The sequence below is a fragment of the Lepisma saccharinum genome, chromosome 6, assembly GCF_977018435.1.
Source record: "Lepisma saccharinum chromosome 6, izLepSacc3.1, whole genome shotgun sequence".
NCBI classification, from domain to species: Eukaryota; Metazoa; Arthropoda; class Insecta; order Zygentoma; family Lepismatidae; genus Lepisma; species Lepisma saccharinum.
The window spans coordinates 10,003,105-10,140,130 of NC_139234.1; the positions used below are offsets into that span (position 1 = coordinate 10,003,105).

General features: G+C 37.6%; 7 protein-coding genes across 7 annotated transcripts; 2 read left to right on the forward strand and 5 right to left on the reverse strand.

The window, feature by feature from the left end:
* Positions 1-28,637: 28,637 nt before the first annotated feature.
* Positions 28,638-59,309, reverse strand: LOC145988555 (uncharacterized). The gene is made up of 4 exons (XM_083123488.1): positions 59,127-59,309; positions 52,144-52,285; positions 50,311-50,670; positions 28,638-30,762 (listed from the first exon to the last, which is right to left on the reverse strand). The coding sequence occupies exons 2-4, from the start codon at positions 52,275-52,277 to the stop codon at positions 30,570-30,572; spliced, it is 687 nt and encodes a 228-aa protein (XP_082979614.1). The 5' UTR covers positions 52,278-52,285; positions 59,127-59,309; the 3' UTR covers positions 28,638-30,569.
* Positions 34,892-43,918, forward strand: LOC145988554 (uncharacterized). Its single transcript, XM_083123487.1, has 5 exons — positions 34,892-35,339; positions 38,684-38,825; positions 40,771-41,669; positions 42,120-42,367; positions 43,216-43,918. Exons 1-5 carry the CDS (start codon positions 35,145-35,147, stop codon positions 43,625-43,627), a joined length of 1,896 nt encoding a protein of 631 aa, XP_082979613.1. The 5' UTR covers positions 34,892-35,144; the 3' UTR covers positions 43,628-43,918.
* Positions 59,310-65,069: 5,760 nt separating the features above from the next.
* LOC145988556 (cuticle protein 19.8-like) lies at positions 65,070-70,664 on the forward strand. Its single transcript, XM_083123489.1, has 3 exons — positions 65,070-65,160; positions 69,394-69,474; positions 70,408-70,664. Exons 1-3 carry the CDS (start codon positions 65,146-65,148, stop codon positions 70,654-70,656), a joined length of 345 nt encoding a protein of 114 aa, XP_082979615.1. The 5' UTR covers positions 65,070-65,145; the 3' UTR covers positions 70,657-70,664.
* A 4,362-nt stretch (positions 70,665-75,026) lies between these two features.
* LOC145988981 (cuticle protein 19-like) lies at positions 75,027-79,911 on the reverse strand. The gene is made up of 3 exons (XM_083124283.1): positions 79,822-79,911; positions 78,921-79,226; positions 75,027-75,251 (listed from the first exon to the last, which is right to left on the reverse strand). The coding sequence occupies exons 1-3, from the start codon at positions 79,909-79,911 to the stop codon at positions 75,027-75,029; spliced, it is 621 nt and encodes a 206-aa protein (XP_082980409.1).
* Positions 79,912-95,442: 15,531 nt separating this feature from the next.
* Positions 95,443-98,651, reverse strand: LOC145988982 (uncharacterized). The gene is made up of 4 exons (XM_083124284.1): positions 98,538-98,651; positions 97,149-97,217; positions 96,249-96,554; positions 95,443-95,667 (listed from the first exon to the last, which is right to left on the reverse strand). The coding sequence occupies exons 1-4, from the start codon at positions 98,649-98,651 to the stop codon at positions 95,443-95,445; spliced, it is 714 nt and encodes a 237-aa protein (XP_082980410.1).
* Positions 98,652-100,338: 1,687 nt separating this feature from the next.
* On the reverse strand, positions 100,339-103,538 carry LOC145988983 (uncharacterized). Its single transcript, XM_083124285.1, has 4 exons — positions 103,425-103,538; positions 102,041-102,109; positions 101,167-101,472; positions 100,339-100,567 (listed from the first exon to the last, which is right to left on the reverse strand). The coding sequence occupies exons 1-4, from the start codon at positions 103,536-103,538 to the stop codon at positions 100,343-100,345; spliced, it is 714 nt and encodes a 237-aa protein (XP_082980411.1). The 3' UTR covers positions 100,339-100,342.
* Positions 103,539-105,383: 1,845 nt separating this feature from the next.
* Positions 105,384-109,655, reverse strand: LOC145989231 (uncharacterized). The gene is made up of 4 exons (XM_083124541.1): positions 109,615-109,655; positions 108,485-108,544; positions 106,871-107,176; positions 105,384-105,617 (listed from the first exon to the last, which is right to left on the reverse strand). The coding sequence occupies exons 1-4, from the start codon at positions 109,621-109,623 to the stop codon at positions 105,393-105,395; spliced, it is 600 nt and encodes a 199-aa protein (XP_082980667.1). The 5' UTR covers positions 109,624-109,655; the 3' UTR covers positions 105,384-105,392.
* Positions 109,656-137,026: the final 27,371 nt, after the last annotated feature.

Consider the following 137,026-nt stretch of genomic DNA (forward strand, 5'->3'; position numbering starts at 1 on the left):
GCCTTCTATCAGCTCAACAGAAATGCTCCTATTCTCTAATGTCATTTCATGCACAGTGTTCACAGTTTCTTGCACAATCACTACTGGAGTTTTTCCCGGACGAGACTCATGGTTACCCAGCCTGAAATTTGACAACCCTGTTTTTCACGGTGATGAAGCAAAGGATATGGTTCCAAATTTTTTTGCCACATCCTCATGGATTTGTTTTGCTGGTTTTCCAGCAAAGAAGATGCCCTTGATCACTGCCCTGCTGTCGTATCCACCGAAACTTTCCTGAAATGCTGCCATGGGCAGTTCACACCTCGAGACCTAGATATTATTATGTTGGAAGACCATTGTGGTCCCAAGAAACTACAAGGATGAAGATTTATTTCAACCTATAGTTTGTTTGCATAAGAAAGAAGGCACAGGCTAAGTCTTCTCAGAACACCCTTCACATGTAGTAATTAATAATTACAGGTAATAATTTGTACTAAAGTTTATATTTGGCTTCACAATAACTATATGTATCAAAACACAAACATGTCGCCACTTTAGTTTTCAGTACGTTGGCACAACACAGAAACCACTTATTGGCCCTATGTTGACATCACAGCCAAAATCACCATTGCCCAACCATTCAACGTAACTTTCGAAATTATAAGCAGATATGTACAGATCAGCACACACAAAACGCGATAGAAAAAGTTTTCTCCAGTTTCTGTTGCCAGGTCATCAGGCACACGAGAAAAAGTTCCGCTTAACAAAGCAAAACTTCTGATCAATTGGTACAACTGACAACCTCCTAACACTTCCTATTATCTTGAGAGGAACCAGGTTAAGCGCTATCTGAGATAGTGTAACCGACCCTAAGTCGGTAAAATAGTGTCACCAGGTTCATGGGGCAAGTTGTTTTCATTCGATTTGTGCATTTTGTTATGACTTAAGAAACATGCACGAAGAAAACCTTCATAGTTTTGTGAGTGATGTAACAAGCTCATTTAGTGTTTGTATAATTTATTATAATAATCAGAACAAAATCTAGTGCTATTATGAATTCCCAAACAGACATTCTAATTTATTCTATACATGAAAACATCTTACAATAAATACAGTATAAATGTCAAATTTTAAAAAGTTTTTTTCAAATGCTTATTCAAACCTCTCTACTGGTTGCATGAATTCTTCCAGTGAATATGCTCGAATAGAAGTCTTCCTGCTTTCATCATAAGCGTTGATACAAGGTGATTTAGTGATTGTATAATTTGTTACAATGGATAGAACAAAATCTACCATTTCAATTCTCAAAGATGCATTTAAGTTTGATTACTTCATCAATGATTTGTCAAATGAGTACAAATTAAATATCACATCCTATCATGCCGTCTCAAATGAATAGTCAAGAGAGATTTTTGCTCGAATACTTTATTGCAATGAGAGCAAACAATAGATTTTATACCATCGTGAATTATTTCCGAATGACTATACATTTCTCACTTCATTTTGAATGCTTTGTCTCATTGATTACATCTGAATGGATAAATACCATCATGAATTCGTAAATGTTTCACCAAGTTGTGTTTACGGCTGTATCTTTTGTTGCAATGGGCACAAGTAAAGGGTTGAGTTCCGTCATGACATCTTACATGTTTATTCAAAGTTGACTGATGCTTGAATGTTTTGTTGCAATATGAACAAACAAAAGACCGATCGCCCCCATGTATTCCCATATGTATTTTCAAATCATATTTCTGTCTGAATGCTCTGTTGCAATGAAAACAAAAGAAAGGTCGTATGCCAACGTGAATTTTCAAATGACTATTCAGATCATCCTTCGTTACAAATGCTTTGTGGCACTGATCACATGAAAATGGACGAATAACTTCATGAATTTGTAAATGACGCACCAAGCTATATCTTTTACTGAAGTTTTTGTTGCAATAGTTACAAGCAAAAGGTCTAATGCCATCATGAATTTTCAAATGTTCATGCAAAGTTGAATTCTGTGTGAATGCTTTGTTACAATGTGAACAAATGAAGGGCCGAATCCCATTATGTATTCTCATATGTATAATCAAATCATTTTTACGTTTGAATGATTTGTCACAATGAGCACAAATGAAAGACCGAGCACAAATGAAAGACCGAACACCATCGTGAATTTTCATGTGTCTATTCATACTTCCTTTACCTCTGAATGATTTATGACACTGATTACATTTGAATGGGTGGATACCTTCATGACATCGTAAATGATAATCCAACCCACATTTTTGACTGTAACTTTTGTTGCAATATTTACATACAAAAGGTCTAATGCCATCATGAATTCTCAAATGTGCATGCATATTTGAATTCTGTGCAAATGATTTGTTACAATATGAACAAAAGAAAGACCGAATCCCATCATGTATTGTTTTGAAATGCTTATTCAAGTCAGTTTTCCGTTTGAATACTTTGTTGCAATGAGTACAAGTGAAAGAACAAATATCGTTGTGAATTATCATGTGTCGATTCATATCTCCTTTAATTTTGAATGATTTGTGACACTGATTACATTTGAATGGGCGGATATCTTCATGACGTCGAGAATGTCTATACAAGTTCTTTTTTTTGGCAAATTGTTTGTTGCACTGAATACAAGAGAAAGGTTGAATTCTATCATGAATTTCCGAACGTTTTTTCACATCTTCACCTACTTGAAATGTTTTGGGGTATTGATTACTTTTGCAGGTGAATACTTTGTTGGAATTAATACCTATGATGGATCTACTATCCTTGGAGTCAATACAATCTAGGGTTTCAATAGATTTGTGGCTTGCCAGATAAACACCTTTATCTCTGTTCACTTTCTTGATATTGCCCATGTTTACTTGATTTCGTTCGACATCGAAATTTCTGCAATGAGAAACAGAAAATTTGGTAAAGCATTTTGAAAAACTATTTAATAATGTAGTTGCATGGATCAACTTAAAAGCAAAACTTACTCCATACTTTACCTATATGCACTTCAAGTAGAATTTAAGTTTATTCAAGTTATGCCTTTTTAGTTAGATCTCTGCGAATGAAAAGGGAAAATGTGTATGTGTCTGTGTGTGTGTTCAATGAATACAATTAAATGAATCAATTTATGTAACCTGCATTGATTCTAGTGATTGTAATTTGTTTATTTCCAACCTTGATATTCTATGTAGTAGAGTCACGGACATTTCTGGGCTGTAACAACCCTGTTGATTTTCAATGTGATTATTACAACCCCATCAGTGCCTGTGACTATATTACCTAAACAATCAAAATGAACAAGTCAATTTCATAACACAAATCATCTAAAATAGAAATAAAGGACAATAAACACATTTTTAAATTTGTTGATAATACACCATACACAATAATTGCAAACACGTAGCAACTTTACTATAAAAATGTCTAGAAAAGAAAAAATTATGAAGAATGTATTTTTCAAGAGATCATCACACAACAACAGAGTAAAGATAAAGGAAAAAAACTTAAACTCAATCTCTCGTAGCTTGTGAGGGCTTGGCTACAATCAGTAACATTTGGCGTTGGGAAAGCAGATCCTGAGAAATTAAGAAAACCAAGAATTCAATGCTTCTACATGGTACATTATACTGAAAAAATGAGCACTCTACCTGAAATTGTTTATATATTATATATACATAAAATATTCATGTATATGCATGTACCATGCAAAATCATGTCTGGATAAAATAACTAGCCAAGATTCCAGACATTAGTAAATCTGAACAGCATGCCCTTCATCAAGTACCTCTTCTGGAAGGGGCTCTTGTCAAAGAAGATCCACGATGACCTGACCATGACATTGGGGGACAAGGCACCATCATGTGACTCTGTGAAGAAACTGGTATGGAATTTCAAACATGGACAATTTGGCCTGGAGGATGACCAAAGGTCTGACTGACCAAGTTCTGTGACCACACCTCAGATTATTGACGCTATCCACAGGATGATTCTTGACGATCACCGAAGCCCACTCCGACAGATTGAGGAGGAACTACACATCATCAGCCATCTACTGTTGTAGAAGGTTATTCATGAGGACGGTTGTGGTGAAAGGGATTCCCAAAATTTTGAATGCCGATCAGAAGCATGAACGGGTGGAGAAGTGCAAGGAAGTTTTGGACTGATTTCAAGGGATAGCTCCAGTTTTGTGCAATGACTGGTGGTTGTATTGCTATGATCCCATGACAAAACAGCAGTCAACAGAATGGCACCACAATGGTTCTCCAAGACCAAAGAAGGCCTGTGTACAGCGGTCCACTGCAAACGGTTTTCTGGGATTGTGAGGGTGTTCTGCTTGCTGATTACCTCCAATGTGGTGCAACCATCAATGCCACGTACTATACAGGGTATCTACAAATGATTGGAACAGTTTCATGATGTTACTGTACATATATTATTGAACGTTATCACAAAGTAATTTTGCAGTTTTGTAGAGAAACTCAACAAGTTTTGTGACACATTACAAGTTATGGGGGGGTTCTGTTCCCCGAGGTGCCATTGAACATATTCGTGACTTTCTGAAACTCAATGCTTTTTGTGCAATCTCAAAATTTAGACTTTGCAGCTCCTTCTTCAGCGATGCCTCATGCTCCCCTGACTTAACTTTGTGTGACTTTTTTGTGTGGGGGATTATGTGAAGGATATTTGTGTGGGGGAATATATGAAGGATATATTGCTTGTGCCTCCATTACCGAGTGATCTAGCAGAACTGTGGGCTCATATCATCAGTGCTTTTGATCAAATTGATATGGACATGTTGTATCGAGTTTGGGAAAAAAAGATTATAAAGTTTATGTTAGCAGAATCACAAAGGGGGAACATATTTCCCAGACTTGGCACCATTGAACTATTATCTCAATTTTTATTCAAAATTTATTTTGGCTATGAATGCTTTGGGACCATCGATCCCATACGAATGTACAAGAACCTTCATGAAACAGGAAAATATAAGTCTAGACACTTTTGTCCATCAGTCCTTTGTTGCAATAAATACAAACACAAGGTCGAATCCTATCATGAATTCTCATATATTTACTCCAGTTGCTGTTCAGCATGAACCTGTTGCAATGAAAGCAAAAGCAGGAAAAAAAATATTTATTTATTTAAGAGTCTGGGTGAGCAACAGACAATTAATTGCAGAATTAAAGGTCTTCACTAATTACATTGCATTTACAAGTAATAGCAACAGACATATCTCACAGATATACAGGTAAGTTGATGGTTGGTCACATGACAGAAATTTAACATATTAAGCTACAATATATTTAGACAAGAAAATCACATTGTATAAAAATATCGATACAGGTAAGTTGGTGGTTGTTCACATGATAGGAATTTAACATATTAAGCTAAAATATGTTTAGACAAGAAAATCACATTACGTAAAAGTATCGTTAGGAATTTGTGGATATACACTATATTGCTAATAATGACCGGACACCCCCTGAACTGTAAGAAGGATTGCCTATATCTTATCAATACACATCATGAGTCACCACTAGAATGACTCATGAAGGACAGCGAGTGTGTTGTAGATGTGTATACCTTACCTCTGCCAGCTGTCAAAATGAGTGAGGCTGAATGGGATATGATTACCGGCACCCACTGATTCATGCATTCCATCTGTGAGATATTGGACAGAAACCACAACTGTGACCCGGTAAGGAAAGGAGGAAAAAAAAAAGGTACAGATTGGTGAGTGCTCCGATGTGTGGTGGGCAAACCGTCAGGCTTCATTGGACACTGTGACCACATGCTTTCTAATGACATCGGGAAATGATGCTAGCACTCGTACCATGAGGTAAGAGGTGGTGGTTCTGGGATTCCATGGAAGAGCCGCAATGATTTATATCCGGAACACGGCACATTGATTAAAGTGGTGCAAAGAAAGTTGCCAGTGGTCCCTAGAACAATGGAAAAACATCCTATGGAGTGATGAATCACGCTACATGTTGTGGCGATCTGATGAATGTGTGAACATGGCAAATGTCCAGGGAGTTGATCTTACTGGAATGTACTGTCGTGAAATTTGGTCGATGTAGAATCATAGAATGCAGCTGTTTTTCATGATATGATGTTGGTTCACTGGCTTTGGTGCTTGGAACCCTGAATGCCGATGTCTATCGTGCAATATTAGGTAACTCGGTACTCCCCAGTTCGGAATTGGCTATTTTAATTTCCAGCATGAAAACTTGGCCATCCATAAAGTAGTTTGAATGAACTCAACTGGTTACCTCAGAGCCTTGATCTCAATTCCATTGAACATCTGTGGAATGAGTGCTGGTTGCAATCCAGGCCAAAATGCCCGAACACCACCATCGAGCTGTTCACCATTTTACCAGGAGGAATGGAAGCGACTACCAGCCATCAATTACCGTAACCTGCTGGAAAGTCTTCCTCAAAGGGTTGATGCTGTGATAGTGGTGATTGGAATGGTGGACCAAGCTCATACTGACATCAGACCAATTCCAGGTAAACACATTCCTACAGGTATCCAGTCATTATTGGCTATATAGTGTATGTACAAAGGGTAAAAAGAAAAGCTTCCCAATGTTAATAAAGTATTAGAATGGATGATCATTATTTTTCTAACAGAAAAATTCAATTAAAAAGTAAATTCCTATCATGAATTCTCAAACGTGTATTCAAGTATGATTTTTGCACAACTATTTCTCCAAAAAAAGCAAATAACTTATTCAATTCATTCATAAAATCTCAAATGTATATTTAAGTATGTTTTCTTCCTGAATGCTTATTTGCAGAGAGAGACAGGGGAAGGCCCAATCTCATCATGAGTTCTCAAATGTGCATTGAAGTTTGATTTCTGCTTGAATGTTTTGTTGCAATGAGTACAAATGAAATGTCGAATCCCATCAAGAATTCTCAAATGTTCCTCAAAATTTGATTTCCTCGTGAATGTGGTCTTGCAATGAGAGCAAAAGAAAGACTGAAGACCATTATGAATTTTCAAGTGTCATTTCAAATGTCCTTTACTTTCAAATGCTTCGGAGCATTCATCACATTTGAATGGACGAGTACCTTCATGTAGCAGTAAATGGTGATCCAAGGTACTTTTGTCTGTGAATTCCTTCTTGCAATAAATACACGTGAAAGGTCGAACTCTAACATGAATTTTCACATGTCTAACGAGGTTAGATTTATCTGTGAACGATTTATTGCAATGAGAACAAACAAAAGTTCTAATGCCATCATGAATTTTCAAATGTCTAATGAGGTTAGATTTATCTGTGAACGTTTTGTTGCAATGAGAGCAAACAAAAGTTCTAATGCCATCATGACTTCTCAAATGTTTATTCATGCCATGGCGAACTGTCAAATGTGTTTTCAAATTTCCTTTATTTTTGAATTCTTTGGAGCATTCATCACATTTGAATGGACCTTCATGCAGCAATAAATGGTGATCTAAGGTACTTTTGTATGCAAATTCCTTCTTGCAATGAATGCACATGAAAGGTCGAACTCCATCATGAATTCTGAAATGTTTAACGAGGTTAGCTTTATCTGTGAACGATTTGTTGCAGCGAGAGCAAACAAAAGGTCTAATGCCATAATGAATTCTCAAATGTTTATTCAAACTTGATTTCCGTGTGAATGTGCTGCAACAAACGGTACAAACGAAAGGTCGAATTTCATTATGAACTCTCAAATGTGCAACTAAGTATGCTCTTATTACAAATGCTTTCTGGCAATGAGTACAAACAAAACGTCGTATCTCATCATGTGTTTTCAAATGTGTATTCAACTTTGATTTCCGTGCAAATTCTTTGTTGCAATGAGTACATACAAAAGGTCGAATTCCATAATGATTTATAAAATGTTTATTGAAACTTGATAGCTGTGTGAATGCTTTGTTGCAACAAGTACAAACAAAGGGCTGCATCTCATCATGAGTTCTCAAATGTATAACCATGTTTGATTTCTGTATGAATGATTTGTTGCAACGAGTAGAAACGAAAGGTCGCATCTTATCATGAGTTCTCAAATGTGTATCCAGGTTTGATTTCTGTGTGAATGCTTTGTCGCAATAAGAGCAAACGAAAGATTGAATACCATTGCCAGTTTTCAGATATTTCTTTACACCTCCTTCGGCTGGGAATGTTTTGGTACAGTGGGCGCACTTTAATGGACAATTATCATTATGAACCAGTAAATGGTGCATATTGCTGGTGTATGTCTTGTTACAGTTAGTATTTATAAAAGATCCAATTTCACTAGCGTGAATACATTTCATAGATTGTATCGGTTCATGGCTTGCACAGTGAACATCCAGGTCTCCCTTTGCTTGTCTGGAATCACCAGATGTTATTTGATATTGTTCTGCGTTGCAATTGCTGCAATGAGAAACAAAATTTTGTGAAATGTTTCTAAAGACTGCTCGAATAATAATCTATAATATTAAGCACAATGTGGTATGGACAGAATTTGAAAATGCAAGCTTAATCTCTGTTTCCTATAAATACATAAAATAAAATTACCAACATTTTCTTTATGAAATATGTCATATTTGTCTCATGGCTACAAATATAACAGCAAAATAATGTGTAGGCCTATGAGGATGTGTGCTTAATAAATGAATGAGGGCGAACTTACAGAGGAAAATCTGGATGCCTCTAGAGAAGAGGAAGATGAACACAAGCAGCAAATACACACAGGTAAAATAGATAGGTCTAAAATAGTAGCACATGTGTGTGTAACGAATGGCACAGAATTCAGAACAACATAGCGATCGTTCCTAAAGATAGCCAAGGTTCTCCACACCACCTCAGAATGGTAGTTAATGTGGGTGCCTGTGAAAGAAATGTGAAGTAAGGAACTAAAACAAATATATAAAATGAACCGTTTGTAGCTTCCGCAATAAACAATAAAAGCAAACTTATTTTTCTGCCAATGAGACCAACTTTTAAGCAGTTGTGGTAGACAGCCATTAGAATTAAAAACAAAGATGTAAATTAAGTTATCATGAAACTTATTAAAGAGCACATGTAGCAGGCACTACGAGGGTCACTATTTATATTTTGAGCCTAACAATGAAAAAACAGGAATTTGGCATTGAAAACTGCTTTATTGTTTTTATAAGTATTCTCCTTTATGGTCAATACACTTTTGCATTCGTTCGTACCATTTGTCAAAGCAGTTTTTTCCAATCCTCTTGAGACACCTCCATAATATGATTTTTGAACGCATCAACGGCATCTTCCGCCGACGAAAATCGTTGTCCATGCAATTTATTCTTGACATTCGGGAACAAGAAGAAGTCATTGGGTGCCAAATCAGGACTGTACAGCGGATGACCCATCAATTCGATTTTTTGACTGTTCATAAAGTCGGTTGTTAGACGAGATGTGTGACAGCTGGCATTGTCTTGATGAAGAATGATCCGACGTCGTTTGTTTGTTTTCCGTATTTGACCGAAGACCTCTGGCAAACAAATTGTTGTGTACCATTCAGAGTTGACCGTTCTACGTTCCTCTAAAGGCACAGTTGCCACATGACCAGTTTTCCCGAAAAAACAGGCGACCATTTGTTTCGATGTGCTTCGAGCACGAACAACTTTTGTTGGATTGGGTTCATCTTGAAACACCCATACAGTCGACTGCTGTTTACGTTCCGGCTCATATGCATACAGGGTGATTCTAAAGGTATAGTACAAACGAAAACCACAGATACCTCCCATGAAATAGAGACAAAAGTTCCCCTTCCACTTTGCCGAGAGATGCCTCCGTGAGGAGCTAGACAACGCCGAAAACGTGTGAAAATGAACTTCACACCTCTGTACAGCCAGTACCAGTGAAGATAGAAAGGCGGAACAAACGAAGTCAAAAGGAACACCACAGTCGCCCATCCGAAAAACACTAGGCGGCAGCTGCGCAACGCATGCGCATGGGGTTCCACAAAGGAAATAGGAGTGTTGCGCAAGACAAGTGAAGGGAAAGGGTAGCGATCGACAACGGTAGGGAGAAAAGAAGCTATGAAGCATGAAGTAACAATTGCACAGAGGGAAACAAACACCATGACTGAAGCAGTGCAGTCGAAAAAAGTAGTGCGGGGTTGCAGAACCACGGGAGGACGAAGTAGGATGTAAAAACACACCGGGAATGCAAGCAAAGCGGTCCGTGACACTCGACAGGCAAGAAACGCGTACATGGTTCGGGGCATAAATGGCAGCGCTGGCGGTGCAGCGCAAGGGGAGTCCCCAAAACACAGTGGGGAGACACCGCAGCAAGAACAAAGCACGGTGCAACAAAGGAGAAAGAGGACCAGACGGGGAATGGTACCTGTCAAGGAGACAACAAATGCGGGATGAGGGATTCCCCGTAGCAGCACCGAGGGGATGTCACACAGAGGTCGTGCGCCAGCAGGACAAATACAGCAACTACGGGCACAGAAGGTTATTGCTAATGAAAGGTGCACGTACAGATAGGACCACGTACCCCGTACTGACGTTGTAACAAACGTCGTGATGGGGCCCAATCAGCCTCTTAGAAATGAAGCCGGAGGCACATGGCTGGGTGGGAGCGGGCGAAAGGCTGCTGGAGTGTTGTACGGACCCCACCACTCCGTACGGTGGACGACACTAATGGACGAGGTCGGAATGTTTCCATCCCGATCACCAGGTCCACCGTTCCCAGACCTGACGTGGCTGCTTGATTCCGAGCGCAACCCCAGCTGAACAACTCGAGTCCCTCCTCGGCCGCAGCCTTCCGCTCCGAAACCAAGCGTGGCCTCACACCACCGCAGCCGCACACTGCCGCGTGGGTGTGAGACCGGGCCGAGCAAGGCTGGACACATAAACTGCGTGGGACAATCGTGTAATGAAGCTACGTGGGGGTATGCACGTCTGTTCAACTGCTGGGTTACCCCACATTGGTGTACACAAACACCACACGATCGTACGTAGTGCTCCCCGTCGGCTCGAGCAAGACGGACGAAGTACGTGTTGTGGGTGAATGGGGCAAGAATGAAGGACGCTACATGTGTTCCACGATGACAAGGCCCCAGAGTACATGGCCCCACCTGACGGCAGTGGTCAGGTAGTGAAGAGCACAGGCACGGGTGGCTCAGGAACGTCAGCTGATTGTACCACAGTGCCGTGTGGACGTGTGGGCTGATTGGAAGTGCAGCGTCAGGGAGCGTGTCAGTGAAAGAGCCGGTGCGGTGGTGGTGTGCTTGACGTACGACAATTGAGTACGTTGTTTCGAAGCCGTTGTGACCAGTGTGTGTGTGTGTGCCACCTGTGCACTGCAGTACAGTATTCCATAATTGGCACTATCCTCACCGTACCATGGAACGCTACACATTTGTAGAACTGAGGGACATGCATTTTGTCTACGGCATTGCAGATGGCAATGGCCGAGCAGCTGCACGCCTTTATCGCGGACGGTATCCGGAGAGGCGACAACCCGACAGCAGGTTGTTTTCGAACGTGCACCGTACAATTGGTGAATCGGGTGTGTTACGCGCAGGCTATCATGTCGGTCACCCAAGACATGTGCGCACCGCGGCGGTCGAGGAGGACGTACTTGCTCGCGTGGACGACACACTGTCCACTAGCACCCGTAGCATTGCACGTGCAGTGAGAGTATCACAGTCGACAGTGTGGCGTGTCCTTCATGATGATCTGCTGTATACCTATCATCCACAGCAAGTCCACGCGTTGCAGGCTGGGGATTACCCACGACGTGTGGAATTCTGTCAACGACTGTTGCAGTTTTGTACCGACGATCCCCGTTTTTTGCACCTGTGCTTTTCACGGACGAGGCAACATTCACCCGTGAGGGCATCTTCAATTGCCGAAACAGCCATGTGTGGGATTATGAAAATCCACATGCAGCAGTCGAAGTGCATCATCAGACCCAGTTTGCAGTGAATATCTGGGCAGGTATCATCGATGAACAGATTATCGGTCCATACCTGCTGCCACCATGTTTAAATGGCCGCCTGTATCGCACCTTTCTTACATCAGTCAACCAGAGCTGCTAGAAGATCTACCCCACAACGTGCGACATCGTATGTGGTTTCAATTGGATGGAGCACCTGCACATTTTGATGGCACAGTGCGAACCCTTTTGCACCGTACCTACCCACAGTGCTGGATCGGCAGAGAGGGCCCCGTCCCCTGGCCCGCCCGTTCGCCTGACCTCACACCAATGGATTTCTTCTTGTGGGGCCATGTGAAAACACTCGTCTACGAGACCCCGGTGCCTGACAAGGAAACATTGGTAGCGCAGATACTTGCAGCATCGGCCGAGGTGTGTACCATGCCAGGGATTTTTGATAGGGTTCGCCAGAATTTCCTGCAATGCTGCAATGCCTGCATTGAATGTGGTGGTCGTCAATTTGAGCAACTTTTGTAACAACGTCAGTCCGGGGAACGACTACGTACTAGGTACTATTCCTATCTGTAAGTGCACCTTTGCGTGGCAATAAACCTCCTGTGCCCGTAGTTACTGTGTTTGTCCTGCTGGCGCACGACCTCTGTTTGACATCCCCTCGGTGCTGCTACGGGGAATCCCTCGTCCCGCATTTGTTGTCTCCTTGACAGGTACCATTCCCCGTCCGGTCCTCTTCCTCTTTTGTTGAACCATGCTTTGTTCTTGCTGCGGTGTCTCCCCACTGTGTTTGGGGACTCCCCACGTGCTGCATGTGTTTGTTTCCCGCTGTGCAATTGTTACTTCATGCTTCATAGCTTCTTTTCTCCCTACCGTTGTCGATCGCTACCCTTTCCCTTCACTTGTCTTGCGGGACACTCCTATTTCCTTTGTGGAACCCCATGCGCATGCGTTGCGCAGCTGCCGCCTAGTGTTTTTCGGATGGGCGACTGTGGTGTTCCTTTTGACTTTGTTTGTTCCGCCTTTCTATCTTCACTGGTACAGGCTGTACAGAGGTGTGAAGTTCATTTTCACACGTTTTCGGCGTTGTCTAGCTCCTCACGGAGGCATCTCTCGGCAAAGTGGAAGGGGAACTTTCGTCTCTATTTCATGGGAGGTATCTGTGGTTTTCGTTTGTACTATACCTTTAGAATCACCCTGTATATACATGATACGTCACCTGTTACAATCTTATATACGTCTCTTGAAGCACCACGATTGTATTTATTGAGCATTTGTTTGCACGAATTGACGCAAGCGTCTTTTTGAGTTTTTGTCAAATTGTGTGGGATCCAACGAGAACATACCTTTCTCACAGCTAAATGATCATGTAATATTTTATATATGCTGGTGGAACTAATGCCTATGGTTGCCTCAATCTCACAGTATGTCACATGACGATCTTGCAGTATTAGGTTTTGCACAGCATCAATGTTTTCTTGAACAACAACTGATTTTGGACGACCTTCGCGAATCTCGTCGGTGAGCGAATGGTGGCTACGATTAAATTTGTTATACCAGCGTTTCACAGTGGCAAAAGATGGGGCTTCATCGCCAAATGTGGAAGTAAGTTGATCGATGCACTCTTGTCTTGATAATCCACGTCGAAAATCGTAAAAAATCATCGCACGAAAATGTTCACTTCCATTTTATTGTTGTCGCGCAATCTCCAAGGCAACATATAAACAACACAAATCAAGCTATTGACAAAACATTTGAAGTATGTTATGGTCAATAATGCCAGACGATTCCGTGCAAACGTCAAATCGCACCTAACTTCAATCAGTGTTGCCTAGGCTCAAAATATAAATAGTGACCTTCGTATTAAGTCTGAAGAAAAAACACACAAAGTACCATGTTTTTCGCACATACTTCCAAATAACAATCTGAAAGCATCAGGAAAAGAGGATCAAGGAAGAGTGGGGTTGTATGTGAAGGATATTCCTACTACCCTGTACTCTGTGACATGCATTTACAGAAGTAAAGATTAGTAGAACAATTGAGCAGAAAATGGCACAAACGCGTTCAGGGGCGGAATAAGTTGAATTGTGGCGATTAGAAACGGTGATTATTTAATATTTTCTTGCAACGTGAAAATCACAACAAGCTCCAGATTATATACTCAAGACAGTTTGCTGTTCCTGTATGACAAGATGTGCTACTTCACGATGTGGATGCAAGTGTAATGGGCTGTCCTGTTCTACAGCTTTAGATGAATGTCAAATCAGTGATTGCAAATTTAAGTTTTTGTTTAAAGTCCACTTTATGTAGATAGGCTACTCAGGACTGAACCTACAGTTTAAAGTGAGATCCGAGCCACTATCTACTTCTACTTGCTATCAAACTAGGGATGTTACCACTATGCTATCGAGGAGGCCCTTGGGGTGTGATTTGAAGTGGGGATGGGGAGGATCTCTCCCACGTTGTATAACATCTGCTTATGAATGACACATCCCAACCAGAGACAATTATTTCCCAGACACCAGATATGTAAACTACCACTATTAAATATTGAAATTATTGTTATTTTCTTAATTGTTAACTTCTGTAAATAATTGCTAACATTAAAATTGCATGAGAAATGATTGTTTGGTGGTACATTGTTGAAAGATAGTTTTATCTGAGACATTATTAAATGCAAACACTCTCTCTACACAGTGTAAACTACTTTATTTCTTGCTTTAGCAGAAAACAGCCAATCTGCCATTTTAAAATCCACTTTTGGGGGGTTTCCCGATTTTGTCTGATTTTGGATGTTACTCTGCTGCCTCACTACTTTTTGTTCCAATTTCTTGACTGTTGCAATTATTTCTGACTGTCATACATTTTGGCATGCATGTGCTTTCTTTGCTTTGACCCTAACGTCTTGTGACACACTTTTACTAAGCGTGTGAACCTCGAAAGGTTCGGGGATCGAACCTGGAGCCCTTTAGATGAAATTAATTATTCTTCAATCGGGGGTTAGCGGTAGCCCGTAAGCTTTCCCTTGGCTGCATCTGATAACTGCAGGAGGTACCTAAATAAACTTAAATTTACAGAATCCTTTATAAAATGGCAACTCTCTAGATTTGGGTTACTATGACCTTAAGTCTGCATTGGCAAAGGATGGCATTATAAAAGTATATTATTACCTGTCTCTCTTTAGAAGCGTGAACCGAAGAGTTTCTAAAGTAACTCTCACTCGCTTGCTGAAGTTCGCCTCTTAAATTGTCACTTAGCTTCGCTGCACTCCACTTCCAAACAAGTTTCTAAAAATCTCCATCCAGCCTGAATCTCCTTCAAAATCAAACTCACTCTCCTCTCTCCAAAACTCAAAACACCCTTTTCTTACTCCCGAACCACTCTCCTGTTCTCTTCCAAAAATTCCAAGTCCCACTCCCGTCTCTCTCTCGACCCAGATCCAACTTGCATTTACCCTGATCAAAACTCCTCCCCTTTTTCTCTCTCATCAATTTTCCTTTGCAAATATTGGCGAATGCTTTTCCCTGAGCTGGCGCTGAAGTTAACACTTTCCTATACTTCCTGCCAGGCTGCCTAGCTAAATGTAACTCGAAAATGAAAATGAGGGATACATAACGCTAATACCAACCATGTTATGTGGTTTAACCCCCTGGCATTGTCAGCCATGTGAGGTTGTCAATACCTTATGTAACCTAATCTTTGTGACCTTTGGTTCATGGATCTTCATAAAAAGGATTGCTTAAATTGTTATTTAGATAGTAGTCCAGGCAAATTGCATTTACACCTGGACAACATTGCTTCAGAAGCTTCAGAAACTCTTTTACTAATGTATGGTATTTAGTTGGATACTAAATGCAATAGATTGTAGACTTAGATCAGATATTGTTGATATTAGATCATTCTGAGGGGCCAATATTGATTCCGACCATTATTTGCTTATGGTAAGGATTAGAGCAAGAATATCTAATAGCCAAAAGATGAAGGCGACTAATATGATGAAATTGAATGTCCCACAGTTAAGAAGACCAAAGGTGGTTAGTAGGTGCATAAGCAAAAGGGATGGAAGTGTCAGAAGTGTGTTACGTGCTTTTGAAAAGCTAACTAAACTAAGCAACGACAAAGCAACGCAGAATCACTCCCCCGTGACACACCTGTCACTTAATTAAACATTACATGAATTATAAGATGGTCAGGATAAGTGCCTACAGTCGGAGTTACCGAGAATAAACCTAGGAGGATTTGTTTTCAAGCACCTGAAAAGACGTGACATAGTACTACGGTGGTTCAGAATATACATATATATTAAAACACATATAAATAGACAGTACATCTTGCCCTCTTTCTCTCTCTCTCTCATTCATTCATACACACATTCCATGGCATATTGTGACAATATGACAATTACAAAGGTTAGATTAATTATTACTTTGACTATACTCATGCTATTTCTTGGCTACCTTGCCTTTTACAATTTACCATTTAGGGTTTTAAGTATAATGTGAATAATTGTTCTTTGTGTGAACCCTTTTATCTTTTCTGAAGGTACAAATATATTTCAATGAACTATTGTTTGGCTGGCTGTTAACATAAACTCTGATCTATAAAGTTGATTAGTCTGCCGGAATAAGGATGTCTAGTTATGCCATAGCACTGATTTAAGTTATGCAATGATTTGATTTACGCAGATTCGCGGTAGATTGGTGTCATCTCTCTCACACACGCACATGGTTGGATCTTACCTTCACTGCATTCCCTCTAACCTGGGTCGGGTGAAAGTGGTCCTACATTTTTGGAAGGCGTCCACACTCCAGTGTCGTACTTCGCGGTTATCCTGGTTGGCGAAAGTGGATCAGTCGGCAGCTCCATCTGGCATCATCGGATCCTGGCTTCACTCGTTGACTTCGTTGGCACGTCCATGACGATACACGTACACTGTCGACTCCATACGACAACTAGCGCAGTAATAGGTCAGTCCTTCGCTGTCACTTGTACGTAGCTACGTGGCTTAGGCGATGAGACGAACATACGCAATGAGCCATTCGCGGTTTCACATGGACACACATGGATATTAAATGTTATTAACTTTAGTATTGGCTGTTATGCACTTCGGTATTAACTTTGCTATCAATTGTTATTAACTTCTGCTAACTTAGGACGTTGTTTCGGACGATTTACACAGGTGGACGTGTCTGGCGTTATTCTCACATAACCACACGTATGTGCACGGATGCGTTGATGGCGAGGGGGAAATGACCACCTGGGTCTAGCCTCTGTGTTTAGGTGCCTATTTATTGTTTTCGGTGCTTTGACCGTTGTCCTCCTATCCTGGTCAACACCCAGGCCGTCCCTTGACCTCTGCTATCAGCCCCTCGTGCAGAGATTAGGCTAAATCCTCCGCTATTGTGTTCGACACGTTCAGCAAGGGCCATCTCAACAGGATACCGTCTTCCATTGTATCCAGCGATGGATCTTTAATAATTTATAACTCCCGTAGTTCTGTTCTGATTCGGCTGAAATTCTGGAATCTGTACTTTCATGATGTGGTCTTCCGCTGGTTAAAATCTCATCCAATTCGGTCCATTGGTTTAGAAGTTGCTCTTTTCCTGTTATCCTCCATATGAATGCATGTAAATCCGGATTCGGGCGAAAAACGATGGTTGAGCAAGCTAGCGTTGGCTAAGGCAGTCGCTAGACACCTTTATTCGCGACGGATTATAATATTACCAATTGTAATTAATTCTTAATAACGGGCAATTAGATCAATAACCTGTTACTCAATATTTGACCGTTATAAGTGGAAAATGTAGATAAGAGTAGGATGGATATAAGTTGAGGATTAATAATGTAGCAAAGGAAATACTTGGAACACAAAAGAAAGCAAAGAAAGAAACAAAGTTCGATGAAGAATGTCAAAATGTGACCAAAGAGAAGAATGATGCACATGAGAGGATGCAGCAAAGAAGTGCAACAAGGAGAGTTACGAAGCGATATCAAGAGAAAAGAAGGATTGAAAAGAGAGTCGACAGGAGGAGAAAAAGAGAATGGATGAAGCAGTTGAAAAACCTGCATGAGCAGAAGAGCACAAGACAGATGTATAAGCTGGTAAATAATACAAAAGATGTTTTTTAAGCTAAGGACAACAGTCTGTAGAAATGAAACAGGCGATATTATTAGTGACAGTTATGAAGTTTTAAAAATGTGGAGAAGGCATTTTAATAATTTATTGAATGGCAGTGCAGATGTAGCAGGTATGCTGGAAGAAGGGTCAAATGAAGAAGAGGAAGGAGAGGAGGGGGCAGGAAGTCCAACACTAGATGAAGTATGGGAGGCAGTCGAAATGCTTAAAAATAGTAAAGCACCTATGACAGATGGGGAACTTGCAAGCAGAGCTGCTTAAGCATGGAGGTGCAAGTGTTATTAGAGGATTGACTGAAATACACACATGTCCATAAATTAAGGATCATGTCACATCAGACACACACATCATAACATAAAACATACAGATGTTAGATCTCAACCCCAGAATAACAGTTCCAACCAATGAAGTTTGTTGCAGAGGAGTCACACCATACAACTATCCAGGAGGGTCTAGAAGAGAAGACAAGGCACAGCAACACATAAGTACACAGATACAACAAGATTAAATTCCCACCAGAGATGCTGGAAGTTCGAAAGAGAAGTAGAACCCAAAGGACCATTGCAAAGTAGGCCAGCAAAGAACGAAGAGTAGAAAGACCTTGAACAGGGAGTTTGGACAACTTGCCACTGGGAAAGTGAATAACAGTCTCAATAGTTTCATGGAAATGAAAGTTTATTATACAGGGTAATTCAAAATGAATGGTGCAACTTTACACAGTTATTATGACATTACTATTTATGATAGAGAATTAGACGGGGCATCAATATAAAGAAGAACTCTGGAAGTTTTACTCACATGACTCACATTATAAAGATTCAACATGGGAACAGCGTATAACACGGAAAAGGTCCAAACGATAATCAAGTACTTGCTATACACGAGACAGCAAGTCGTTGTCAACGGTTTCGGAGGCACTAACAATTTGCAGTTGTAACTTTGGGAAATCTTTCGGAAAGGTGAAAGATATGCATTACTACCGTAACGCATGCGGAAATGTCTTTGGACCACTGTGATTGAATCAGTGATATAACCTCGTATATTTCTCTAAGTAAATTTATGATCTACAGTTTTCATAAATCTACTACATTCGTACTTCACAGCTGCATGGCTTGTGGCAAAAGAAAGAGAAACTCAAAGTTTTCTTCCTTTGTTCTAGGTTCAGGCTGAGTTGGTACAGGAGGCACTGCAATCGCTGGAACTAAAAATGGCATCAGTGCAGGAGACCAAGTCACCGATTGCTGTACAGTGAAATTTTAGGAGGGAATATGGACAACCACCACCTGGATTACAAACGCATTGACAAGTTTAAGGAGACTGACGCAGTTGCTAGTGTCACCCAAGAAATGTTGCACAACACATGGTGTGAACTGGAATATCCCTTAGATGTTCTGCAGGCAACAAAGGGTGTGCATGTGGAAGTGTATTGATATTGTAAATAAACCTTTGAAATGTTGGAAAGACTTTATGACCACCCTGTATTTCTGGAGATAAAGTACATTATTATATCACACTTGATGTTTATTGTACATACCTCTTAGATGGATGTTCAATATTTTCTTCACCTTGCAGGTCACCAAATGTAATATTTTCTTCTGTAATGCTTATTTCTTCAGTTTTAATAATATCTAATTTTTGGTCCAATTCTCCACTATGTTCTTCCTTGTCTACATTTCGCTTGGAGAAAATATAATTTTCACATGGTGTTGGAAGAAGGACTTCACTTTTCTCTATCATACAAGGTGTAACTAATTCTGTAGTTTTCCACTCTGATTTGGTTTGAAAATCAGGTGTAATGTTCGAAGTCTGTTCACTTTTTGTTATATCTGGGTCTAAGAACAAGATGTCTTTCAACTTTTCTTCCACAATGTTGATTGTTTTAACATCTCTGTTGAAACTTTCATCTGGTGCCTCATCTTCCTGCTTCACATTACAGCCTGATAACACCTTGCTGAAAATAAACAACAAACATATTATAGTTAATAGAACAGGAAGAAAATACTGGATGAAAGTAGGGGTAGTATACTGTGCTGTGAAGCCAGATGTCCCAACAAAAATTTAAATATTGGAAGGGAAGTTTTCAGTCTGAACCACGACAACATTGGAAAGAGGAATGGGATCATGGGCGAGCTGTGACTCCAAGAATAAAACCTGTTTTGCAGAAGTTTTAGGAATTCTGAACATTTTAAAATTTCTCTTGAAAATTTCAGCTTTAATGATTCAAGGAATGGTTCTCATAGCAGCTTTTGAACAAGTATTTGAAGATAAGTTGCCAATTTTTGGTTTTGAACTTGAATTGAAACATGGCAATATTAAAAGGTCTATTATTTTTTTTTAAAGTGGGTGTTGGGGTCCCTGGTTGAATTGAATAATATTAGCTCTAGTCTTTGGTTTGTGCAGAGATGGATTATTTTGGAAATCACATAAAATTTTGTACATATCAGACCTGACTGTTGCATTTTAAAAATATATTCAAGCTGATGATGGTACTTTCTAATGTCTAATGTCTAATGTTGAGAGAGGCCTGGTTCAAAATCATGTGTTTAAATTCCCATTATGTGTCCACGAGGTCTAATCTCTTGAATGGTTCTGATAATTCTACTAATGCAATAGTGTTGACATTTAACATATATTGTAAATGTCTGCAGTGTTTCGTTATGGAACAAAATATTTTTATGACTTTCAAATGTTGGTTTCCTTGTTGCTGCAGCTGCTGAGCTCTTTTTTTTCTGTAAGCGATTGATTACTTTGGAATGGAAAAGAAAAGCCACAGGATTGATTGATTGAATTAGTTTATTTTACTTTGCTTTTGTGCCAATTTTAACTAATAGCGAAGATGAGGATGAGTGACGATATGATGAAATTGATGAAGGGACACTCAAACAGCCATGCCCAGACTGGGATTCGAACCAGGGACCACTGGCATTGTAGCACGCTGTGCTAACCACTCCATCACAGAGGCTGGCATAAAGCCACAGGACTTTTCCGTTCCTTCTTACTGTAGTTTTCCTTTTCTTGGATGAACATCCTTCTCTGTTGTTTCTCCGCTAGAACACCAATAAGAAGCAGCCATTCTGAGTATTAGTTTTGGAGGACTTTCCGTTTTGTCTCTTATTTTTGTGTGAACCTTCCAATAAAAAAAAAGTCATGTGCCCGATCGGCCGACAATCACGAAGGTGAGACAGAATATTATTGAGAAGAGATATAGTGAAGAGAATATTTGTGATAAATGGAAGAAATAAGATTTTTGTTACAAAAAGGAGAATAGAAGAAATAAGAATTTGTAGCAGAAAGAAGAAATAGAAGAATTTGCCACAAATATAAGAAATAAGAATATCCCTGCACATAGAAGAAAATAAGAATCGCCGCAGAAAGAAGAAATAGGAATTGATTTGAATAGAGGATATAAGAACTGCTTTAAATAAAAAAGGATGACCATTTGTCCATAGAAGAAATCGACATCATAAGAAGAAAGAAGAAGACGACTCATTTTTACCAAACAAGAAATTGATGTCAGAAGAAGAAAGAAGAAGAAGCCTTTCCTTTTACCAAAGAAAAGAAATTGTACAAGTAGAAGAAAGAAGAAGAAGCTTTACCTTTTACCATAGAAGAAATTGAAGAGAGAAGAAGAAGCCAACTCTTTTACACATAAGAAGAACATAACTTCCTTTACTTCTAAACGTGCAGTTAACTTCTCACTTTATTCTATTATAATTGTTTAGATTTGTATCATCAGAGTTATTTAACCACCTAGTCTGATTCCTTATTTCTATTAGATTATGACATTCATTATCAAACCATGGCTTACATTTTCTTGGTTTATGGTATCCTATACTTTCTTTAGCTGCTGATTCTATTGCAATACGTATGTGCTCCCAATTCTTATTTACCTCTGTTTCATTTATATTTTCATCATAATTTAAATCCTGCAAAACATCAAATCTATTTGACAGTTTAATTTGGTAATCTTTCTTAATTCTTTCATCACCAAATTTTCCTGTATTAAATTTTAGAGCTTTTAGATTTTGATTTATCACCGAGAGTCTTTCTCTAAATTTAGCAATTACTAAATAATGGTCACTGGCACAGTCAGCACCTCTATGTGAACGAACGTCAATTATACTAGTATGCCTTCTCTTATCAATGAGAATATGATCTACCTGATTATGAGTTTTACCATCTGGAGAAGACCAGGTATATTTATGGATATCTTTATGTTTAAAAGTGGTACTTTTCACAATTAAATTCTTTGAGGTTGCAAAAGTAATGAATCTTATACCATTATCATTACTTAATTCATGTAGACTTTCTTTACTAATCGTGGGTTTAAATGTCTCTTCTTTACCAATCTGTGCATTACCGTCACCTAACAGAATTTTCATATCATTCTGGGAAAATTTATCTAAGACCTGTTCTAACTCTGCATAAAAGTCATCTTTAGTATTATCATCTTTATCTTCCGTTGGTGCATGTATGTTTATTAAAATAATTTTACACCACCTACCCTGTAAAACTGCATATGATATCCTATCATTAATAAATTCTACTGTTTTAAAGGCCCAGATAATTCTATTATTTATGAAGAATCCTGTTCCAAAATTATGATTTTCAGTACCACCATAGAAATAACATTTTGAGTGATTTATATTTCATGCTAGCAACAACAAAAACCAAGTATACATACCACATATTACATAGAGCTTAGGAGTATTTTAGTCTATTTCATTTATTGATGAATCTTTATATTTAAGATACATTACATTTACAAAATCGTGAGAAGCAGAAACCACCATAACAAGTAACATACCTTTCCTCAGCAGTCCCAGTCTGAACATAGGAAATGTTGGAAGTTTCATCATGTAATTCATCTGCTAAGCCTTTAAAATTTTCTAATACTCCATCGTCAGACATGTTTGGCTTCTCAATAACAATTTTTGTACAATGCAACAAGAAACTTCACAAATATTTGTCTCCAATGAATGTAATTCTGAAAATAAAAATGAAAATGGTTTAAATATTTACATAAATATTCAAACTTGAACACAGTCAATTGTATGTGTGGGTTCTCTCTTTCACACATACACACGGTGGTGCATATTCTATCTACCAATTTCAGTTGGCAACCCTGCCAGAATGCTCATGCGAGTGGGTGGCATACCTACATCCATGGAGAGTTGGGAGTTGTCCGGCAATTAGTATACTATGAAACGTTGGCTGGTGCAGATGAGGATTGTGGTGTGGAAGCCTTCATCCAAACAGGCACTGCGCACTGAGGCAGAACAATAAAGATTGCCATGCACGTGTTCCAGAGTCACACAGCATTCTGAGGTTGGTTAGACAGTGGAAAGTCACGGGTAATGTTGTGAACCGCTGTCAAAAACGTGCTATTCCACAGGATATGTTGAGACGTGTGTCATGAGCCTTTCTGCACCCCTCAAACAGTGCATCCAAGCAGGAGGAAGACATTTAGAGGACATTATTTTCAAGGTGCACTGATGTCGGTCTTGTCTATATTATACACTGTATTAAATGCCCATGTGCATATTATTATATCATAACAATATAAAGTTACTACAAGCACTCACCATCTATATGTTACAATTTGAAGTTGGTAGATACAATATGTGCCACCCTGTATGTCAAATTTATTCTAAGGTCACTTTCTTCTCTGGCAAAATGACAGGAGTCAATCATAGTGGGGTCTACGAACGTGACAATAAGTGTATGACAAAATAGCATGTTAAAGATGTGGAATAATTTTACATCAGCAGTTAATGAGCACAGAAAATACTTCCCAGAGCATCAGGCAAAAACATGCTGTGCATCAGGCAAAAACATGCTGTGCTGAGGCAAGGATAGCATCTCTATACCCTGTTAAGAGGATTATCCAAATACCGCTCAGCTACAATGTGCACTTCATAATTTCATAGGTGACCACAACAGTTCCACCAATTAAACCATCATGAAAGACTTGCATTTTCCAACATTCCATGAAGATAGAAACTGTAAACCAGTAATATGAAAGTATTACTTAGCGACACTATCAGTCCAGAATTTTGTTTGTGGGTGAATGCAATATTATGCAACTTCCGACCACAGAACCACATGTAAATACACAAATTAGAATTCTTATTTTGTATTTTTGCTATTTAGCATAATTTTTCTGCTAGTTTCTGGCTAATTGTTCCTATGCAGATGGGTGATGATTAGATGCTATTGATCAGGGGTACATCCATACCCAGGCCAAGGCTCAAACAATGGAACTTTGGTGGTGAGGTTAAAAGTTTACCACTTAATGTTTGAATTGATTGATTGAATTGGTGTTTGAAGTCCACTTTATGCACAGAAAGGCTAATCAGGACTGGACCTACAGTTTAAAGTAGGATCCGAACCACTGTGCCATGTGCCTCCACCGGGTATCAAACCTGGAACCCCTTGATTACAACGCCATGACGTTACCACCGTCAGAGAGGCCCAATCACTTAATGTGAATGGCCACCAAACTGATATGTAAATCATAATACTGCATTGAAATGACACTTACAAAAAGATTATGGTTTGCACCGTTACCCTGGTTTGACACTTTTTATGCTCCATTCCACCTGTACTAGTATTATTAGGGTTACCAGACATCCCCTTTTACGCAGACATGTCATTCAGGTCCTAAAAATGGTCTGGGTGGGTTTTTAAGAAACAAAATTTTATATTTGCAAATAATTATTGATATTGTTTCCGTCTTCAATTTCAAAGTAAGGAAATACAACACTCTCAGTTGCAAGTGCAAAGGCATGAAATTGTTGGACAGTGTCTCTCTTCTGTTGTTGCCACCGTGCTGCATGAGCTTTTGATTTCAAAGCATTTGCAACATCTACAGCAGCTTGCGGTGAACTGCAAGTTTCTAACAATAGGTAAGGATATTGATTCAGACAATTAACAATTATTTACAAATATAAAATTTTGTTACAAATCTTGAAGTGAACATGAGAACTCAGAAATAAACAGTAATTTTTAACTGTTCTACTCTTAGTTGTTACACGGTAGTGGAGAAGTGAAGTTGTGTTGATCAGCGATCTGAACCATGCTAAAACACAAATATGTTCTTAGTGACGACTTACAAAAATGATTTCCAGACTTTAGGCATGGAAGAAACAACTCAGAAACAGAATGTCTTATCGTCCACCAGGCACATTAGTTTCAGTTGCTAATAAAGATAACTTTATTTCAGTATAGTCTAAATACATTGATGTTCCTTTATTATCTGGCTAACTTACTCATTGGCATTAAGGTACCCAAAGGTTCATCACTGCAGCAGTAGAAACCTTCCATTTTTTCTTATCTGGGGCAAGAAAATCCAATCTTCATTATCTTTACCAATCTCTTTCAAATCTACTCTAATCTTATCTTACCATCTTCGCCTAGGCCTCCCTAAGGGGCTATTTCCTTAAGGTTTTTCTACAAGAATTCTCCAATACATGCTACATAACATGCACATCTAAATCTTCTTTATTTAATGGTACTAACAATATTAGGGGATGTACATAGTTTATGCAGTTTATTATTATGTAATTTTCTCTTCAAATACCTAGGAAGCATAACTGAGAGAAGTGGAAGAATAGATGAGCAGGAGGTAAACAGAAGAGGACAAATGGATGGTGGACTATATCAAAGCGTTCGAAGATTAATATGGAACAGGGATGTACCTATGAAATACAAAATGATATATATAACACATACTATGTACCTATAATTGCGTACGGAGCAGAGACTTGGACAATGACAGAGAGAGACAAAAGAAAGATGCAGGCAGTTTAGATGAAATTTTTAAGGAGTATAATGGGGAAAACTAGAAGGTTTAGAACAAGGAATGAGGAGATCCGACAGACCGGGGGGGGGGGGGGGGGTGAAGCTTCAGGAGTCAGGACAGGAGAGTTCAGGCACAGATGAGATGCTTCGGACACATGAACAGGATGGATGCAGAAAGACTACCAGTAAGAGCTTACAATGCACAAGGAGTGGGAATAAGGCCAAGGGGGAGACCAAGATGTCGGCGGAAAGAGCAGATAGCGGAGAATGTTAGGAGAAGAGGACAAGATTGGAACACAGTGGAAAGAGAGGAATGGTGGAAGACCAAGATAAAATGGAGAAGTGTCACAAGCTGACATTAAATGCTAAATCAGCAAATACCAGCCAAGTCCCCGGTGACGAGAGGTCGCCGGGACAGTCAAAAGTTAGTGGCCGAGAGAGCCGCAAGTGAGTGGCCTTAGTGTGTGCACCGTAGACTCGACCCACATGGAGGTTTGGCCCGTGCCCAACGTAGATGACCTCCGTGGGCCAGCACCATGGGAACATCAACAGATACATTGATGACAATTGGTTCTTCTATTATCAGTGTTTAATTACCTTTTGATCCAGCTCGGGTGTGAACTTTCCCATCGTTACGTGAATCCTAAATAAATATTGGTAAGGGGCAAGAGCATTAATTATTCCTCCTCCTCACATATAAATACACCCTCTCGCAGTGAAGCAATTTAAGCTGGCGGATGGCCATAAACGTAACATGGTGCTTAGTGTGCCGGTTTTGTAGTAGTATAGGCAAAATAGCTATCAGTTCCCCCCTTTACCAATTTGTAAAATTGACATTACCACTGTTTTCTAAATTCACAATATTTCTCGAGGAGGAGCTCAGACAGCCAGGAGTAGATTCAAATATTACCGCCCTTGATAGTCTAAGGGTATCAATATATTGTTCCAAACTAGAGAAAATACTAACACAATCCTAAGAGACTGCATTTTGACGTAAAATAAGTCATAAGTTATTAATTTCCGGCTCTCTAAAACCCAACAGGGTATTGTTAATATATTGCAGGCCAACACATTTATTTTAAAAATCTAGTTTTAATGAATATTGCACTCATAAAGATCACGACGATCTTAGAAACCTGGTGCAGAGGAAATTGAACTTGAGGCGGCAGTCAGCACATTCCAGTCCACAAGCAAGTGGCATTGAATTACCAGATGCGAAGTTTGCCGTTTCCAATTACTTCAGAAGGTTACGGAATTTTCTCTCGTCAGCACTAAGTTCAGTGCTCACAGACGACCGAACCGACTTCAAGTAATGCAACTCTCGTTCCAACCGAGAGCAAAGTCCAACATAAGAAGGAAGGAAATTAAGCTATTAAATATTGTAGATGCGAAACAGTTTTTTTTCTTTCTCACACAATATTGTGTCGACCCTTTGTCCCTGCGACATCACCTGATCATGTGAAGAAACATCACATGAGTACGATGTCCTCCAGACAACATCGAAGCAGCCCGATTTTCTGCATTACCTGTACATGTAAACAAAGGTACGAGCAAGATGATTATAGCTATTGCATATGGATTTAATTGAATTATTGTTTTAAGTCCACTTTATGCACAGTAAGGCTAATCGGGACTGGACCTACAGTTTAAAGTGGGATCCGAACCACTGTGCCATGTTCCTCCACTGGGTATCGAACCTGGGACCCCTTCATTGCAAGGCAACGATGCTACCACAGGGAGGCCCTATTGCATATGGAAAGAGAGCTCTTGTATTTTCACTGCTGGCAGCGAAAATACAGTTTCAATGCATTTGTTGTAAAATTCTTATTCAGCGACTTTTCAATAATTTATAACCACTTTGAACACGTTAAACATCTCTACAGAACATGTACCAACGTTGTCTCCATCTACTTCGATTTCATATTTCTTAAATTCAAATCATATATTCAATATAAAAGGCAATATTATCAATACAGTCCACGTAACGAAAATATCCTATTTTCTAAATTGTTATCATGCAGATGAGCTCCCCAAACATCGATGAAGCGAATTGAGAGCGCTGCATCGTTAAAAACCGACCAAACTCTCACACAGAAACACATTTTTTTTTTTTACTTCTATCGAACACAACTCACACGAGTTGGACAGAAATACCAAATCAAGTTCCCAATTTTTCCTTGTTACATCTGCCATTTTTCTGACCTTTAAAATATTGCCATTCACATCTATTTACATTATATTTGACACTTCAATTCCTTTTTTTTATCACGAGTTAATACTATTTGTTATGCTAAATTAGAGTGCATAATTCAAAACCTTGTTATTTACATCCTGATTCAATTAACAATGCTCCAATTCACGCCCAAACTTTGTTTCTGACATAATAAACACTGATAATATATCACGAATTGCTGTGTCATCACTAATGTACCTTGTCGTAGAAATAAGATGCAGCCATTGCTCCAGATTCAATCAAGATGTCATGCAGAGTTGCAGACGAACACACATCAAATTAATATTATTCCAGGAACTATGCTTTGTTGAACTTTCTTCGTGAGCATGATCTTGTCTCCAACTTCAATGTGCACTTCTTTCCAAATTGGTGAACACCTAAGCTTTTTTCAGTGTGAAGAATGATATGTATACATATTTTTTTCAAGTTTCTTTAACAGTGTTTACATCAGTGCTCATCATGAGATCAACATATTTGTGTTTTTTCTTGTTCCATTTTGCTTCAATTTTGTGTACTAAATGTTAAACAAATAGAAAAATAACATAGAAACTTTGATTTCCTTTTTTATTTTACAAATAATGTACGTTACATACAAACAATCATTTCTCCAAGAAAACATTTTCTTCACGTAAGTATTAAACATTTTGTTTGATCAAATTATGCCTAAGCTGCAAGAACATGTTTATGGGTAAAAAATACCCAGGCAATGTTTAAATATATTTTTAATTAATTAAAGTAAGTGCCTGAGGCCCTTCCCTTCTCTGTACACTTCTGACAGTCGGGACCTTGAAGCAGCTCTGTTGATTCGTTAGCTCCACTCTCAGGGCAATAGGAACACTGCCTGGATAAATTTCACACACATTTATATACAGCGTGAGCACAAAAACACTCCCTGGTTTCAAGATGTCATAAAATTAATAGTTACTTGAATATTTTGATAAAATTGATATCCAAAGCTCAGTTAACTCAAAATATTTTAATATCTTTCTTTTCAGAATCGCTAGTTGTGAATTCTGTAGCTAGAGGGCAGTAACATCGAAAATGGCGTTCACTCCGCAGCAAAGAAGCTGATGCGTGTTAGAATTTTCCAAAACAAACAGTGTTGTGAGAGTGCAGCATGGATTTAAACGGAAGTTTAATGTTGATCCACCTACACACAAATCCATTCTGCAGTGGCATAAAAGATTTGTTGAGAAAGGATGCATTTGTGATCAAAGAAAAGAACATTCTGGCCGACTGTCCATCTCTGAGGAAATTGTGGAGCGTGTGCGAGAAGCCTTTGTACGCAGTCCCAGAAAATCAACACGTCAAGCCAGCAGGCAGTTGCAGGTGCCACAAACTACCGTACGCAAGATTTTACGGAAGCGTTTGCGTTTTCACCCGTACCGGCTGCAATTGGTTCAAAAGTTATATCCACAAGAGAAGGTAAAGCGACGTGAGTTTTGCGAGACTATCCACACTTTAATGGAGGACGATGAAAATTTTCTGACAAAGATGATTTTTAGTGACGAGGCGACCTTCCACTTGAGTGGAAAAGTGAACAGGCATAATGTTAGGATCTGGGGAAGCGAGCATCCGCATGCCACTCTTGATGTGGAACGTGACTCACCCAAGGTGAATGTTTTTTTGTGCAGTGTCAGAGCGTCGAGTGTACGGTCCGTTCTTCTTTGAGGGGCCAACAATCACAGGTGAAAGCTACTTAACAATGCTACGTGACTGGTTAATTCCTCAACTTGCTGCAGAGAGAGGTGACTACATTCTACAACAAGATGGAGCGCCCCCACACTGGCATCAATCTGTATGTAGCTTTCTGAATGACAACCTCCCACACTGTTGGATAGGACGAGCTGGACCCAATGATCAAAATCTATGCAAGTGGCCCCCACGATCACCGGACATGTCAGTTTGTGACTTTTTCCTTTGGGGGTTCGTGAAGGACCAGGTCTATGTACCTCCACTACCCACAACCTTGAATCATCTTCAGGAACGCATCAGTACAGATGTCAACTTCATCACACCGGATACACTTGAGAAGGTGTGGTTGGAGCTGGATTATCGTCTCGATGTTTCCCGCGTAACAAGTGGCGCGAACATTGAGCATTTGTAATTCCAATGAACACCACGAAAACTTTATGAGTTTTTACAACTACTGTGAACATTTCTGTAGAATACTACTTTTGGTATTAAAGTTATAACCTTTCAAAACTCGGGAGTGTTTTTGTGCTCACGCTGTATATATATATATTTATACACACACACATTTCAGTTCGATATTTCAACATGTTCTATTTTCACTTTATCAATTCCATAATACAACAAAAATGTTCAAATAATTAGTTTAATTTTATTAAGTTTGAACTTAATAGAATCAAGTTCATAAATATAATAAAGATATTATTTACATGATTTAAAACAATTATAATTTGCACTTGAAAAGTAATTTTACTTGTGCCTAATATTTACCCAGCATGCATCCTTGGATCCTAGTGGAGAGCATTCATTCTGCCAGGTTAAGACATAAAACTTTTTAGAAGAAACACTTTTTTTGCAAACTGTGTTTGTGCAGGGCTAATTTAGACACAAATATCTTTTTGCAGCGGAGACACTTTAAATGCTTGTGTTTCAGTTCAGTGCTTACTGGATGAGAAATAGAAACTGCAACAGATTGTTTTTGTCTTTGGTTTCTTACAATACGTTCACTCCTCCTTACATGTTTTATTCTGTGAAAAAAGAAGTTAATTTTAAATCAATAATAAATAATCTGTAATGACAAATGTTCAAAATATTGTACATTCATAGGGTCAATTATGAACATGTGTTGTAGAAATATCAACCGGTTAATTGGATCTCCTCTTCAATATAAACTTTTAAAAAAATGTATTCTTTTTTCAAGCTTCACTATTGTTTAATATCATATGTATACACATATCTCACTATTCAATAGTAAATTGAAATATGATGATCAATGTAAAACAAACATTCATTGCAGATTGACCTAGTGATTTTTGAGATGAGCACTTTGAAAAGTACACTGTGTTAAACTAAAAGTTTCTTTGACCAAAATTGTTGTAAGTGTACTTTATGCCCAGACTTATTAACTGGGAGTACAGCTACAGTTTAAAGTGGTTTGAATTGAATTGTTGTTTTAAGTGGAATCTGAACCACTGTCCCACGTGCCTCCACCAGGTATTGAACCTGGGACCTCTTGATTAAAAAGTGATGACGTTACCACTATGCCATCAGGAAGGCCCAGTTTAAAGTGGGACCTGACCACGGTGCAATGTACCTCAACTTGAGATTGAACCGGGGACTCCTCAATTACAAGGTAATTGAATTACTACTACATTGGAGAAGATCAATAGATGCACAGGATGCATAAGATGAAAGAAAAGTAGGTTCAGAAATTCTCCAACACTAGGTCATTCCTTTAATAACAGTATCTTAATTATATTACATATCCCCTTATAACATCAACTCTACACATGATATGCAGTGTTATAATTAATCAACAGATATTACTTTGCAAGTAAATGCAACAGATCTGCATATTTCTAGATAAATGTTGTGTAAAAATTGCTTCACAGATAAAGTGGATAATAAGGAATGGTTTTCTATTTAATTTTGTTTTTAAATAACATGTCCTAAATTTAATTTTAGTAATTAATGAATATAGTTTCCCTTATTATTCACTGTTCATGCATGTTTGTGTGTGTGTGTGTTTATGTATTGTGCCAAGGAGAATAAATTGGTCACGATACACTTACTACACAGAACCCATGCTGATTCTCTCTTAACTGACATTTCAACATTTTTTGCAATTTCGGAAAAGGAACTGATATGTGTTAGTCAAAAAAGATGTTGAGAAAAGAAACAGAGAGGTAGAGTGATGGTACGTGGCTCAGTTTCTTCAGAGTGGAAGGGCTACACGATGAGGTAGGCAGCATCATGGCCAACTTGCATTCAGTGTGAAACTAAATGCAAAAAGGCACATACAGCTAATGAGAACTCAGCGAACAAGTGCAGTGTTTAGAAAATAACAGTTTCTCTCCACTTGAAATGCTAACCACTGAGCTACCGAGTTGGTTATCTTTTCACGCAAGGATCGAAGGTTACGAATTCATGTGGCAAGGATAGCCTGATGGTAAGCATCCTGGTGTCAGCAGGGGCAAACCACGATCGCAACTGCAGGTTGCATGGGGTGCAGAAGGGTTAAGATCCAGAAGGCTGAATGTGTATCAACATACTAACCACTAAGCCAGGATAAGAAAAGACAAAAGTAGCAACAAGCATGCCAGGTGGGAGATCAATAGGCCGCAGGTTCGAGTAAAGAAACGGGCATTTCCAGAGGGCAACGTCTCAAAGAAGTTGGTTTATTTTAAGCCGGACCAGTTGAATTCTGTTACATTTTGGTGGGAAATGGGGAATAAGGAATGATATGTGATCAAAATGTGAGGAAAACATTCCATAAAGTGTGAAATTTTTAATGAAAATTGAAATATAAAAAAAAGGCTCCAAATCCTAGTCAAAGCAAGTGCAACAATGGAAGAAAAGGTCCCATTGTTGTCTTAAATTGTACATACAGTATAGTGTGGCATTATTAGACTGCCAAAAAGGACCAGTAAAATGAAAACTAAAACAAAACAATCTAAAACACTTGTTAACACCTTAACACTTGGAACAGGTGTTTTCAGGTTACCCACCAGGTTAAATCGGTGGTAGCTTTGCTGATTTAACCTGCCTAATAACTCGAGAAAACCTGTTCGAATCATGTTGCCAGGAAAGATACAATTCCTACCTTAACACTTCACAAACACGTGGAAACTGAACATCAGCTATCTGGATACTGAGGCACTGATGCGTCTAGTGGCAAAGTCAATATAAAGCTGTGGGTCTACAGGCTGTTCCATGTATGTTTGACCAAAGGTGATTCCTTCCCTCCACATACAGAATGAACTCTACTGACTTTGGTTCGGTGTGTTTGTTAGGGTAGTATGTGAGCTGTGAGAGAGTGGTTGTGTTTTCTCGCTGGGCTGAAACTCCCACCCGAACTGAGCTGCTTTTGGGAGGAGTACGTTGTATAACTTTCCCAAGTGTTTGTGTTTTCTTGCTTGGCCGAAAATGCCGCCAAAACTGAGTCACTTTTGGGAGGGTTATGTTGTAGCCCTTTACGATGCAAAATTCAGTGTGTCAATGATCAGAAAGCAGTGTAAGAACAAGGGTTGTGACGTTAGTTTGACTTTAATCAAGAATGTGATTGGCAAGTATAAGGATTCCATGGCCCCAGCGTTCGGTTCTCCAACAAAGGGGACAAGAACATGGCCGTGCACACAAGCCACCACCAGTATGTAGGCGAAACTTTGCAGAATGGCCATGCAAGAGAATCCCCTGACCCAGAGACAGATGGCAAATCGTCTAAATGTGTCTTTGGGAACTGTTAACCACACCTTGCACCAACAACTGAATCTTGAAAAGGTGTTCAAGGTTAGCGGTTATAACCTTACTGATGCACACCGACGGGAACACAAGTGTAACGTTCGGAAGCTGTACGAGCGGCATCTGGCAAACCAAAGGTGGCAGTACGTCACTACATTGGTTGAGGAATGCGTGGGTGTATCTTTCAGACTGCTGCAAACCAAGAGCCACCATCAACAGAGACAAAGGTGCGAAGCACTTCACACAATGGGTCCGAGCATGCAAAGAGGCTTTTCCGAAAGGGTTCATGGTGGTTGCTGGCTACTGTCCCCGAAGAAAACTGAAGATTCGCAGGATGAAGAAGAACTGCAAAATCAACTTGCAGTACTACCAGGAGGAGATCCTGAGGCCAATCTACGAGCAGGAGCAACCAGAAATGTACAGAAACGAGATCAACATGGTCCGCATCCATCAAGACAAAGCTTCATCATACACCTCAAGACCGTCCCTCGCATTCTACCAGGATACGGAGGCTACTGGAATACAGGCCATGCTCTTCAACGATAAATCTGTGAAGTCTCCAGACGCAAGTCGAATGGACTTTTGTGGATTTGGACTGCTTAAAAAGGCTTTGGGCAAGAGACGTGTGACAACTGTGAATGGACTCTGGAAAGGAGTGGGACAAGATCCCTCCCGTAGTTCTCCAACGGAGCCTTCTGCAATGGAAACTACATTGCCGGGCCATCATTCGGAACCAGGAGAGACACATCGAGCATTGCTGCACCTGGCGCCATGGATTTTCGTAACTATTTGGTAAGTACATATATATGCGAAACAGCCTCTATAAATGCCGGCAGATGCGCTCCCACCACATGGCATGCTGGCTGCCACTCCCCGGCCAACTCGACCGTGACACACACTGTACAGTCGCCTCAGATAGTATCACTGCCACAGAGAATTGTGGTACTGCTGCATCTAATCTGCATTCTCCCTCTCCTCAATAACATGGGATTGCCCACCCCTTTTGTGAAAATAACATATTGTGATGTGCTTATTACTCACAGCTAAATAATGAAGAACTTTGTATGACTTGCCGGTCAAAACAACAGTTCAGAGATCAAGACTGCCTCCTTCTTCAGGTTGTTGTGTATTCTCAGGCACCAAACATGGTGTCACGTTAAGATTTTGATTTGATTTGAATTTAAAATTTTGGGTGCGTCAGCACTAAGGCTATTTTGCACCCGTCAGATTATACGGGGTCCAGCCCCTTATCGTTACCAGAGGTCGGAAGTAGCGCGCTACTTGTAGCGGCGCTACTGTAGCTAGCTACAAAATTTGTAGCTGTAGCTGTAGCGGCGCTACATTTTATAAATTGTAGCTGTAGCTGTAGCGTCGCTACAAAATTCTTGTAGTTTGTAGCGAAAATCACCTCGCTACCGCTACTTTTCTTGTTGGAGTTTTGAGGTAAATGTTTACGTGGCAACAGTGTTTACCAGAGAAGAAGAAGAAGAAAGGTTGCCATGCAACTGTGTAGCGCGTTAACTTTGTTGTTTGTTCCTAAAGGAAAAAATATAAATACCTTCGTCTTTGGTCTCTCGATCTCATTTGTATTTTGTTTGGGAGGTAGTGGAAGCTCGTGAGCCCGTTAATTTTGTGCGTCGCCTTTGTTTTATAGTACCACGTTATTATTATGAGTGATATCGACAGCGACGATTGTGGAAGCAAACCACGCGAGAAGTTGCCATGGGAAGAATACAATAAGTTTTTTACTTTCAAGAGGACAGGGAAAAATGGAAATTTCATTGTAAGCTGCAATCTTTGCTGCATAGGAAACGAATTGTCGGTGACGAAGACCAGCACATACAATATGAAAATTCACTTACAGGTAAGTGTAAAATTAAAGGATATAATAATAATGAAAGGGGAGGTATAAACTCGGTCACATGTTTCATTACAATTTCTTGAAAGTGTGTAAATGTAGAAATAATGCAATTACATGCCACGTTGTTTACCTGCCAGTTGGTAACCATTAACATTTATCATACGTTTGTACATTTTACACAGTTTTTCTCCTGTGTGCTATTTGGACAGTCTTTCGAACAAAGGCATGTAGTGCTCACCAAAGTCGGTAAGTGGTTGGTTTCATTAAATAGTACTAGATTTTCGACTTCTGTCCAATGTATTACTTTGGAAGGATTAATTGAAACATGCGAAAGTTTCCGAAATAAGTTTTTAAAATTGTGCAGAACGTGCACCTAGTTTTAGTCGAAGAAACCTCCAACTGTGCGCCAATTTTGTACTGGAAAGTAATTTCCAAAGTTTCCGTGCCCATAAAATTGAGGTGTGTGTGTTAACCTCAACTTTGAAACATTCGCCCGTAAATAGCGAGACCCGAATATAAAGTTCGGTATTATCTAACCTTCTTGCTTGGCCGAATCATTTTCTCATGAATAAAGTAATATTTTGGGCCTAATCTGCCGTTTTGCAAATTGTCCAACGTACTGTTATTTCAACCCTTTTGGAAGAGCAAAAAATATTGTAGACGAAATGTTTGTTGCTTGGAATTTTGATCGACGTCTTCAATCGGTTATTTTTTTCCCGCTTAAATAAGAATTTTCAAAGGGATTGCAGAGAATTTCACAGTGCAAAAATACGAGGTTATTTTCACCAACAAATGTAAATACTTGACCATAGCATTGTATTTGGCGCAAGTTTCTTTTGTTGCATTGCGATTTCATCATTCTACGAATGCAATTTTTATATGCTTAGATTTAAGTCTGTTAACACATACTGCGGAGTTTTAGTGATTACTTAAAGATGTGTGCTTTCATAGTTATGTTAGGTGGGCCAGGTTTGGTTTTCTTAGCATTAAAATAAAGTCCCTAAATGCATTCTACTAAACTTCCGATTTACTTCTACTAGTCTACAATACTTAAGTTGCTTCACGATGGAAAATGCATTGTCCGTGGGAAGCACGCATGCTCGCCTAAGGTAATTTTTAAGTGTTTTTTTCAACATTTATAACTTTTACCGAAATCCAAACAAAGGTTCAAATTTTGTGTGATAATGATTGCCAAAATTCTAAGATTAGTCTTACTGCTAGGATAATTTGAAAAAAAACAACAAAAATTCATAAAATAATCTAAACCGTTACCCACATCCATGTTTGATACCCAGTGGAGGTACATTGTAGTTCAGATTTTAAAATGTAGGCCCACTCCCGATTAGCCAAACTGTGCATAAAGTGGACTTAAAATCTCATTGGGCAGTAGTACTTAAGTTACTGCTAAGGAGTTAATTTAAAGTAAAATTGGTGCAACTACTGCTGTCACAAAGTAGTGAGAATAGCAGAAAGTGTTAAGACCAGAAATCACATGATCTGATGTTGGGAAGTATTTACAAATAATTTTAATGCTGGAAGTGACCTGCCTAACCTAACAATGAAAGCACAAGGAATGCAATGCCCCTTTCATACTACATCATGTGACATATTAGCAGTACCAATTCATATTAGAACACCTTGTGATATTTTTCAAACTTCATAGTGTGAAGAAAAATTACTTGTCCATACGAAAATAAATGCACGCCGACATAAGTTTCTTACACATCAACAATTAAGGAATGCACACATACATGTAGTAGGCCAGGTTGGAGATCATACACATGAGAATTTAAATTCTGGTGAAAATAGCTTCAAAGCTAGCTTCACCACCTGGTGAAAATAGTTACTCCATAAAAAAAAATGTATTGAGAGCAATTGAACATAACTGCATAACCTCATAAGAATCACTTCCTTGTAGTTGATATTCTTCCTGCCCCTCCAATAAATATCTCTCAGGGCAGAATAACTTTTTTGTAGTGAAAATGTTGAGACTGTGAGTAAAGTGTACAGATAGGTATCAGAGTAGCCATAGCCTGGAATGATGTTGAAGTGACATTTTCTCATTATCTGATTTCACAAACTTGGAGACATTTGCATTACTTTATGAATCTGGGGTCCTGGATTTTCAATTCGTGGAATAAGGTGTTTTGACAAGTTATGAAAGAGTAGAGCTGTAGAAGGTATGAATCAAAATTCTTGACCCTCGTCCCCCCCCTCCCCACAAGGGTTGGAAATGAATAAAAAATTATTAGTTATTATTCTTATTCACAGCTTTCATTCTTTCTAGTGTAATTAAACACTTATTTTAAAATTTAACATACTGCTTTGATATGGAATTCATAGCTAGACAAAAAATGAAACTGACTAATCAGTTTCTTCAGTGCATTCTTCAAATTTCAGTTCCGTTATTAAATGGAATGTGTGCACATTCATAGAGCTAGAATATATCCATACAGATATCCTCTAGTGTTCAAACCCAGTAAAACTTGACGTTAACGTAAAAACAAACATAACGTTTATGTTACCACTTTGCCATTGGGTAAGCACTAAGGCTGAGCCAATATCACTTGGATGCTTGGGAATTGGAATGATAAAAGCTTTTTCAAATATTGATTGATATCAGAAATTATACTGCTCTAGAATTATTTGCATAAATTTACCAAAGTTTTTGCTTTAAAATATTCATGAATATTTTATGTTATGCTAATACAAAATTCAATGTTTTTGCACATAAATCGGGCACAACTTCCAATTTTGCATAATTCCCAGGATAATTAGCCTCTGCGAAAGTGTTTTGTGCCATTTATGTGGATCCTGCATACAATCAAACAACAAAAAAGTATCTGCCAGTATTGATAAATAGAAAAGATGCTTTCTGATACAGATACCACTTGTATCAGCTCAGCCCTAGTAGGCACACACATGAGGCAAAAACAAATTAATTCCTAGAAGCAATACCCAATGTCTTCTCTCATGACATGCTATTCACATTAAGGGAAGTGTTTTCCCACAAACACTAGGGACCAAAATTGTATATATTGTTTCCATTGCAGAATTATTTATCTCAAGACAACTTCATGTCTTTAGTTTCTGAGGTAACATGGGAGAAAGTTGCCATGGAATTCCACAGTATTTATTCATGACAGTCTCGGCAACTTTTATTCTTATTAGAACCTTATAAATGGTCCCGTGGCATTTTACTGTATGGTAACATGTGTAAGATTTCCTGTGATTATTTTAAATCCCAAGTATTTTGTAAGAAGTTCAAAATTTCAGAGATTAAATCTTGTTACTGTATCACTGCACTTTCATTTGTGCACCTATAGTCATAATATTTCTTTCTTTAGAGAAAACATGAGCAGAAGTTGGGAGAGTTGAATAAATCCATCGAATCAAGCAGAAAGAGAAAAAGAGAGATCTGCGATAGCAACCAACGGCAGAAGCAGTTAAAATTAAGCAGCCTCAAAGATGGAAGATTCTCTTTTTCAGGTGAGTTATTTGTGAGAGCATATTGATGTTTGGGATTTCTATTTTGGTTTTCATCGTTCTTATACCACTCATGAGTGAACTGTGACTGTGATGAATGGAGAGAATGAAAGAGACAGTCACATCCATACTTTACCCACGATCCAAACCAATTGATGAAGGACAGTGGCTACTCACCGGAAATTCTGGGAATTATGCATGAATATTTTGTTCCGGGAAGTATGTGGAATTTTGGATTCATTGGAATCGCACACTCTTCATATTGTTAATATTTTTATTGAGGGGCGGTAGTATGTAAGTTTGGAATAGAGAAAACCTCTGCTTGCATCCTTGAATTTTTGGAAGGTTTGCCTTGAAAACTGCGAATTATACTTGAATTTTTTCATGGTCTTAGAGTGGCCACCCTGTGAAGTAGCATGCTAATGCTAGCAAATCCACCATAGGGACTGGCAATTTCATAATTTTTATTGTACAATTCTTTTGTCTTCAACCATGGGCAGTGCGAGGGGGTGCTTGCGTGCCCCTTAATTTTCTTCCGCATCCCCTACGTTTAACTGAAAACCCTAACTGTTAGAGTGTATATTATGTCATGTCACATTGAGCACCGAATGTCAGGTACTGAATGAAGTAAGACCGTTATTATTGTATGCAATGGACAAGCACGTAAAGAGATGCAGCGGCAGCCTCTATAAAGATCAGCGGCAGATTTTTTTCTTCAGTCAGCATTGTTGTTATGATTGTTTTCTTCCTTTCTTTCATTAAGTGCTCTGTATGCGGTTTTCAATAATCGCCTATAGCAGAGATTCCCAAACTTTTTTTGTTTCACGGCACCCTTAGTGTTTCAAGATTTTTCCGAGGTGCCAAAGTCAGAATGTAGGCCTATCTAACACTTGGCAACGCTCAGTTAGTGTGGTTAGGTTGCTTGCCTCAAGTTAAAAAAATAAACACATATATCAAATTCAGAAATATATTACACATAATAAAAAGTACTAAATAAGCACATATATTGGAGTGTCATTTCAGTAAAATAGAACATTTCGCGGTGCGCCTGTAAACCATCCAGTGTGCTGCAGTGAACTGTTTGGTAACCACTGCCTATGAGCTTGGTGTGAGTTATGTTTTTATTTTATTTGTTTCTTTATTGTTGATAAATGGTTTATTTTTGTTCTTGTTCTTCCTCTTACTGGAGCAAAAATTGCAGCTGCTTTCAAATTATCAGGAAATTATTTAAGCAAGTTGTAATGTGAAGGGTAGTTTTCTTGTTAATACATTCTATGTATTTGTTCCACATTACATGTCTAGTAAACGTACCATTTCAGGCTTTTTCAGAAACTCTTACGAAGAGGCCCAATGTTCACGAAAAAATTTTGGAATAAGTTATTGGGGGTGGAATTTTATCCTGAAGTGGCAGACGGAAGGTACAATGTACTATGAAATCGTATTTTGTAACTCCACTGGTTACATTAAAAAGGTTCAAGAATTGTGTTTTTAAAGGTCAGGATAATTTCATTTTGTATTTCACTACATAGTTCAATGAGACTGCAACGTGTATCTGAATGTTTACACTGTATGACAAATTTCTTGGAGTATAAGTATCATCATGGACGTCCAGGGGAGTTCAAGCTGGGGGGAGGGGGGCACAGCTTCTCGTGAAAATGGATGTCAATCTAAAGATATATAATTTCATTTCAGTCAGTAATTTATGTTAATCAGTGGAGGCGATTAGGGGTGTAGTTGCCCCCCACTTTTTGCTATTTATGCTAGTTACTATGCTAAACCTTATCTACCAAGAGAAAGTAAACTGTTCTTCTCACACACCCCCCCTTTATTTTTTAAAGATTGCATGCATGTTAGTTGAATACTGATAATTATAATTATATATTGAAACTTTTAATTAATTCTTAATCTTTCATGGCATTAATCAAATTTCATATCCTTTCATTTGTAGGGGAAAACCAAAAGAGTATAGACAATAAGTTGCTTGAGTGGATAGTAGATGGGTTGCATCCATTCTCTGAGGTGGACAGACCATCGTTCAATGACTTATGGCAGTCTTTAACAAAGAAGAAGTTGATGTGCTCTGCGACCTTAAAGAAAAAGTTGGGGGAGCAATATGAAAGAATGGAATCTTCAATGTTAGACGAATTTGAAAAGGTCAGTTTTGTCTCAGCCACAGCAGATTGTTGGACTGCACATCATAGGTCCTTCTTAGGAGTAACCTGCCACTGGTTGGATCCACTGTCTCTAGAGAGGAAATCTGCTGCTCTTGCATGTCGGCGTCTCATAGGAAGCCATACTTACGATGTTTTGGCAAAAGAGCTGCAGGACATATTTATCAGGTACCACATTCATAATAAAGTAGTGGGTGTGGTAACTGATAATGGATCAAACTTTGTGAAAGCCTTCAAGGAGTTTTCTGCAAGTGAGCCGGAGGACAGCCAAGAGTCTGATGTGGTGGAAGAAGAAATTACAGAAATTCTTGCCACAGGAGATTGCACTTTGCCACCACACATTCGCTGTGCAGCACACACTTTACATCTTGTTGCAGTGAAAGATTCAGAAAAGGCTGCATCATCAGATGCAAATTACAAAAGGCTCTTCCGAAGTGCCTTCGCTAAAGCACAGGCATTGTGGAATAAATCCAGGCAGTCTTCCCAGGTTGCTGACATAGTGAAAAAACAGCTTGGTGCATGTCTGATTGTACCAAATGCAACACGGTGGAATTCAGTGCATTCTGCTGTATCGGCACTATGTCAGCATTTTACAAAGCATGAGGAGAAAGTGCATGCAATTTCTGATGCAGTTGGCCTGTGCAGATTTTCTCCACATGAGATTGAATTTTTGAAGGTAGGTCCGATATGATAAAATTACTTATGTAGTTGGCACTCATTTCATACTCTTAACTTATTCAGTCATTGCAAGCTGTACTTACAAACTGCTATAATATTCTTAATTTTTGCCTTCAATTATTATAGTGTACTTTTTAAGATTCCAAAGTGCAGAATTTGCATAATATTTTTCTCATAAATTTTAAGTGATGCATACACTTATGTGCTGGAATCAGAAGAAATTATTAACATACATTTTTATTGTGGAGATTAGAAACTGTTTGCTGTGTTTTTCCAAAATGGATTTCCTTTGAATGATATGCTACATTTAAAGTACATGAAGGAATCATACTTATGAATTGTTTTTAATATTTTCACCATTGTTTATTGCTATAACAAACATTATATTTACAAATGAATAAATTAATTCCTACAATGTTTTAAAGTAACGTACATTTTATTTTTGAAGGAATATGCTGAGGTTACACAACCACTAGCCAAAGCAATTGACATTCTCCAGGGAGACAAGAAGGTGTCCATTGGATATCTCCTTCCCACACTCCACCAACTTCTCCGGATACTTGGTTTGAAATTGGATTCTGGGGATGTAGCACATTGTGATGCCCTTGCCAGAGCTATTGTTGATGGTGTGAAGCAACGGTTTGCAGGCATTTTATGGGATAAGGATACAGTGCTAGCTGCTTGTTTCCATCCAAGGTAAGAAGTTATCTGGAATTAATTCACTGCAGTGTCTTTTATATCTTGATTATTCACATGAAAGATGCATGATGTTTTACTTTACATAACAAAACATCAACATTGTTAACTTCTCTTATAAGATAACAATTACGTGCTTTCATATGTGCACAAATCAGAATATAGTTGCTTTATTTGATGTTCAAAATAATTTGTTGGCAACCTGTATTTTATTTAGTGCATGCCAATGTTAAACTTGTCTTTGGTTGAGAGGCGGATATCTAGTCTTGGCCAATAATACCTTGTTATGTGAAGTATACATTTCAGCTGTTTCTTTTCACTATTTTTTTTTAACATTTGTCTCATACTCATTTGTTTTTGTAAATATATTATTTTATGCAGTTTCTCAATAGCCTAAGAGGTTTTCTTTTATAGTTTCCAGAACTTGATAACATGGTTGTTTATTATTTTTTTCAGTGTTCAAATGTAAACCAGCTGTCTTCCATGGTGCAGTAGTAGTTATCAAAGCATACTATGATACCCAGGAGTCTTGGGTTCAAAGCCCAGCCTGGGATTGTGTGTTTTTTGTGATTGTCCATTCATCAATTTCACCCATCCTCATCTTTGCGATTGCGATTAGCTCTCTCCCTCTCTCAATATGTCATTTATTGTCTCACTTATTTTGTCCCATGCTGTACTTTTCAAATATCTCCCTCTCATATTCAAAATAAACCAAATCAATTAGTTCAATGTAAACCTGCAATAAACTTGAAATTGTTGCCCCAAAGTGGACATCAAAGATTTGTTTGTTTTTTTGTCTTCAGTGTAGTTAACCAATACCCTGATATAGCACTGTTATTGTATTTCAGATTCAAATTGTCATGGCTTGAATCGGAAAAAAAGAGTGAGGCACGCAGATGGATGGAGAAAGCTGTATCTCATGATACGAAGGAAAGTTCAGCTTGTCAGAATGAAGAGAAGCAGCTAGACGATTTTGAAGATTTTTTCAAGTTTGAGCAAACGCAATCTGAAACAGAACTACAAGAACTGTGCAGATTTCTAAAGGATGGTCCCAAACCTGTGGAGACACTGCACAGTTACAGTAGCAAGTTCAAAGAAATTTTCATAAAATTGAACACTGTTATGCCGTCAAGTGGAGCTGTTGAGCGTTTGTTTAGTGTTGGCGGAAACTTGTTTTCTAGCAGAAGGACACGGCTGACCGACCAGAACTTCGAAATGCAGCTGTTGCTAAAGTTCAACAGACAGTTGAATTTGGTTTAAAAAACTTGTATTGGACAAACCAAACATGCATGTTATACACAGTTAATAAAGTGGTTTGTACATTCGCAATAGGACTTTCAATAGTGTTATAAAATTAATATCTTGTCTCATACCAAAAGTTTGTCAGCAACTAGCTTCAGGACAGGTTTTCCTTAAAACTTTATTTTTTTTCCCCAAATATCTATTGTGAAAGTTTAGTATATAGAACAGTAATACAGAATCATTAACTTGAGTGTTGATATAGAATGCAATGAGTGAGGGTGCAGCCCAATAGGTAGAGAGAAAAAAGTGGACAATAATGCTTAGTTGTGCTGAAGGCTAGTATCAAGATAAGGACATCTAGATGATAGATGTAATGATAGTACAGATAATGTATGTATGCACACTTTAGTTATTTGATATCTGGATACATTGACAAATAAGTATGTAGAGGATGTATAATCAAGTACTGTATTTGGATATTATACATCCAGGTGTATAGTTTACCAAGTACCTGAATAATTTTATTATCTATATATTAGGGCTAAGCCAATACTACTTCGAATCAATATCAGTGCCAACATACATCATAATGGCGATACTTGAAAAGATGTAATAATTCAAAGTAGGTCAGAATGTGTAATATTTTTTATGATACTGCCCCAGTGGAACTAGGCTATTGTCTTGAATATTGATTTTCACGCAAGATGATCGTTTGATCACCTCATTCATTTTACTCCCAATGTGTCTGGATATTTACCCTCTGCAGATTCTGGAAAAAGTATGTCAGCATCTATGATACCATTCAATGCATGGGACTCTGTATCAGTTCATTCCTACTATACATTCATGGTGCCGAAATGCTGTCAGGTAATCCAATGACTATACAAAGGTACCTAGACATCCAAATTGAGGATATTGGATTTCCACTATTCAAATTGCTAAAGATTTATTTATTAATTAAATGATTGATGTGTAGGAAATTTAGATATTGCTTGTCATAGTTCTCTGGGTTCATGCTCCTGATAATTCTCTTAGGAGTTTATGAAAAGATGCAATTGAAACTTTTTGTTCAAAATCTTTCCTTCATAATTTTTTCATTAAAAAATTAATTGTTGCCACCAAAAATGTTAAAACAAGTCAGATGGTAACTCAAAAAATATATCAATTGACTGGTATTGTGATAACTGCCTATTATCTAACTAACAGCTGGGAAGTTTCAAATATCTTCATGACTTGTTTTTTGTTCATGCAGAAGTAGCGAAAAAGTAGCGAAGTAGCGAGTAGCGCACAGGAGTAGCGTAGCGAGCTACTTTTAGGTAAATGTAGCTGTAGCTGTAGCGAAGCTACATTTTGGAAAAGTAGCTGTAGCTGTAGCGAAGCTACTTTTAAAATGTAGCGTTCCAATCACTGATCGTTACACAGAACAACTCTAACGTTGTATAACTAAAATTATAAAATATTAAAATCTTCTGACTTTCGTTAAAAGCTGAGGCTGTAAAGGAACACTCAGCACAAATAAGGACAAAACACAGGACAACACGAACAAAATTATACTGGCCATGGGGCCAGTCGCCAGAGCTTCGTTAGTCTGCAGTCCAGGGTGTACTACGTGGAAGTGAGGTTGACTATTGGGTGCACTACGTGGAAGGAGCACCCCTTACACCCCTGGTGTCACGTTAAGAAAGTGTTAGTTGAAGATACAGGTTAAAGGTTATGGTAAAAAACACTTATTGAAAAACCCACATTGTAGCTATAAAAGCCGTTATTCTGTCCACACACAAATCTAAAACCGCGCATATCAAAATCTAAAACCTTATACGAGAAAGAGGAATTTATTATTGCCACCTAAAGGATTGTAGGGGGTTAGACGAAAAAGAGGACAAAAGGATTGTAGGGGAATTAGACGAAAAAGAGGACAAGACTACGGTTAGGCAAAAAGTACGCAAAATTATTAATGAACGAATGCATAAAAGCATTAGGGATCAATGCCCATCTAAGGGCACTAATAGGACCCAAAGGGAGGAAAAAGGCAATAAACTCAGGGAGTGTTTGCATAAAGTGAAAAAATGGGCCAAAAACAACAGTTTGTATTTAATTAGGTCTGATAAGGAAAATAAAATGGTGATAATCGAAAAAGAGGAATATCACAACAAATTGGAGGATAGTTTTAGGAATAATGATTACGAAGAAATTAAAGGGAATCCTACCAATAAGATTAAGAATAAGGTCAAAAAAGGCATTGAAACCAGAATCACTCTGGGTAGCGTGGAGAAAAAGAAACTCTTTAAGGGCGTTAAGGAAAGGAATATTCACACCGCTTTCGACATACTAAAGACACTTATAACACCATTAAGCCTTGTTTCCATTATTATGAAAAAATATAAATATGCTGACCAAGGCAGTAATTTATTTTATTAAAAACATAAACTAAACGTAACGTTTCAACCTTCTAGCAAGGTCTTCATCAGACTCTGTATCAAGTACAAAAGTAACAAGATACCAAAAACAGGGCATTATATACACAAAACATTACTCCCTCCAGACTAATAGAAAGTTGTTTGGAACTTTCTCGCAGGTGGCTTTCACTATACTTTCACCTAAAAGGCGAAAAATATAAACTTTCATATAGAATGTGGATTGGGCTTTATATATCACGCTCTTTTTCCTTCATTTTCTTCCTTCTCCTCTCCTCTTTCTCTCTTGTCCTTTCCACTCTTTCTAACACTTTCTTCCATTCTTTGTTTAACTTCAGTCCCCCATTCCAGTTCATTGTGTCTTCTTCACCTTGCTTCTCTATTTCCTTGGCTTCCTTCCATTTTCTCACTAGCATTCTCTTCTCCCTTCCTATCTGCTTAGCCTCATCCCACTCTATGTCATGTCCTGTTTCTCTCGTGTGTTTAAATATCGCATTTCTCTCTCTCTTAAGTCGTACATCATCCCTATGTTGTTTCAACCTATCTTTCAGTCTCTTTTTCGTTTCTCCTATGTACACACTCTGACATTCTTTACATTTTACTTCGTAGATAATCCCTTCCTCTTCCTCTTCTCTGTTTTCCTTTTTCTTGTTTGCATTCTTTGCTATTCCTAAGATACAAACAAGAAAAAGGAAAACAGAGAAGAGGAAGAGGAAGGGATTATCTACGAAGTAAAATGTAAAGAATGTCAGAGTGTGTACATAGGAGAAACGAAAAAGAGACTGAAAGATAGGTTGAAACAACATAGGGATGATGTACGACTTAAGAGAGAGAGAAATGCGATATTTAAACACACGAGAGAAACAGGACATGACATAGAGTGGGATGAGGCTAAGCAGATAGGAAGGGAGAAGAGAATGCTAGTGAGAAAATGGAAGGAAGCCAAGGAAATAGAGAAGCAAGGTGAAGAAGACACAATGAACTGGAATGGGGGACTGAAGTTAAACAAAGAATGGAAGAAAGTGTTAGAAAGAGTGGAAAGGACAAGAGAGAAAGAGGAGAGGAGAAGGAAGAAAATGAAGGAAAAAGAGCGTGATATATAAAGCCCAATCCACATTCTATATGAAAGTTTATATTTTTCGCCTTTTAGGTGAAAGTATAGTGAAAGCCACCTGCGAGAAAGTTCCAAACAACTTTCTATTAGTCTGGAGGGAGTAATGTTTTGTGTATATAATGCCCTGTTTTTGGTATCTTGTTACTTTTGTACTTGATACAGAGTCTGATGAAGACCTTGCTAGAAGGTTGAAACGTTACGTTTAGTTTATGTTTTTAATAAAATAAATTACTGCCTTGGTCAGCATATTTATATTTTTTCATACTAAAGACATATAAGTGAGGGTACCACTTACGTCCATTATCTCCATGTACGAACACCCAGGCTACGGTCTAGCCAAGGAATTGATTAAGAGAATGGGGAAAATTAACGGAGATACCCAATTTAGTGATAAAAACTCCGTTAAGGTTAAATAGTCCATTGAAAAATTTGATATTGGAGAAACGGACACAATCAGTAGCTTTGACGTAATTCATTTGTATCCCAGCGTACCCCGGGAAAAAGCCACGGACTGCTTCCAAAGATGGTTGTTAGATAACGGCGTTGAAATTTTGGTGGCATGGGAGTATGTCAGGTGGTTTTTCCTGGTCACAGGATATAATTACTTTCATGTTAATGACAAAATCTTCCAACAAAAAGAAGGGTTGGCTATGGGCAACCCTATTTCAGGCCTTGTAGCCAATATCTTTATGCACTACGTTGAAAAAAACACTTTAGAACAAGTAGGGGAGAGGTTGAAGTATTATGGGAGATATGTCGACAACATCCTCATCATTGGGGAGAAAAAGGAAACTCGACAAAGTTTTTACCGAACTAGGAAAAGAAGACACTAGGATCGCCTTTATCAGGGAAAACCTAGGTGACAGGAAGATAAATTTTCTAGACCTATGCATTACCAAAACTGACCAAGGGGTTGTAACCGGGGTTTATCATAAACCGTTGGCAGGCAACTTATACCTCCACAAGAAATCTGAACATTCTAATAGGATAAAGTCAAATGTTTACCTTAATTTTTTCATTCGAGCTGAAAGATTATGTAATGACGAAAAAAAAGAAGAAGCATGGATAAAGAGGGCGGGTATAAAAAATGGGTATACAATACTGGATATGGAAAAGGCAGCCAGGAAAGCGAAGAAAATAATAAGGAGGGAACGCTCTTATAGCGTTAAAGAGAAAGAGAGAGATGAAACTGGGGTAGGAAAGTGCACAAATGAAACCTATTTTGTCGGAATCCCCTATTGTAAAGGTGTCTCCAAAAGAACTGAATAAACAGTGCGAGGGTATGGTGTAAAATGCGGGATGAAAGCCCCTCGGAGCATTGAAAAGCATTTCACCGGATATAAAAAAGGGAGGGGGAAAATCGGCAACATACACTGGATGGGCAAAAGGGAGTTAATAGGATTAGATGCGAATGTGGGAAGGAATACGTGGCACAGACGGGAAGGAGCATGCGCATCAGGTGGGGTGAACACAACAAGGATATTAAGGAGGGGATACCCAAAACAGACTATCAGAGCACATATTAGTTAGCGGGCATAAGATCGCAACAAGTTATCAGGAAAGTGAACAACACATTGGATAGGAATGTTTATGAAAGTCTATATATATGTACGGATAATTGGAATAAACTTAATAGAGACGACGGCAATTTGGAAGATGGATGGATTGTATTTTTTAAAAAATGGGATAAAGCTGTAAATAATGACGCCAACTTGGGTTTCCATGTTACGTCCGACGTCAGGAGAACCGCTGAGGCAGAAATCGAGTTCACCTTGGACTGGTGATGCACGGGTTTCATGAGGGGAAAACTAAGGAGGGGAAGTTTGCTTCCTTCTCCGTGTTTAGCATACGCTGCACAATCGCTTCTCCCAAGCACTTGCCGGGTGGCTTCTAAAGCCACTTTGGACATTTCTTTTATGAGGTTTTAGATTTTGATGTGCATGGTTTTAGATTTGTGTGTGGACAGAATAACTGCTTTTATAGCTACAATATTGGTTCTTCAATAAGTGTTTTTTACCATTACCTTTAACCTGTATCCTCAACTATCACTTTCTTAACGTGACACCATGTTTGGTGCCTAAGAATACACATCAACCTGAAGAAAGAGGCAGTCTTGACCTCTGAAACGTTGTTTTGATTAGCAAATCATACTCACACACGTAAGTAATTGATGTTAGACCCTTTTGTGAGCAGGTATTTGTCCTTGAACCCTCCCACTAGCCAATGATTTGTGAAAGTCTTCAGTTTTCAGTTGTGATTAGTCGAGGTACGTTGTTCGCATTGTCGAAGCGTTTAGAAGGTGAAGATGAGATTGGTGGTGAAGTGTAAAAGAGGCTGTTCCAACAACTTTCTGGTCCCGTGGCAGAGTGGTTAGCACATCGTGTTATGATGCCAGGCATCCTGGGTTCAAATCCTGGCCTGGGCATGGATGTTTGTGAGTGTCGATTCATCAATTTCATCACTTATCCCCATCTTCACAATTAGCCAAAAGTGGCACAAAAGGTGAAGTAAAATAAAGCAAATCAATCTATCAATGTTCCAAAATTGTTCTAACCACTTCTGAAGCTTTCACAATGGTTGAAAATTTAAGAATCTCAAGCAAATGTTAATGATGACTTGTTCATGCAAAAATGAAATTGAAGATTCTGTGAAGCACATAAAAATAAAGAAACAAAATCATTAACTTCTTTAAGTGAGAACAGGTAACTAATTTGCTACACAGATATATGATTTTGTGTGTTAATACAGTGTACTTACTTAAATATGTTTTCCATTTACTGGTAGCTTAATTACTATTGTGAGAGGAATTGTTTTTTGCTTGCACTGTAACACCACGCACAACATGCAGCAATTCTTGCGGTAAGGTCCACTGTATGTTTATTATTTTTGTTTATGCTGTGGTACAGTAGTTTTGTTTTCTTGATTTTATTTAATAATGTATGGTTTTGTTAATTCAAATTTTGGATAATTCGAATTTTTTTGTGTCTTGGAGGTTGAATTAAAAAATAATGTACTTATAAAAATCTGGAACATTTATTGCATAAATTCAAGTTATGTTTCTGAAAATTGCACAATAAAATTACTTTGAATTATCTAGCATATTTATTTCCTGTCCATAAACACATTTCAAATACTGTGTTGCACACAATTTCATTGTGTAAACTGATGCTTACCTGTTAACTTGATATTCCAGATGTTCTTCTGTGTTGTTGTTTGTATGTGACATGTCAGACCCAACTGACAAGTTTCCTTCCATTCCAACATCTAAATTATTTTCTTCTGCTGTGAACGGCATTTCCAATTTTATTACATGCTTGGAATCAACTGGAAGTCCAACTTCACTGTGATAATATGTGTCTAATTCTACTGGTTCACTTTTTACCCAGATTTCCTTCTTGTAGATTTCATTTTTCACTTCTAGTGAAGGTAAGCACCCTGCATATACGTAGCAATGTTTCATGTCTGAGTCTTCCACTCTATTGCTATCTGACACCTGGCATTCCAATTTTAACTTACTGCAGCTCACACTCACACTGGAAAGATAGGTAAGCCAACTGTTAATTCGTTTCAATGAATATTTATCGAGTATGATCCAGAATTTAAACTTAAATGAGATAATATTCAAACGACACTTAATACTGAAGAATGACATTAATTTTTAAGGTTAATAATAAAATTCAGGAATACATGATTTATAAAATGATAAGACACAAATATAGGTCAATTTCTTAGAATCACACACTATTTTGCACAGACCACAAAAAACATTTCCACTTTATATCGTTTGATTTGGGTTCAACTTATTATTACTACAGTGTATTTTAAAAGTTGCACAATCCTAACTTTGAAATCATGAATACTTAGGGAAATATTCACACACAGTTCTCTGCATTATGAAGCCTAATCTTTTGACATATTGTTTTTGTAAACTATTACCAATGTATTCTATGGTACTAAACTTAAAATAATAAATTCCCTCAAAAATGGCAAAAAAACATGTATTCATCACATGCCGTGGGGATAGTTTGAAGCAAAAGAAATGAAAATGTGTCACATTATATTATTTAGCTCAGTTGCAAAAAAATGAGACTGACTGAGTGCATGAAAAAGCGACTGTTGTACACATAACTAGTGACTTTAGTCTGTTGCTAAGTTAAGGTACAAATTTTGCCCACGAGTTGGTATCATGGAGCAGATGGTGTTGTAACATGGACAAGTGGAGTGCTTTCATGCTGTTGTGTCATCATGGGATGTGACTCAATGATAATAGTGGACAACCTGGTTCTTGTGAAAAGAGGATGTGAATTGGTTACGAGCAGTATGTGGAAATGATGGTCCTAGCAAAGCAGCTGTGTTATGTTTGGTGCAGGAACTCAAGGATGGGAGGGAGAGTGAACCAAGGAAGTCAGCCATGACACCCATGAACATCCTGATTCTCTGTCATCATTGGAATGGCTCCCACATGGCAAAAAGATCAAAAGTGACAGGTACTGTGAACAGATCCATCAAATTCAGCAAACACAACTACGGAAATGGACCAAACATGTGTTTCTTTACACGATAATGCCCCATATGTCTGCACAAACAGGAACTTGGGTGCACTGTCCTTAAACATCCACCATACTGACTAGAGCTTGCACCCCTCTGATTATGCCTTGTTTGACAGCAAGGTATAGCCAATATCCAGCCAGAAATTCACCGATGCAGAGTCCTTACAGGATGTTGACTGCTCCTGGTGTTATCTCAAAAAGAAGAAGAAAAAAACTGGTTCAGTTGGGCACTGACGAAGTTTCCAGACAGACAGAATTGATGTATTGGGGCAGGTGAAAAAATTGTCCAGCATGCCTAAAAGACTCAAGTTTTTGCTATGGGATCTTCATGTTGAAATCAGGTGAGTCTCATTATTTTCTTATTGACCCCAGTATCCTTGTAACTTTGAAAAAATATTAAAGTAGGAGTTTTCATTCTTATAATTAGAATATATTAGATAGAAAATTATAGTTTACCTTGGACCTGACTCAGGTAGATAATTTTCACTTCCATCCACAGGTAAGCAAACTTCTTCAATTGGTTCCTTTTTCAAAGTCTTGATCTTTTCAAGGAAACTAGTTTCTGAAAGTTTCCCCTCGTTTTCATCCATATCCTTTTCTTAAAATTGATCAAAATTATAATTAGTTTAGAAAAATTATTTTCATGCCAAATATTACTTTAGCTTCATGTTTCTTGAAATTCAAACAAAGTAAAAGAGGAAAGAGGAAATATCCACCAGACAAAGGATAATTTCAAATTTTTGCAGTCCCATCTTCAGATGTAGAAACAAAGCAAGGAGAACAAAGTGACAGTGTGACCTGTAGGGTTGCCAAGTCCAGAAACAAAGTTGTAGCCGATGCCAAAAAACCATGGTTCTCTGGGCATGCTTGTCGAAGACTGATTGGGGGAAGGAGCGAATGATCGCTACCCGGAAGCGATACCTAATAATTTGTGTGCAAGCCTTCCAGAAAAGGTTGAACCATCATGCCAAATTTCAGATCTAAGGCTCTGAAATAGCCCGAGAGAATCTTCATCATTCATCACCAGCAAAACTTCAAGTAATTAATGATGTATGTGGTATCATTTATGATGCCATTGTCAACTCTGCATGTGCGAGTTACTTGTTTTGTTTAGTGTTGTGTGTAAGAAGTAACTGCTTTTTAATGTTGTAATGTGGTCAAGAATAGGAAATGTATGGTAAAACAACTTGAATGTGTTTGTTATGTTGTAGTGCAGGCCTATACAATATAGGATTACTGTATTGGTTGTTTAGTTATCACATATTAGTTGTTGAAATTTGGCAACACTGATGTGGTCAATGACCCACCTGAGTCTCGTTATCTTCTGGTATTGCACTAATACAGATGAAGAATATTTGCAAAGATGAAAGTGTAAAATTGTTCCACTATTTCTGAAATCAACGAATTGGGGTGTGATGTTTGATGCCAAAGTAATTCTGTATTCTTGTTAGGTTAGGATAACTAAGTTTTATGCTCATACAGAGGTTGTTCAGCGTATATTTGACCAAACGCGATTCCTCCCCCCTGCACTCAGAATGAACTCACCCAACCTTGGTCAGGCATGTTTGTCAGTGTAGTATGTGAGCTGTAAAAGAGTGGTTGTGTTTTCTCGCCCAAACTGAGCCGCTTTTTGGGAGGAGTGAGTTGTATAACTTTCCAAGTGTTTGCATTTTCTCGCTTGGCCGAAAATTCTGCCAAAACAGTTGCTTTTGGGAAGGTTATGTTGTAGCCTTTTATGACGCAAAGTTCAGTGTGTCAATGATCAGGAAGTAGTGAAAGAGCAAGAATTGTGACGTTAGTTTGACTTTATTCAAGAATGTGATCGGCAAGTATAAGGATTGCATGGCCCCACAGTTCGGTTCTCCAACAAAGGGGACGAGAACACGTCCGTGCACTGATAGATTTCATGCTCATAGTAATTTTACATTATTTTTCGAATTTGTATGTTTTTGTGCATGTAGAACGAGATTTTTTTTTTAAAAAAAAAAAGTTGTTCGTATTACAAGGAATTTGACATATTCTTGTTCCACTTCAAGGCTAAATATCTTGCATATTTGTGGTTTCCTTGTCTCGAAATAAATCTCAGGCTTTGTAAAACATCAAAATCTGTGGATTAGAAACAAGAAAAGTCAAAATTTTCGATTGTGCACAGTTGGTCACTAGCCACACTCTATTTAATATGCAATACTACGGACAAACAATCGAAATCAATGTTAAATATACAAATTGTCAGTTTATTTTGCATACTAATCATGTCTTTCAAGTTAATGGTAACAGTTCGTTATATCGGAGACACATTAAAATCAGATATTTTGTGTTTCCCATGGTTCGTACTTAGCAATTGTGTATTGCGGAACATAGTTCAAGGTACCATTATCCTTTTTTCACGAAAACAAACACAATTTTTCACATAGGGAGTAGTTTTTGTTATTCCTTTTTTTGCTCCTGTAACACACAATAAGGCGGGCAGAGGTCTTGTAGGTATGCAGTGTTTCAAACCTTCTTCACCGAAAAATACCTACACTGTGTTCGTCACATGTGCAAATTGTACATTATGCACGAGTAGCTGACGGAGAGCTCCACAAACCATTCAATGATAGCTCCACGAACCATTTCCAATAAGGTTAGGTTAGGTTTGGTTAGGCAAGCATAGTTAAAAAAAAGGGGGTTGGAAACACTCACAGGGTGTTATGTCATCAAATGTATGCAGCATCCAGTTCACGTAGTGAAAGCAATGGCACTTGTGCGCCGGTGAGATATTTCTCTTGAAAAATACATGTTTTCTCGGTCAAATATATTCCACGATGAAAGAAAATACCTCAACGAATGTTGGAAACCTTAGAGAAACTCATTTCCGTAAGTAGTTTCTTCTGTAAAAATGAAGAAATGTGTCTCCAATATAACAAACTGTTACTAGGTTAATTTGCATGTATGCCTGTCCAGGTAGTTGCCATGACTGTCTTCATTTCACATATAAAAATTTAAAATGTTTTTTTTTTTTGGTACTAATTTACTATGCTTCGGACAGATTTCTTGGTACTAGTTTACTATCCTTCGGACACATTTATTTATTTTTACAGAAGAAACTACTTTCCGTAATAAGTTCCTGTAGCATTGTCGAACATCGGGATAGTGTTTTGTGTGATGTGGGAATGTTTCATAGCTGAAATTCATGTTGTTCGTTGAAAATTAATTCTCCGACGGACAATAGCTAGCCCCACGAACCATTGGCGCGTGGATAAGTTAGTTCTGTTAGGTTAGGAAACATAGTTAAAATTTGTTGTCATGTTTGTATCAGGATCTAGAAATTGGAAATAATTACGAACCATTGACGCTAGCCCCTCGAACCATTGGCGCTAGCCCCACGAACCATTGGCATGTGGTTAGGTTAGTTCTGTTAGGTTAGGAAACATAGTTCAAATTTCATCAAAACAACGTTGATACACCTTCAGGAATGTTCCGCGAAGCAGATACGTAAGTACGAATGTCAAAAATTGACGAAACGAAAAAATTAGAGGTGTCCGAAGGATAGTAAATGTTTACCGATTTCTTCATTTTTACAGAAGAAACTACTTACCATAATAAGTTCCTGTAGCTTTGTCTAACATCGGGAAGATGTTTTGTGTGATGTGGGAATGTTTCATAGCGGAAATTCATGTTCTTTGTTGTAAATTAATTCTCCGACGGACAATAGCCTTTGGCGCGTAAACCTTCATACATCATCACGTGTCATGATTGTGTTTTGTTCATTTTCATTGAGTATCCAGTATTTCGAACTGTCTGTGTTTGCAACGAAAGTTAGAAACATGACGTGTTGTGGATGATTGGTGAAATTCGTACCGGGTGTGGAAGATCCAGTGGATTTTTTAATTTAATTGAACAAGGGATTGTGAAGAAAGGAAAGGAATGTTGAAAATGTGGCAGTGAATGTAAGCTATTCGTTAGAAATAATGGGCTGTTGATATATGCCTAATATGACGTGTCATGGATGCGTGGTGGAATTCAGGTAAGTTTTCCGTATCCTGGAAATGGATTTCTTCAAATTTAAAAATTTGGGGCTCATTTGGGGGCAGGTGACTCCGCCCAATTTCTAACATGCCTTAAACAGGGACTCTATAGAGAAAGCCGGGTAGCCGGAGCGGAGGCAGGGCTGCGGTAGAGGTAGGTCAATTACCCCAGGGGCGGAGCCCGGAATCTGTGGGAAATTTGGACTCAAAAATTTCAAATGAAAATAAATTTTTAGTTTAAATTTCCCACAGATTCCGGACGGATAGCCCCAAAAACCATTCACGGATAGCGCTACGAAACATTTCAATTTTCTACGTAAAACAGTGCGAAAAAGTTTTTTTTAAAAAAAAATGGATCAGATGAGCGTTGTTCACGGGTATTTCTTGGGTTCCGAAGGTTGAAACACTACATAACGAATGAAAATCGACAAAACACAAGCACGACTATGTAGGAAGGTGTATGCACCATATTGTGCCTCACGAAAGCGAAAAGACTACGAGAAAGAAGTACTCGTAATGCGAAAAATTGCAATTACTTTAATCAAAAAAATGTCAATATGGTAAAACTGATATCGCCCAAACGGATTTCTTCAAATTTACAGGAGAAACTACTTACTGAAATCACTTTCTGCATCATTGTCGAGGTTCTTCAAGGTATTTTCATTTGCGGAAACTAAAAACTTCACCATAGAATGTTGCAGAACAATAAATAATCAGTTGTTACGTAAGGAACTTGCATCTTCTGTAACATTAGGCCGTTGTTTCCATTATGTACGTGCAGATGGTGCGAGCATCGAAAGTCACGCAGTCTCGGCAGTGTTTCCAAATGTGTCTTTTTTTTAACTATGCTTACCTAACCTAACCTTGCTGGAAATAGTCCGTGGGGCTATCGTGAATGGTTCATGGGGGCTATCATGGATGATTTTTGGGGCTATCGTGAATGTTTTTTGGGGCTATCCGTCAATGGTTTATGATGATATAATGAACACGAAAGTAGGTATTTTTCGGTTAAGAAGGTTGAAACAATGCATACCCACTCCAAATCGACAAAACACAAGCACGACGCGAGATGATCTATGACGAGTGCACGCCATATTGTCTGTTACCCAAGCATAACAAGGAAGACAAATAATGACTCGTAATATGAAAAGTTGACACTATTTTATGGAAAAAGTCATAACTTCACCTCAAAGAATCTTCCGCAATGCAGAATAGGTAAGTATCAGTAGTATAAGTCGGAGACGGATTTCTTAAAATTTACAGGAGAAAAGACGAGAAAGTACTTACGGAATTGTGTTCTTGAGGACTTTCTGAAGCCGGAGATATTTTTTTTATAATCGTGCTACGTATTTTGCCTGTAAATAAGGTATTTTTCGTCAATCATGCATTTCCGATGTGCGATAGCTCATGCCGCCATTACCGTCGACTACGTGAATCAAATGTTCCGTGTGTTTGGTTATGTAACCCCCTCACAGTGTAGCAACCACGCGGAAGTTTGACAAGATGACGTGTGAGCGGTTTTTTTTTTCTTCCAATAAAAGGTAAGACTCTAGTTTACGTCCTTTTCCTAAGGAATACATGTCATATATCGTTGGAAAGCTTATTTTATAAGGAATTCAACAACGTAAATCCCAAAGCGAGCAAAAATTTCATATCGAAAAAAACCGATGTTGTCCGGATATGCGCAATTAAACGTACTGAGGTATTTTTTAGATGCTGAAGCACATATTTAGGGGTGAAATGAGTGCTAATGGAACCTAACCTAACAGGCCTAACCTAACCTCGTAGGCATACCTCGATCCCGTGAATGGATAGTGGGGCTATCGTGAACAGAAAGTGTAAAAAGAAAAAGGTACTTACCCGAAGAGATGCCGGGTGCCGCACCACGATCGCGCACCGCGAACGCAAAGAAGCAATCACCATGCAGATAAGGACGTAAATTAGAGTCTAGCCTCAATTTTCGCTTAAAAACCTTTTGTGAATAGTTTGTGCGGCATTTATCGGTTCATAAGTTTGGAAACACTGCACATCAGCTGACGATACTGCATATCAGCTGACGATAGACAACGTGAGTCAAGATTTGCCCGCCGAATTAGCAACGACCAATAAATGATTATAATGTTAAAAGTAACGTGTTTTTCTCGGAAAAAAAAGTTATGGCCAGCTTGAAAAATCTTCCGCTATGCATATGAGGTAAGTAGCAATGATTTTTATTTGAAAACAACAGAGTTTTATGTGTCTCAGGCTTATACTACTGTTACCCCACAATGTGTCTGTTTTTTACGAGATTTTTTTTAACTATGCTTACCTAACCTAACCTTGCTGGAAATAGTCCGTGGGGCTATCGTGAATGGTTCGTGGGGGCTATCATGGATGATTTTTGGGGCTATCGTGAATGTTTTTTGGGGCTATCCGTCAATGGTTTATGATGACATAATGAACACGAAAGTAGGTATTTTTCGGTTAAGAAGGTTGAAACAATGCATACCCACTCCAAATCGACAAAACACAAGCACGACGCGAGATGATCTATGACGAGTGCATGCCATATTGTATGTTACCCAAGCATAACAAGGAAGACAAATAATGACTCGTAATATGAAAAGTTGACACTATTTTATGGAAAAAGTCATAACTTCACCTCAAAGAATCGGTAACACTTTACTATACCTGAGACAGATTTCTTCAAATTTACAGGAGAAAGTACTTACGCAAATCATTTTCTGTAGCGTTGTTGATGTTCGGGAATGTAATTTTGATTCATTTTAATGCGATTGCATGTGGTTTTGTACGAAAATCTATTTCCGACGCGCTATTGCTGCTGCCGCCATTTGCTTCTTGTATGAGAGCAGAATACGCTCTCGTATTGTCCGTATATGCTTAATTGAACGAAAGGAGTGCTAATGGAACCAAACCTAACAGGCCTAACCTAACCTAGTAGGCATACCTCGTCCCCGTGATGGTTTATGGGGCTATCATGAATTTTTGGGCTAACGTCAATGGTTTTTCTGGCTCAAGGAACGATCAACGGTAAGCTATCGCCATGTTGTGTGTGGAAATAAACAAGAACAGTAAGTACTCGTAAATGTAAGAAATATACATTAATTTCCTAACAAATTAAATTATTTCACCTAAATAAGTGTTCCGGAATGCAGAATAGTACGTTAGCAATGTAAAAAAGTGCGAAAGAAATGATTCCCAGGTGTCTCAGGTATAGTAAAGTAGTACCAAAGAATCTTCCGGAATGCAGAATAGGTAAGTATCAATGCTAAAATTAAGGAAATAAACGAGCGAGAGTTGTTCGGGCCTTATCGGATAAGTACCCGGCAATATACCTTAAGGAATGTTCCGCGAAGCAGATAGGTAAGTGCGAATGTCAAAAATTGACGAAACGAAGAAGTTATAGGTGGCCGACGGATAGTAATTTTTTACCTTAAAAACTAAAGTCTGTCCGAGGACTGGTTTCCAAGCCACTTAGGATTTAATTACTAAAGAATTCATTTGAATAGTGCAAGCAGCAATCGGCTTCTTTCAGTTCTTTAACAGTCTCTTGGAAATAATAACAATTTAGTATTCTAGTTCTTTCCAGCAATATGTATTTGCAACTATTCAACGTCATTATGTTTTATTCGTTTTATTTTCTTTTATATTTTAAATTAGGGAAACTATAGGAGAATACACCATACATAGTACTCTAAAAAGTACATACCTAAATATTTACTTACTGCATACTTAGTGTAATATTTACATTTTGCCCAAGATTGCCACAGATAAATTATCCATCACCAGTGTTGTCACAATCAGCTTTCAGAAAATCCCTCTCCTGGGTACAGAATTTCCCTTTCTCTTCGAAATTCAAATGTTTCCTTCATGTTAGAAAAAGTGTAATCCGCAGTCAGGGACGGCGCTACACGAAAACTTTGGGGGGGGGGACTGAAGCCCTCCAAAACTGACCTCAGTCCACCTGTAGCCTCCCCTACAAGACTATTGTGGTTTTCACATTGTGAAGGCACAATGGGCTCTTATGGACAATGCTTTTCTTATGGGAAAATAAAGCGCGCTATTGCCAAATATGTCGATTTTGAAATTTACGTGAAGTAGAAAAAAAATTACAGTAAGGTAGAAAATTTTATGTAGAACATAATGGCGAAGATGAAAATTGTTAACTTTATTTCATATTATTTTCAAATAATAAAAATGCAAGTTTTCATTTAAACCAAATTTTGAACATCTTTTCTATTCAAAACGTTAAATCATGCCGTAAAATCGAAAGATTTGTTACAAAAAAAATCGACACTACTATGCAGTTGTCACTGCTGATGGTGGTGCTGAAAATTTGGCAATATTTTTAAAAATATGTCCTTAAAAAAATAAATTGTCGAATAAAATGTGCGGATATTTTATTGGCGCAGTGGAAAATGTCGTCTCTGGCCAAATTTCGTTTTATAAGTCTACGTAAAAACTCTCAGCGACAAAGTTGTAAAGATAATAATGAAATTATTTTTTGTCTTCACTCAAAGGTCCCCAGAGGCATTACTTCCTGTAAATGCAGTTTGTTTTCAAGACGACGCGAAGTAAGGCGACGCGCTGGCGTGAGTCTTAGTCATATTTAGGTGTTATGAGTTCGTACGTGCTCAACAGTTCAGTGACGTTTTAACACTTGCTGGTCTGGTGAAGTGCTGTGTGTCGACATTTCGGTGATTTTTACAAGTGGTTCATGAAGTGATTAATAGCGTCCTAATCTGTAAGTCTTCAGTCATCACAATGGATCGCAGGAAAAAGGGTGAGAGAATTAGAAGTGGGGAGAGAAAAACTATTTTAAGAATGTTCGAATATTTAAAGGAAAATAACCCTGGACGTAGTCAATCCTTCATTGTTAGTGAACTTTGTAAAGTGGCTGGTGTCAGTAGGCGTACATTCTTTAGATTAAGAAATGAAAGTAAGAAAGGCTCAATCGTTACACCCCGGAAAGAAAGAGTAACTGGACTAAAATACAAATCCAGCAGGGAAGTGAAATATAATGATTTCATTCGTAGTGCCATAAGACGCAAATTTCATGCATTTCTGTTTAGAAATGTTCCCGCAACAATTCAGTCTGTGATGAAGGAAGTTAACGACGATAAAGATTTGCCAAATTTTACATATTCGACTTTCTACCGTTTGCTGCAAGAAATGGGGTTTGAATTCGAAAAGCGAGGAAATGAGGCTTTATTGATTGAAAGAAACGATATTATACTTTGGCGACATTCATATTTACGAAAAATGAGACAATTTAGGAATGAGGGACGGAACATTGTTTACTTAGATGAAAGTTGGGTAAATGTAGGGCATACTTTGTCTAAAGTTTGGAAGGACAAAACAATAGCAACACCCAAGGATGCTTTTCTGGCCGGGTTGTCTACAGGTCTGAAGGGCCCTAACGCTCGGGGACCACGGTTTGTTTTGTTGCACGCCGGTGGTAAGATGGGGTTTGTACAGGGAGCGAAACAAGTATTTTTAGCAAAAAAAAATTCTGCCGACTACCATGACGAAATGGACAGTGTTAGGTTTGAACAGTGGTTCAAAGATCAACTATTACCTAACATTGAACCAGGAACAGTAATTGTTATGGACAATGCATCCTATCACTGTAGGAAAAAAGAAAGTATTCCCACCTCAAAAAACCGTAAGGAAGATATTAAGTCATGGCTAACGTCAAAAAATGTACCCTATTCTGACGATTCTCTTAAAAGAGAATTACTGAGTATTGTAAATTCTCTGCGAGAGAGATTCAATATTAATATTGTGGACTCGATTGCAGAAGAGCATGGGGCAGTTGTTTGTAGGTTGCCTCCATACCATTGTGAAATTAATCCAATTGAAATGGTATGGAGTCAGATAAAAGGACATGTTGGACGACATAACATTAGTTTTAAGGTGAAGGAAATGGAACGTTTGATAGACAGCGCATTTGAATCAGTCAGCCAGGAGCAATGGTGTAATTACTGTCGGCACGTCGAAGGGGTTGAAAATAATATGTGGAAAGCGGATCAACTGCAGGATGACATACAACCTCTAATCGTTAGGTTAAAGAGCAGTTCTTCCAGCAGTGACCAGACAAGTTCTGATGACGGCAGCAGTGAACAGTCCGAAGACTGTGGATGGTGTTGAACAACTGTCCGATTAAGGTAACACTTATTATATAACATTTGCGTTAAAAACTGTATTACTGTATTAACACATTAGATAAATGAATGGAACTTTATGAAATAGATTAATTATGCTTGCATTTCATAAGAGTCTCCCCATACTTTGTTAAATCCGGTTCATAATAACAACAATAATAATAATAATAATAATCATGGAAAATTAACAACCATAACAAATGTAACAACAACTGTAACAATATACAATACATACAACATGTTTATTGTGAAAGGAAGAAAGAGCGGTAATCCCGGCCGGCGATAAGAACTAGCGCACCTTAAATGGCAACACCGCGCGGTTTCTCCATAAGAGCCATTGTGCCTTCACGATGTGAAAACGACAATAGAATCTAAGAGTAGCAGAACAAACGATACTCAAGATGGAATTAGTTTTCATGTCTTTCTTCCATTATTTCTTCCAGACGGCCAAGAGCACAGAGAAGCAATTGTCCCCATCGATATCAAATTTTATACAAATAAAAATACATTTCGTAAATTTTATCTTGCTCGCTTCGCTAGCAATGAGTTATTTTTCTTACAGTTTTGCCAAGTTCAGAGCTGTAGCTAGGGGCCGAACGATCTGAATGAAAAAATTGTAAAAGAGAATGTCATGGTGCCCCATGAAATTTTTTGTGCCATATTAAATCAATATTGTTTTGTTTTCTGTAATGCATTGTAAATTACCAGAGAGACAAGTTATAACTACTAAGTACTTCAGACTCTTGCTGCTAAACAGTTGTTTTGTGCATGATTACAATTGTTTGGAAGAAAAGAGGCGGCAAATTTCAGAGACAGTCTATTTATTTATTATGGTGCGCCTATGTTGCTGCATTATATATACGTATGGTATATACCTATCAATGCAATGAAACTAAATGCAGTGAGGTTTCTCTTTCCCGACTTAACTTTTATCAAGGCTTTTGTTCCCCTCTAATCAGATGGTCTGCGCACGCCTATGCCAGGGGGCAGAAGGGGGAAACTTGCTTTCTAGTCGGGAAAGTGAGGGCAAGATAGTATCTTTTGCTTACCCCCCCCCCCCCCCGTCCATCGCGTACTAAAAAATGAGACTATATCTTCCAACTTATCTTGGAGAAATATTTTTGCACTAGTCTTAAATGAAGGTGGACTCAAGTTTCCGCTGCCTCTGTAGAGGTTGTAAATCTTCGTCCGGTATAACCCCCACCAACCCCCCCTTGGGCACGCCACTAATGATGATGTTATATATATATATATACACACAAAAGCACCAAGTCATAAAAAATCAAAAGCGGTCATAATCGAAAATACATGGTGGACGTATTGATTAAATGATTATGAAGGTATGTAACAGTTGGGCTGAAAAGTTCGTAGGCTAACATAGTAAAAAATAATTTTTTGACAAAATTCGATTTTATTATTCAATATAGTTGCCTTCGAGGGCGATACAACGATTATAGCGGTCATACAATTTTTCGATGCCATTTTTATAGTACGATTTCTCTTTAGCCTCAAAATAGGCCTCAGTTTCGGCGATTACCTCTTCATCAGTGCTAAATTTCTTTCCAGCGAGCATTCTTTTAAGGTCTGCAAACAGGAAAAAGTCACTGGGGGCCAGATCTGGAGAATATGGTGGATGGGGAAGCAATTCGTAGTCTAATTCATATAATTTTGCCATCGTTTTCATTGATTTGTGACACGGTGCATTGTCTTGATGAAACAGCACTTTTTTCTTCTTCAAATGGGGCCGTTTTTTCGTGATCTCATCCTTTAAACGCTCCAACAACGCTATGTAATAATCTCAGCTATCTCGATCAACTTCACTTTACGATCATTTAAAATTATTTTGTGGACTTTTTTGATGTTTTCGTCGGTAACAGCCTCTTTGGGGCGTCCACTGCGTGCATCGTCTTCAATGTTCATTTCGCCTCGTTTAAATTTAGCAAACCACTTCTCAACGGTTGATTTTCCTGGTGCAGAGTCCGAATAATGTTTATCAAGCCAAGCCTTGGCTTCAACAGTATTTTTTTTCGCCAAAAAGCAATGCTTTATTAACACACGAAATTCTTTTTTATCCATTTTTTCACAATAACAAAAGCTGCTTCACTCACAATGCTATATCTCACGAACTAATTATCCGGCAGCTGTGAACTTTATACACGTATTTTTTGAAGGTTAGTACTAAGTAAAAATCACATGGATTTAATTCTAGTAACGCCATCTATGAGTCAGCCTACGAACTTTTCTGCCCAACTGTTACGTACTATAGCGACTTTACGAGACAAAAATCCATTCTCAGCATCAGTAATGTCAATCATAAATAATAATAGTATGCCATAGGATTATATGCGTAATTTTAACATTATTATTTTCAAATGAAATAAATATGGTATTAACTTTTCCTTCTATGCCTTGATAACTGTGCGCAGTGTATAACTACTCTACAATAACACACTTTCAACTTTTTGCCCAAGGATAGTTACATTATATAAATTAGCATTGCTACAGTTAAGTGCTCGCACACTTTAGACAAAATTGATTGATTTCCTCTATTTTACTTCGCCTTTGGTGCCACTTTTGGCTTATTTGCGAAAATGGGGATGAGTGATGATATCATGAAATTGATGAATGGACACTCACAAACATCCATGGCCAGGCCAGGATTCGAACCCGGGACCCCTGGCGACGTGGTGCGATGCTAAACACACCGCCACGGGGGCCGGCTAGACAAAATTGATGTCACTTTCACATACGGGGTCGGGAAGTTGCTGCTGGCAAGCGAATACTATGAAGTAGGGTAGCCTAAACGAAGAGAATGATAACATTTTAGTATATCTCGCCGTGGCGTAATAAAATCTGTCCGAAAAGAAAACAAACATTTAATTAAGATATGATCATTCTTATAATTGAAAAACAAAACTCTATTTAAAAATTGTAATTGTAAATGAATAAGACTTTACACTACTAACTCAACTCATTTGTGAATAATGACTGACACACACACACAAGGAAAATATTCTCCTTGCGCGATCTGAACTTTAATGACACAAATTTTAATTAATTGCATCTTCAGGCATATAAAATGTAAAAGCAGGCGAAGAAACACAAATACCATTCGCCATAACTTATTCGAATAACAGTCAGAAGCCTGCTCTTAATATTCCAATGACATTCCCTCGCAAGGAAGCCGAAGCGATATTTCCGTAGCTTTCACATCGTTTGCATGGACATTATGGCTGTATATATACAAGAGAAATCTTTATTCATTTACATTACAGATTGCAACAGACATGAAGACGTTCACTGTAAGTAAACTTCGAATAATACATAGTGGTTAGGTTAGGTTTCAATTGTATGGACATCGTGCGATTGAAAGTAGCAGTGGTGACGTCAGAAAATCTTGTTTCAATGATACGGAGGTATCAAGCAGCAATGTGGGGAGGGAGCAATATTTAGAAATCCGGCAAATTTGGGTTTGATGCCTTGAAATTTTTAATAACTGTGAAATTCAACAAATTCTGTCGTGTTTAGATTTAAGAAGTCGGTGTTTACAAGTGTATAGGCATGAAATAACTTATCATAAAAAAAAAATTCTATGTGACAAAATATAAATCTATAAAGTCACATGTCGAACAAAAATTTCTTCTTTCATTGACACATTATCAGGTCTTTGTTATGTAGTGGGCGTGTAGGGGGAACTTAATTGGCAAACTAGGGAGTCGTTATCCCCAATAATATTTATATGTGTAGTACAAACATCACGAAGGAAGCCAAATTTCCTATTTAAGATATCATCAAGGCATATTTTGACAGTATTTTAGACTGTTGGAAAATTAGTATCAACTAATATCTCATTGAATTCGTAGCAAAGATAATTTTAGTTAATACGTATTCTTAATTTTTATTGTGAAATAGTAGGATTATAGTACATTGACACTATTCATATTTTTAATGTGTGTGTGTGTGTGATAAAATATTTTTTAAAGTAAAACTGCATAGTAATAAAATGTTTTACCTCAGATTTATTCAGCACGCTTTTAACGTTTTCAAAAAAATCTATTTTATATATGAATGGCTTTTGCAGAAAGGGACCTGAGTCACTTTTGCACAATTCTGAGAAAAACAAGAAAAATCGTATAATATTGATAGTGTAAGAAAGAAATGTACCGCTGTTGGCTCAAATATTCAGCATAAAGAATAGTTAATTTTGCAACCCTCAATGCGGACCCCCGCAGTATGCTGCTAGAGACAGTGGAGATTCAAAGGTTGTGACTCCGGTACCTTTCTGCAATAAAAGTGGAAACTTTAAGAAATAAGACGAGAAATATCCTACAAACGCCCGTTTGTCACTGCCACATAAGCTAGGTTAGGTTAGTTTATGTTATATATGCCACAGAAAATTATAGATTCAGCAATAAATTACAGTGTATTGCACTTTCTGGACTTTATTGTCGGTGTTTGAAGTACAATAATGTACGAGCTCATACATGCATGTGTTATTCTACATCTGAGTCTGTTTCATTGCCGTATGGAGTGGGCCACTGAAGAATATCTTCATAAAATCCTTTGACGTCGTCTGTGCATACGACAAGGCAGTTCATATGTCCTTCAATTTAGTAAGCTTGATCGTCATACGTGCAACTGCGAACGTACGTGGCGTAGGAATTACAATTCTTGCACCTTTGGACAGATAGAAGGTGTAAGACGTCAAAGCTTTGATGAATTCGGAAACCTTGACAGTACCCTTATGTTCAACACAGTATTCAAAGTAATGATACTTGGAAATCTGAAAATACTGCCTATTCTTGTAGGAATACATGGTAGTTTTCACAGATGCCACATTTTTTTTGTAGACATGAGGCAACCACGTTGCGAAATCAATAATGTTACTGGTGTCAATAAGTTTGACAGTATTTTTACCGCCCCGAGCTGCATTACAGATTAGCATACACAGTTCGTACAACGTATAAATACGGCTAAGTTTATTGAAGAAAAGGACCCGAGTCAGCAACTCAGGTACCTTTCTGCATTAAAGTACACTTTTCACTGTGCATTTTCTTGGCTATAGCCTCGTGTGACTGACGTCCTTTCTGCAGTAAAAGATGTGTCTGTAACTAGGAAAATCAAAAATACCATTAACTCCGATACATCAAAAATGTGACTCAGGTCCCTTTCTGCAATAAGCCATTCATATACAGGGTGTCATTTTAATGGCGCCCACGGACCACGGAAACGTATAGAGGGCATCAAAACAAACAACTTTTCTCAGTAACATTTTTCTCGTTGGTGCATCGTTTCGGCGCTACAGTCGTTCAAAAAAGCGTGTTTTGCCGCCTGAATGCTGGCAACCACACACAACATTTTATCGTATCTGTGACGTCATATCCCGCCGTGAAGCGATGCGTTCCAGGGTTGCCAGGAACACGCATATTCTGTGAAAAATGACACAGCTACAATCAGCCACATTATGTACCTTAAAACAAAACGAGAAAACACGTTCTGTAACCTAACAGGCAGTAAACAAATGATACGAAAAATGGTAGAAAGAAAATAGAATTCAAGTGGAAGTGCTCATATCGAATTTTGTCTTAGCTTACATGTCAAATATATTCAAATCTAGTTACCAAGTTGGCATCTACAATTTAGTCTATCCACTTCGTCCTTCTGATACTAGTTGTCTGTGACACACTTAACACATGACAAAATAGAAATGAAAGAACTCAAAATTCCAAAGGTAAGCAACACATAATGTAATGTATATTCAGGGCATAATGAGGCAAGTGGCAAAAATGGTAGTAGTAATACAAGCTCTCCGACGACTGTGTTTATCTACGCACAGGATACACATGTAATAGTTTGCAACTGTGAACAGGGCAGTATATTCGCTACTGATTCATCATTAGAACGTTACCGTGGTTGGACGTGTTTAGCCGTAATGTAACAACGTGAACCTCGGATTCTTTCGTTATCAACACAAAAGTACCACAAAGCATCTGGACACAAACCTGTAGATATGAAACTTGCAACGAGATTTGCAAATATAATTGACATGTAACTGGGCGTAAACAGCCACACATGTAAGCTGTAAGCCCAATAAAATTTATTGTTGTTGATATTTGACATGTAGGCTGAGACAAAATCCGATATTAACACTTCATTTTGAATACGTTTTTTACCATTTCTCATATCGTTGGGTCATTTTCCCCTTTCCCTGAGACGACTGCTGATCTTCTGGCTGGTAGGCTATGATGTTCGGCCTACTGGACGCGTTTCTCGCTTCGTTTTACAGCTAATAATGTGGTTGGTAGTTTGTCATTTTTCACACAATTTGTGTGTTCCTTGCAACCCTGCCGTGCGCTGTTTTGCCGCAGGAAATGACGTCACAGATACGATCAAATGTTGTGTTGGGTTGCCAGCATCCAGGCGGCAAAACGGTCTTTTTCGAACGGCTGTAGCGCCGAAACGATGCACCAACTAGAAAAATGTTACTGAGAAAAGTTGTTTGTTTTGATGTTCCCTATACGTTTCTGTGGTCCGTGGGCGCCATTAAAATGACACCCTGTATATATACTTCTACTATCACGAAAACAATAGCCCGACCCTGTGGCCGAGTGGTTAGCACATCGCGCTGCGACGCCAAGGGTCCCGGGTTCGAATCCCGGTCGGGCTTGGTTGTTTGTGAATGTCCATTCATCAATTTCATCATTTCATCACTCATCCCCATCTTCGCAAATTAGCCAAGAGGCACAAAACGCGAAGTAAAATAAACTAAATCAAATCAAAATCAAACGAAAACAATAAATTAGTCGCAATCTCTTCAACACTGTCCATATGCCTCCCCGATGGCTTGTGATTGATTGTTTTATTTTACTTAACTTTTCTGTCACTTTTGGTTTTATTGATTGAGTTGGTGTTTTAAAGCCACTTTATGCACAGTAAGGCTAATCGGGACTTGACCTACACTTTAAACCACTATGTGCCTCCAACGGGTATCAAACCCGGGACCCTTTGATTACAAGGCGACGACACTACCACTGCGCCATCGGAGAGGCCCTGTCACTTTTGGCTAATCGCAATGATGAGCATGTCTGGTGATAACATGAGATGGATGGATGAAAGCACAGTCACAAACATATAACGAAGACACAACTCGAGCCCGCAGAGGAATAAACTGGCAGCGAGTACAGACGCCAGAGCCTAGCTAGTCTACAAAAAGCAGCCCAGGTGGAAGGGATGTTGACATTTGGGTGTCTTTGGAAAGGGTCACCACTTGGATCCCACCTCCCCGATGGCGTAGTAGTAACGCCGTCGCCTTGTATTCAAGGGCTTCCGCCCGGATTCGATACCCGGTGGAATCACATATAGTGATTCGGATCCCACTTTAAACTGTAGGTCTAGTCCCTGTTGGTCTGTTGTTCCTATCTGTTAATAATTTAAAATGAAAACTCGAACTCAACATTGTCAAACTCAACAACCTCACATTTCCGCTCCGTACAACAATACACTACATATAAAACTCTTCTAATTCTATTTTGCAGATTGCCCTGTTCCTCTGTGCCATTGCGGCAGTTTCAGCCCAGGCTGGTCCCCGTAATCCAAAGGATGAAATTGATTACTACGTAAGTACTTTTAATGAAAATAATAATATTAATAACCGATGCCCTTTTCTGGCAGTACGCAACGGTACTCCACATCGGCACCTAGCACCATCATATGTGAACATGCCGCAATATTTTGAGTGGCCAACTTAAAGAGAACCGGTATCTTTCTTACAAGAAAAAAAGGCACTGATAAAAAACAATTAGGGGCATTCCAGCGTTACGTGTGTGACATTTTACACACAAAATTTAAGGTTCAAAACATGATATTGGGTTAAATACATGAACTGCTTTCATAGAATTATAGAGTACTTTGTGGATTCTGCTAACAAATGAGAAAAGACTTGAGTATGATGGCATAGGCTGAATGCATGAAAAGCATTAACAATAGTGCGTTACGTATGTGACACTCTAAAAATGTAGCAAATTTTGATTGATTGATTGATTTGGTGTTTTAAGTCCACTTTGTGCGCAGTAAGGCTGATCGGGACTGTACCTACAGTTGAAAGTGGGATCCAAAACACTATGTGCCTCCACCAGATATCGAACCCGGGACCCCTTGATTACAAGGCTAGCAAATTTTGACATCATTTGTCTACGAAGCATATAGGCTGAACATATTGAACATATTGAAATATGTAAATTATATGCATTCACAAGCATCTAAACCTTAATACAATTAAAAACAATAATAATTTCCATAGTAATTCATTTTGTTATTAACATGGAGTAGGACCACTTTTCGTGGAACGTCCATTATAGAAATAATGGATATTAACAAATTGTTAAATGTAACATCGTAAGGTTTATTGTTACAAGTGTTCATTGTGCCACAAATTTCTAAGTCAGTGTCTACAGGTACTTCGTACATTAAATTCCTGCGGAGTACAGCCCCCCTCCTCTCCTTCGTCTCTATCTCTTTATAATAAATACTAAATACTTGTTTCTTTCCAGGCCTACCCGCAATACACGTACGGCTATGGCATAAACGTCGGGCTCACTGGAGACAACAAGAACATAATTGAGACAAGAGATGGCGACACCGTCAGGGGAGAGTACAGCGTCGTGGAGCCAGATGGCAGCATACGCACCGTCAAGTACACCGCCGACTCCAAGAACGGGTTCAACGCCGTCGTCAGCCGAAAACCAGCGCCCCCTGGCGCCCAGATTCCAGCGGCCATTCCCCCACGGAAGCAGGGTTAAAAATACATTACTGATATTCTTGGAAATACATTCCAAATGTTGTACAATATTTCTGAATAAAATCTTCTTTCGATATTAATATGTTGTATTGGTATTGTCGATGAAGTGCCGTGCTTGCGTACACGGAGGCAAATATAACGGAAGGCAATGGCAATGGCCGTCCGAAAGGGGGGCCACGGCCCCCCTGCAAATGAATGTCCACCTAAAAAGTATGTATTTTACACATAATTACATTTCAGTCACAGTAATTTATGTTAATTATTATAAGGGCCTTGAAGGAACATGATAATTTCAGACTGAAGCAGTGTTTTTTGAGAACGCATCACTATTATGGGGGAAAATATGCCTCCTTTGCCCCCCCTGGGAAAAAATACTTTACTTGCCCCTCCCTGGAAAAAATTCTGCGGACGCTCATGTCCATTGCCATATTCAAATGATTTGTGCGGGGGGAGCATATGGTGAAAAACAACATTACATATGGGGCCTCTCCGATGGCGCAGGGGTAGCGTCGTCGCCTTGTAATCAGGGGGAGACAATACCCGGTGGAGACCAAGTCTTGGGTGGAGACACATAGTGATTCGGATCCCACTTTAAACTGTAGGTCCAGTCCCGATTAGCCTTACTGTGCATAATGTGGACTTAAAAACACCAAATCAACAACATTACATACGTAAAATCACGCACACACATCTTGAGGAACTTGGAGGGGGCAGAAAGTGCCTTTGCGCCCTCCCCTCTCCCAAAGTCGGTCCAAGCATCCTTCAACTAGGAAGTTTCACTTCGCGCGCTGGCTGTTTTTGTCAGGGTCCTGACAAATTTTATCACTAACTTAAACATTTCTTTCTTGAGACACATGAAATTTGTCAATTCATGCGTTGTGTTAATTACTAAGATGACGTAGACTTTGTTATAAACTGTGGTAATCAAAATGGTTAATGCCCGACCCTGTGGTCGAGTGGTTAGCACATCGCGCTGCGACGCCAAGGGTCCCGGGTTCGAATCCCGGTCGGGCTTGGTTGTTTGTGAATGTCCATTCATCAATTTCATCATTTCATCACTCATCCCCATCTTCGCAAATTAGCCAAGAGGCACAAAACGCGAAGTAAAATAAACTAAATCAAAATCAAATCAAAATGGTTAAAAAATTAAAAGATCTCTCCGATCTTTATCCCCATTCCTCTACACCCCTCCCTCAGTTTGCCCCTGAAAGAAGTTTTCGTTGTGTTATCTGTGGCATAGAAATCTATTTTTCGGAATTTTGAAAATGCATGGAACAATTTTTTCCTACCGGTAAAAGGTCTGACATTTATCACAATATTTCGAGTTAATTCATATTTCTCCTTCGGTTATCCTGCTTACACTGTTTCTGTTATCGACTATCAGAATAGCTTTTCTCTAATTTAAATGAACGATGTCAATTTGCAGGGGAGGTCGACTGATTGGTTCGAGACCCTTCCCGACGCCTTTATGAATGAACTTCGATAATTGATGTACAATTGGCAGGCTTTTCAGGGTGGAGACACAAATTTTCACTGAAGAAACGCACTTCCGCCAAAATAAAATCATTTTAAAGAAAAATTGCTTGAAACTTGTTTTTTTATCTCAACAGAAAGAATGATTATACAATCGACAATCTCTTTCACACACAAGGAGAAGGGATCTAACAGTAAGGGAGAGATACGTCTTCTTTTTTCAGTAGGCAATCCTACATTTTGTCACCTTCCCTGCATTTGATATGCTATTTTTAAAAATGTTGGGTCATGAGGTGTACGATATTCTCACATTTCCCCAACCAAGTCCTGCTTCTCTCCTTTGTGCACACCACTCACTCAGACTCACTGAGACTTTTGAAACACTTTCGTAGTTACGTTTTTGCTTCTTTTCATTTCATCCGGAGTTTGTCCCTGTGTAGCTTTACAAATAATAAAACTATGTAATCATTAATGTAATTTCATTTGTATTGCAGAAGTGCAAAGGAAAGAATTTAGGAAAAAAATCTTAGGAATCTTATAAGAACCAAATACCGCAAAAATAAAGGGAAAGTAAGTAACAATCAATTTAACTTCAAATGTCTACAAAAGAAGTAGTTACCTCTACACCAACTCATCTCCATCTCACCCAGCAACTGCATTATTATTGCTTCGGAAAGTAACTGTTAATTTATGACGTTCTGATTCCTTCTAAAGAAGTAACTAAAATCCATGGGAATTTGGTGGCTTCTGCATGCCGAGGAAGTAAAATTAAAGTGGAATTTCCTTTGTCCTTGGAATGAATAATTATGCAACTTAACCTGTACAGGAATTTATGTTTCGATCATGATTACTTGAAATTCACCAACATTCCATAAGATAAATGCCCAGTTAATTGTTGATTGGCGCGAATTATTATGATATTGCATCATACTTTACTCAAAATATATTGTAAGGAAAGAGTTATTGGATTAATGGGTGTAACCCCGGATTTATGTATGTAGCTGGTGCTCGGAACATTTTAACCCCCCTACATACGTATAAATCCTGCTAAAAACTTTTCCGTAAAGTTGTGCCAGAGAGTGATTTTATATTCTTACACATTTCATATATCCCATTGTTTTTCATTTTACGGTCCTTTCCAAAGCAACTTCTTTCGTCAATAGATAAATCTATGTAAATGGAGCATCCTCAAACCCATCAAACTTCCATCATCTTAGCCAGAGTGTATATGTATACATGCTTAATGACTCCATATAAATATACTCTAGTTGAAATTAAGGAAAACAAGGATCAAGAAATGCAACAAATAAATGTACTTATTTGGAAACTTTACGGTAAGCACAAGGGTAACGAATCTGAAGGCTGAATAAAAAAAAAAATCTTACACACACATATGTACATACAACCCGGTGGACTCTTTTTAATTCGAACTTGGAAAATTAAAATTACTCCGGTCTCCCCGATGGCGTAGTGATGACGCAGACGGCGCCTTATAATCAATGGGTCCTGGGTTCGATACCAGATGAAGGTACATACTGGTTCGCATCCCATTTTAAATTGAAGGTTCAGTCCCGATTAGCCTTACAGTGCATAAAGTGGTCTTAACACCAAATCAATCAATCGAAATACTCGGTAATTCGAACAAATGTTTATTCCCCTTGAAATCATATTTATTGATGTGATGTTGATTGTTAATACGAATTTTGGATAATTCGAACTTTTTTCGATTCCTCTTGGAGTTCGAATTAAGAGGAGTACGCTGTATACACCCCCCCCCCACGCCACACCCACACGCATAAGAGATAAGGACCCCTCATTTGAATCACATTGACGCTTGTGTGGTGTGTATCTACAGTAGTACAGCATGTATACTTTCATTAGCACATAAAGTCATCTCAATCATCGGCCACAAAAGTAAAATGACAGAAATATGTTTTGTCAATTCATAAAGGAAACACGGATGCTTTATGTGGATTTGTAAATATCTCCGAGATTTTTCATAGCATCGAATTTTTTGTAATCTAAAACTGGTGAAGTTGATAGCCAATGTCAAAGTAAGGAGACTAGGAAACACAATTTTATATCATATACATATTTAATTCTTCAGAAGGTCTTATTTCTTGTACATCAACCAGCATCGTACAAAATGAACTTTTTACCCATGGTAGGCTCTTGCACCTGCGGCTGGAGCTCTGCTGACAACGGCGTTGAATCCATTGTTCGGGTTAGCGGTGTACTTCACAACACACACGGTGCCATCGGGGTCAGCCACCGTGTAGTGACCTCTGACAACGCCTTCTTCGCGGGTCTCTCATTCTCTCTGAAATAAGTACCAGGATTACGAAAAAGCGATAATTCGAAATATTATAGAAAACTTTTAGAACATTTTGCAACTATTCTTCCACCTTTCCTTGAGATTTTCATCAGATTTCCATTATGCCATCTCTTCATTCTGAAAGTGGTCTTGTACTTCCTTTAATGATCCATCCTTCAACTCCTCCTATATTTATATTTGCCTGGATATTCTTTGTTCTTGATTTAAATCGATTTCTTCATAAATTTAGTTAATTCAATAATGCTTGGTTCACCCGCAGTGTCCATTTATATGTAAGGAAAGGGAAGTATAAAGCGAAGTGTTTGAACGTTTTCCTCCCCAATGGCGTAATGGTAACGTTGTAATTATGGGCTCCCGTGTTCGATACCCGGTGGACGCTCTTCGGATCCCACTTTAAACTTCAGGCCCAGTCCTGATTTGCCTACCTCTCCATAAAGTGGACTTAAAACAACAATTCAAACATCAAAAAAGTATAAAACATAATGATTTGTTTTATGGAATTTTTATTTCCGAGAAAGGCTCATTTCTTGTAAAAGAAATCAGCATTCTACAAACTGGACTTGTTAGCCATAGTAGGCTTTTGCCCCTGCGGCTGGAGTTCTGCTGACAACGGCGTTGAATCCATTCTTCGGGTCAGCGGTGTACTTCACAACACGTACGGTGCCATCGGGGTCAGCCACCGTGTACTGGCCTCTGACAACGCCTCCTTCGCGGGTCTCCACCTGGTTCTTGTTGTCTCCAGTCACCCCATCGGCCACTCCGTACCCGTACGAGTACCTCGCATATGCCTGAAAATCGCATAATAGTAGATATAAATTACAAAATTCAGACTACGGTAACTACAGTATAAATAGCAAATAATAATAATAAAAAATATTCACAAAATTGTACTTGTAATATTCCGGAGGTAAAATAGTCCCCCGTTCGGATCTCCGGGTGGGGACTACTTTGGGTGGTCCCTGGACTAAGGATAAGATCTACATTAGGAATAAGGATATTAAATTAGACACCTGGAATGTTCTGAGCCTTTACCGGCCTGGGGCATTTCAGTGTACAGTTAATGAGATAGTTAAGCATAAATTAGATGTAGTAGCTGTCCAGGAAGTTAGGTGGCCAGGAGAAGGGAATTGTAAAACTAAAAATTATACTTTTTTCTATGGTGGTACTGAAAATCATAATTTTATAACAGGCTTTTTTATAAATAATAGAATTATCTCGGCTCTTAAAACAGTAGAATTTATTAATGATAGGATATCATATGCAGTTTTACAGGGTAGGTGGTGTAAAATTATTTTAATAAACATACATGCACCAACGGAAGATAAATATGATAATACTAAAGATGATTTTTATACAGAGTTAGAACAGGTCTTTGATAAATTTTCTCAGTATGATATGAAAATTCTGTTAGGTGACTGTAATGCACAGATTGGCAAAGAAGAGACATTTAAACCCACGATTGGTAAAGAAAGTCTTCATGAATTAAGTAATGATAATGGTATAAGATTGATTACTTTTGCAACCTCAAAGAATTTAATTGTGAAAAGTACCACTTTTAAACATAAAGATATCCATAAATATACCTGGTCTTCTCCAGATGGTAAAACTCATAATCAGATAGATCATATTCTCATTGATAAGAGAAGACATACTAGTATAATTGACGTTCGTACACATAGAGGTGCGGACTGTGCCAGTGACCATTATTCAGTAATTGCTAAATCAAGAGAAAGACTCTCAGTGTTAAATCATAAGCAACAAAATCTAAAAGTTATAAAATTTGATACAGGAAAGTTTACTGATGAAAGAATTAAGAAAGATTACCAAATCAAACTGTCAAATAGATTTGATATTTTGCAGGATTTAAATTATGATGAAAATATAAATGAAACAGACGTAAATAAGAATTGGGAGCACATACGTAATGCAATAGAATCAGCAGCTAAAGAAAGTATAGGATACCATAAACCGAGAAAAAGTAAGCCATGGTTTGATAATGAATGTCATAATCTAATAGAAATAAGAAATCAGGCTAGACTTAGGTGGTTAAATAACTCTGATGATACAAATCTAAACAATTATAATAGAATAAAGCGAGAAGTTAACCGCACGTTTAGAAGTAAAAAAAGAGATTACTTGAAAAGCAAAATTAACGAAATTGAAAAAAACAGCAAAAATAAAAATATCAGAGATTTATATAAAGGAGTAAATGAGTTTAGAAAGGGGTGGCAACCTAAAGTAAACTTGATAAAAGATAAAGACGGTGATTTTCTAGCTGACCCAAGCGATATTCTAAATAGATGGAAGAACTACTTTCATGAGCTTTTAAATGTCCATGTAGGAGATAAATCAGAAGTAAATGAAGTACACACAGCAGAACCTTTAGTTCCAGAACCTAACTTGACTGAAGTTAAAGATGCTATTAAAAGGCTAAGGAATAACAAAGCACCTGGCATTGATTTAATACCAGCTGAGTTAATTAAATATGGTGGAAATTCATTAATATGTCAAATTCATAAATTAATTAGTTTAATATGGAATAAAGAAGAAATCCCTCAACAGTGGAAGGAATCAATAATTGTTCCTGTGTTTAAAAAAGGTGATAAAATGAAGTGCAATAATTACCGTGGAATTTCTCTACTCTCAACAACATATAAAATATTATCTAGCATTATCTTAACAAGACTAACCCCATATGCTAATGAAATTATAGGTGATTATCAATGTGGATTTAAACGTAACAGATCAACTACAGATCAAATTTTTCACATCAGACAGACACTTGAGAAAAAGTGGGAATATAATCAAAATGTCCATCAGCTATTCATTGATTTAAAAAAAGCATATGATTCGGTCAAATGAGATAAATTATATAATATATTAGTAGAGTTTGGAATACCTAAGAAGCTTGTTAGTATGATAAAAATATGCACCAGTGAAACAGAAAGTAAAATTCGTGTGGGTATTAATATGTCTGACAAATTTACAATTCGTGATGGGTTAAAACAAGGAGATGCATTATCTCCATTGCTCTTTAATTTTGCCTTAGAATATGCTGTTAGGAAGGTAAAAGAAACTAAAGAAGGACTAAAATTAAATGGTGTGACTCAGTTGTTAGCATATGCAGACGATGTAGACTTACTGGGGGATGATGTGTATACAATTAAGAATAATGCTAAAATATTTTTTAAAACTGCTAAAGAGATAGGTTTGGAAGTTAACAAAGAGAAAACTAAATATATGCTTACAGGCCGAAACCAAGTGTTAGGTAATAATCAAAATCTAGTTATTGATAACAACTCGTTTGAAGCAGTTTCCAAATTCAAATACTTAGGAGTAATATTAACAAATGAAAATTATATTAAAGAGGAAATAAAAAGTAGGCTTAATTCAGGAAATGCATGTTACTTCTCTCTTCATAAACTTTTGTCTTCTCGTTTAATATCTAAGAAACTAAAAGTTAAAATATACAAAACAGTAACTTTGCCTGTAGTATTATATGGATGTGAAACTTGGTCCCTTACATTGAAAGAGGAACATAAATTGAGAGTATTTGAAAATAAGATCCTTAGGAAAATATTTGGACCTAAAAGGGATGAGGAGACAGGTGAGTGGAGAAGGTTACATAATTTAAAACGACATAATTTGTATTCATGTCCAGATATTATTAGAATAATTAAATCAAGAAGACTTAGGTGGGCAGGCCATGTGGCACGAATGGGAGAGGAAAGAGGAGTTTACGGGATTCTTGTTGGGAAACCTGATGGTAAGAGACCTGTAGGAAGGCCAAGACGAAGATGGAGGGACATCGTTGAGATGGACCTAAGGGAAATCGGTAGGGATGGAAAAGAGTATATAGATCTTGCTCAATATAGGGAAAGATGGAAGACCTGTGTTGCTGCAGCCATGAACCTTCGGGTTTAAGAAGGCTAGAGAGTTAGTTAGTTAGTTAGTTAAATTGTACTTGTGTATGACTTGATTGAACAATGTCTTCTCTGGCATTTAAGTAATAAAAAACAAAATATTTTTGTACGTTTCTTCTGTAAATACAATTTTAATATTTGCATGTTATATTTGAATTGTATGAAGTGTTACTATTCATTTAAGATTACACACACAAGATTTCATTTATAAGTAACACTGACGTGTCATATAAACGTACTCATAAAACTAGAGATACAAATAAAAAATATATATATATGATCATTGTTATTTTTGTTTCTTGCAGTTAATATAATGTGAAAATTTCAATTTGTCTTAGGTAAATTGTACCACTGAATAATGTCACAATCGGAAAGAAGAAATTTGTTATCGAAAAGTAACTGTAAAGTAATTTGGGTCAAATAATTACTGAGATTTATATTCGAAAATCAATACAGTTGCTCAGAAGAGGTAACTGTTTCTTTAAGGAAGTTACAAATATTAAGATCCTTCCAGGTGATGAGATAATAACTTACATCATCCTCTGATGCTGCTGGAGTGTAAGTAGCTGGAGCTACGTAGCTGGGTGTTGGAGCAACGTAAGCGGGTCTTGGAGCTGGAGCTGGGATTACAGCACCACCTGGTGCACGGCTTCTGGTGACAACAGCGTTGAATCCATTCTCTGGGTCAGCGGTGTACTTTACCACACGCAGGGTGCCATCGGGGTCAGCCACCGTGTACTGGCCTCTGACAACGCCTCCTTCGCGAGTCTCCACCTGGTTCTTGTTGTCTCCAGTCACCCCGTCGGCCACTCCGTACCCGTACGAGTATCTGGGGTACGCCTGTGGGAAGTTGCAACATTATGTCAGACATTCAAACTGTATGATGTTTCTCTTTCCCCGTTTTCCTTTCCTGCCTCGTTAGACTAATCACAACGGTGAGGATGAATGATGATTGGTTCAAATTGATGAATGCCGAAGAACGCCCAAGCCCACGGCACAACTCGAACCTGACACTCTCTGTGATGAAATCGTGAATCCAGAATTCAATGTGCTTGGTTCTCTTGGCGCCTACAAGGCCATCTAAATGAATATTTGAAATTGCTACACTTTGTCAACGGTGTGCTTGAGAGTTTTTTAATGATTTGCATATCAAGAAGTGATAAAATAGATTTGTCAAAATGGACAGAACAGAGAACAAGCGGCCTATCGATAAAATGAGAATACTAGTCGGTCCAGAACTCCAGAAGAGGAAGAATTGCAAGATGATAATGCAAAACCAGATATAATATATGTGGCCAAAGCTGGAAAATGAAGAGATAAGAGGACGTAGAATACCTGCGTAACATTTGAGTACTTGAAAATTTGCTTATCATAAATTTGATTCAATAGATAATTAAGGAATATACATTATTATTATACTTATTATATTACTTACATCAACATCTGCTGGATATCCAGGGGCAACGCCAGCATTAACTGCAGCAACAAAGAGAAGGAAAGCAATCTGAAACAGACGCAAATTCATCATTTCCTTCTGTTATTACTTTAACGCAAACTATAAGAACAGGATATGTTTTCAATAAAATATATTTCCTTGATATCAATCGTGATCCAGACTCAGTGAAATTTATTGAGATGGACTGTGTGGTACTTAACGATCATAGGTTGCTTTTAAGTGATGTTGTTGGAAGTCCTTGAGATCTCGAGAAGCGTTAATAGAAGCAAGCTGACGAAACCAACTTTCTTAAACTTTTTACAGAGTTTATTAGTAGCAAAAGGAGTAATATATCTCATATGTTAACAATATTATATGAGAAATTTCCGATTTTCTAATAATATTTTTTAAATATATGAGTCTTCCAAACACTTGAAGAATTCTATATTATGTAAGCAAACCCTTGCTTTAACTGCAGATACTTACTGCAATCATGGTTCTGTTGGTTATTGGAACAACTACAATTCACAAACAAATTCTGCAGCTATATATATTCACAAGTGCTATGCAAATTGTGTGAAAGGAGTTACAGAAATTATCCATTAGGAATTTTGGTATGAGAAAAGATTCTTGGAATTTTCCTTCCCTGTCCTTGGAATTAAAACCAAGAGTAATGCGGTTTCTTCAACAAGTCATTTGTTGACTAATTTATGAATGTCTATTGGTATGTTTTTTTTTCACTTTAAAATAAATAACTAGCGTACCTTCAAGTTCTATAAAGTAATAACGAATTGTTTATCTTCTCATTTTCAAATCCTCTTCCTTAACATTCCCTGCGACGTGTAAAATGAACATTGAAAAATGAAAGCAGACAATAATAGAACATCAGTGTCAGAGGTAATAGAAGTAATTTCTTGTCTCTTGTTCCACAATATTAAATTGCGATTCTAAGAAAGCAGATAGTATATACACAATCAAAAAGGTCTCACAAACATTTTCTTCGTCTTTCTAAGAAAATGGCAAAACTAACTAACAAAGAATGTAATGGTAAAGTGCAGGCGCGGCTCGTGCATAATTTTCCTGGGGGTTCACCAAAATTATGAAAAGTGGACTTACCTAAACCTTTTGAGACACTACACGCTTTGGTTCGTAGAGATAGTTCTGGGAAAATTATCAAATTTTGGCCGGTAGATTACTGACAAAGTTGATTTGCTTTATGTTCAGATAACAGTGACAGCACCAAGGACTGTGTGTGTAGGGGGCGATCATTTTAATTTAAGATTTTCGTATGGTATTGTATTTAGGGGTATCTCAGAATTCAGAAAATATTCTCGCCTCAATTTTGCCTCTTCCACTCTTGCCAACTCTTTTCTGGTCCCACCACTGTCAAATAGACTATATTATTGAAACTGGATCCTGAACCTACAGTTAAAAAAAAAAAAACTTTGCCTGCTAAAATGAGTATGTATCAGTAATCGAACCCAGGACCCCTTGATTACAAGATAATTCTTATATAACTATTCGAAAGTATATCGCGAAATCAAAGCGATTAGATTCTATTCTATGCAATATGTTAACTTCTCGCACAGTAACAACTACACTCCTTCCAATACACAATCCACCTCACTTCACTCAACGTATCACTGTGCCATATATATTTCAATCACCAGCCATGCACTTCAAAACAAACTTACAAGTATGAAGACAATGACACGTAACAAAGTTAAATGCGCGAACACCTCTCGCGCTAGAGTATAACTGATCGCACGAAACCCAAACAACTTTTTGGTCGTCTTCTGACGTAAGTGCGAAATGCCTTCATTGTTAGGTTAGGCTTGAATACATGCGCGCCGACTACGTGGGTGCTCCGGGGCTCGAGCACCCACATAAATAATCTTGCGGGTGCGCCGCACCCACAAGATTTTTAGTTTGATAAAAACAAAACAAAATAAATATTTCTCACTTGCCATTATCAAAAAATAATAAGCAATTAAAACATTGAGATGGGACAGACTTTGATAAAGACAAGCTAACATTGCACAGGGACATGTTTCTAGATGTGTGCAGAACGAACAAAGAAAAAGTGGCCAACTTGTCAGACATTACAAATATTTAAGTAGAGAAAACAGTGGTCCCATGCGTGAAATGCTCACAGAATTTGTGAAGTTTGTACGGGTGATTTTAACTATATCTGTTACTTCTTGTACCTCTGAGCGGTCATTTTCAGCACTTAGACGATTGAAAACGATTTTGCGGTCAACAATGACCCAAAAAATATTGAATGATTTTGCAATTTTGCATGTTCATAAAGAAATGACTAAAAATATTGACATTACAAAAATTGCAAACAAATTCAGAACTGCAAATGACGTAAGAAGGAATGTGTTTTATATTGAAAGTTAACATGTCATGATTATTATTATTTGGTACAAAAAGTTAGTCATTTTGTAGTTTCTGTTCACAACAAAATCCTTGCATAGTTCTTTCTGCAATACAATTAGAATTATTTGCATTTGTGCAGATTTTTTTATTTTAATTTGTATGAATTTGGTATTTTCTTTTAGTAACGTGTTGATAATATCATTGCCTCTTGCAATCATTGCGCATGTAAGTTGTTTAAAGTATGCAATACTTGATAATTACAGATCTAACCACCATTGATATGCACCCACAGAAATTTCGGAAAGTCGGCGCCCTTGCTTGAATAAATAGCAAATATTACATTTTTGGTCAAGCACGGTAAGCCCCGAAAATTGAGTGTGTATATTCTAAGACAACTAAACCTAAAAAGCCTAACATGTCAACGAAAGCATTTAGTCTGACGTAAGAAGACCAAAAGGTTGTTTAAGTCTTGTCCGATAAGCGACCACTCGCACTCGCGCTATTTTTGACTTTTCGGCTCCTTCCACCTGAAGTGTTTCCATCTTAAAGATGAAAACTCTGAATGTGTAGGCAAGTTGTTTTCTATCATATTTATCTTATTTGTCCCATCATCTTTACTTCTAGCTTTCGTTCGGTGTTACCTCTACATTTGTATTACACCCTCTTCATTAATCTAATAAGTCTCGTAAAATATAAAAATACAAAGAGAATGCCAAATGAATTCAAATTGAAACACATAGTGCAACACTGGAAGAGAGAAGAGCGTGATTCACTCCAGCTCGCTGGTGATCCTACGAACTGCGCATGTCCGTTTTGACGAGACGGCCTTCCTCCAGTCTCAGACTGCATGTATTTTCGCCATATGTACGCGTCGAGCTTCTGCTAGCCGTCCTAAGCTTTTAGCATGGTAGGGGTTGCCTTGCGGAGGTTCAGTGGAGACTTTGCACGAAACGGAACTAGAGGGGAGCTGAGTGGCTCTGGCCCGCGGTTTCTTCTTCTCACTAAGAGAATTTGCCACTCTACGCTTATGAACATCTCAGTTATTGTTTATTTTGTATATTACTGGGGGTTCACTGCACATTTGCGCTATACAGCCAACCGCGCCTGGTAAAGTGACATTCATGATGAAGTGAATTAGGAAACAGTGTTTCGTATTGTGGGTCATATAGATAATTGGAGGTTGTCCCGTGTAGGAGTGGTTAGTACATCGCGCTGCGACGCCAGGGGTCCCGGGTTCGAATCCCGGCCTTGGCATGGATGCTTGTGAGTGTCCATTCATCAATTTCATCACTCATCCAATCTTCGCAAATTAGCCAAAAGTGGCACAAAAAGCGAAGTAAAATAAAGCAAATCAATCAATCAACGAATCAGTCAATTGGAGGTTGCCCAACTACCATTGTAAATCGTTTGTCTTACTGTGTCTTCCTTTAAATCTAAGGTTTCGTTATTTTACTTCCAACATGACCATATTGACTACCGTTCGCCAGATAGCGCGGCATGCTGTATGGTGGTCCTATCACCCAATGGGTGAAGTAGCCCTGACCAACTTCAATCCCCTCTTGGCCAAGAAGAAGAAAATTTCGTGTCAACGAGGACATTCTATGGTCTTGATAATAATCTCTTGTTCCAGCACAGATGGCCCCGCTCATAGCCTGAAAGATAAACTTCTGGGCCAATTCCTTCGTGAACCATCAATGTGCTTCCTTCGTCCTCTGCCATTCCTTTAATTGGACATGACATACGTATATTTGTTACTGTTGTTAACGTTACTGATCGAAAACATAATTATTTCACTCTGCGACTTGCGACTTATTCAATCATATCAAGCAAATACACACCTCAATATGTATTTATAAATGATAATTTGTTAACAGTGCGTAACTATTTTTTGTTTTATGTATTTAGCTCACATAGCTATTTAAAATGCATTAAGTTTGCATGATATTAATGAATGTTGTAATAGAAATTTATTTTCCGTTGCCAAAGCAATGGATTACGAAACTTTCTTTTAACTGCTGAAACACGAATCTGCTCCTGTTATCCCTAAAGATAGATTTATATTGACTGGAACAGATTCAATTGAGGCTGCTTCCTCACAGTCTATGGCCCGTATAGAACATTCTATATTTTCAAAATAACATTCCATCACTACCAGCCACGATACCTCTTCTAGTTAACTCTTAACTGTAGTCGCAGGGTCCTAGGGACCCTGTAGCTCCAGTAGTGTTAGTATTTTAGTTTATTTTACTTTGTGTTAATTGACTTATTTTGCATGTTCTCAATTAATATAATCATGTTCAGGATTCTTACGTTAATATAATAAACTCCAAAAAGCAAATATTGGTTGATTTTCTCCGAAGTATTATTATAAGTCAGGGTCCTAAGACCTGGAACCCCATGCACGGACATGTGAAAGGGTGGGTAGCGGGAGGCTACAACCCCCCTTGAAGATAAATGTCAGCAAAAAATGGTATTTAATGTTTTTTCAGTCACGGTAATAATTTATGTTAATTATTGTAAGTCCGTTGAAGGAATATGATAATTTCTGACTGAAACAGTGTTGTTTTCAGGGTGCAACACTATTATGAAACAATATTACGCAACAACTAGCTCTAGGCTTCCAAGTCTTCCTTGAAAAACGACGTGTAAGTATAATTACAACACACAAACGAAATGGATTAAGACTGAGCATTATGGCCTAAGTTCTCATTCCCTCTGAAATAAGAACAAGGATTACGAAAAAGCGATAATTCGAAATATTATAGAAAACTTTTAGAACATTTTGCAACTATTCTTCTACCTTTCCTTGAGATTTTTATCAGATTTCCATTATGCCATCTCTTCATTCTGAAAGTGGTCTTGTACTTCCTTTAATGATCCATCCTTCAACTCCTCCTATATTTATATTTGCCTGGATATTCTTTGTTCTTGATTTAAATCGATTTCTTCATAAATTTAGTTAATTCAATAATGCTCGGTTCACTCGCAGTGTACATTTATATGTAAGGAAAGGGAAGTATAAAGCGAAGTGTTTGAACGTTTTCCTCCGCAATTTCGTAATGGTAACGTTGTAATTAAGGGCTCCCGGGTTTGATACCATGTGGAGGTTCTTTGGATCCCACTTTAAACTGCAGGCCCAGTCCTGATTTGCCTACCTCTGCATAAAGTGGACTGAAAACCACAATTCAAACATCAAAAAAGTATAAAAGATAATGATTTGTTTTATGTAATTTTTATTTCTGAGAAAGGCTCATTTCTTGTGAAAGAAATCAGCATTCTACAAATTGGACTTGTTAGCCATAATAGGCTTTTGCCCCTGCGGCTGGAGTTCTGCTGACAACGGCGTTGAATCCATTCTTCGGGTCAGCGGTGTACTTCACAACACGCACGGTGCCATCGGGGTCAGCCACCGTGTACTGACCTCTGACAACGCCTCCTTCGCGGGTCTCCACCTGGTTCTTGTTGTCTCCAGTCACCCCATCGGCCACTCCGTACCCGTACGAGTACCTCGCATATGCCTAAAAATCGTATAATAGTAGATATAAATTACAAAATTCAGACTACGGTAACTACAATATAAATAGCAAATAATAAAAAAAAATTATTCACAAAATTGTATTTGTGTATGACTTAATTGAGCAATGTCTTCTGTGGCATTTGAGTAATAAAAAACGAAATATGTTTGTACGTTTCTTCTGTAAATACAATTTTAATATTTGCATATTATATTTGAATTGTATGAAGTGTTACTATTAATTTAAGATTACACACACAAGATGACGCGTCATATCAACGTATTCATGAAACTAGAGATACAAATCAAATTTTTTAAAAAAATATATGATCATTGGTATTTTTGTTTCTTGCAGTTAATATAATGTGAAAATTTCAATTTGTCTTAGGTAAATTGTACCACTCAATAATTTCACAATAGGAAAGGAGAAATTTGTTGTCGAAAAGTAACTGTAAAGTAATTTGGCTCAAATAATTACTGAGATTTATATTCGAAAACCAATACAGTTGCTCAGAAGAGGTAACTGTTCCTTTAAGGAAGTTACAAGTATTAAGATCCTTCCAGGTGATGAGATAATAACTTACGTCATCCTCTGATGCTGCTGGAGTGTAAGTAGCTGGAGCTACGTAGCTGGGTGTTGGAGCAACGTAAGCGGGTCTTGGAGCTGGAGCTGGGATTACAGCACCACCTGGTGTGCGGCTTCTGGTGACAACAGCGTTGAATCCATTCTCTGGGTCAGCGGTGTACTTCACCACACGCAGGGTGCCATCGGGGTCAGCCACCGTGTACTGGCCTCTGACAACACCTCCTTCGCGGGTCTCCACCTGGTTCTTGTTGTCTCCAGTCACCCCGTCGGCCACTCCGTACCCGTACGAGTATCTGGGGTACGCCTGTGGGAAGTTGCAACATTATGTCAGACATTCAAACTGTATGATGTTTCTCTTTCCCCGTTTTCCTTTCCTGCCTCGTTAGACTAATCACAACGGTGAGGATGAATGATGATTGGTTCAAATTGATGAATGCCGAAGAACGCCCAAGCCCACGGCACAACTCGAACCTGACACTCTCTGTGATGAAATCGTGAATCCAGAATTCAATGTGCTTGGTTCTCTTGGCGCCTACAAGGCCATCTAAATGAATATTTGAAATTGCTACACTTTGTCAACGGTGTGCTTGAGAGTTTTTTAATGATTTGCATATCAAGAAGTGATAAAATAGATTTGTCAAAATGGACAGAACAGAGAACAAGCGGCCTATCGATAAAATGAGAATACTAGTCGGTCCAGAACTCCAGAAGAGGAAGAATTGCAAGATGATAATGCAAAACCAGATATAATATATGTGGCCAAAGCTGGAAAATGAAGAGATAAGAGGACGTAGAATACCTGCGTAACATTTGAGTACTTGAAAATTTGCTTATCATAAATTTGATTCAATAGATAATTAAGGAATATACATTATTATTATACTTATTATATTACTTACATCAACATCTGCTGGATATCCAGGGGCAACGCCAGCATTAACTGCAGCAACAAAGAGAAGGAAAGCAATCTGAAACAGACGCAAATTCATCATTTCCTTCTGTTATTACTTTAACGCAAACTATAAGAACAGGATATGTTTTCAATAAAATATATTTCCTTGATATCAATCATGATCCAGACTCAGTGAAATTTATTGAGATGGACTGTGTGGTACTTAACGATCATAGGTTGCTTTTAAGTGATGTTGTTGGAAGTCCTTGAGATCTCGAGAAGCGTTAATAGAATCAAGCTGACGAATCCAACTTTCTTAAACATTTTACAGAGTTTATTAGTAGCAAAAGGAGTAATATATCTCATATGTTAACAATATTATATGAGAAATTACCGATTTTCTAATAATATTTTTTAAATATATGAGTCTTCCAAACACTTGAAGAATTCTATATTATGTAAGCAAACCCTTGCTTTAACTGCAGATACTTACTGCAATCATGGTTCTGTTGGTTATTGGAACAACTACAATTCACAAACAAATTCTGCAGCTATATATATTCACAAGTGCTATGCAAATTGTGTGAAAGGAGTTACAGAAATTATCCATTAGGAATTTTGGTATGAGAAAAGATTCTTGGAATTTTCCTTCCCTGTCCTTGGAATTAAAACCAAGAGTAATGCGGTTTCTTCAACAAGTCATTTGTTGACTAATTTATGAATGTCTATTGGTATGTTTTTTTTTCACTTTAAAATAAATAACTAGCGTACCTTCAAGTTCTATAAAGTAATAACGAATTGTTTATCTTCTCATTTTCAAATCCTCTTCCTTAACATTCCCTGCGACGTGTAAAATGAACATTGAAAAATGAAAGCAGACAATAATAGAACATCAGTGTCAGAGGTAATAGAAGTAATTTCTTGTCTCTTGTTCCACAATATTAAATTGCGATTCTAAGAAAGCAGATAGTATATACACAATAAAAAAGGTCTCACAAACATTTTCTTCGTCTTTCTAAGAAAACGGCAAAAGTAAATAACAAAGAATGTAATGGTAAAGTGACATTCATGATGAAGTGAATTAGGAAACAGTGTTTCGTATTGTGGGTCATATAGATAATTGGAGGTTGTCCCGTGTAGGAGTGGTTAGTATATCGCGCTGCGACGCCAGGTGTCCCGGGTTCGAATCCCGGCCTTGGCATGGATGCTTGTGAGTGTCCATTCATCAATTTCATCACTCATCCAATCTTCGCAAATTAGCCAAAAGTGGCACAAAAAGCGAAGTAAAATAAAGCAAATCAATCAATCAACGAATCAGTCAATTGGAGGTTGCCCAACTACCATTGTAAATCGTTTGTCTTACTGTGTCTTCCTTTAAATCTAAGGTTTCGTTATTTTACTTCCAACATGACCATATTGACTACCGTTCGCCAGATAGCGCGGCATGCTGTATGGTGGTCCTATCACCCAATGGGTGAAGTAGCCCTGACCAACTTCAATCCCCTCTTGGCCAAGAAGAAGAAAATTTCGTGTCAACGAGGACATTCTATGGTCTTGATAATAATCTCTTGTTCCAGCACAGATGGCCCCGCTCATAGCCTGAAAGATAAACTTCTGGGCCAATTCCTTCGTGAACCATCAATATGCTTCCTTCGTCCTCTGCCATTCCTTTAATTGGACATGACATACGTATATTTGTTACTGTTGTTAACGTTACTGATCGAAAACATAATTATTTCACTCTGCGACTTGCGACATATTCAATCATATCAAGCAAATACACACCTTAATATGTATTTGTAAATGATAATTTGTTAACAGTGCGTAACTTTTTTTTGTTTTATGTATTTAGCTCACATAGCTATTTAAAATGCATTAAGTTTGCATGATATTAATGAATGTTGTAATAGAAATTTATTTTCTGTTGCCAAAGCAATGGATTACGAAACTTTCTTTTAACTGCTGCTGAAACACGAATCTGCTCCTGTTATCCCTAAAGATAGATTTATATTGACTGGAACAGATTCAATTGAGGCTGCTTCCTCACAGTCTATGGCCCGTATAGAACATTCTATATTTTCACAATAACATTCCATCACTACCAGCCACGATACCTCTTCTAGTTAACTCTTAACTGTAGTCGCAGGGTCCTAGGGACCCTGTAGCTCCAGTAGTGTTAGTATTTTAGTTTACTTTACTTTGTGTTAATTGACTTATTTTGCATGTTCTCAATTAATATAATCATGTTCAGGATTCTTACGTTAATATAATAAACTCCAAAAAGCAAATATTGGTTGATTTTCTCCGAAGTATTATTATAAGTCAGGGTCCTAAGACCTGGAACCCCATGCACGGACATGTGAAAGGGTGGGTAGCGGGAGGCCACAACCCCCCTTGAAGATAAATGTCAGCAAAAAATGGTATTTAATGTTTTTTTAAGTCACGGTAATAATTTATGTTAATTATTGTAAGTCCGTTGAAGGAATATGATAATTTCTGACTGAAACAGTGTTGTTTTCAGGGTGCAACACTATTATGAAACAATATTACGCAACAACTAGCTCTAGGCTTCCAAGTCTTCCTTTGAAAAACGACGTGTAAGTATAATTACAACACACAAACGAAATGGATTAAGACTGAGCATTATGGCCTAAGTTCTCATTCCCTCTGAAATAAGAACAAGGATTACGAAAAAGCGATAATTCGAAATATTATAGAAAACTTTTAGAACATTTTGCAACTATTCTTCCACCTTTCCTTGAGATTTTTATCAGATTTCCATTATGCCATCTCTTCATTCTGAAAGTGGTCTTGTACTTCCTTTAAGGATCCATCCTTCAACTCCTCCTATATTTATATTTGCCTGGATATTCTTTGTTCTTGATTTAAATCGATTTCTTCATAAATTTAGTTCATTCAATAATGCTCGGTTCACTCGCAGTGTACATTTATATGTAAGGAAAGGGAAGTATAAAGCGAAGTGTTTGAACGTTTTCCTCCGCAATTTCGTAATGGTAACGTTGTAATTAAGGGCTCCCGTGTTTGATACCATGTGGAGGTTCTTTGGATCCCACTTTAAACTGCAGGCCCAGTCCTGATTTGCCTACCTCTGCATAAAGTGGACTGAAAACCACAATTCAAACATCAAAAAAGTATAAAAGATAATGATTTGTTTTATGTAATTTTTATTTCTGAGAAAGGCTCATTTCTTGTGAAAGAAATCAGCATTCTACAAATTGGACTTGTTAGCCATAATAGGCTTTTGCCCCTGCGGCTGGAGTTCTGCTGACAACGGCGTTGAATCCATTCTTCGGGTCAGCGGTGTACTTCACAACACGCACGGTGCCATCGGGGTCAGCCACCGTGTACTGACCTCTGACAACGCCTCCTTCGCGGGTCTCCACCTGGTTCTTGTTGTCTCCAGTCACCCCATCGGCCACTCCGTACCCGTACGAGTACCTCGCATATGCCTAAAAATCGTATAATAGTAGATATAAATTACAAAATTCAGACTACGGTAACTACAATATAAATAGCAAATAATAAAAAAAAATTATTCACAAAATTGTATTTGTGTATGACTTAATTGAGCAATGTCTTCTGTGGCATTTGAGTAATAAAAAACGAAATATGTTTGTACGTTTCTTCTGTAAATACAATTTTAATATTTGCATATTATATTTGAATTGTATGAAGTGTTACTATTAATTTAAGATTACACACACAAGATGACGCGTCATATCAACGTATTCATGAAACTAGAGATACAAATCAAATTTTTTAAAAAAATATATGATCATTGGTATTTTTGTTTCTTGCAGTTAATATAATGTGAAAATTTCAATTTGTCTTAGGTAAATTGTACCACTCAATAATTTCACAATAGGAAAGGAGAAATTTGTTGTCGAAAAGTAACTGTAAAGTAATTTGGCTCAAATAATTACTGAGATTTATATTCGAAAACCAATACAGTTGCTCAGAAGAGGTAACTGTTCCTTTAAGGAAGTTACAAGTATTAAGATCCTTCCAGGTGATGAGATAATAACTTACGTCATCCTCTGATGCTGCTGGAGTGTAAGTAGCTGGAGCTACGTAGCTGGGTGTTGGAGCAACGTAAGCGGGTCTTGGAGCTGGAGCTGGGATTACAGCACCACCTGGTGTGCGGCTTCTGGTGACAACAGCGTTGAATCCATTCTCTGGGTCAGCGGTGTACTTCACCACACGCAGGGTGCCATCGGGGTCAGCCACCGTGTACTGGCCTCTGACAACACCTCCTTCGCGGGTCTCCACCTGGTTCTTGTTGTCTCCAGTCACCCCGTCGGCCACTCCGTACCCGTACGAGTATCTGGGGTACGCCTGTGGGAAGTTGCAACATTATGTCAGACATTCAAACTGTATGATGTTTCTCTTTCCCCGTTTTCCTTTCCTGCCTCGTTAGACTAATCACAACGATGAGGATGAATGATGATTGGTTGAAATTGATGAATGCCGAAGAACGCCCAAGCCCACGTCAAAAACTCGAACCTGACACTCTCTGTGATGAAATCGTGAATCCAGAATTCAATGTGCTTGGTTCTCTTGGCACCTACAAGGCCATCTAAATGAATATTTGAAATTGCTACACTTTGTCAACGGTGTGCTTGAGATTTTTATAATGATTTGCATATCAAGAAGTGATAAAATAGATTTGTCAAAATGTACAGAACAGAGAACAAGCGGCCTATCGATAAAATGAGAATAATAGTCGGTCCAGAACTCCAGAAGAGGAAGAATTGCAAGAGATAATGCAAAACCAGATATGATATATGTGGCCGAATGCTGGAAAATGAAGAGAAAAGAGGACGTAGAATACCTGCGTAAGATTTGAGAATTTGAAAATTTGCTTATCATAAATTTGATTTAATAGATAGTTAAGGAATATATATTATTATACTTATTATATTACTTACATCAACATCTGCTGGATATCCAGGGGCAACGCCAGCATTAACTGCAGCAGCAAAGAGAAGGAAAACAATCTGAAAAAGACGCAAACTCATCATTTTCTTCTGTTATTACTTTAACGCAAACTATAAGAACAGGATATGTTTTCAATAAAATATCCTTCCTTGATATGAATCGTGGTCCAGACTCAGTGAAATTTATTGAGATGGACTGTGTGGTACTTAACGATCATAGGTTGCTTTTAAGTGATGTTGTTGGAAGTCCTTGAGATCTCGAGAAGCGTTAATAGAAGCAAGCTGACGAAACCAACTTTCTTAAACTTTTTACAGAGTTTATTAGTAGCAAAAGGAGTAATATATCTCATATGTTAACAATATTATATGAGAAATTTCCGATTTTCTAATAATATTTTTTTTATATATGAGTCTTCCATATCCTTTGAAGAATTGTATATTATGTAAGAAAACCCTTGCTTTAACTGCAGATACTTACTGCAATCATGGTTCTCTTGGTTATTGGATCAACTACAACTCACAAACAAATTCTGCAGCTATATATATTCACAAGTGCTATGCAAATTCTGTGAAAGGAGTCACAGAAATTATCCTTTAGGAATTTTGGAATGAGAAAAAAGATTCTTGGAATTTTCCTTCCCTGTCCTTGGAATTAAAACCAAGAACAATGCGGTTTCTTCCACAAGTCATTTGTTGACTAATTTATGAATGTCTATTGGTATGTTTTTTTTTCACTTTAAAATAAAAAACTAGCGTACCTTCAAGTTCTATAAAGTAATAACGAATAGTTTACCTTCTCATTTTCAACTCCCCTTCTTTAACATTCCCTGCGACGTGTAAAATGAACATTGAAAAATGAAAGAATTAGAATTTAGAATTAGAATTTCTTTATTCATGGGCGAAGTTCAGCCTGTGGCTGCTCTACCACTTAGACAATAATAGAACATCAGTGTCAGAGATAATAGCAGTAATTTCTTGTCTCTTGGTCCACAATATTAAATTGCGATTCTAAGAAAGCAGATAGTATATGCACAATCAAAAAGGTCTCACAAACATTTTCTTCGTCTTTCTAAGAAAATGGCAAAACTAACTAACAAAGAATGTAATGGTAAAGTGACATTCATGATGAAGTGAATTATGTTTCGTATTGTGGGTCTTATAGATAATTGGAGGTTGTCCCGTGTAGGAGTGGTTAGTACATCGCGCTGCGACGCCAGGGGTCCCGGGTTCGAATCCCGGCCTTGGCATGGATGCTTGTGAGTGTCCATTCATCAATTTCATCACTCATCCAATCTTCGCAAATTAGCCAAAAGTGGCACAGAAAGCGAAGTAAAATAAAGCAAATCAATCAATCAATGAATCAGTCAATTGGCGGTTGTCCAACTACCATTGTAAATCGTTTGTCTTACAGTGTTTTCCGTTAAATATAACGTTTCGTTATTTTACTTCCAACATGGCCATAATGACTACCGTTCGCCAGAAAGCGAGGCATGCAATATGGTGGTCCTATCACCCAATGGGTGAAGTAGCCCTGACCAACTTCAATCTCCTCTTGGCCAAGAAGAAGAAAATTTCGTGTCAACGAGGACATTCTATGGTCATGATAATAATCTCTTGTTCCAGCACAGATGGCCCCGCTCATAGCCTGAAAGATAAACTTCTGGTCCTATTCCTTCGTGAACCACCAATGTGCTTCTTTCGTCCTCTGCCATTCCTTTAATTGGACATGACATACGTATATTTGTTACTGTTGTTAACGTTACTGATCGAAAACATAATTATTTCACTCTGCGACTTGCGACTTATTCAATCATATCAAGCAAATACACACCTCAATATGTATTTATAAATGATAATTTGTTAACAGTGCGTAACTATTTTTTGTTTTATGTATTTAGCTCACATAGCTATATAAAATGCATTAAGTTTGCATGACATTAATGAATGTTGTAATAGAAATTTATTTTCCGTTGCCGAAGCAATGGATGACGAAACTTTCTTTTAACTGCTGCTGAAACACGAATCTGCTCCTGTTATCCCTAAAGATAGATTTATATTGACTGGAACAGATTCAATTGAGGCTGCTTCCTCAGAGTCTATGGCCCGTATAGAACATTCTATATTTTCACAATAACATTCCATCACTTCCAGCCACGATACCTCTTCTAGTTAACTCTTAACTGTAGCCGCAGGGTCCTAGGGACCCTGTAGCTCCAGTAGTGTTAGTATTTTAGTTTACTTTACTTTGTGTTAAGTGCCTTATTTTGCATGTTCTCAATGAATATAATCATGTTCAGCCTTCTTACTTTAATATAATAAACTGCAAAAAGCAAATATTGGTTGATTTTCTCCGAAGTATTAATATAAATCAGGGTCCTGAGACCTGGAACCCCATGCATGGACATGTAGAAGGGTGGCCAGCGGGGAGCCACAGCCCCCTGGAAGATAAATGTCAGCAAAAAATGGTATTTAATTTTTTTTTCAGTAACGGTAATAATTTATGTCAATTATTGTAAGTGCGTTGAAGGAATATGATAATTTCTGACTGAAACAGTGTTGTTTTCAGGGTGCAACACTATTATGAAACAATATTACGCAACAACTAGCTCTAGGCTTCCAAGTCTTCCTTTGAAAAACGACGTGTAAGTATAATTACAACACACAAACGAAATGGATTAAGACTGAGCATTATGGCCTAAGTTCTCATTCCCTCTGAAATAAGAACAAGGATTACGAAAAAGCGATAATTCGAAATTTTATAGAAATATTTAGAAAATTTTGCAATTATTCTTCCACCTTTCCTTGAGATTTTTATCAGATTTCCATTATGCCATCTCTTCATTCTGAAAGTGGTCTTGTACTTCCTTTAATAATCCATCCTTCAGCTCCTCCTATATTTATATTTGCCTGGATATTCTTTGTTCTTCATTTATATAATTTTCTTCATAAATTTAGTTAACTCAATAATGCTTGGTTCACTCGCAGTGTCCATTTATTTGTAAGGAACGGAAAGTATAAAACGAACTGTTTGAACGTTTTCCTCCCCAATTTCGTAATGGTAACGTTGTAATTAAGGGCTCCCGGGTTTGATACCATGTGGAGGTTCTTCGGATCCCACTTTAAACTGCAGGCCCAGTCCTGATTTGCCTACCTCTCCATAAAGAGGAATGAAAACAACAATTCAAACATCAAAAAAGTATAAAACATAATGCTTTGATTTATGTAATTTTTATTTCTGAGAAAGGCTCATTTCTTGTGAAAGAAATCAGCATTCTGCAAACTGGATTTGTTAGCCATAGTAGGCTTTTGCCCCTGCGGCTGGAGTTCTGCTGACAACGGCGTTGAATCCATTCTTCGGGTCAGCGGTGTACTTCACAACACGCACGGTGCCATCGGGGTCAGCTACTGTGTACTGGCCTCTGACAACGCCTCCCTCGCGGGTCTCCACCTGGTTCTTGTTGTCTCCAGTCACCCCATCGGCCACTCCGTACCCGTACGAGTACCTGGCGTATGCCTGAAAATCGCATAATAGTAGATATAAATTACAAAATTCAGACTACGGAAACTACAGTATAAATATCAAATAATAAAAAAGAAATTATTCACAAAATTGTACTGGTGTATGACTTAATTGAACTGTGTCTTCTGTGGCATTTGAGTAATAAAAAACTAAATATGTTTGTACGTTTCTTCTGTAAATACAATTTTAATATTTGCATATTATATTTGAATTGTATGAAGTGTTACTATTAATTTAAGATTACACACACAAGATGACGCGTCATATCAACGTATTCATGAAACTAGAGATACAAATCAAATTTATTTTAAAAATATATGATCATTGGTATTTTTGTTTCTTGCAGTTAATATAATGTGAAAATTTCAATTTGTCTTAGGTAAATTGTACCACTGAATAATGTCACAATAGGAAAGGAGAAATTTGTTATCGAAAAGTAACTGTAAAGTAATTTGGCTCAAATAATTACTGAGATTTATATTCGAAAACCAATACAGTTGCTCAGAAGAGGTAACTGTTCCTTTAAGGAAGTTACAAGTATTAAGATCCTTCCAGGTGATGAGATAATAACTTACGTCATCCTCTGATGCTGCTGGAGTGTAAATAGCTGGAGCTACGTAGCTGGGTGTTGGAGCAACGTAAGCGGGTCTTGGAGCTGGAGCTGGGATTACAGCACCACCTGGTGCGCGGCTTCTGGTGACAACAGCGTTGAATCCATTCTCTGGGTCAGCGGTGTACTTCACCACACGCAGGGTGCCATCGGGGTCAGCCACTGTGTACTGGCCTCTGACAACGCCTCCTTCGCGGGTCTCCACCTGGTTCTTGTTGTCTCCAGTCACCCCATCGGCCACTCCGTACCCGTACGAGTATCTGGGGTACGCCTGTGGGAAGTTGCAACATTATGTCAGACATTCAAACTGTATGATGTTTCTCTTTCCCCGTTTTCCTTTCCTGCCTCGTTAGACTAATCACAACGATGAGGATGAATGATGATTGGTTGAAATTGATGAATGCCGAAGAACGCCCAAGCCCACGTCAAAAACTCGAACCTGACACTCTCTGTGATGAAATCGTGATTCTAGAATTCAATGTGCTTGGTTCTCTTGGCACCTACAAGGCCATCTAAATGAATATTTGAAATTGCTACACTTTGTCAACGGTGTGCTTGAGAGTTTTTATAATGATTTGCATATCAAGAAGTGATAAAATAGATTTGTTAAAATGTACAGAACAGAGAACAAGCGGCCTATCGATAAAATGAGAATAATAGTCGGTCCAGAACTCCAGAAGAGGAAGAATTGCAAGAGATAATGCAAAACCAGATATAATATATGTGGCCGAATGCTGGAAAATGAAGAGAAAAGAGGACGTAGAATACCTGCGTAAGATTTGAGAATTTGAAAATTTGCTTATCATAAATTTGATTTAATAGATAATTAAGGAATATATATTATTATACTTATTATATTACTTACATCAACATCTGCTGGATATCCAGGGGCAACGCCAGCATTAACTGCAGCAGCAAAGAGAAGGAAAACAATCTGAAAAAGACGCAAACTCATCATTTTCTTCTGTTATTACTTTAACGCAAACTATAAGAACAGGATATGTTTTCAATAAAATATCCTTCCTTGATATGAATCGTGGTCCAGACTCAGTGAAATTTATTGAGATGGACTGTGTGGTACTTAACGATCATAGGTTGCTTTTAAGTGATGTTGTTGGAAGTCCTTGAGATCTCGAGAAGCGTTAATAGAAGCAAGCTGACGAAACCAACTTTCTTAAACTTTTTACAGAGTTTATTAGTAGCAAAAGGAGTAATATATCTCATATGTTAACAATATTATATGAGAAATTTCCGATTTTCTAATAATATTTTTTTTATATATGAGTCTTCCATATCCCTTGAAGAATTGTATATTATGTAAGAAAACCCTTGCTTTAACTGCAGATACTTACTGCAATCATGGTTCTCTTGGTTATTGGATCAACTACAACTCACAAACAAATTCTGCAGCTATATATATTCACAAGTGCTATGCAAATTCTGTGAAAGGAGTCACAGAAATTATCCTTTAGGAATTTTGGAATGAGAAAAAAGATTCTTGGAATTTTCCTTCCCTGTCCTTGGAATTAAAACCAAGAACAATGCGGTTTCTTCCACAAGTCATTTGTTGACTAATTTATGAATGTCTATTGGTATGTTTTTTTTTTCACTTTAAAATAAATAACTAGCGTACCTTCAAGTTCTATAAAGTAATAACGAATAGTTTACCTTCTCATTTTCAACTCCCCTTCTTTAACATTCCCTGCGACGTGTAAAATGAACATTGAAAAATGAAAGCAGACAATAATAGAACATCAGTGTCAGAGATAATAGCAGTAATTTCTTGTCTCTTGGTCCGCAATATTAAATTGCGATTCTAAGAAAGCAGATAGTATATGCACAATCAAAAAGGTCTCACAAACATTTTCTTCGTCTTTCTAAGAAAATGGCAAAACTAACTAACAAAGAATGTAATGGTAAAGTGACATTCATGATGAAGTGAATTATGTTTCGTATTGTGGGTCTTATAGATAATTGGAGGTTGTCCCGTGTAGGAGTGGTTAGTACATCGCGCTGCGACGCCAGGGGTCCCGGGTTCGAATCCCGGCCTTGGCATGGATGCTTGTGAGTGTCCATTCATCAATTTCATCACTCATCCAATCTTCGCAAATTAGCCAAAAGTGGCACAAAAAGCGAAGTAAAATATAGCAAATCAATCAATCAATGAATCAGTCAATTGGAGGTTGCCCAACTACCATTGTAAATCGTTTGTCTTACTGTGTCTTCCTTTAAATCTAACGTTTCGTTATTTTACTTCCAACATGTCCATAATGGCTACCGTTCGCCTGAAAGCGATGGTGAAGTAGCCCTGACCAACTTCAATCTCCTCTTGGCCAAGAAGAAGAAAATTTCGTGTCAACGAGGACATTCTATGGTCATGATAATAATCTCTTGTTCCAGCACAGATGGCCCCGCTCATAGCCTGAAAGATAAACTTCTGGTCCTATTCCTTCGTGAACCACCAATGTGCTTCTTTCGTCCTCTGCCATTCCTTTAATTGGACATGACATACGTATATTTGTTACTGTTGTTAACGTTACTGATCGAAAACATAATTATTTCACTCTGCGACTTGCGACTTATTCAATCATATCAAGCAAATACACACCTCAATATGTATTTATAAATGATAATTTGTTAACAGTGCGTAACTATTTTTTGTTTTATGTATTTAGCTCACATAGCTATATAAAATGCATTAAGTTTGCATGACATTAATGAATGTTGTAATAGAAATTTATTTTCCGTTGCCGAAGCAATGGATGACGAAACTTTCTTTTAACTGCTGCTGAAACACGAATCTGCTCCTGTTATCCCTAAAGATAGATTTATATTGACTGGAACAGATTCAATTGAGGCTGCTTCCTCAGAGTCTATGGCCCGTATAGAACATTCTATATTTTCACAATAACATTCCATCACTTCCAGCCACGATACCTCTTCTAGTTAACTCTTAACTGTAGCCGCAGGGTCCTAGGGACCCTGTAGCTCCAGTAGTGTTAGTATTTTAGTTTACTTTACTTTGTGTTAAGTGCCTTATTTTGCATGTTCTCAATGAATATAATCATGTTCAGCCTTCTTACTTTAATATAATAAACTGCAAAAAGCAAATATTGGTTGATTTTCTCCGAAGTATTAATATAAATCAGGGTCCTGAGACCTGGAACCCCATGCATGGACATGTAGAAGGGTGGCCAGCGGGGAGCCACAGCCCCCTGGAAGATAAATGTCAGCAAAAAATGGTATTTAATTTTTTTTTCAGTAACGGTAATAATTTATGTCAATTATTGTAAGTGCGTTGAAGGAATATGATAATTTCTGACTGAAACAGTGTTGTTTTCAGGGTGCAACACTATTATGAAACAATATTACGCAACAACTAGCTCTAGGCTTCCAAGTCTTCCTTTGAAAAACGACGTGTAAGTATAATTACAACACACAAACGAAATGGATTAAGACTGAGCATTATGGCCTAAGTTCTCATTCCCTCTGAAATAAGAACAAGGATTACGAAAAAGCGATAATTCGAAATATTATAGAAAACTTTTAGAACATTTTGAAACTATTCTTCCACCTTTCCTTGAGATTTTTATCAGATTTCCATTATGCCATCTCTTCATTCTGAAAGTGGTCTTGTACTTCCTTTAATGATCCATCCTTCAACTCCTCCTATATTTATATTTGCCTGGATATTCTTTGTTCTTGATTTAAATTGATTTCTTCATAAATTTAGTTAATTCAATAATGCTTGGTTCACTCGCAGTGTCCATTTATTTGTAAGGAACGGAAAGTATAAAACGAACTGTTTGAACGTTTTCCTCCCAATGGCGTAAAGGTAATGTTGTAATTATGGGCTCCCGTGTTCGATACCCGGTGGAAGCTCTTCGCATCCCACTTTAAACTGCAGGCCCAGTCCTGATTTGCCTACCTCTGCATAAAGTAGACTTAAAACAACAATTCAAACAAGTATAAAACATAAAGATTTGCTTTATGTAATTTTTATTTCTGAGAAAGGCTCATTTCTTGTAAAAGAAATCAGCATTCTACAAACTGGACTTGTTAGCCATAATAGGCTTTTGCCCCTGCGGCTGGAGTTCTGCTGACAACGGCGTTGAATCCATTCTTCGGGTCAGCGGTGTACTTCACAACACGCACGGTGCCATCGGGGTCAGCCACCGTGTACTGACCTCTGACAACGCCTCCTTCGCGGGTCTCCACCTGGTTCTTGTTGTCTCCAGTCACCCCATCGGCCACTCCGTACCCGTACGAGTACCTCGCATATGCCTGAAAATCGCATAATAGTAGATATAAATTACAAAATTCGGACTACGGTAACTACAGTAAAAATAGCAAATAATAATAAAAAATTATTCACAAAATTGTACTTGTGTATGACTTAATTGAACAATGTCTTCTGTGGCATTTAAGTAATAAAAAACTAAATATGTTTGTACGTTTCTTCTGTAAATACAATTTTAATATTTGCATGTTATATTTGAATTGTATGAAGTGTTACTATTAATTTAAGATTACACACACAAGATTTCGTTTATAAATAACACTGACGCGTCATATAAACGTATTCAAATAACTAGAGATACAAATCAATTTTTTTAAAAAAATATATGATCATTGTTATTTTTGTTTCTTGCAGTTAATATAATGTGAAAATTTCAATTTGTCTTAGGAAAATTGTACAACTGAATAATGTCACAATTGGAAAGGAGAAATTTGTTATCGAAAAGTAACTGTAAAGTAATTTGGCTCAAATAATTACTAAGATTTATATTCGAAAATCAATAGAGTTGCTCAGAAGAGGTAACTGTTCCTTTAAGGAAGTTACAAGTATTAAGATCCTTCTAGGTGACGAGATAATTACTTACGTCATCCTCTGATGCTGCTGGAGTGTAAGTAGCTGGAGCTACGTAGCTGGGTGCTGGAGCAACGTAAGCGGGTCTTGGAGCTGGAGCTGGGATTACAGCACCACCTGGTGCGCGGCTTCTGGTGACAACAGCGTTGAATCCATTCTCTGGGTCAGCGGTGTACTTCACCACACGTAGGGTGCCATCGGGGTCAGCCACCGTGTACTGGCCTCTGACAACGCCTTCTTCGCGGGTCTCCACCTGGTTCTTGTTGTCTCCAGTCACCCCGTCGGCCACTCCGTACTCGTACGAGTATCTGGGGTACGTCTGCGGGAAGTTGAAACATTATGTCAGACATTCAAACTGTATGGTGTTTCTCTTCCGTTTTTCTTTCCTGCCTCGTTAGACTAATCACAACGATGAGGATGAATGATGATTGGTTGAAATTGATGAATGCTGAAGAACGCCCAAGCCCACGGCACAACTCGAACCTGACACTCTCTGTGATGAAATCGTGAATCCAGAATTCAATGTGCTTGGTTCTCTTGTCGCCTACAAGGTCATCTAAATGAATATTTGAAATTGCTACACATTGTCAACGGTGTGCTTGAGATTTTTTTATAATGATTTGCATATCAAGAAGTGATAAAATAGATTTGTCAAAATGGACAGAACAGAGAACAAGCGGCCTATCAATAAAATGAGAATAATAGTCGGTCCAGAACTCCAGAAGAGGAAGAATTGCAAGATAATAATGTAAAACCAGATATAATATATGTGGCCGAATGCTGGAAAATGAAGAGAAAAGAGGACGTAGATTACCTGCGTAAGTACTTAGAAATGTGCTTATCATAAATTTGATTTAATAGATAATTAAGGAATATATATTACTTACATCAACATCTGCTGGATATCCAGGGGCAACGCCAGCATTTACTGCAGCAGCAAAGAGAAGGACAACAATCTGAAAGACGCAAACTCATAATTTTCTTCTGTTATTACTTTAACGCAAACTATAAGAACAGGATATGTTTTCAATAAAATATCCTTCCTTGATATCTGTCGTGATCCAGACTCAGTGAAATTTATTGAGATGGACTGTGTGGTACTTAACGATCATAGGTTGCTTTTAAGTGATGTTGTTGGAAGTCCTTGATATCTCGAGAAGCGTTAATAGAAGCAAGCTGACGAATCCAACTTTCTTAAACTTTTTACAGAGTTTATTAGTAGCAAAAGGAGTAATATATCTCATATGTTAACAATTTCATATGAGAAATTTCCGATTTTCTAATAATATTTTTATATATATGAGTCTTCCATATCCATCGAAGAATTGTATATTATGTAAGAAAACCCTTGCTTTAACAGCAGATACTTACTGCAATGATGGTTCTCTTGGTTACTGGAACAACTACAAATCACAAACAAATTCTGTAGCTATATATATTCACAAGTGCTATGCAAATTGTGTGAAAGGGGTCACAGAAATTATCCATTAAAAATTTTGAAATGAGAAAAATGATTCTTGGAATTTTCCTTCCCTGTCCTTGGAATTAAAACCAAGAACAATGCGGTTTCTTCCACAAGTCATTTGTTGACTTATTTTTGAATGGCTATTGGTATGTTTTTTTGCACTTTATAATAAATAACTATCATACCTTTAAGTTCTATAAAGTAATAACGAATAGTTTACCTTCTCATTTTCAACTCCCCTTCTTTAACATTCCCTGCGACGTGTAAATTGAACATTGAAAAATGAAAGCAGACAATAATAGAACATCAGTGTCAGAGGTAATAGAATTAATTTCTTGTCTCTTGGTCCACAATATTAAATTGTGATTCTAAGAAAGCAGATAGTATATACACAATAAAAAAGGTCTCACTAACATTTTGTTCGTCTTTCTAAGAAAATGGCAAAACTAACTAACAAAGAATGTAATGGTAAAGTGACATTCATGATGAAGTGAATTATGTTTCGTATTGTGGGTCTTATAGATAATTGGAGGTTGTCCCGTGTAGGAGTGGTTAGTACATCGCTCTGCGACGCCAGGGGTCCCGGGTTCGAATCCCGGCCTTGGCATGGATGCTTGTGAGTGTCCATTCATCAATTTCATCACTCATCCAATCTTCGCAAATTAGCCAAAAGTGGCACAAAAAGCGAAGTAAAATATAGCAAATCAATCAATCAATGAATCAGTCAATTGGAGGTTGCCCAACTACCATTGTAAATCGTTTGTCTTACTGTGTCTTCCTTTAAATCTAACGTTTCGTTATTTTACTTCCAACATGTCCATAATGACTACCGTTCGCCTGAAAGCGAGGGTGAAGTAGCCCTGACCAACTTCAATCTCCTCTTGGCCAAGAAGAAGAAAATTTCGTGTCAACGAGGACATTCTATGGTCATGATAATAATCTCTTGTTCCAGCACAGATGGCCCCGCTCATAGCCTGAAAGATAAACTTCTGGTCCTATTCCTTCGTGAACCACCAATGTGCTTCTTTCGTCCTCTGCCATTCCTTTAATTGGACATGACATACGTATATTTGTTACTGTTGTTAACGTTACTGATCGAAAACATAATTATTTCACTCTGCGACTTGCGACTTATTCAATCATATCAAGCAAATACACACCTCAATATGTATTTATAAATGATAATTTGTTAACAGTGCGTAACTATTTTTTGTTTTATGTATTTAGCTCACATAGCTATATAAAATGCATTAAGTTTGCATGACATTAATGAATGTTGTAATAGAAATTTATTTTCCGTTGCCGAAGCAATGGATGACGAAACTTTCTTTTAACTGCTGCTGAAACACGAATCTGCTCCTGTTATCCCTAAAGATAGATTTATATTGACTGGAACAGATTCAATTGAGGCTGCTTCCTCAGAGTCTATGGTCCATACAGAACATTCTATATTTTCACAAAAACATTTCATCACTTCCAGCCACGATACTCCTCCTAGTTAACCCTTAACTGTAGTCGCAGGGTCCCTAGGACTCTGTAGCTCCAGTAGTGTTAGTATTTTAGTTTAATTTACTTTGTGTTAACTGACTTATTTTGCATTTTCTGAATTAATATAATCATGTTCAGCCTTCTTACTTTAATATAATAAACTGCAAAAAGCAAATATTGGTTGATTTTTTCGATGTATTAATATAAGTCAGGGTCCTGAGATCCAGGAACCCCAAGCATGGACATCTGTAAGAGTGGCTAGCGGGGGGGGGGTCACAGCTCCCTTAGAAGATAAATGTCACCGAAAAATGGTATTACACACATTTTTTTCAGTCACGGTAATAATCTATGTCAATTATTTTAAGTGCGTTGAAGGAGCATGATAATTTCGACTGAAACAGTGTTCTTCTTTCAGAGGCAACACTATTATGAAATAATATTACGCAATGACTAGCTCTAATCTTTCAAGTTCTCCCTTGCCAAAAGACGTGTAAGTATAGTTAGACAGGGGTTCAGGGTTCGAATCCTGGCTTGGACATTTGCGTTTGTGATGTCTATTCATCAATTTCATCATATCCTCACTCATCCCCATCCTCGCAAATTAGCCGAGATAGGCACAAGAATCGAAGTAAAATAAATCAAATCAAAATAAAAAAAATCAAAGTATAATTAGAACACACAACTGAGATGGATTAACACTGAGTATTATTGCCTAAGTTCTCTTTGAAATAAGTACCAGCCTATAATTCGAAATTTTACAGAAAACCTTCAAAAATTTTGCAATTATTCTTCAATCTTTCCTTGAGATTTTTATCAGAATTTCCATTATGCCATCGCTTCATTCTCAAAGTGGTCTTGTACATCCTTTCCAAGTCCATCAGCTCCTCCCATATTTATATTTGCCTGGATATTCTTTGTTCTTGATTTAAATGGTTTTCTTCATTAATTTAGTTAATTGAATAATGCTTGGTTCACTCGCAGTGTCCATTTATTTGTAAGGAACGGAAAGTATTAAGCGAAGTGTTTGAACTTTTTTTCTCCCCAATGGCGTAATGGTAACATTGTAATTAAGGGCTCCCGGGTTCGATACCCGGTGGAGGCTCTTCGGATCCCACTTTAAACTGCAGGCCCAGTCCTGATTTGCCTACCTCTGCATAAAGTAGACTTAAAACAACAATTCAAACATCAAGAAAGTATAAAACATAATGCTTTGTTTTATGTAATATTTATTTCTGAGAAAGGCTCATTTCTTGTAAAAGAAATCAGCATTCTACAAACTGGACTTGTTAGCCATAGTAGGCTTTTGCCCCTGCGGCTGGAGTTCTGCTGACAACGGCGTTGAATCCATTCTTCGGGTCAGCGGTGTACTTCACAACACGTACGGTGCCATCGGGGTCAGCCACCGTGTACTGGCCTCTGACAACGCCTCCTTCGCGGGTCTCCACCTGGTTCTTGTTGTCTCCAGTCACCCCATCGGCCACTCCGTACCCGTACGAGTACCTGGCGTTTGCCTGAAAGTATAATAAAAAAGTTATAAAAATTTGAATTTATCTGTGTTTTAATTCCATAATTCATTTGGACAGATCGTTACCAACAAACATCAAATTTTAAAGATACAGCATAACAATAAAGCATATTAATTTCTCTGACACGTTCCCCTACTTGGAATTTTCCGGTGTAGAAAAGGCTTCTATCTGTCCGTAAAAATTACGGCTAAAATACTGCCGTATTCTCGAAGGTAAGAACAACGCTTAATGGTTTTTACATCTCTGTCGCCAAAAATGTTGGTTGCAATGTCGTTCTCGTTCGTATAATCGCTCACAATGTTCAATTTTTCTTCGTTTTTGTAAGTTGAGAATTTAAGAATTCTCTGCTACAGTTAACATTGATTCAAAAATTAATACAAGTTAGTTTATGACGTAGGAATGATAATGTGTGCAATACGAATCATACTTGAACTTATTTCTCGTGCCCTGTAACAACGAGAACTTGGAATATAAAGCACTATATTCGCTTCAGAACGAGAAATTAACATTAATGAATTCTCGTTAAATTGTAAGTGAATTGAAAAAAAAAAAAAAAAAAAACATATTTGAACAAATGAAAGTTTGGAATAATAAATATCATTCCGAGAGAAGAATTATGTCATAAAAATAAATTATAGCCCGGGAATCTCTGGAGCAAAGTCGCACATAACGGCAGAGAAGGGGAGTGGGCGGAGCGAAGCAGAACACACTTCTGCAAACGACTTGTAGCTGCCTGCAGTCACATTTCCCCTTCCCATGCAATCCCATCCCCTCTCACGCGTTCAGTAGTCGAGGGCCCTCGAGTCAGTTCTTCGGCAGAGACTAATTTTCGTTCACTCGCTCTAGAGATTCCCTGGACTAGCATAAACTCTGCATCGCAACAGCCCTTTCAGGTCGAAAATCTGCTAATCAACTCTTGATTGGATGACGCATGGTCAGAGGATCGGGTCCTATCGCTGTTGTTATTTGAGTTTGTTGATCAGAGGTAGGTACTACGTCTTCTTTTCAACTGGCTCACATTTAATTCTTTCTAAATTTTTCTCATTTTATTTACGATTTTTTCAAACTGATGAACAGATATGGATGGCAAAGTAAAGATACCTGTAGCGTAATTTCGTTACTAGTTACTCTATTATGTTTATTGCAGTTTGCTCAGAAATTGTAACATCCTAAATGTTCTTTACGGATGCTACAAATTAAATTATTTGCTTCGAAAGGATTGTGAGAAAATAACTTACGTCATCCTCTGATGCTGCTGGAGTGTAAGTAGCTGGAGCTACGTAGCTGGGTGTTGGAGCAACGTAAGCGGGTCTTGGAGCTGGAGCTGGGATTACAGCACCACCTGGTGCGCGGCTTCTGGTGACAACAGCGTTGAATCCATTCTCTGGGTCAGCGGTGTACTTCACCACACGCAGGGTGCCATCGGGGTCAGCCACCGTGTACTGGCCTCTGACAACGCCTCCTTCGCGGGTCTCCACCTGGTTCTTGTTGTCTCCAGTCACCCCGTCGGCCACTCCGTACCCGTACGAGTATCTGGGGTACGCCTGTGGGAAGTTGCAACATTATGTCAGACATGCAACTTTAAGAGTTTTGTGTATAATGCTATCTGTGCTCTGAAGTAATAGTACATATGGTTGCAACTTTAGTGAACGCATGAAGGGATTATATTCATTGGCTAGTGTACATGGTAACCCATGTACATTTTTAATGAAAGCAGCTGCATATGAACAAACACAAACTTAAAACTAATCCTTTCAAGGCGAGATTAGAAAGTTATCTTAATTATTCGAAAATAACATATAATGCCTAGACATTGTGTTAATTGGATGATAAGATATAACATGGAAGCAGACGAAATCATTCATGGGCAGAATGTGCTAAATACACAATCAATACCACGATAAGGGCTCAAATATGGAATATACAAAAGTATGTTGAGATATGAACCTTTAAAAAATGAATGATTATAAAGTCTAAAGCAACTTTGGTAGGTGATATAATAGTGCAGTAAAATTAGGTCCAATTTTACCAAAAAAAGTGACAAGCAAGAAGTTTTGTATATATATTGCACTTGCCTTCCTAATGCATTTACTTAACCCCCCTTAAAATCGAAGGTGTGCTACGGCTTCCATGTTGGAAAATGACCAAGAATGACAGGATAATGAACAAAAAAGTTCAAATGAACATATGTTCTAGATAGATGGCACTACCCGTCGTCATACAGGGAATCCCTCATAAGAGCAGGTAGGGCACATCAGTTATGCCATTCGGAATACACAGGTGAATACTGACAGGAAAGAGGAACAAATATCCTGAATTGCACAGTGAGTCTGAATAAGCATCATGACAGTACATGACATTGCGCCACACTAATATGCCAGTGTTCTCTATGTAGGGCCTCCTCGATGGCGCTGTGGTAGCGTCAACGCCTTGTAATCAAGGGGTCCCGGTTTCGATACCTGGTGGTGGCACGTAGCGGTTCGGATCCCAATTTAAGCTGTAGGTCCAGTCCCAATTAGCCTAACTGTGCATAAAGTGGACTTAAAACACCAAATCAATCAAATCCAATCTATGAGTTATGTGTATTTTAGTGGAAATCACTTTTCTTAATATGTTACACTTATTCCACCCTAGATTGGCTACATATGGTCCCTATATAATGCTGATATACTCTTATTCCGTTTAGCACAGCGGGCTACAACGCCAGGGTTCGGCATGGATGTTCTTTCTGACTGTCCTCTCATCAGTTTTATCATATCATCACTCATCTTCATCTTTGCAATTGGTCAAAATTGGCAGAAAATTAAAGTAAAATAATAAAAATCAATCAATCAATCTTATTCCGTACTTACAACAACATCGGCTGGGGCTACACCAGCATTAACTGCAGCAACAACGAGAAGAAGAACAATCTAAAATAGACACAAAATATATTATTGCATTATAACGTTTTAACAGATGCATTTTAATCGTGATTACGATCATTTTTAACATCATGATGAAAAATTAGTTTTGGGCTTTGAGTTGGCTTGTAAATGTTAGTTGGTTGATTAATAAAATTTGAAAGTTCGATTTTCAACATTGTTTAATGTGTAAGCTCAAACGAAATATTCCTTGTAAAATCAACACAGAGCCATCATAAAACCATGTTTTGCTTTTTTCATGAAAACTAAGTTATTATATTCAAGGGAGGGAGATATCCATTCAAATTAGAAATCTTCGCATGCGTCCACTGAGTTCGAATTAATGTCATATTTTGAGATATACACAGAGACGTATTACGTCTGTTAAGTAAGTTTGACTGAAGTATTTCGCTATATTCATATCACTAGCGCTAAAATAAAAATAAAAGAAATTGTAAAAATTTAAGTTTTCAGTGCATATTAAGTTGTAATGTTAATCATAAAATCAAAATTTATAGAGATGATAAAAACATATTTGAATTACGAAGTAGGAAGTCATTTAATAATTGTATTCACAGCAGCAAATTTTCGAGAATGAACTAGCTTCAATCTCAGTTTAGAAACCCTATGTTATTTTAGAAAAAGTGTGATTCATGATATGGATAGAGGAATATGAAATGCTAATTGATACGTTTGAATTGCCAATATAGATTTACCGATACTAACAACCAATATTCTATCGATAAAGTGGCATAATTCTCATGAAGACGCTTATTGATCCATCAATTTTCCTAATTAATATGCGTAAGTATAGATGCTTGAGTATTTTTTTTCCTAGAAGAAGAAACGGCATTTAGAAGGTTACGTTACACAAGCAGGGTACTTGATGCATTTCTTTATACTAAAAATAAACAGTAGCAATATGGCAGAATGATATTTATAAAGATATCGGATTTGAAAACTATAAACAATCTTACTTCGATACATCGATATGTATCTCATTGCTCCTGCACATATAGCCTACTGATTAATCTACCATATCCATCCCCACAGACCTCCTTATACTTAGAGATACTTACTGCAATCATGTTTCTGGTCGTTTTTGAAACAACTACAATGCACTAAGTAGCCACTCGGCTCTATATATATATATATTCATGCGTGTTATGCAAATTCTGTGAAAGCAACCATTGGCCATTAAATTCTTCCTTTGGAAGGATTTTTGGAATGAGATAATTATGTCATGGCATTTCCTCTCTGCCCTTGGAATTGCAATAAAGTGCAAATCAATTTCTGTATGCTGGGCATAAACAGCCAAAAGTAAATCTTTAAGTCTAATATTTATATTTAGGCTATATATGAAGTACTCGCGTACTTTCGACGTGGCCTTCGGCCACGTCTTGTACGCTCGCATGCGTGACCTTCGGCCACGTTGTGGGCGCAGTCATGTTATGGATGGAGTTCTTCATAGATCTTAATGAGTTTGAAAATGTCTGCATGTTGTATTGGATGATGGGGAACATATGTATAAGTTTGAAAAGTTTAGAAAGTAACTTTATATGTGTATGGGCTCTAATAAGGTATAAATATTCAAACTATAATTGTCTATTTTCTTAATAATGAACTGAGTAAGTAATAACCGTTTCAAGATAAGTAGTTCGATGTTTTGCTTAAACGAATTGAAAACCGACTAAATTGAAAATGCAATATTTACGTATTTTGTTATTTTCACATTTTTGAACGTAATTGGATAATAACTGTTTTCCGTCATTCCCCTCAAATTCCTACCTTGCCTCTGTAATAAATTCTGATGCTCGTATTTGGAAATTCGAAAAGTCTAGCATAATTCCCTTACAGTAGTTTCCGGGGTGAAAATAAACTTTCTTTAAGTTCCCTAGCAACGTCTGTTTCCTTGGACAACAACAGGCACGGCAAGCTCTAAGGAATTGCATGTCATTATACCCCCTAAACATTTAATTAAAACAAGCACGATGTAGATATTTACGCATTGAGTATAACAATATATACGGAATTGTATCTGGGCTGAAACTCCTTATTATGTAGATGTCACCCTTGTTTCAGGCACCTTTTCAAAACCATGAGTTCATTCATCAGTGTGCTATTGATCTGTGAGAAATATAATGTATTTAGCTAGACAGTTAAGAATTGAAGGAAATAATGTGTGCTGCAAAAATGTCCGTGGCAACGGTTGCTAAGGACGTGAGAAAAGGGCATTTTCACCCTTAAGGAAGGGCCAATTGAGCGATTTTTGAATTTTCTCGGCCTTTTGGGACAATTTCAGGGGGGGGTCGTAATCGGGCATTTTTCGCCTCCGGGGATTCCTTCATGGAGAACATTTATGTCAGTGGTGGGATTGGGGCTATATATATACAGGGAGGTTATTTCAGTCGTTCACCGCCAGAGTGACGGCCGTTCGGCGGACTCTTCATGCAACAGGTCCCGGCAAATTGCATTGCAGGAAGTCCGTAACAGAAACTGCTTGTTTTGTAATGTTTCCACTTTTCACAATTACAGTTACAATTACAATTGAAATAAGCACGTAACTTGTTGCAAGGATGCTGGAAAAGGTGCCCTCCCAAATACAAATATTTCTGGCACCTTATTTCTGACATGTAATCTTAGATTAGACATCGCTACTTTATCCTCAGTTGTCGCGACAGAGCCGGCAGCTTATCGGGGAGTTGTCAGCCGCGAGAGGGCGCTTCAAACTGCACGTGTCGGCAGTGATGCCAACCGTAGGGACATTTCCCTACTCATAGGGACTTTTCACTAAATTTCGCCCGCGTAGGGACGTAGGGACAGATTTTGCCAAATGAGGGAAAACGTAGGTACTTTTTTCTATATTGGAAAATGACATTTTATGAATTAGTTTATCTGGATACTTTTGCGAGGAGGAGAAAAAAGAACTAACTAACAAATCTCCATCAGAATTTTGGAACATGTTATCGGTTACCAAAAACTTTCAAGGCAAGTTCTTTTTTGAAAACATTTCCACTCTCGCGAAAATAGTGCTAACATAGTGCTGCATTCTAACGCGGAAACGGAAAGAATATTTTCAATGTTAAGTGATACAAAAACAAAAAAGGAAAATAAAATGGGACCAAAATTGTTAAAGACTGCAGGAAATGCAGCATATATCACCAACCAACATCTATCTCTTCACACCAGCAACATGTATGACTTCAAATAACATAATCAACAGTAAACGACTCAACGTTATTCATTAGGGGTGTGCGGGATCCCGAAAAGTCAGGACCGGGATCGGGAAAAAAAATTCCCGTCCCAATCCCGACTTCGGGAAATGACTTCCTGACTTTTCGGGATCCCGAGCAGTCGGGAAATACCGAATGGTCACTTTAAAAAGTCGTTAATTCTCGACGTTTTCTGCATTGTAAGTTTCTGGAACTTATCGAAAATTGTAAGTTTTTATTCTAGAAATACAAAAACAATCACTTAAAGAGAAAATGACTTGTAGATTTCGAGAATTCGGGAAATTGCAAATTTTTTAGTCCCGAATGTCGGGATTTTAAAAAAAATTCCCGTCCCGACCCAAAAAATTCTGTCCCGCACACCACTATTATTCATTAAGGCAAGAATTTACAGTACCGGACCATTCTGTAATTTCTATGCTACGTCTTATACTCACGAAATAATTAGTCGTGATGATTTATCTCAAGTTAACAGGTTGGGGTGAGGTGAAAAAATTGTTCATTAACGTCATTAATTGTCTACAGCGTTGCCACACTGTTGATTTCATACTTGGAGAGCATAAATTGTGTAAGAATGGCGGAAGAGAACAGTAAAAATGTTGTTAAAGTTGTACAGATTGTTAGGTGGAGTGTGCAGGAGGATGGCTCTGGGCTAATTAATAAACTTATGGATTTCAGTATATTGCCCAAAGAACGTGCTTACATGTGACAGCGACAATCACGATGTAGAAGAACTGATTTGATTACAGGTAAATTTGGCAACAGTACATCAATCATAAAATTGCAGGATACGAAAATGGCGTCTTCGATGATGAACGTTTGCCGTTAAAGTGCTACGAAATAAAGATTTTTTATCGGTTCGTAATCACAATTACCGCAAAAGCATTCAGGAATAGCCACACTGACCATTCTCGGTAAGGTTAGGTTAAATTAGGTTAGGCAAGGCAAACATAGTTAAAATTTGGGCTAAAAAAAAACATGCACGGGTAGCCCCACAAACCATTGACGGATAGCCCCACGAACCATTCAGGTACGGTTAGGTTAGGTTAGGATAGGCAAACATGGTTAAAATTTGGGGTCGTAGTAATATCAGGAATGTATATTTCGTTTTTTAAGTATTGGAAACACAAAATCTTCCGGTAAATAATGAGCAATCGTGCCGATCGCGGACCACTCAATTTCACTTATTTTGCAATTTCTACACGTGACCCCCCAAATGTTAACTTCAAATTCGTGATTAGGAGGCCTCAATTAGTGAGTATGCGAAATATTACAAAAATCGGGGAGGGGTCCTGTATTGTAAATTCGCTCCTTCATTAATTGTGGAAGCACCGAGCAGAAAGATTTGGTAAGTAAATGTGTATATTTTATCTTCTGTTTTGCATGCTCATGAGGTGTTGTTTTTTTAGTCACTTTACTTGGCGTAGGGACATTTTGACTACGTCTGTAGGGACATTGCCGAAAAATGGTTAGCAACACTGTCGGCTACCAGACGTAGTCAGTGTACGTTCATGTTCACTTCTGTTTGCGTTTATCAGTACGCGTGTTGTTTATAATGTGTTATTGTACTGTGCTACTCATTGCCAGTGCTTTATTGTGTGTTAATTGTTATTCATTCATTACTTATGCCGTTAAACAAATATAGTCTTGAACAGAGAGTTTTTATGTACGATAATTACGTGAAAACGAATTCTTGCAGAAAAGTGGTCAGGGAATTGCGAGAGACAGGATCTCTTGAACCTAAGAAATGTGTTGTATTGCTGTTGAAGGAGGTCATTTTCAACATCTCTTATAACACAGGAGGTTAGTGATCATCATTATTATTACTTTTAAATATCATTTTACGCTTTCGGTTTGCTTTATGCGCGGGGATGCTGTCTTCCATTTCTGTCAACTGAGGATAAAGTAGCGATGTCTAATCTAAGATTATATGTCAGAAATAAGGTGCCAGAAATATTTGTATTTGGGAGGACACCTTTTCCAGCATCCCTGCGACAAGGTACGTGCTTATTTCAATTGTAATTGTAACTGTAATTGTGAAAAGTGGAAACATTACAAAACAAGCGGTTTCTGTTACTGACTCCCTGAACGCAATTTGCCGGGACCTGTTGCATGAAGAGTCCGCCGAACGGCCGTCACTTTGGCGGTGAACGACTGAAATAACCTCCCTGTATATTGGACTCGCGTACTTTCGACATGGCCTTCGGCCACGTCTTGTACGCTCCCATGTGTGACCTTCGCCCACGTTGTGGGCGCAATCATGTTATGGATGGGGTTCTTCATAGATCTTAATGAGTTTGAAAATGTCTGCATGTTGTATTGGATGATGGGGAACATATGTATAAGTTTGAAAAGTTTAGAAAGTAACTTTATATGTGTATGGGCTCTAATAAGGTATAAATATTCAAACTATTATTGTCTATTTTCTTAATAATGAACTGAGTAAGTAATAACCGTTTCAAGATAAGTAGTTGGATATTTTGCTTAAACGAATTGAAAAGCAACTAAATTGAAAATGCAATATTTACGTATTTTGTTATTTTCACATTTTTGAACGTAATTGGATAATAACTGTTTTCCGTCATTCCCCTCAAATTTCTACCTTGCCTCTGTAATAAATTCTGATGCTCGTATTTTGAAATTCGAAAAGTCTAGCATAATTCCCTTACAGTAGTTTTCGGGCTGAAAATAAATTTCCTTTAAGTTCCCTAGCAACGTCCGTTTCCATGGACAACAACAGGCACGGCAAGCTCTAAGGAATTGCTTGTCATTATATCCCCTAAACACTTAGTTAAAACAAACACGATGTAGATATTTACGCATTGAGTATAACAATATATACGGAATTGTATCTGGGCTGAAACTCCTTATCATGTAGATGTCATCCTTGTTTCAGGCACCTTTTCAAAGTCATGAGTTTATTCATCTGTGTGCTATTGATCTGTGAGAAATATAATATATCTCGACAATTAAGAATTGAAGGAAACAATGTGGAGTATTAAAGAGTGATCAAGTTGAATTGTAGATTGAGTCTGTGGTTACAGATGTGATTGTGTAAGTGATTTGTTGCAAAGATAATTTTGTGTTCTAAGTTAGAAGTTGAGACTTTATAGTTTACTGTTTGAATATTAGTGTCGTTCTAAATATATGTGCGACAATGTGAACATTAATTCATGAAAAAATCTGAAGGCCGTAAAGCCAAATTTGCTGGTACAAAACCAGCTGAATCCAACATGGACACGGACATTAGTGCCATGGAACTTTCCAGCAACGTGGAAATCATAACTTCTGTAGAAGAAGTTAATAAGTTGAATTCTCAGTGTAATAATATAGATTACACCCAACAAATTAGTAAATCAAGTTCCAAAAAAGTTTATGAGCAACAGGTATTGAAGTACAGAAGTAATCATTTAGGTCCGTATGAAATATTTGTAAAATCTAAACATCAAGATGCCTCAGGTGGAAATGGCAAAGGAAACATTGGTCAACTTCACATTTTAAAATTAGGCCAAATAGTCAGCAAAGAAAATATTAGAGGTTTGAAAGAGATAGATAGCCTTGGGAAAAATCTAGCTAGACTTACATTTACGACATCTAATTATGCAAATGATTTCCTTTCGAATCCATTACTGTTACAGAATAATTGGGAAGGTTTTGTTCCATCACACCGAGTACGAAGAATGGGAATTATGAAAGATGTACATCAGTCAATAAGTGAAGATGAAATTTTGCAAAATATAAATTCATCAACAGCCAAAGTAATAAAGTAAAACGCATTGTGAAGTATAAGTACGAGGATGGTACTCGAGTTGCTGTTCCAACTCGAACGATAATTGTAACATTCGACTCGCAATCCTTACCACAATATGTCACACTGTTTTACAAAAAGTTTGATATTGATAGGTACATTCCCTTGATTAAACAGTGCACTAATTGTTTTTATTATGGGCACTTCAGGGCTAATTGCAAAAGTAAATTAAAATGCAAACGCTGTGGTGAGAATCACGAATCGTCCTCTTGCACAAATAAGATCAAGTGTTTCCATTGTAATCAGAAGCACACTGCAATTGACAAAAACTGTCCTGAAAAACAACGCCAAAAGGAATTAATCAAAATTATGACAGTTCAGAATGTTACGTTTAACGAAGCTATGAAGAAAGTCCCAAAAATTAACTATATGTATGGATATGAACAGATATCTACTGGCCATGTTCAGGAAATAGAAAAGACAGTAATGCCATTTACATATGCTTCGATATCTAACAATTCGAGTAGCACCTCATATCATAATAATATAATACAAGATCAATACAGTGTATCTAATAAAAGGCCATTGTACAGTTCAAAGAAAGCTGGAAAATATTTGGAAGAGACTGAGTCTTCTCAAGGAAAACGCCAGAAATCTTCTCAAACATTGAAACCATTTGGACAAAATGAATATAAAAAGAGAATCACAAACCCTGATTATTCTTTGTCAGGATCTCGAAAAGACAATGCTCCGGATTTGTCGACAACATGCCAACAAAATAAATTATTTGTTCTTGCAGAGGCGGCTCAAGCTATCGAGCCAAATCGGGCACAAGAACAAAATTCTACAAAATTCCTAAAAAAATTTTCATTATTTATAGAACAATTATGTAGCCTAGCAGGGACTTCGACATTGAACGTTAACCAGGACTGGACTTGCATTGCTACAAGTATTTTGCAATACTTATTTCAACAACCAGCATGCCAGGCAAAGTCTTGAAAATATTACAATGGAATATACGAAGTTTAATTCCTAATAGACATAATTTACAACATATTTTATCTTTATTTTCTGCAGATGTCCTTCTTATACAAGAAACGTGGTTGAAAACTGACTCAACATTGAAGTTTAAAGGTTACAATTGGATAAGAGATGATCGTTTAGATGGATACGGTGGTTCAGCTATAGGTGTTAAAAGAAATATACAGTATGACATTATTTTGTTTCAAAATATAAACAGTCAAATTCAGATTACAGGTGTTCGGATTGCTGATACGTCTTATGTATCAATTTACTGCCCTCCCACAGTGCACCTCCCTGTTACAGTGTGGCAGAATATCGTTGGGCAGCTTCCTCCAAACACTTCATTTGTGCTGGCAGGGGACATTAATGCACACCACCCTATGTGGGGCTGTTCTCTAACTGATCGATCAGGTAAAGATTTGTATAATTACTTGCAAGATTCCTCAGCTGTATTACTCAACGACGGAACACCTACAATAATCTCAAGACCTAATGAACAGCCGAGTGCTCCAGACATAACTATTACCTCAAATGATATAGCTTCAAAAATCCTTTGGAGTGTATTAGAGAAGCGTTACAACAGTAATCACATGCCAATTATGATAACCTTTCAACATAATAAAAATATAACGTGGTTTACTATGCGCTCTGAACAAAACAATAGTCAATATATTACAAGAAGGGTTGAATGGCAGAAATTCTCCGGAAATGTAAACAATGCAATAAAGAATAAATTGTTGAAACAAGAAGTATCGTATGACACATTGGTGTCTCTCATTCGACAAGAACAAATAAATGCAACAGTATCTAATTTTGGATCTAGAATAAAAGTGACTCCGTGGTGGACAACGGATTGCCAGAAATGGGTAAACGAACGACAAAAAGCATACATAAATTATAAGGAGAATCCTACCATCAATCATTTTATTAAATATAAAGAAATTGCAGCAAAAACTCAGAGGTTCCTAAAGAAATCAAAATCATACTTTTGGAAGTCATTTTGTTCTACATTAACTAAAGATTCTTCTATTTCAGTGACTTGGAAAATAATAAGAAGTATGTCCAATAATAATATTTGTCATTATTTTGGAGGAGATATCAATTCAGCCTGGATAAAAGAATTTCACCGCAAGTTGACACCAGATACGGTTGAAACTAATCTTTGTCAATTGTTAAACTCTATGAAATATCCAGAAACATCCACGTTAGAATCGCTATTCACTATGGATGAATTAGAATATGTTGTTCATAAACGAAAGAAAACGTCTCCGGGTTTAGATGGTATTACATACGAATGTATTCTACACTGGCCTTTGAATGGATATGAAATTTTACTTAATACATACAATTCAATATGGAATAGTGGAGAAATTCCATCACAGTGGAAAGAAGTGGTGATAATACCCATATTAAAACCAGGTAAACAATCAGGAATACATACGAACTATAGACCTATTGCAATGTCATCATGCCTTGCTAAATTCTATGAACATTTAATACTGAACAGACTCACATGGTGGGTCGAATATCATCAGAAATTACCGAAACATCAGATGGGATTTAGGAAAGGAACTGGAACAGTAGATGTATTAGCGACACTAATTTTAGATATATGGCTATCTTTCATACGGCGGGAATTTTGTATCGTAGTTTTTCTCGATCTAATTAGCGCCTATGATTCTGTACTTCCAAATATACTGTTACAAAAATTGGAGAAAATGAACGTTCCACGTAATTTTATAAAAAGTATTCTTGGATTATTATTGGCACGTAAGTTGTACATTCGATATGGAGGACAGTTATCCACCGCACGTTATACACATAAAGGTCTACCACAAGGCGCAGTGCTGAGTCCCATGCTATTTAATATGTTCACGGCAGATTTAGGCTCAAAAATTCTTCAACACACTCGTCTATTACAATATGCAGATGATATTGTTATATACACTAGTAGTAAAAATATTCAAGAAGGGGCTCAAAAAATTCAAAAATCTCTGGATGAATTATCATCATGGTGTGATATCAATGGAATTGAAGTAAATCCAGATAAGTCTTCGGTGGTAGTTTTTAATAAGAAGAGATCTCATTCATGCATATCAATAAATATAAACGGAAAAACTATCAGTCAACAAAGAAGTCATAAATTTTTGGGACTTATATTAGATGAAAAACTTAAATGGAAGTCACAAGTAGAACTGGCACAATGTAAGGGATCTCAAGTGTTTAACATAATAAAAATGTTGACAGTTAAGAAAAAGTGGGGTGCTGATCCAAAATTATTACATCAGATCCATAAACAGATGCTAAACTCAAGACTAGAGTATGGTTCCTTTATGTACAATGATAATCTAAGTTGGGCTTTTAACACGTTATCTTCTATCCAATATAGCAGTTTATCCAGGATTTATGGCCTTTGGAAAGGAACTCCAAAACAAGCAACTTTCGTAGAAGTAGGAGATCCACCATACAAACTTATAAGTTAAATATCTTGCGAGCAAATTTTTACTTAAGAAAATTGCCAACACGACATTTCCGATCATACCAAAACTTCAATTGTTAGACTCTTTGATGCTCAACAGACGTACAGCAAAATATAAATCCAGATTACCTATACTATATTATGCTTATAAGGAACTTTTCTAACGCTGGAAGCGGCCCCGGCGCCTACCCAGCGTCGAATAACATGGGTACCTGGGGGAAACCCTGGGGGGTAAAGGCGGTCAGGGGCGTGATGCTGATCACATCACCCCCACTCACGACCGGATCAAGAAAGTGTGGGGCGTTACCCCCACACCCCCTATACGCCTTCATGGCGTGGTGCTATGCACAGGGGAACACTTTACTTTATATTATGCTTATAAAGACATTAATAAATTTCAAGCTAATATTATTCGTTTACCTAATGCACCATGCTTCATGACAGACTACTTTAATATGATATCTCCCATGAGGATTCATTTTCCTGCCTACCCAAGTAGAGTTTTCAGGAAGACAATCCCTACAATTTCAAATAATATATATCAAGACTACATACATTCAAAATTACAATGTGAATATCACATATATACAGATGCTTCAAAATCAACGTCTGGAAAAACAGGAGCAGCATTTTACTGTGATAATTCTGCAGAATTCAAAATTTTTCCTTTGCCATCGTATATGTCCATTTACACTGCAGAAGCTTTTGCAATACGACAGGCATTGCTTTATGTACAAAAGAAGAAGTTAAATTCAGTTCTAATTGCAACCGATTCAGCCTCTGTGCTAAATTCTTTACAGTTTGCATCATGGTCATGTCATACGGAATGGTACATTGTTAACATAAGAATACTCACACTGAAATTAACGAGATTGGGATATGATATCAACTTTATTTGGACACCTGGACATTCTTTCATAGAAGGAAACAATATAGCAGATACTTTGGCAAAATATGCAGCGAATCAAACAATCCGACGGCCGCTTTCAATAAAGATTCCGTCCGTAGTTTTGGAATCACACACTAGAAAAATACTATTTACTGACTGGCAAAGCTTGTGGACAAATACTGGCACTCAATGCGGTAAGGCCTACTATTCTATACAAGAAAGAATTCCAAAGGAATGTTGGTTTAAACAGATTCAGCTCTCCCGGAGTTCCCTCACAACTATAATGCGCTGCAGGTTAAATCACACTATCGCCGCAGCTCACCTTTACAAGAAGAATTTAGTGACTTCACCAGTTTGTTTGTGCAATGAATATACTGCAACTCCAAACCACATTATATTTCAATGCAAACTTTATGAAACTTACAGAGAACCATTTTTACAGGAATTGTAAAGGAGTGGACATCAAGCGCCACTGACACTGCCTTGTTTACTGACTTCACCTTCATCCTCGGTAATCTATATTCTTACTTAATAAGTCTAATATAATTCTGTAAAAGTGTAATGAAATTTGGAAACTATTTATTATGAAAGGAATAATTGTGAGTAAATATTAAGTGCATACATGTATATAATACCAATTGATAAATTGTTAACTGGTGCATGGATTTTGTCCACAACCAATTTTATATAAAAAAAAAAAGGAAACAATGTGTGCTGCAAAAAAATTCCGTGGCAGCGGTAGCTAAGAACGTGAGAAAAGGGCATTTTCACCCTTAAGGAAGGGCAAAGTGAGCGATTTTTTAATTTTCTCGGCCTTCTGTGAAAATTTCATGGGGGATCGTAATCGGGCATTTTTCGCCTCCGGGGCTTCCTTCATGGAGAACATTTATGTCAGTGAGTCAGTGAGGCAGTGGTGGGATTGGGGCTTTATATTTATTGGATAAGGGGCGTTCCTTTTCGAAGACACACAAATGTCAACCTCCTTTTTCATCATCAAGCATATGCATCTTCATAATTAGCCAAATGTGGCAGGAACTGCAACGCCCAGGCGTCACTTCGGGTTTGCAGTCGACAATTAGGAACCTCAAGTGTCATGAAAAACTTCTTGAATTACAATGTAAATGATGTTTCGTATTCGTACTAATTTTTAATTTTTTCACGCACTGAAATAAGTTTCATGCATGGGAATTTTGTATTCTGAATCGGAAAGCGCTGTTCTTTATTTTATGGAGATTTTTGTTGTACTTTTAAACATTTTTTAAAAAATCATATATTTTAAATATAGAAAATTATCACAATGAAGATACATTAATGACTGTGGTACAAAACCAATGGATCGAGTGCCCTTCACTTCGAGCCCCACCACCTCACCCCGGGATATGTTGGATATTTATCGCTACTACTGTCCATTGTAAGAAAACAGTAAATTCATCTCATATATGGATAAAAACTTAGCTTTCTTAACCAAGAAAACTTTTCCACATGTTATATCTTAGTTTAAAGATATTGCGAGTGCACCCTAAGTATTACCTGCATACTAAATAAATCACCAATCTACTTCTTGTTTTTCTGCAGTTCCTCATCATACGTCTCTGCCTTGGCCAATCAGCTTTCTCCTATGTTGCGATTATCATAGAGAAGTTGAAAAGAGGCCCAAAATAACTCACAATGCAAAATAATAATTAACCAGCATGTGAGAATTTGACAAGTAAAAATGTAATTTTTCCTAACCTCCTCCGAGAAAGTTGCTGCTTTTTAAACACGACACGATTCAATAAATAATGTTTATGTAATAAAGGATAACAATAAAGAACTAACTAGAAATTTTTAGAGATTAATAAATCATTTCTTATTATTATATTCAAGAACGACAAGAAATGATGCGCAATATGAAATGTATTGAGACTTTAATTCCATTCTTCTGTAATTCTCTGAAATTTTTCCACCGCAATAATTCTTGAGAAAGCAATTCACGGAATCCTCGTGCCTTTCGCGTAGCTCTTATATGTGTATGTAATAAATAGCTATATGGTCGTAGACTATAGTCGGAAAGGAATCTGATGTAATGTTTATCTCTTTAGGAGAATTTTATAATTATTAAATTTTCTGCTCCTCGTATTGCATTAAAGTAATAATGAAAAGGAAGCATTCTGTAGTTATTGTTGTGAAAATTTATTTTTATTCAATCCATAATTTCAAATGCATTTCTTTCACCTGTGCAAAAATCGCTTTTGTCACCATGAGAATTGGTATAATACTAAATTTATTAGAATTACAATTAGAAACAGTTGACAATTTCGTTAAGAATATGATTATGAATGGCTGAAATGTACAAATTAGAGTAAGTCATTAATATTAGTGCAAGTCTGTTATCTAAATGAAAATTATTGGGAAAAGTTTGTATTATTATTAGATTTCATTATACATATTTTATGCCCAACTGAATTTAAATAAGTATGCTAAACATTTACAGTTATGAAAAGTCTTATCTAGAAGTTGTTTCAATAAAACGGGAGTCTCGTTTGCTACGGGATATTTTCCCTCATGATGTTGATCGACATCCGTGGCGGAGTGGTTAGCACAGCGCGTTAAGACGCTAGTGAGTCCAGGTTCAAATCTCTGTCTGAGCATGGGTGTTCCTTGTGAGTGTTCCTTCATCAATTTCTTCATATCACTCATCCTAACATTCGCGATTAGTCAAAAGTGGCAGTAATGCAAAGTAAAATAAATCAAATCAAATCAATTAATCAATCAAACCTCATGATGTCGGTAATATTTATTGACTGTCAATAGTTTAATAAAACTATAATATTTGCCCAAAGTTTGAATGATGGTGGAATGGATTGCTACATGTAATTACTGAAATTCACTTGGTTTAATTGTTTCCGATTGCTTCCTGCGTGGGGCAACTGAAAAGCAATGTATTTGCAATGTACAGATCACTGAAGAGTTCAAAACCACATCCGCATGGAAATGAGCACTATTCGGAATGAGATGTTGGAACTTGTCATGGATTGACTCCTTCTCGGGTTGATTGACTGTGGACGTCGTAAAGGTTTTAGGCAACCTACCAGATAAAATATTGAATACATGAAGGTGACTGTGATTGTTTAACAAATGGCAAAGTGCAAGTTTACAATTATTGTTTGTAATATTTGTCTCATTGCAACAGGTATGTGTTTCATTGAGTCGCCCTGTATTTAGTAACTACACATACTTTAGAATTTTTACCACTTGCTCCCTTTTTTTCCTGGTCCTAGGGCAAGCACTCTTGGAAAGTGAGGTCACGCAAAGAGTCGTTAGTTACGCCACCGATATCTACATCATTAATTTTGATCTTTCCCGTTGTAACGCTACTTCCACAATAGATTGTGTTTGCAAGTAGCATCCTTGAACTCAACAACTGTTCGTATATTTGTGACGCATTCACGTCATATATATTTTCCAGGTGGCTCTACAATCGGTTCTCTTCTTTGGAAAGCAGAGATCGTGACAGAGCAATGACGTCGAAGAGGGAAGAATGTTCCGTGTGCTTGTTCACGCTCAAAAATGAACACGACAAACGATCAGGTGTAGAACATTTGCCAACTGTTACTACCGCGTGGGAACAATGGACTTAACGTTTTATAGGTGCCACGATTGTCTCGTCCACACATGCCCGTATAACCTTGAATAATGAACAACACACTATCTGCGCTGACGTAGTGATATAGTTTGTAAGATCACTGCTGCAACTTCAACGTTATTGACTACTGTGCTTAGGTTTAACCTGTCTTCGTAATGTAGCGTTTAGAATATACTGCCAGGAATACAGTTAAGACATTATCCTAAAATAATATATTTCATGAGTTGTAGCATCCGAATAAGACAGACATGTCCCATTCGAAGAATTTATCAAAGTGGGATATTCAAGTTGAAATCAGAAACAGCCACGTCCACAATGAAATATATTACAAATGGGGAGACCTGGGTTCGAGTCCTTGTCGACCCTACATTTCCACTCAAATTTTAATGCAGCCTAGTAATAGCCCACTAAGTTGTTATGGTTCTCATCATCTTAATTAACGTGCATATAGAAAAACGGAATAACAAACTTTATATTAAAAATATTGTATCAGTTATCTGATATTAAGTAGAAATTTTAAAGAAATCAGCCTTGTGGTAAGAAAGGGGAAGGTTGAAAATTCCCGACATACACTCGATGTAACAAATAAGCATAAGAATGTGTAAAATCAAAGCTGTTTTTTGTTGCCATTATAAATGTGAAACAGATGTCAAAACCCCCTTCCGATTTTTTTTTTCCTGGAGCCGCCCAAATTTAATATGATACGAAATACTATTAAAGATGGATTGATAAAATTGTAATTTTCAATATCACGTTATGACATTTTTACTAAAGTTGGTAAAGTTGGAGGTGGAATGAATAAGTTGTAAGCTATAAGGAGAAGTTTGCAGTATTTAAGACAATTTCCTTGATTAAATTAGCTTTTTTTTCGTCACTTTTTCTGCCACTTTTGGCTAATCGTGACGATGAGGATGAGTGATGATATGATGAAATTGATGAAGCGACTATCACAAAGAACACTCATACCCAGGCCGGAATTCGAACCCCTGACATCGGAGCCCTCTTCGATAATCACTCCCCCACAGAGTAAGGCAAGTCCACTTTATGCACAGATAATCTAATCGGGACTGGATTAAAATTACGAAATGCCTCCACGGAATAATTAGAGCAAATGATGAAAATGGAGTAACACACTCTTTCATTATTAATGCATACCATTCACTTTTCAAAGGGTTCGCTACAACCCAGAAGTATCCGTACTGTACGTACAAGGTTGGCCCAGAAAAGGTAACAAGAATACTGGGTACTTAATACCATCGCTTTTGTTTTTGGGGTCACCCTGTATATAATAATCATAAAATCTATTCGGAATTGACCTTAGCAATATCGATTTTGCACTGCAATACCCAAAAAATGTATATGAAGTCTAGAATCTGTACTTGAACTTTTCTAACCTATATAAACAACCTGGAAGTTAGGTACGGCTGGGTTGGTATAGCCTACTCATTTCGTGCATTACGTAGCAAATAATAATAATAATCATCATCTCAATCCGGGTTACAGTATATTTTGACCGTGTCCAACCTATGCACGCCATTCCATTGAATCAGGCAATCCAAAACGAACAAGTGCAGAACCTGGAAGAATCTTTGTTCCGATGGATGACAATAAGAAGGGACTACTGAAGAACTCCAATTCGACAACGCACGTCTCATTGACATCACGTTCAAGTATATTCTCATAATCTTATGTTCTTATCCTCTGCATCTCTTTTTCTGTGATGATATTGCATGTAGATTATTAGATGATTCCATGCCAAAAGCAACTCTGAATCTAAATTTTTCTCAATAATTTTTGTACATACTTTAGTAGTAGCTCTTTAGCACACGTAAAATTCAAGTTTAATTTTTTAGGAACAGTTCCTCACAAATATTAGGTATTGTGCCAGGTTGTTGTTTTTTTTAAATGCAAAACTGCAACTCCTGAGTGTGGAGATCTTATTAAAGGTTCGCTATAAAACTGTTTTAGTAGGCTTTAAAGTCGTGTGTGAAAAATACATTTTGATCATATCGTGCTTTTTGCAATTTTCAACATTTTAATTCTTTAAAGTGAAAAAATATTTTATAAAGGCACATTACATGAATTTATATATAAGAATTCACGATAAGTTTAAAATGGTTCTGTATTTTTTTTAAATAAAATGTTGCTACATGATCCAGTTCTTTGTGTATAATCGGTTGTCAGCCTGTAAGTTGATTTAAATTCGAAATTGGAATTGAATTGAATTTGAATTGGCTTCTTACATTGTTTTACACCTTAGCCCTAACCCATTCTGGCTGGAGTCCTGACTTCTCAAGTATGTCGGAACTGCTTCCATAGGCTAAAAGAAATTTGTCAGAGATAATTTCACAATAATCTTGTAATCGTTACTGATTGACATGGATAATGCTTCCCCGTACATGATATACGGTCTCGTATATTTATATATGTCTCTGGTTTGACATCTGCTCTATTAATGATATGTTAGAAGCTGTAAAGAAGGTTATATCATGACATGGTTTGAAGAAAACATACGTCTCAATAAATATAGAGTAATTAATTCTTCGAGCGTTTTCCCTTCATACACACACACACACATGTATACATATATGCAAGGTTATTATAATTATATTATGTCTCTCCGGCCACCCCTCCCCCTGGAAAATGAAAGTCCACCTAAGAAGTACAAATTTCACACATAATTTCATTTCAGTCACAGTAATTTATGTTAATCATTATAAGGATGTAGAAGGACCATGATAATTTCAGACTGAAGCAGTGCTTTTTTTAGGTAGCATCACTATTATGGGGGAAAATATGCCTCCTTTGCTCCCCCCTGAAAAAATACCTTGCTTGCCCTCCCTGGAAAAAATCCTGCGGACGTCCATATATATGTACCATCGTACATATATACATACATTACTATCCGAAAATTAATCTGTAATGCAAATAATTTTTATTATACTTATACCATCTCCTTCAAAAAATCAAATGTTCCCATGCCACTTCATCCTTCATCTGATTCGATGCTTCACCCATTTCTGCATGCAGTAGGTCTCTCGCTAAGACTGAGGCACGCTCGCACTTTTAGAAGTGAGCTAGCTACCTCTCTCGTTGTTTTCTGCAAACGAGTAGAGAAAGCAGAAAGGCTCTTCTGGCTTGGGTCAGTGGGCTTTCCAAAACCTTGCTTCGCACAAAAAAATTGGAGCGACTACCAACAGGCAAGCGCTCACATACCTCTTTCGTCATGTAGTGTTGCAAATCCCGTCCCATTCGATTGATTGATTTGCTTTATTTTACTTCGATTTTTGTGCCACTTTTGGCTAATTTCCGAAGATGGGGATGAGTGATGACATGATGAAATTGATGAATGGACACTCACAAACATCCATGCCCAGACCGGGATTCGAACCCAGGACCTCTGGCGTTAGCACGATGTGCTAACCACTCCGCCACGGGGGCCGGCCGGTTCCATTCGAGACCGTGTGACAGAGTCAATTGACAAGCGTTTGTTGCATGAAAAACTGGTGCTTCAAAAGCTTAGAACAATTTTGTGCTTTTCTTAGGCACGTAGTTTCACAAAATGTATGTGCCACACTATAATCAATGGAACAGGATTAATCCCATTTATTAAATTGTGAGAATTAAATAGTTGGTTTTGCAAAGCAAATCGTCCAGCCTGGGTAAACAACAAGTGAATATATTGATTTAGTTATTTTTGACTGTCACTTTTCACAGTGTGCAATTGTATGCGCCTCTTTCGTGAATGCACGGCTGTTAATACTGCATGAAATTAGAATCAACTGCATCAGAGCTACTTCAACTTGCGTGATCTGTATTTTAAACCCTGCCCCAAGAAGGCACTACATATCTCTAGACTTGTAAACTGACAGACTACGTCAGAAAGGAATATGGCAAATTTTTTTTACAAACATATTAAATTCCTGATTGATTTACCTGTTTTACACTCACCTTGAAACTGACAGTTATAGATATTTGAATAATGAAATTCAGTTGTGATTCTTATACGTGATTGCTGATTATATTATTCGTCGTAATATATGGCAACACGCTAGGGAAAACATGTGCATTCCACAATAGCGGATAAATTAGGTAATAAATTTGCGGGAAGTGGGTTCAGTCTCTTGGAAATCCTGGTGTATTATACGCTCACACCTATGCCCGCAAATCATTCAAGGAATTCTTTAAACTCACATTTTTGTACTAAATGTGTGGATGAACAGACACCTATCTACTTAGCAAGAAATATAATTCATGGCAAATTTTTCGCACTCCAATCAAGCATCTTTCATGCAATAATAATAATAATAATAATAATAATAATAATTATAACATATATTTTTTATTATTAACGATAATAAATATATTATTATTATTATTATTATTATTATTATTACTACATGAAACAGTAAACAAAGGTGACGTTGAAATAGAGATATGAAAGCAAAGCATACATTCATCATCAGTTTATTTCTATTTTTAAGACCACTAACATTTGTTAAGGAAATGTAAATAATTTGTAATATTTTATGAAATGGAAGATGCGACAAACGGTATGATACATCCATTAAAAAAATCAGGGTTCGAATCTGGAAATTCTGACTTCGAAATTTCGACCTCTTCGCCACTGAGGGAGGTGGTGCTGTTTATTATTTACTTTGGTCTTCTGAATCATAAGTAAAAATAACAATAAAATTTGTTATTATTATAGAAATAATAACTATAATGGTAAGGGTGTTTGTCCCGTACCACGATTTCAAGTAGGTGGTATCGAGATAGCAGGAGTCTACACATTCTTCATCTCGGACATAGTGGACATGGTGAATAAGCACCACGCTCCGCACTCTTTAAGTTAGAAACACTGGTCCTGACCAAGATCTGCTTAGGAACATAGGAGGAAAACTCTTCAGACCAAATACCGGCTACCCTTATGGCAGTCATACACTTTACCGAACGTACCACAATAATAGTAGTAATGGTAATTACTTCAACTATTGGAATCTAAATTAAATCGTGGTAACAATGCGATTTTTCCTTACTCAACCTTAAAAAAACAAAAAAAAACATTTGAAAGTTTGACGTTTTCCTTATTCTGAGCTGCAACTTATTAAAAGTTAAATAACAATGGCACGGTATTAAGACTTTGTTACATATATAAAAAGTCAGGCCCGTAGCCAGGAATTCTTAGTAGGGGGGGGGGGGCGAAGTCAATCCTAGAGGGGGCAAATTTTTAATATATTGTGTTGCATTGGCACATATAGCAGGGTACACAGGGGCACTTGCTTCCTCCTTCAAAAGTGATAAGTGACAAGAAAGGGATGATATCTTGAAACTCCAACGAACAAAACAATTTCGAGCAACATCAAATAACAATATTTCGATAATGACTTTTCGGACTACCAAAGAATACAAAGATAAAGTTTAACAAAAATAGACTAATCTGGACTGTATCTACTTTATACGTATTTACAGGTCAATAATGTGACGATTAATATGTACCAACAGCTTTTGGCTTCTCTGCAGAACTGATTAAAAAAATCCTTTATAAATCGTGCTTCACAATGTTTCCCTCTAGTTTCCAGTATGCAAGATTTTTATGCACAAAGCAATCTAACTGATTATCCAACAACACAATTGTCTTGTGTTATGCAAGAAAAATCGAATTAATTAAATAATAATGGTTACATATTATCTACACTTTGATGAATTGTGTAAACATTTGTAATACTTTTTTGTAGGCCTACTTGCTAAAACATTAAAACATGGGTCCCTTATACTCCACCACGAATTCTATTTGCTTCAAATGAAACTCTTTTGCATCACTACAGACAATGTTTGCCTACTGGTTACGTTAATCATTTTGCAAAATATTGTGTTGTTGAAATACATGTGTTTGACACCCGACAAACAAATAGGAATCCCTTGATTGATCAATTACTTCTTGGATTACAGTGTCATCAATCATTAATATTTCATATCAAGTTTTATAGAGGGAAATGTTGTATCCTCTTTACATTATGAAAGAAAATACCTTCCTTAATGACTATGGTACGAAAACGAACGATATTAGGGGCCTCCTTCGCCTTACCCCATTTCCGCGACATGAGGTCTTATCGCCACCACTTTTTGAGCAGAAGCGTACAAACCCCAAATATCGGGGTTTCTTTTATGCTGATACTGATTTCTGCCAGTCACAGAATGGCTTAAGATATATGAATAAAATTAGTAGAGTCCACCCCACAGCAGAAGAGTTGACATAATTATTTGTCAAATAATTAGGTTGTGCCTGAGGTAATTTAACAGACAACGTCTGCTACAGACACAATGTAATATTATAAATACAATAAAATAAATATTTAAAAAATTAAGAGATTTTCAATTGTATTTATTTCACTGTAGCTTTTTTCCACTTGTCATTTTCTTGAACTTATATTCATAGGGTGCCGCCTGATAACACCGACAACTTTTACAGTGTGTACAGGACATCAACACAAGCAACTTTTCTCAGTCACTATTTGCTCGTCTAATTCTTCTTTCGATGTATGGCATCTTCTGTCCATAATGTATGTATTCCCATTGATAGCTTCGCAGTTGCAAATGTCATTGATTTCTATACTGCCGTTTAAAATTCTGAGAGCAATGGAAACGATATCATGCAAACAGCCACGGTTAAAACTTAACTTTCTCTTTATAAAATGGATATCATAACACACGCCTATGTTGCTTATCATATTTGATGCGTTTGCGTAGAGAAATGATTCATAAGATTTGAAATTGATATTTACACTCCATAAGATGCTTAGTGTAACCTGTATCAAACTACAAATTTTATTGCTTTCTAACCGAAATAATAAATGTAAAACACTATCACATTTTCATCGTGTTTGATAATAATTTGAGCCAGTAAGCTGTCCTACATCTTTCACTAGCCGACCTCCATGGTGGGATGGTTACATAACACACTACGAAGCCAGGGGTTCCAGGTTCAAGCCTGGGCATGAGTGTTCTTTGTGAGCAGAGGCGAAACCACAAATTTTTATCTGTAGAGGGGGTCAAGTACCAGGACAAATGTGCCAATAATAATAATAGTAATATAGTGCTGGTAGTGGTAGTAATAATACTAGCATTAAAAGACGATATTATCGTCGTAAATCATGCAAAGGGGGCAGAAGTTGGTGATAAAGCATTTGTGTTTGAACAAATTATTTCAAATATTTTTTCAACACGTTCAATTTCATATTAGCTAATAATGGAAAACAAGCACACAAACTGTATTTTTGAAAGACAGAATATGCATGACGAACATTATTCTTTTTGTACATTTTACACATATGCAACATAGAGCGACGTAAAATAAGAAATACATATGCAACATGTTAACGCTAAATTGTGTTTGTGTACGTATTCAAAGTTTCTTTAAAATATATATATTATTTAAATACATTACATGATCAATTCATCCACCAAATTGTCTCTCAAATGTTCATGCATTTAAGCAGCAACAATCTGAAGTATATATTATATATATATATGGCCTTACTTCTTTCTCGGGTAATTTAAAATGCATTACAGAAAAGAATCATTGGGATCGAAGCGAGCAGGAAAATCTTTAGATCCAAATATTTGCAAACTGAAAACAATATTGATTTAATAGAACGCAGATAATTCCACGGGGTGCCATGGCATTCTCTTTAACATTTCTTTTTCATTGAGATCGTTTTGTCCCCCAGGGCTGACTCCTCTCCCCCCCCCCCCCCCAGCTATGGCTCTGAACTTGCACTATAAGAATAGCAGATATTGAAATTGCGAGCGAAGCGAGCAAGAAAATTTTACGAAATGTACTTTTATTTGTATAAAATTTGAAATCGAGGGGGCGATTGCCCCTCTGTGCCCCCTGAAAGTGCCTTTAGCCGTCTGGAAGAAAAATGCAAGAAACACTAGAAAACTAATTCCATCTTGAGTATCCATTTGTCCTACTATTCTTAGATTCTGCTAGTCATGTTTCTTTACTTCAATGTTTGCCCCCCCCCCCCCTAGATTGGACTTCAGTCCAATGGCTCTGTCCCCCGCCCCTCTGTAGTTGCAGCACTGTTTGTGAGTGTCTCTTCATCAATTTCACGTCATCACTCATTTTCACGATTAGCTAGATGTGGCAGAAAACCAACGCTAAGTTCTAACTGTTCTAGATACTGAAAATTGCGAAAACATTTCCCGAAGTCTGAATCTGGAAGAGAATTTTTCCCCCCATCCTGATAGGACATTATACAGAATCCCACACACCTTCATAAATCACAAAATCAATAAATGTCTTTGTTATGTTACTAAAGTAATACAGGATATAATTGTAAAGATTAGTGAGAATTCCAGGTAGGAATATGTTCTGAATTTTTTACGGGGGGGCAAAGCAGGCTCTCAGGGGGGCAGTTGCCCTCCTGCCCCCCCTCTAGCTACGGGCCTGTAAAAAGTGTTCGAAGTATTGTTGAAAAAATCTTTATTTTACTAAAAATAGTTTTTGTGTTCGAATTGTATCGTCGCAAAAGAAGTGCTCGATTTCACAATCGTCCTTGTGTCAAATAAATCAACGTTTTGTAATGTTATTTCCTGAAACCTTGATCTGTGATATGTGTCGTGCTGAATTTTGGATTATTTTATGACATTTGAAGAGTCTTAAGAGCGAGTGAGTTATCTTATCAGCGCAAACACTGGATTGAAGTTCTTTCAAAGCTGGCTTAGGGCCTTACGTTAGGCAGATGGCGAATTTCCGCCGCAGCTCACCAGGGTGAGATCTGGGAGACCAAGACGCCCACACGCCACACCCCTTCTCTGACCTTCAAATTTCGTAATTGAAACTTCTGATTGATAAAATGCAATGGTGAAAAACAGGCTTTAAGCACTAACATGGAATTTATTTGAAGAAATCAAAATGTAATTTGTAGTTTTCTTAATTGCATTACGCTTCTCTGTTACTATTTGGGCAATTGTTACATGGGTGAAAATGATGGTGAGATGAAATCAGTGAAGATACACAAAGTGGCACTCATGCCCAGGCCATGACTCGAGAACGGTTTGGTCTGTCGACTAATGAACGCGTTGCATTTATCCCATTTCTTCAGTAGTATTTCGATGTCTGAAGCCAATAGAATAGAATCGCCTTTATTGAACGGACAATAGATCCTCACTCCCGCACGGGGTGGGGGGTTCTTCGGGGCCCTTGTGACACCAAAGTCTCTGGTCTGCTGTCTCAGTCAAATTCGCACCTCGTGTTAAATTTCTACAATATCTGCAAAGTATTTCCCACCAGGTTTACATTTTAGGGACCCCATCTATGTAGAGTGGGATGCATAAGTATTACCAAGTAAATTGTCCATCACCATGTTGATTCTCTTTGTTTTACGCAATGAGAGAGCTTCAAGCATAGGGTGACCATAATATTTTGACCCAAAACGGGACATCTTAAGGAGATCAGTAGTTTACCCCTCTCTTTTTCCTGAAAAATCTGTTAGGCCTATTCCTATTAACAACGTATTGTTAGTATTTATTAAAGTATGGATCACATAAATGATACATCATAAACAATAAATGAAATATGATCTCCCAATGTCAAAAGCTATTAATTATTATAATCGCGGTATGACTTACATAGCGTTTCTCTCCTTTCTGATCAACCTTTATGCTGAAGTATTTAGCAGAATAACTAATTTTCTTGAGAGCAGCCTTATTCCTCAACAATCGTTCATTAATCTCCCCGAAAGCCTTACCCACATATCAGAGACACAACTCTAGATTTTCTTTTGAGTTTGTGTCAAGACGCAGGAAATTTAAGTTCTTGTTGCAATTCCGTAAAAAATGGCATGATTATTTACTGCTCTACAAGTAACGGAACACATAAAGAACAATACATCCTTTTTAGCATGAAATGTCTCAAATTTAGACTTGGTTTTCAAGATATCTCCCAGACTTTTAAAAATGGGACAAATAGTGGCTTTTTAATCATATGGACGGGACGACAGGGACACGCCTCTGAAATGGGACTGTCCCGGTCAAAACGAGACGTATGGTCACCCTATTCAAGCAGGATGCGAGAGAAAAATTAATTAAATTTAAATTAATTAAAACAGCCATCTACAAGTTGGAGAGCAATACTTGCGCATTCCACTTAGACATGTTATGTTTCATTTGCCAGGTTTCAGGAATTCAAGCACGGTGCTAACACCATAAGAATGGAGTTACCTGTGTTGGAATTTATTCAATAGGAAGTATTTTCCGATGGTACTATGCAGTTTCAGAAATTAGCAGAAATATGTATAATACGACAATTGCAGTAAAAGGTGTTCCTTTGTTCCTCAGCATAATGACACCAGTGGATAACTGCAATCATGTAATACGATAGGAAAGTGAGCTCAAAGTTCGAACAATTACCCATCACTTCATTTTTACGAGTCCTTTACTAACAAAGAACTACAGTAATAAACTTGCAATTTGCGAAAGAGCTCATGTTCACCGGCATGACAATAGATTATTAGAATAAGTAGCTTCAATTTGTTGATTATTATGAAATGTTTCTTAAATTTGTATGGGACAGTGATTATGCACACAAAGAAATGACGTTATGTCATAAAAATATTATTGACTATAATTAACGTGTTATTAACAGTAACTACGATTATTAGCATTTCGCTTGCTGTTTGTGAACGATACATTTGGCAATGCTATCCTTTTCTCAGCTAAAGTACTGAGTGGATGAAGTGGAGTGCCTACTAGGGTTTTCAGGAGTGCCACAGCTCCATCGATTTTCCCCAAAAGAAGCAAATCAAACCAGTAGTATGGAAAAATATATAGGGCTCACCGTGGGCGTTATCTTGTCTTCTTCTGGTGCAAGAAGAACTAATTACATTAATTTATTTAATTTGTATTCATTTTCCCTCTTTCTGTTTTTCTATCTTTGGATCCCTATAATTTTGCCTTCCTTCCTCTTCTTATGTCCAAGAATCTATTGATTTCGTCCTGCTTGCTATCTATCTTGTTGATACATTTTACTATTTATTTATTTAAGACTTTGTTTACATGGCAAAGTTAAGGCATTAATGCCTTCTCTTCCACTTAACCAATAACTATAGTGTTCAATTTTTTCTTTACAATTAATTGTATTCAATTAAAAAATGAAAAATTAAGTGACAATAGAAAAATAAGTAATAAAAGTAAAAGTAAAATTAAAATAAAATAAAAATAATACAATTTGCATACGAGGAGTCAAAAACTGTATTACCCATTAATCACAGTAGATTATTTTTTACTAACACAATGAAAAATATATCTGAAGAGAAAATTAAAAATAAATGCAGTTCAGTTTCTATATGAACACACACACACACACACACACACTCACACTTATACACACACAACTACCTATAGAGAAGACAAATTTCGTTAGCTAAAGGTATTATTCATTGTTTTCTGGGAATTCATTCTAGGTCCAAAATGTTTAACATGTGTAATTTTAATTATTTTTTTTTAATATTACAATTGAGGAAGAGGCTTGGATTTCGGGGGCAGTCTGTTCCAGTGTCCTGCAGAAGTAACGGTAAAATAATTGGCATAAAAGTTAGATCTGTGGAGAGGAATGGATAGCAGAGATTTATGTACTTACTACCTTCTCTCTTCCGTTTTCTCTCTCGTTCTCTCCTCCTATATGTTGTCTTTTCTTCTCTCCTGAACATTTTTCACTTTTCTCTTTCTCTCTCTCATTCAAAAGTTTCAATACCATGCTAAGTCTTGGACACTAAGTCTTGGTCTCGTCTCGAAGGGTCTGATGCTGCTCCTCCTTCTCGTCTTGCTTTTTACCAGGCCGTCCCGGACTGGGTACCATTCCGACGTGGCACTGACTCATAAAAAAGAAGCCGTAAATCCCCTTTCACACACTCACGAATTTTGCCGACCTCCGTGGCCGAGGGGTTATCACACCGCGGTACGTCACTGTCACCAACGGTCCCGTGTTCGAATCCCGGCCAGGGCATCGATGTTCTTGATGAGTGTCCCTTCATCAATTTCATCATATCCAGCGCTTGAAGTAAGAGCCAATATGATAATATTTTGTCGGCCCTTGTGCCCATTTGAACGAAATTCTGTGTACAAAGCACTGGCTTGTCGATGTATTGAACTAAAACCATTCATCTGAAGAATCCATACCCAAGAAACCAGAGTGCCCCAAGCTTTCACTCGTACCATTCAATGAGGTACCCGTAGGTAAGTAGAGAGAGCATTACTTTACGTAGTCACTGGCAATAAAACTCTTGGAATACCCGCTTCCCTGATTTCGTTGCGTATGCTGCCCAACTATATGGCGGTGGCAGAGCTCGCCATTGGAAACTTGTTATAAAAATCCACTCATCGCCTTAGAGTTACGCAACACACACACATAACGCCGTGCAGTGAAGCGGGTATTTTGGATCTAAATGTCTCGTATTTTTTACATTTATTCAGTGGCACAACAACAGGGGGGCATTGCCCCCCAACCTTCGACGGAAGTCAACTCTAGGGGGCAAGGGGGCAAACGTTGAGAACCAATGGCACCTGCAGGGGGCACAGAGGAGCAATTGCCCCCCTTAATTTAAAATTTTATGCAAATAAAAATACATTTCGTAAAATTTTCTTGATCGCTTCGCTCGCAATGCCTGCCTTTCTGTCTCGTCAAGTTCAGAGCCGTAGGTAGGAAGCGGCGGGAGTCGGCCGTGGACGCCGAGCGATCTCAATGACAAAATTCTAAAAGAGAGAATGTCATGTCATGGCGCCCCGTGAAATTATTTGCGCCCTATTAAATCAATATTGTTTTCAGTTGCATAAATTGGATCTAAAAATTTTCTTGCTCGCTTCGCTCGCAATTTCTTTGTTTCCTGTAATGGATTTAAATACCATGTCTTGTATATATGTATTGAATAAACTTTCAATAACTTTCAATACGTACACAATTTCCTGTTGGCATGTTACATTTGTGTTTTCTAATTTTTTTGTCGCTCCTTGTTGCATATGTGTAAAACATATCTATAGTAGTACATGAAAGTTATACATGTTATGTACAAAAAGAATTATCTTCGCATTTCGCTATGATTCATTTTCTGCCATTCAAAAATACAGTTTGTGTTTGTTTTTCACATTAGCTAATGTGAAATTGAACCTTCCATTGACAGTGGGCGGCCCCCGTGGCCGAGTGGTTAGCACATCGCGCTACGACGTCAGGGGTCCCATGTTCGAATCCTGGCCTGGGCATGGATGTTTGTGAGTGTCCATTCATCAATTTCATCACTCATCCCCATCTTCGCAAAGTAAAATAAAGCAAGTCAAATTAAATCAAGCCATTGACAGTTGTAGCGCGCACTACCCGTGGGCAAATTCGCCACTGTCTGTTTCATCGTCTATTTGATTTCATCATTTATCTTCAATGTGGCGAATAATCTAAAGATAAAGCGGAATATAATAACCAATATAACAATATAAATAATC

Bases quoted from the DNA above. Each gene is read 5' to 3' on its own strand.
- LOC145988554 (XM_083123487.1), top strand. From the start codon at position 35,145: ATGAGTGATATCGACAGCGACGATTGTGGAAGCAAACCACGCGAGAAG. The intron at 35,340-38,683 runs GTAAGTGTAAAA...TTCTTTCTTTAG, and splicing joins ATATGAAAATTCACTTACAG to AGAAAACATGAGCAGAAGTT. The intron at 42,368-43,215 runs GTAAGAAGTTAT...ATTGTATTTCAG, and splicing joins GCTGCTTGTTTCCATCCAAG to ATTCAAATTGTCATGGCTTG.
- LOC145988555 (XM_083123488.1), bottom strand. From the start codon at position 52,277: ATGGATGAAAACGAGGGGAAACTTTCAGAAACTAGTTTCCTTGAAAAG. The intron at 50,671-52,143 runs GTAAACTATAAT...CTATCTTTCCAG, and splicing joins CTACCTGAGTCAGGTCCAAG to TGTGAGTGTGAGCTGCAGTA. The intron at 30,763-50,310 runs GTAAGCATCAGT...CTTTTTTCACAG, and splicing joins CTGGAATATCAAGTTAACAG to AATAAAACATGTAAGGAGGA.
- LOC145988556 (XM_083123489.1), top strand. The intron at 69,475-70,407 runs GTAAGTACTTTT...GTTTCTTTCCAG, and splicing joins AGGATGAAATTGATTACTAC to GCCTACCCGCAATACACGTA.
- LOC145988981 (XM_083124283.1), bottom strand. From the start codon at position 79,911: ATGAATTTGCGTCTGTTTCAGATTGCTTTCCTTCTCTTTGTTGCTGCA. The intron at 79,227-79,821 runs GTAAGTAATATA...AACTTCCCACAG, and splicing joins GATATCCAGCAGATGTTGAT to GCGTACCCCAGATACTCGTA. The intron at 75,252-78,920 runs GTAAGTTATTAT...TGCGATTTTCAG, and splicing joins CAGCAGCATCAGAGGATGAT to GCATATGCGAGGTACTCGTA.
- LOC145988982 (XM_083124284.1), bottom strand. From the start codon at position 98,651: ATGTCCTCGTTGACACGAAATTTTCTTCTTCTTGGCCAAGAGGAGATT. The intron at 97,218-98,537 runs GTAAAATAACGA...CGTCTTTTTCAG, and splicing joins CCATTATGGACATGTTGGAA to ATTGTTTTCCTTCTCTTTGC. The intron at 96,555-97,148 runs GTAAGTAATATA...AACTTCCCACAG, and splicing joins GATATCCAGCAGATGTTGAT to GCGTACCCCAGATACTCGTA.
- LOC145988983 (XM_083124285.1), bottom strand. From the start codon at position 103,538: ATGTCCTCGTTGACACGAAATTTTCTTCTTCTTGGCCAAGAGGAGATT. The intron at 102,110-103,424 runs GTAAAATAACGA...TGCGTCTTTCAG, and splicing joins TCATTATGGACATGTTGGAA to ATTGTTGTCCTTCTCTTTGC. The intron at 101,473-102,040 runs GTAAGTAATATA...AACTTCCCGCAG, and splicing joins GATATCCAGCAGATGTTGAT to ACGTACCCCAGATACTCGTA.
- LOC145989231 (XM_083124541.1), bottom strand. The intron at 107,177-108,484 runs GTAAGTACGGAA...AACTTCCCACAG, and splicing joins TAGCCCCAGCCGATGTTGTT to GCGTACCCCAGATACTCGTA. The intron at 105,618-106,870 runs GTAAGTTATTTT...TTATACTTTCAG, and splicing joins CAGCAGCATCAGAGGATGAC to GCAAACGCCAGGTACTCGTA.